Source organism: Dendrobates tinctorius, unplaced genomic scaffold (assembly GCF_039654945.1).
Source record: "Dendrobates tinctorius isolate UK_male_01 unplaced genomic scaffold, ASM3965494v1 ptg000178l, whole genome shotgun sequence".
Classification (NCBI taxonomy): Eukaryota; Metazoa; Chordata; class Amphibia; order Anura; family Dendrobatidae; genus Dendrobates; species Dendrobates tinctorius.
This window is the reverse complement of record NW_027361845.1, coordinates 4,662,833-4,807,011: the sequence shown is the minus strand read 5'-3', so window position 1 is coordinate 4,807,011 and position 144,179 is coordinate 4,662,833. Positions and strand designations below refer to the sequence as shown.

General features: G+C 48.0%; 3 protein-coding genes across 11 annotated transcripts; 1 reads left to right on the top strand and 2 right to left on the bottom strand.

Annotated features, from left to right (window-relative positions):
- Positions 1–35,155: 35,155 nt before the first annotated feature.
- LOC141054360 (calpain-5-like) lies at positions 35,156–93,599 on the bottom strand. 7 transcript variants are annotated; one of them, XM_073551679.1, is made up of 16 exons: positions 93,413–93,599; positions 91,385–91,765; positions 90,910–91,044; positions 83,606–83,820; positions 83,320–83,509; positions 82,008–82,201; positions 81,844–81,921; positions 80,995–81,190; positions 77,729–77,851; positions 77,448–77,644; positions 77,206–77,327; positions 77,002–77,135; positions 75,994–76,375; positions 75,187–75,528; positions 64,277–64,388; positions 35,156–36,942 (listed from the first exon to the last, which is right to left on the bottom strand). In XM_073551679.1, the coding sequence occupies exons 2-13, from the start codon at positions 91,538–91,540 to the stop codon at positions 76,205–76,207; spliced, it is 1,911 nt and encodes a 636-aa protein (XP_073407780.1). In that variant the 5' UTR covers positions 91,541–91,765; positions 93,413–93,599; the 3' UTR covers positions 35,156–36,942; positions 64,277–64,388; positions 75,187–75,528; positions 75,994–76,204. The 7 variants fall into 7 exon arrangements, with proteins under 7 accessions (XP_073407780.1, XP_073407784.1, XP_073407782.1 ...); XM_073551683.1 differs by having other exon boundaries at positions 35,156–36,939; XM_073551681.1 differs by having other exon boundaries at positions 93,529–93,599.
- Positions 93,600–106,796: 13,197 nt separating this feature from the next.
- Positions 106,797–125,102, bottom strand: TAF6 (TATA-box binding protein associated factor 6). 3 transcript variants are annotated; one of them, XM_073551675.1, is made up of 15 exons: positions 125,011–125,102; positions 121,242–121,402; positions 118,878–118,964; positions 118,608–118,761; positions 117,989–118,045; positions 117,785–117,904; positions 117,555–117,697; positions 117,403–117,480; positions 117,111–117,212; positions 116,828–117,010; positions 114,570–114,644; positions 108,836–108,961; positions 108,019–108,192; positions 107,668–107,883; positions 106,797–107,159 (listed from the first exon to the last, which is right to left on the bottom strand). In XM_073551675.1, the coding sequence occupies exons 1-15, from the start codon at positions 125,078–125,080 to the stop codon at positions 106,938–106,940; spliced, it is 1,968 nt and encodes a 655-aa protein (XP_073407776.1). In that variant the 5' UTR covers positions 125,081–125,102; the 3' UTR covers positions 106,797–106,937. The 3 variants fall into 3 exon arrangements, with proteins under 3 accessions (XP_073407776.1, XP_073407778.1, XP_073407777.1); XM_073551677.1 differs by lacking the exon at positions 125,011–125,102 and adding an exon at positions 124,803–124,972; XM_073551676.1 differs by lacking the exon at positions 125,011–125,102 and adding an exon at positions 124,565–124,796.
- Positions 125,103–125,330: 228 nt separating this feature from the next.
- MBLAC1 (metallo-beta-lactamase domain containing 1) lies at positions 125,331–143,214 on the top strand. Its single transcript, XM_073551678.1, has 2 exons — positions 125,331–125,401; positions 137,038–143,214. Exons 1-2 carry the CDS (start codon positions 125,396–125,398, stop codon positions 137,671–137,673), a joined length of 642 nt encoding a protein of 213 aa, XP_073407779.1. The 5' UTR covers positions 125,331–125,395; the 3' UTR covers positions 137,674–143,214.
- Positions 143,215–144,179: the final 965 nt, after the last annotated feature.

Genomic DNA, 144,179 nt, shown 5'->3' with positions numbered 1-144,179 from the left:
GGACTAGTAACCACTGAGTCTGTTCTCCAAAACCTATGATGCAGGATTCCCGCAGGAACCGTGCAGGTCTTTAGTGAGAGGAATGATTGCTCAAACCAAATCACTAATGCTCTAGGATTATCCCACCGCTCTGCCACCAATATGTGACGAACAGCCCACCGCCGTTCGTCCACTTACGGGCGACACTAACGGGAGTCCCGCTGCCACCAAAACGCGACGGACAGCGGACCCTGTGTCACCACTATGTCACAGTCCCACCACTGACACGGGTGTATCAGCGGACGGAGGGGCGTGACACAATGCCGGCACATGGCTATCACAGGCGCAGTGGGGCTTATCTTAGTTATCCCAACACTGGCACCATGTGACCAAAAATATCCAGCAAGCTAATCTCGCTCTACAATTTGCCGCAGGGGGAGTTTAATTTGGATGCCCCACCACTGCTATCAATCTTCCAAGTACTGCGGGGATTTATGTATATCCCACTTTCTCAGTTCCACTTTGGAACTCGCAGCTCTCCGGCGCCCCCCTTACCCTCAGGTCAGTCAGGGAACTGCACCTAGGATAATTAGTCGCCGGACGGGCTGCCTGTTGTGAACCGGCAATTAGGCTTCTGCAGTAAGGGAATTATCAATGCTGTGGCTGAAGCCCCTTACTCAGCAATATAAGACCCTTCTAGACTGCCAGCAAGCCGTAATAGCCGTACACAACGCGCTGCCACCAGTCACGGTTACTTAATTCACAGTGTTAAATTAAGAGGGTCCGTGGCAAACCCCTTGAATTAGTAGCGATTATCTATCAAAGGCGTATAGTTCGATTCTTAGAGCATGGAGACAGATCTAAATAATTTCATTTATTTTCCGAAAGAGGACAGTGATTACAGATAAAAGTTGCTATAAAATTGAGACATAAAATATGTACAGTACAGGTATAAAATAAAAGTGGAGAAAACAAAGAGATTACACTCACAGTTCCATATTGTTCCTTAGGCAGACCATGCGGCTTTAAGGGGGGAAGAGCCACACGTCTCCATTCATCTGGATCTTTCTAGCACGACGACTTGAGCTGTTCTCAGCTGGTTTGCCCAGGAAATGCCTTATAGACTTTCCTATGTGACATCACGGAGAGGTGCATTCTGGGTTGATCCCACCTCTCTTATCCAAGTTATGTTTTGGCTACAAAACTTAGATTAGCTATAACTTTATGGGAGAAGCTGGTATGGACTCATCAGTGGTATCATGTTTCCCAGCGTAATGAGCCCATCAAGAAAACATCAAACATCTATGCGATATGACCGTCCATTTGGGCGCAAATCATATCTCATGTTCTGGGCAGGGTGGAACTTCGAAAGAGACATGGTATCGAAGCTGGGACCGCTCAGGTTACAAAAATATGATTTTCATATCTCTACTGGGTATGGTTTTCGTAATATGACTTTTATGTTTCCCATATACCGGCATACAGCCTGTGTTTTTCCGAACAAAGGGATCCCTTCCCCCTGCTCTTCGAGAGGAAGTTGGTTTAAGGTTTCAGAGCTAGCCCAGGCAGGGGGGCACTAGTCAGTGTGTGAGTGAGCCATGGGCGAAAAGAGGAGGGGGGAAGGTGCTGCATGAGCTGACAGCCTGCATTGGCATAGAGGGCTGGATTTTTCTGGAAAGTTACAACAGAAAACATCATATTTTGTAGACAAAACCCCATACCTCACAGACATTGTACATCACAGGGCACTGTGGATATCGCTGTTATGGGGGACACTGTGGATAGCGCTGTTATTATGGGGGGCACTGTGGATAGCGCTGTTATTATGGGGGCACTGTGGATGTCGCTGTTATATGGGGACACTGTGGATATCACTGTTATTATGGGGGGCACTGTGGATAGCGCTGTTATTATGGGGGGCACTGTGGATATCGCTGTTATGGGGGACACTGTGGATAGCGCTGTTATTATGGGGGGCACTGTGGATAGCGCTGTTATGGGGGACACTGTGGATAGCGCTGTTATTATGGGGGGCACTGTGGATATCGCTGTTATTATGAGGGCACTGTAGACGTCGCTGTTATTATTGGGGGCACTGTGGATAGCGCTGTTATTATGGGGGACACTGGATATCGCTGTTATTATGGGGGCACTGTGGATATCGCTGTTATTATGGGGGCACTGTGGATAGCGCTGTTATTATGGGGGCACTGTGGATGTCGCTGTTATTATGGGGAGCACTGTACATGTCGCTGTTATTATTGGGGGCACTGTGGATATCGCTGTTATTATGGGGGCACTGTGGATATCGCTGTTATTATGGGGGGCACTGTGGATAGCGCTGTTATGGGGGGCACTGTGGATAGCGCTGTTATTATGGGGGGCACTGTGGATAGCGCTGTTATTATGGGGGGCACTGTGGATAGCGCTGTTATTATGGGGGGCACTGTGGATAGCGCTGTTATGGGGGGCACTGTGGATAGCGCTGTTATTATGGGGGGAACTGTGGATATCGCTGTTATGGGGGGCACTGTGGATAGCGCTGTTATTATGGGGGGCACTGTGGATATCGCTGTTATTATGAGGGCACTGTGGATATCGCTTTTATTATGGGGGCACTGTGGATGTCGCTGTTATTATGGGGGGCACTGTGGATAGCGCTGTTATTATGGGGGGCACTGTGGATAGCGCTGTTATTATGGGGGGCACTGTGGATAGCGCTGTTATTATGGGGGGCACTGTGGATAGCGCTGTTATTATGGGGGGCACTGTGGATAGCGCTGTTATTATGGGGGGCACTGTGGAGATCGCTGTTATTATGGGGCACTGTGGGTGTCACTGTTATTATGGGGCACTGTGGATATCACTGTTATTATGGGGGCACTGTGGATGTCGCTGTTATTATGGGGGACATTGTGGATAGCGCTGTTATTATGGGGGGCACTGTGGATAGCGCTGTTATTATGGGGGGCACTGTGGACAGCGCTGTTATTATGGGGGGCACTGTGGATAGCGCTGTTATTATGGGGCACTGTGGATATCGCTGTTATTATGGGGGCACTGTGGATATCGCTGTTATTATGGGGGGCACTGTGGATAGCGCTGTTATTATGGGGGGGAAATGGATAGCGCTGTTATTATGGGGGGCACTGTGGATAGCGCATTTATTGGGGGCACTGTGGATAGCGCTGTTATTATGGGGGGCACTGGATATCGCTGTTATTATGGGGGCACTGTGGATGTCGCTGTTATTATGGGGGCACTGTGGATAGCGCTGTTATTATGGGGGGCACTGTGGATAGCGCTGTTATTATGGGGGGCACTGTGTAAAGCGCTGTTATGGGGGCACTGTGGATATCACTGTTATTATGGGGGCACTGTGGATGTCGCTGTTATTATGGGGGCACTGTGGATAGTGCTGTTATTATGGGGGGCACTGTGGATAGCGCTGTTATTATGGGGGGCACTGTGGATAGCGCTGTTATGGGGGCACTGTGGATATCACTGTTATTATGGGGGCACTGTGGATAGCGCTGTTATTATGGGGGGCACTGGATATCGCTGTTATTATGGGGGCACTGTGGATATCGATTTTATTATGGGGGCACTGTGGATGTCGCTGTTATTATGGGGGGCACTGTGGATAGCGCTGTTATTATGGGGGGCACTGTGGATATCACTGTTATTATGGGGGCACTGTGGATGTCGCTGTTATTATGGGGGCACTGTGGATAGCGCTGTTATTATGGGGGGCACTGTGGATAGCGCTGTTATTATGGGGGGCACTGTGGATAGCGCTGTTATTATGGGGGGCACTGTGGATAGCGCTGTTATTATGGGGGCACTGTGGATATCGCTGTTATTATGGAGGCACTGTGGATATCACTGTTATTATGGAGGCACTGTGGATGTCGCTGTTATTATGGGGGCACTGTGGATATCGCTGTTATTATGGGGGGCACTGTGGATAGCGCTGTTATTATGGGGGCACTGTGGCTGTCGCTGTTATTATGGGGGGCACTGTGGATATCGCTGTTATTATGGGGGGCACTGTGGATGTCGCTGTTATTATGGGGGGCACTGTGGATATCGCTGTTATTATGGGGGGCACTGTGGATAGCGCTGTTATTATGGGGGGCACTGTGGATATCGCTGTTATTATGGGGGGTACTGTGGATATCGCTGTTATTATGGGGGCACTGTGGATGTCGCTGTTATTATGGGGGCACTGTGGATATCTCTGTTATTATGGGGACACTGTGGATATCTCTGTTATTATGGGGGCACTGTGGATAGCGCTGTTATTATGGGGGCACTGTGGATATCTCTGTTGTTATGGGGTCACTGTGGATAGCGCTGTTATTATGGGGGCGCTGTAGATGTCGCTGTTATTATGGGGGCACTGTGGATATCGCTGTTATTATGGGGGCACTGTGGATATCTCTGTTATTATGGGGGCACTGTGGATATCTCTGTTATTATTGGGGGCACTGTGGATATCGCTGTTATTATGGGGGGTACTGTGGATATCGCTGTTATTATGGGGGCACTGTGGATGTCGCTGTTATTATGGGGGCACTGTGGATATCTCTGTTATTATGGGGGCACTGTGGATATCTCTGTTATTATGGGGGCACTGTGGATATCGCTGTTATTATGGGGGCACTGTGGATAGCGCTGTTATTATGGGGGCACTGTGGATATCTCTGTTGTTATGGGGGCACTGTGGATAGCGCTGTTATTATGGGGGCGCTGTAGATGTCGCTGTTATTATGGGGGCACTGTGGATGTCGCTGTTATTATGGGGGCACTGTGGATATCTCTGTTATTATGGGGGCACTGTGGATATCTCTGTTATTATTGGGGGCACTGTGGATATCTCTGTTATTATGGGGGCACTGTGGATATCTCTGTTATTATGGGGGCACTGTGGATAGCGCTGTTATTATGGGGGCACTGTGGATATCTCTGTTGTTATGGGGGCACTGTGGATAGCGCTGTTATTATGGGGGCGCTGTAGATGTCGCTGTTATTATGGGGGCACTGTGGATATCGCTGTTATTATGGGGGCACTGTGGATATCTCTGTTATTATGGGGGCACTGTGGATATCTCTGTTATTATTGGGGGCACTGTGGATATCGCTGTTATTATGGGGGGTACTGTGGATATCGCTGTTATTATGGGGGCACTGTGGATGTCGCTGTTATTATGGGGGCACTGTGGATATCTCTGTTATTATGGGGGCACTGTGGATATCTCTGTTATTATGGGGGCACTGTGGATATCGCTGTTATTATGGGGGCACTGTGGATATCGCTGTTATTATGGGGGCACTGTGGATATCGCTGTTATTATGGGAGCACTGTGGGTATCTCTGTTATTATGGGGGCACTGTGGATATCTCTGTTATTATTGGGGGCACTGTGGATATCGCTGTTATTATGGGGGGTACTGTGGATATCGCTGTTATTATGGGGGCACTGTGGATATCTCTGTTATTATGGGGGCACTGTGGATATCTCTGTTATTATTGGGGGCACTGTGGATATCGCTGTTATTATGGGGGGTACTGTGGATATCGCTGTTATTATGGGGGCACTGTGGATGTCGCTGTTATTATGGGGGCACTGTGGATATCTCTGTTATTATGGGGGCACTGTGGATATCTCTGTTATTATGGGGGCACTGTGGATATCGCTGTTATTATGGGGGCACTGTGGATATCGCTGTTATTATGGGGGCACTGTGGATGTCGCTGTTATTATAGGGGCACTGTTGATATCTCTGTTATTATGGGGGCACTGTGGATATCGCTGTTATTATGGGGGCACTGTGGATATCTCTGTTATTATGGGGGCACTGTGGATATCGCTGTTATTATGGGAGCACTGTGGGTATCTCTGTTATTATGGGGACACTGTGGATATCGCTGTTATTATGGGAGCACTGTGGGTATCTCTGTTATTATGGGGGCACTGTGGATATCGCTGTTATTATGGGGGCACTGTGGATATCTCTGTTATTATGGGGGCACTGTGGATATCTCTGTTATTATGGGAGCACTGTGGATATCGCTGTTATTATGGGAGCACTGTGGATATCGCTGTTATTATGGGGGCACTGTGGATATCTCTGTTATTATGGGAGCACTGTGGATATCGCTGTTATTATGGAAGCACTGTGGATATCGCTGTTATTATGGGGGCACTGTGGGTATCTCTGTTATTATGGGGGCACTGTGGATATCACTGTTATTATGGGGGCACTGTGGATATCTCTGTTATTATGGGGACACTGTAGATATCGCTGTTATTATGGGGGCACTGTGGATATCGCTGTTATTATGGGAGCACTGTGGATATCGCTGTTATTATGGGGGCACTGTGGGTATCTCTGTTATTATGGGGGCACTGTGGATATCACTGTTATTATGGGGGCACTGTGGATATCTCTGTTATTATGGGGGCACTGTGGATATCGCTGTTATTATGGGGGCACTGTGGATATCGCTGTTATTATGGGGGGTACTGTGGATGTCGCTGTTATTATGGGGGCACTGTTGATATCTCTGTTATTATGGGGGCACTGTGGATATCGCTGTTATTATGGGGGCACTGTGGATATCTCTGTTATTATGGGGGCACTGTGGATATCGCTGTTATTATGGGGGGCACTGTGGATATCGCTGTTATTATGGGAGCACTGTGGATATCGCTGTTATTATGGGGGCACTGTGGATATCGCTGTTATTATGGGAGCACTGTGGATATCGCTGTTATTATGGGGGGCACTGTGGATATCGCTGTTATTATGGGAGCACTGTGGATATCGCTGTTATTATGGGGGGCACTGTGGATATCTCTGTTATTATGGGGGCACTGTGGATATCGCTGTTATTATGGGGGGCACTGTGGATATCGCTGTTATTATGGGAGCACTGTGGATATCGCTGTTATTATGGGGGCACTGTGGATATCTCTGTTATTATGGGAGCACTGTGGATATCGCTGTTATTATGGGAGCACTGTGGATATCGCTGTTATTATGGGGGCACTGTGGGTATCTCTGTTATTATGGGGGCACTGTGGATATCACTGTTATTATGGGGGCACTGTGGATATCTCTGTTATTATGGGGACACTGTAGATATCGCTGTTATTATGGGGGCACTGTGGATATCGCTGTTATTATGGGGGCACTGTGGATATCGCTGTTATTATGGGAGCACTGTGGATATCGCTGTTATTATGGGGGCACTGTGGATATCTCTGTTATTATGGGAGCACTGTGGATATCGCTGTTATTATGGGAGCACTGTGGATATCGCTGTTATTATGGGGGCACTGTGGGTATCTCTGTTATTATGGGGGCACTGTGGATATCACTGTTATTATGGGGGCACTGTGGATATCACTGTTATTATGGGAGCACTGTGGATATCGCTGTTATTATGGGAGCACTGTGGATATCGCTGTTATTATGGGGGCACTGTGGATATCTCTGTTATTATGGGAGCACTGTGGATATCGCTGTTATTATGGGAGCACTGTGGATATCGCTGTTATTATGGGGGCACTGTGGATATCTCTGTTATTATGGGAGCACTGTGGATATCGCTGTTATTATGGGGGCACTGTGGATATCTCTGTTATTATGGGAGCACTGTGGATATCGCTGTTATTATGGGAGCACTGTGGATATCGCTGTTATTATGGGGGCACTGTGGATATCTCTGTTATTATGGGAGCACTGTGGATATCGCTGTTATTATGGGAGCACTGTGGATATCGCTGTTATTATGGGGGCACTGTGGGTATCTCTGTTATTATGGGGGCACTGTGGATATCACTGTTATTATGGGGGCACTGTGGATATCTCTGTTATTATGGGGACACTGTAGATATCGCTGTTATTATGGGGGCACTGTGGATATCGCTGTTATTATGGGGGCACTGTGGATATCGCTGTTATTATGGGGGCACTGTGGATATCGCTGTTATTATGGGGGCACTGTGGATATCTCTGTTATTATGGGGACACTGTAGATATCGCTGTTATTATGGGGGCACTGTGGATATCTCTGTTATTATGGGGGCACTGTGGATATCACTGTTATTATGGGGGCACTGTGGATATCTCTGTTATTATGGGGACACTGTAGATATCGCTGTTATTATGGGGGCACTGTGGATATCGCTGTTATTATGGGGGCACTGTGGATATCGCTGTTATTATGGGGGCACTGTGGATATCGCTGTTATTATGGGGGCACTGTGGATATCGCTGTTATTATGGGGGCACTGTGGATATCTCTGTTATTATGGGGACACTGTAGATATCGCTGTTATTATGGGGGCACTGTGGATATCGCTGTTATTATGGGGGCACTGTGGATATCGCTGTTATTATGGGGGCACTGTGGATATCTCTGTTATTATGGGGACACTGTAGATATCGCTGTTATTATGGGGGCACTGTGGATATCGCTGTTATTATGGGTGAACTGTGGATATCGCCGTTATTATGGGGGCACTGTGGATATCGCTGTTATTATGGGGCACTGTGGATATCGCTGTTATTATGGGGGCACTGTGGATATCGCTGTTATTATGGGGGCACTGTGGATATCGCTGTTATTATGGGGGCACTGTGGATATCGCTGTTATTATGGGGACACTGTGGATATCGCTGTTATTATGGGGGCACTGTGGATATCGCTGTTATTATGGGGGCACTGTGGATATCGCTATTATGGGGGCACTGTGGATATCTCTGTTATTATGGGGGCACTGTGGATATCTCTGTTATTATGGGGGCACTGTGGATATCGCTGTTATTATGGGGACACTGTGGATATCGCTGTTATTATGGGGGCACTGTGGATATCGCTGTTATTATGGGGGGTACTGTGGATGTCGCTGTTATTATGGGGGCACTGTGAATATCTGTGTTATTATGGGGCACTGTGGATATCTCTGTTATTATGGGGACACTGTGGATATCGCTGTTATTATGGGGGCACTGTGGATGTCGCTGTTATTATGGGGACACTGTGGGTGTCGCTATTATTATGGGGGCACTGTGGATATCGCTGTTATTATGGGGGCACTGTGGATATCTATGTTATTATTGGGGGCACTGTGGATATCGCTGTTATTATGGGGACACTGTGGATATTGCTGTTATTATGGGGGCACTGTGGATATCGCTGTTATTATGGGGGGTACTGTGGATGTCGCTGTTATTATGGGGGCACTGTGGATAGCACTGTTATTATGGGGGCACTGTGGATATCTCTGTTATGGGGGCACTGTGGATATCGCTGTTATTATGGGGGCACTGTGGATAGCACTGTTATTATGGGGCACTGTGGATATCTCTGTTATTATGGGGGCACTGTGGATGTTGCTGTTATTATGGGGGTACTGTGGATATCGCTGTTATTATGGGGGCACTGTGGATAGCACTGTTATGGGGGCACTGTGGATATCTCTGTTATTATGGGGGCACTGTGGATGTTGCTGTTATTATGGGGGGCACTGTGGATAGCGCTGTTATTATGGGGGAACTGTGGATATCTCTGTTATTATGGGGGCACTGTGGATATCTCTGTTATTATGGGGGCACTGTGGATATCGCTGTTATTATGGAGGCACTGTGGATATCGCTGTTATTATGGGGGCACTGTGGATATCACTGTTATTATGGAGGCACTGTGGATATCGCTGTTATTATGGGGGCACTGTGGATATCGCTGTTATTAAGGGGGCACTGTGGATATCTCTGTTATTATGGGGGCACTGTGGATAGCGCTGTTATTATGGGGGCACTGTGGATATCTCTGTTGTTATGGGGGGCACTGTGGATAGCGCTGTTATTATGGGGGCGCTGTAGATGTCGCTGTTATTATGGGGGACACTGTGGAGATCGCTGTTATTATGGGGGCACTGTGGAGATCGCTGTTATTATGGGGGCACTGTGGATATCACTGTTATTATGGGGGCACTGTGGATATCGCTGTTATTATGGGGGCACTGTGGATAGCGCTGTTATTATGGGGGCACTGTGGATAGCGCTGTTATTATGGGGGCACTGTGGATATCGCTGTTATTATGGGGGACACTGTGGATATCGCTGTTATTATGGGGGCACTGTGGATGTCACTGTTATTATGGGGGCACTGTGGATATCACTGTTATTATGGGGGCACTGTGGATAGCGCTGTTATTATGGGGGCACTGTGGATATCGCTGTTATTATGGGGGCACTGTGGATAGCGCTGTTATTATGGGGGCACTGTGGATAGCGCTGTTATTATGGGGGCACTGTGGATATCGCTGTTATTATGGGGGACACTGTGGATATCGCTGTTATTATGGGGGCACTGTGGATATCACTGTTATTATGGGGGCACTGTGGATAGCGCTGTTATTATGGGGGCACTGTGGATAGCGCTGTTATTATGGGGGCACTGTGGATATCGCTGTTATTATGGGGGCACTGTGGATAGCGCTGTTATTATGGGGGCACTGTGGATATCGCTGTTATGGGGGACACTGTGGATATCGCTGTTATTATGGGGGCACTGTGGATATCACTGTTATTATGGGGGCACTGTGGATAGCGCTGTTATTATGGGGGCACTGTGGATATCGCTGTTATTATGGGGGCACTGTGGATGTCGCTGTTATTATGGGGGGCACTGTGGATAGCGCTGTTATTATGGGGGCACTGTGGATAGCGCTGTTATTATGGGGCACTGTGGATAGCGCTGTTATTATGGGGGCACTGTGGATATCGCTGTTATTATGGGGGGCACTGTGGATATCGCTGTTATTATGGGGGCACTGTGGATATCGCTGTTATTATGGGGGGCACTGTGGATATCGCTGTTATTATGGGGCACTGTGGATAGCGCTGTTATTATGGGGCACTGTGGATAGCGCTGTTATTATGGGGGCACTGTGGATATCGCTGTTATTATGGGGGGCACTGTGGATATCGCTGTTATTATGGGGGCACTGTGGATATCACTGTTATTATGGGGGCACTGTGGATAGCGCTGTTATTATGGGGCACTGTGGATAGCGCTGTTATTATGGGGGCACTGTGGATATCGCTGTTATTATGGGGGGCACTGTGGATAGCGTTGTTATTATGGGGGCACTGTGGATATCACTGTTATTATGGGGGCACTGTGGATATCGCTGTTATTATGGGGGCACTGTGGATATCGCTGTTATTATGGGGGGCACTGTGGATAGCGCTGTTATTATGGGGGCACTGTGGATATCACTGTTATTATGGGGGCACTGTGGATATCACTGTTATTATGGGTGCACTGTGGATATCGCTGTTATTATGGGGGCACTGTGGATATCGCTGTTATTATGGGGGCGCTGTGGAAATCGCTGTTATTATGGGGGCACTGTGGATATCACTGTTATTATGGGGGCACTGTGGATATCGCTGTTATTATGGGTGCACTGTGGATATCACTGTTATTATGGGGGCACTGTGGATATCACTGTTATTATGGGGGCACTGTGGATATCGCTGTTATTATGGGGGCACTGTGGATATCGCTGTTATTATGGGGGGCACTGTGGATAGCGCTGTTATTATGGGGGCACTGTGGATATCACTGTTATTATGGGGACACTGTGGATATCACTGTTATTATGGGGGCACTGTGGATATCACTGTTATTATGGGGGCACTGTGGATATCGCTGTTATTATGGGGGCACTGTGGATATCGCTGTTATTATGGGGGGCACTGTGGATAGCGCTGTTATTATGGGGGCACTGTGGATATCACTGTTATTATGGGGACACTGTGGATATCACTGTTATTATGGGGACACTGTGGATATCGCTGTTATTATGGGGGGCACTGTGGATAGCGCTGTTATTATGGGGGCACTGTGGATATCACTGTTATTATGGGGACACTGTGGATATCACTGTTATTATGGGGGCACTGTGGATATCGCTGTTATTATGGGGGCACTGTGGATAGCGCTGTTATTATGGGGGCACTGTGGATATCACTGTTATTATGGGGGCACTGTGGATATCGCTGTTATTATGGGGGCACTGTGGATATCGCTGTTATTATGGGGGCACTGTGGATATCGCTGTTATTATGGGGGCACTGTGGATATCACTGTTATTATGGGGACACTGTGGATATCATTGTTAATATGGGGGCACTGTGGATATCACTGTTATTATGGGGGCACTGTGGATATCGTTGTTATTATGGGGGGCACTGTGGATAGCGCTGTTATTATGGGGACACTGTGGATATCACTGTTATTATGGGGGGCACTGTGGATATCACTGTTATTATGGGGACACTGTGGATATCGCTGTTATTATGGGGGCACTGTGGATATCGCTGTTATTATGGGGGCACTGTGGATAGCGCTGTTATTATGGGGGGCACTGTGGATAGCGCTGTTATTATGGGGGCACTGTGGATATCGCTGTTATTATGGGGGGCACTGTGGATATCACTGTTATTATGGGGACACTGTGGATATCACTGTTATTATGGGGGCACTGTGGATATCGCTGTTATTATGGGGGCACTGTGGATAGCGCTGTTATTATGGGGGCACTGTGGATATCGCTGTTATTATGGGGGGCACTGTGGATAGCGCTGTTATTATGGGGACACTGTGGATATCACTGTTATTATGGGGGCACTGTGGATATCGCTGTTATTATGGGGGCACTGTGGATAGCGCTGTTATTATGGGGGCACTGTGGATATCGCTGTTATTATGGGGACACTGTGGATATCGCTGTTATTATGGGGACACTGTGGATATCGCTGTTATTATGGGGGGCACTGTGGATAGCGCTGTTATTATGGGGGCACTGTGGATATCTCTGTTATTATGGGGGGCACTGTGGATATCGCTGTTATTATGGGGGCACTGTGGATGTCGCTGTTAGTATGGGGGCACTGTGGATAGCGCTGTTATTATGGGGGCACTGTGGATATCGCTGTTATTATGGGGGCACTGTGGATGTCGCTGTTATTATGGGGGGCACTGTGGATATCGCTGTTATTATGGGGGCACTGTGGATATCGCTGTTATTATGGGGGCACTGTGGATATCGCTGTTATTATGGGGGCACTGTGGATGTCGCTGTTATTATGGGGGCACTGTGGATATCGCTGTTATTATGGGGCACTGTGGATATCGCTGTTATTATGGGGGCACTGTGGATATCTCTGTTATTATGGTGGCACTGTGGATAGCGCTGTTATTATGGGGGCACTGTGGATATCGCTGTTATTATGGGGGCACTGTGGATATCGCTGTTATGGGGGGCACTGTGGATATCGCTGTTATTATGGGGGCACTGTGGATAGCGCTGTTATTATGGGGGCACTGTGGATATCGCTGTTATTATGGGGGCACTGTGGATATCGCTGTTATGGGGGACACTGTGGATATCACTGTTATTATGGGGGCACTGTGGATATCGCTGTTATTATGGGGGCACTGTGGATATCGCTGTTATTATGGGGGCACTGTGGATATCGCTGTTATTATGGGGACACTGTGGATATCGCTGTTATTATGGGGGACACTGTGGATATCGCTGTTATTATGGGGGACACTGTGGATATCGCTGTTATTATGGGGGCACTGTAGATGTCGCTGTTATTATGGTGACACTGTGGATATCACTGTTATTATGGGGGCACTGTGGATATCGCTGTTATTATGGGGGGCACTGTGGATAGCGCTGTTATTATGGGGACACTGTGGATATCACTGTTATTATGGGGGGCACTGTGGATATCACTGTTATTATGGGGACACTGTGGATATCGCTGTTATTATGGGGGCACTGTGGATATCGCTGTTATTATGGGGGCACTGTGGATAGCGCTGTTATTATGGGGGGCACTGTGGATAGCGCTGTTATTATGGGGGCACTGTGGATATCGCTGTTATTATGGGGGGCACTGTGGATATCACTGTTATTATGGGGACACTGTGGATATCACTGTTATTATGGGGGCACTGTGAATATCGCTGTTATTATGGGGGCACTGTGGATAGCGCTGTTATTATGGGGGCACTGTGGATATCGCTGTTATTATGGGGGGCACTGTGGATATCGCTGTTATTATGGGGACACTGTGGATATCACTGTTATTATGGGGGCACTGTGGATATCGCTGTTATTATGGGGGCACTGTGGATAGCGCTGTTATTATGGGGGCACTGTGGATATCGCTGTTATTATGGGGGCACTGTGGATATCGCTGTTATTATGGGGACACTGTGGATATCGCTGTTATTATGGGGACACTGTGGATATCGCTGTTATTATGGGGGGCACTGTGGATAGCGCTGTTATTATGGGGGCACTGTGGATATCTCTGTTATTATGGGGGGCACTGTGGATATCGCTGTTATTATGGGGGCACTGTGGATGTCGCTGTTAGTATGGGGGCACTGTGGATAGCGCTGTTATTATGGGGGCACTGTGGATATCGCTGTTATTATGGGGGCACTGTGGATGTCGCTGTTATTATGGGGGGCACTGTGGATATCGCTGTTATTATGGGGGCACTGTGGATATCGCTGTTATTATGGGGGCACTGTGGATATCGCTGTTATTATGGGGGCACTGTGGATGTCGCTGTTATTATGGGGGCACTGTGGATATCGCTGTTATTATGGGGCACTGTGGATATCGCTGTTATTATGGGGGCACTGTGGATATCTCTGTTATTATGGGGGCACTGTGGATAGCGCTGTTATTATGGGGGCACTGTGGATATCGCTGTTATTATGGGGGCACTGTGGATATCGCTGTTATGGGGGGCACTGTGGATATCGCTGTTATTATGGTGGCACTGTGGATAGCGCTGTTATTATGGGGGCACTGTGGATATCGCTGTTATTATGGGGGCACTGTGGATATCGCTGTTATGGGGGACACTGTGGATATCACTGTTATTATGGGGGCACTGTGGATATCGCTGTTATTATGGGGGCACTGTGGATATCGCTGTTATTATGGGGGCACTGTGGATATCGCTGTTATGGGGGGCACTGTGGATATCGCTGTTATTATGGGGGACACTGTGGATATCGCTGTTATTATGGGGGACACTGTGGATATCGCTGTTATTATGGGGGCACTGTAGATGTCGCTGTTATTATGGGGGACACTGTGGATATCACTGTTATTATGGGGGCACTGTGGATAGTGCTGTTATTATTGGGGGCACTGTGGATATCTCTGTTATTATGGGAGCACTGTGGATATCGCTGTTATTATGGGGGCACTGTAGATGTCGCTGTTATTATGGGGGCACTGTTGATATCTCTGTTATTATGGGGGCACTGTGGATATCGCTGTTATTATGGGGGGCACTGTGGATAGCGCTGTTATTATGGGGGCACTGTGGATATCGCTGTTATTATGAGGGCACTGTGGATATCGCTGTTATTATGGGGGCACTGTGGATATCGCTGTTATTATGGGTCACTGTGGATATCGCTGTTATTATGGGGACACTGTGGATATCGCTGTTATTATGGGGACACTGTGGATATTGCTGTTATTATGGGGGGCACTGTGGATAGCGCTGTTATTATGGGGGCACTGTGGATATCTCTGTTATTATGGGGGGCACTGTGGATATCGCTGTTATTATGGGGGCACTGTGGATGTCGCTGTTATTATGGGGGCACTGTGGATAGCGCTGGTATTATGGGGGCACTGTGGATATCGCTGTTATTATGGGGGCACTGTGGATGTCGCTGTTATTATGGGGGGCACTGTGGATATCGCTGTTATTATGGGGGCACTGTGGATATCGCTGTTATTATGGGGGCACTTTGGATATCGCTGTTATTATGGGGGCACTGTGGATGTCGCTGTTATTATGGGGGCACTGTGGATATCGCTGTTATTATGGGGCACTGTGGATATCGCTGTTATTATGGGGGCACTGTGGATATCTCTGTTATTATGGGGGCACTGTGGATAGCGCTGTTATTATGGGGGCACTGTGGATATCGCTGTTATTATGGGGGCACTGTGGATATCGCTGTTATGGGGGGCACTGTGGATATCGCTGTTATTATGGGGGCACTGTGGATAGCGCTGTTATTATGGGGGCACTGTGGATATCGCTGTTATTATGGGGGTACTGTGGATATCGCTGTTATGGGGGACACTGTGGATATCACTGTTATTATGGGGGCACTGTGGATATCGCTGTTATTATGGGGGCACTGTGGATATCGCTGTTATTATGGGGGCACTGTGGATATCGCTGTTATGGGGGGCACTGTGGATATCGCTGTTATTATGGGGGACACTGTGGATATCGCTGTTATTATGGGGGACACTGTGGATATCGCTGTTATTATGGGGGCACTGTAGATGTCGCTGTTATTATGGGGACACTGTGGATATCACTGTTATTATGGGGGCACTGTGGATATCTCTGTTATTATGGGAGCACTGTGGATATCGCTGTTATTATGGGGGCACTGTAGATGTCGCTGTTATTATGGGGGCACTGTGGATATCTCTGTTATTATGGGGGCACTGTAGATGTCGATGTTATTATGGGGGCACTGTGGATATCTCTGTTATTATGGGGGCACTGTGGATATCTCTGTTATTATGGGGGCACTGTAGATGTCGATGTTATTATGGGGGCACTGTGGATATCTCTGTTATTATGGGGGCACTGTGGATATCTCTGTTATTATGGGGGCACTGTGGATATCTCTGTTATTATGGGGGCACTGTGGATATCTCTGTTATTATGGGGGCACTGTGGATATCTCTGTTATTATGGGAGCACTGTGGATATCTCTGTTATTATGGGGGCACTGTAGATGTCGCTGTTATTATGGGGGCACTGTGGATAGCGTTGTTATTATGGGGGCACTGTGGATAGCGCTGTTATTATGGGGGCACTGTGGATGTCGCTGTTATTATGGGGGCACTGTGGATAGTGCTGTTATTATGGGGGCACTGTGGATATCGCTGTTATTATGGGGGCACTGTGGATATCGCTGTTATGGGGGGCACTGTGGATATCTCTGTTATTATGGGGGCACTGTGGATAGCGCTGTTATTATGGGGGCACTGTGGATATCGCTGTTATTATGGGGGCACTGTGGATATCACTGTTATGGGGGACACTGTGGATATCGCTGTTATTATGGGGGCACTGTGGATAGCTCTGTTATTATGGGGGCACTGTGGATATCGCTGTTATTATGGGGGCACTGTGGATATCGCTGTTATGGGGGACACTGTGGATATCACTGTTATTATGGGGGCACTGTGGATATCGCTGTTATTATGGGGGCACTGTGGATATCGCTGTTATTATGGGGGCACTGTGGATGTCGCTGTTATTATGGGGGCACTGTGGATATCGCTGTTATTATGGGGGCACTGTGGATATCGCTGTTATTATGGGTCACTGTGGATATCGCTGTTATTATGGGGACACTGTGGATATCGCTGTTATTATGGGGACACTGTGGATATCGCTGTTATTATGGGGGCACTGTGGATATCTCTGTTATTATGGGGGGCACTGTGGATATCGCTGTTATTATGGGGGCACTGTGGATGTCGCTGTTATTATGGGGGCACTGTGGATAGCGCTGGTATTATGGGGGCACTGTGGATATCGCTGTTATTATGGGGGCACTGTGGATGTCGCTGTTATTATGGGGGGCACTGTGGATATCGCTGTTATTATGGGGGCACTGTGGATATCGCTGTTATTATGGGGGCACTTTGGATATCGCTGTTATTATGGGGGCACTGTGGATGTCGCTGTTATTATGGGGGCACTGTGGATATCGCTGTTATTATGGGGCACTGTGGATATCGCTGTTATTATGGGGGCACTGTGGATATCTCTGTTATTATGGGGGCACTGTGGATAGCGCTGTTATTATGGGGGCACTGTGGATATCGCTGTTATTATGGGGGCACTGTGGATATCGCTGTTATGGGGGGCACTGTGGATATCGCTGTTATTATGGGGGCACTGTGGATAGCGCTGTTATTATGGGGGCACTGTGGATATCGCTGTTATTATGGGGGCACTGTGGATATCGCTGTTATGGGGGACACTGTGGATATCACTGTTATTATGGGGGCACTGTGGATATCGCTGTTATTATGGGGGCACTGTGGATATCGCTGTTATTATGGGGGCACTGTGGATATCGCTGTTATGGGGGGCACTGTGGATATCGCTGTTATTATGGGGGACACTGTGGATATCGCTGTTATTATGGGGGCACTGTAGATGTCGCTGTTATTATGGGGACACTGTGGATATCACTGTTATTATGGGGGCACTGTGGATATCTCTGTTATTATGGGAGCACTGTGGATATCGCTGTTATTATGGGGGCACTGTAGATGTCGCTGTTATTATGGGGGCACTGTGGATATCTCTGTTATTATGGGGGCACTGTAGATGTCGATGTTATTATGGGGGCACTGTGGATATCTCTGTTATTATGGGGGCACTGTGGATAGTGCTGTTATTATGGGGAGCACTGTGGATATCTCTGTTATTATGGGAGCACTGTGGATATCTCTGTTATTATGGGGGCACTGTAGATGTCGCTGTTATTATGGGGGCACTGTGGATAGCGTTGTTATTATGGGGGCACTGTGGATAGCGCTGTTATTATGGGGGCACTGTGGATGTCGCTGTTATTATGGGGGCACTGTGGATAGCGCTGTTATTATGGGGGCACTGTGGATATCGCTGTTATTATGGGGGCACTGTGGATATCGCTGTTATGGGGGGCACTGTGGATATCTCTGTTATTATGGGGGCACTGTGGATAGCGCTGTTATTATGGGGGCACTGTGGATATCGCTGTTATTATGGGGGCACTGTGGATATCACTGTTATGGGGGACACTGTGGATATCGCTGTTATTATGGGGGCACTGTGGATAGCGCTGTTATTATGGGGGCACTGTGGATATCGCTGTTATTATGGGGGCACTGTGGATATCGCTGTTATGGGGGACACTGTGGATATCACTGTTATTATGGGGGCACTGTGGATATCGCTGTTATTATGGGGGCACTGTGGATATCGCTGTTATGGGGGGCACTGTGGATATCGCTGTTATTATGGGGGACACTGTGGATATCGCTGTTATTATGGGGGACACTGTGGATATCGCTGTTATTATGGGGGCACTGTAGATGTCGCTGTTATTATGGGGGGCACTGTGGATATCACTGTTATTATGGGGGCACTGTGGATATCACTGTTATTATGGGGGCACTGTGGAGATCGCTGTTATTATGGGGGCACTGTGGATAGCGCTGTTATTATGGGGGACACTGTGGAGATCGCTGTTATTATGGGGGCACTGTGGAGATCGCTGTTATTATGGGGGCACTGTGGATAGCGCTGTTATTATGGGGGCACTGTGGATAGCGCTGTTATTATGGGGGCACTGTGGATATCGCTGTTATTATGGGGGCACTGTGGATATCGCTGTTATGGGGGACACTGTGGATATCACTGTTATTATGGGGGCACTGTGGATATCGCTGTTATTATGGGGGCACTGTGGATATCGCTGTTATGGGGGGCACTGTGGATATCGCTGTTATTATGGGGGACACTGTGGATATCGCTGTTATTATGGGGGACACTGTGGATATCGCTGTTATTATGGGGGCACTGTAGATGTCGCTGTTATTATGGGGGGCACTGTGGATATCGCTGTTATGGGGGGCACTTTGGATATCGCTGTTATTATGGGGGACACTGTGGATATCGCTGTTATTATGGGGACACTGTGGATGTCGCTGTTATTATGGGGGCACTGTGGATATCGCTGTTATGGGGGGCACTGTGGATATCGCTGTTATTATGGGGGACACTGTGGATATCGCTGTTATTATGGGGACACTGTGGATGTCGCTGTTATTATGGGGGCACTGTGGATATCGCTGTTATTATGGGGGCACTGTGGATATCGCTGTTATGGGGGGCACTGTGGATATCACTGTTATTATGGGGGCACTGTGGATATCACTGTTATTATGGGGGCACTGTGGAGATCGCTGTTATTATGGGGGCACTGTGGATAGCGCTGTTATTATGGGGGCACTGTGGATATCACTGTTATTATGGGGGCACTGTGGATATCGCTGTTATTATGGGGGCACTGTGGATAGCGCTGTTATTATGGGGGCACTGTGGATAGCGCTGTTATTATGGGGGCACTGTGGATATCGCTGTTATTATGGGGGCACTGTGGATATCACTGTTATTATGGGGGCACTGTGGATATCGCTGTTATTATGGGGGACACTGTGGAGATCGCTGTTATTATGGGGGCACTGTGGAGATCGCTGTTATTATGGGGGCACTGTGGATATCACTGTTATTATGGGGGCACTGTGGATATCGCTGTTATTATGGGGGCACTGTGGATAGCGCTGTTATTATGGGGGCACTGTGGATAGCGCTGTTATTATGGGGGCACTGTGGATATCGCTGTTATTATGGGGGACACTGTGGATATCGCTGTTATTATGGGGACACTGTGGATATCGCTGTTATTATGGAGGCACTGTGGATATCGCTGTTATTATGGGGGCACTGTGGATATCGCTGTTATTATGGGGGCACTGTGGATATCGCTGTTATTATGGGGGCACTGTGGATATCGCTGTTATTATGGGGGCACTGTGGATATCACTGTTATTATGGGGGCACTGTGGATATCGCTGTTATTATGGGGGGCACTGTGGATATCACTTATTATGGAGGCACTGTGGATATCGCTGTTATTATGGGGGCACTGTGGATATCGCTGTTATTATGGGGGCACTGTGGATATCGCTGTTATTATGGGGGCACTGTGGATATCACTGTTATTATGGGGGCACTGTGGATATCACTGTTATTATGGGGGCACTGTGGATATCGCTGTTATTATGGGGGGCACTGTGGATATCGCTGTTATTATGGGGGCACTGTGGATATCGCTGTTATTATGGGGGCACTGTGGATATCGCTGTTATTATGGGGGCACTGTGGATATCACTTATTATGGAGGCACTGTGGATATCGCTGTTATTATGGGGGCACTGTGGATATCGCTGTTATTATGGAGGCACTGTGGATATCACTGTTATTATGGGGGCACTGTGGATATCACTGTTATTATGGAGGCACTGTGGATATCGCTGTTATTATGGGGGCACTGTGGATATCGCTGTTATTATGGGGGCACTGTGGATATCGCTGTTATTATGGGGGACACTGTGGATATCGCTGTTATTATGGGGGCACTGTGGATATCACTGTTATTATGGGGGCACTGTGAATATCGCTGTTATTATGGGGGGCACTGTGGATAGCGCTGTTATTATGGGGACACTGTGGATATCGCTGTTATTATGGGTACACTGTGGATATCGCTGTTATTATGGGGGCACTGTGGATATCGCTGTTATTATGGGGGCACTGTGGATAGCGCTGTTATTATGGGGGGCACTGTTGATAGCGCTGTTATTATGGGGGCACTGTGGATATCGCTGTTATTATGGGGGGCATTGTGGATATCACTGTTATTATGGGGACACTGTGGATATCACTGTTATTATGGGGGCACTGTGGATATCGCTGTTATTATGGGGGCACTGTGGATAGCGCTGTTATTATGGGGGCACTGTGGATAGCGCTGTTATTATGGGGGGCACTGTGGATAGCGCTGTTATTATGGGGGCACTGTGGATATCACTGTTATTATGGGGGCACTGTGGATATCGCTGTTATTATGGGGGCACTGTGGATAGCGCTGTTATTATGGGGGCACTGTGGATAGCGCTGTTATTATGGGGGCACTGTGGATGTCGCTGTTATTATGGGGGCACTGTGGATAGCGCTGTTATTATGGGGGCACTGTGGATATCGCTGTTATTATGGGGGCACTGTGGATATCGCTGTTATTATGGGGGCACTGTGGAGATCGCTGTTATTATGGGGGCACTGTAGATGTCGCTGTTATTATGGGGGCACTGTGGATATCGCTGTTATTATGGGGGCACTGTAGATGTTGCTGTTATTATGGGGGCACTGTGGATAGCGCTGTTATTATGGGGGCACTGTGGATATCTCTGTTATTATGGGGACACTGTGGGTATCGCTGTTATTATGGGGGCACTGTAGATGTCGCTGTTATTATGGGGGCACTGTGGATATCACTGTTATTATGGGGGCACTGTAGATGTTGCTGTTATTATGGGGGCACTGTGGATAGCGCTGTTATTATGGGGGCACTGTGGATGTCGCTGTTATTATGGGGGCACTGTGGATATCGCTGTTATTATGGGGGCACTGTGGATATCGCTGTTATTATGGGGGCACTGTGGATATCGCTGTTATTATGGGGGCACTGTGGATGTCGCTGTTATTATGGGGGCACTGTGGATATCGCTGTTATTATGGGGGCACTGTGGATGTCGCTGTTATTATGGGGGCACTGTGGATATCGCTGTTATTATGGGGGCACTGTGGATATCACTGTTATTATGGGGGCACTGTGGATATCGCTGTTATTATGGGGGCACTGTGGATATCGCTGTTATTATGGGGGCACTGTGGATGTCGCTGTTATTATGGGGGCACTGTGGATATCGCTGTTATTATGGGGGCACTGTGGATATCGCTGTTATTATGGGGGCACTGTGGATATCGCTGTTATTATGGGGGCACTGTGGATATCGCTGTTATTATGGGGGCACTGTGGATGTCGCTGTTATTATGGGGGCACTGTGGATATCGCTGTTATTATGGGGGCACTGTGGATATCGCTGTTATTATGGGGGCACTGTGGATATCGCTGTTATTATGGGGGCACTGTGGATGTCGCTGTTATTATGGGGGCACTGTGGATATCGCTGTTATTATGGGGGCACTGTAGATGTTGCTGTTATTATGGGGGCACTGTGGATAGCGCTGTTATTATGGGGGCACTGTGGATGTCGCTGTTATTATGGGGGCACTGTGGATATCGCTGTTATTATGGGGGCACTGTGGATATCGCTGTTATTATGGGGGCACTGTGGATATCGCTGTTATTATGGGGGCACTGTGGATATCGCTGTTATTATGGGGGCACTGGATATCGCTGTTATTATGGGGGCACTGTGGATGTCGCTGTTATTATGGGGGCACTGTGGATATCGCTGTTATTATGGGGGCACTGTGGATATCGCTGTTATTATGGGGGCACTGTGGATATCGCTGTTATTATGGGGGCACTGTGGGTATCGCTGTTATTATGGGGGCACTGTGGATATCGCTGTTATTATGGGGGCACTGTGGATATCGCTGTTATTATGGGGGCACTGTGGATATCGCTGTTATTATGGGGGCACTGTGGATATCGCTGTTATTATGGGGGCACTGTGGATATCGCTGTTATTATGGGGGCACTGTGGATGTCGCTGTTATTATGGGGGCACTGTGGATATCGCTGTTATTATGGGGGCACTGTAGATGTTGCTGTTATTATGGGGACACTGTGGAGATCGCTGTTATTATGGGGGCACTGTGGAGATCGCTGTTATTATGGGGGCACTGTGGATATCACTGTTATTATGGGGGCACTGTGGATATCGCTGTTATTATGGGGGCACTGTGGATAGCGCTGTTATTATGGGGGCACTGTGGATAGCGCTGTTATTATGGGGGCACTGTGGATATCGCTGTTATTATGGGGGACACTGTGGATATCGCTGTTATTATGGGGACACTGTGGATATCACTGTTATTATGGAGGCACTGTGGATATCGCTGTTATTATGGGGGCACTGTGGATATCGCTGTTATTATGGGGGCACTGTGGATATCGCTGTTATTATGGGGGCACTGTGGATATCGCTGTTATTATGGGGGCACTGTGGATATCACTGTTATTATGGGGGCACTGTAGATGTTGCTGTTATTATGGGGGCACTGTGGATAGCGCTGTTATTATGGGGGCACTGTGGATATCGCTGTTATTATGGGGGCACTGTGGATATCGCTGTTATTATGGGGGCACTGTGGATATCGCTGTTATTATGGGGGCACTGTGGATATCGCTGTTATTATGGGGGCACTGTGGATATCACTGTTATTATGGGGGCACTGTGGATATCGCTGTTATTATGGGGGGCACTGTGGATATCACTGTTATTATGGAGGCACTGTGGATATCGCTGTTATTATGGGGGCACTGTGGATATCGCTGTTATTATGGGGGCACTGTGGATATCGCTGTTATTATGGGGGCACTGTGGATATCACTGTTATTATGGGGCACTGTGGATATCACTGTTATTATGGGGGCACTGTGGATATCGCTGTTATTATGGGGGGCACTGTGGATATCGCTGTTATTATGGGGGCACTGTGGATATCGCTGTTATTATGGGGGCACTGTGGATATCACTGTTATTATGGAGGCACTGTGGATATCGCTGTTATTATGGAGGCACTGTGGATATCGCTGTTATTATGGGGGCACTGTGGATATCGCTGTTATTATGGGGGCACTGTGGATATTGCTGTTATTATGGGGGCACTGTGGATATCACTGTTATTATGGAGGCACTGTGGATATCGCTGTTATTATGGGGGCACTGTGGATATCGCTGCTATTATGGAGGCACTGTGGATATCACTGTTATTATGGGGGCACTGTGGATATCACTGTTATTATGGAGGCACTGTGGATATCGCTGTTATTATGGGGGCACTGTGGATATCGCTGTTATTATGGGGGCACTGTGGATATCGCTGTTATTATGGGGGACACTGTGGATATCGCTGTTATTATGGGGGCACTGTGGATATCACTGTTATTATGGGGGCACTGTGGATATCGCTGTTATTATGGGGGGCACTGTGGATAGCGCTGTTATTATGGGGACACTGTGGATATCGCTGTTATTATGGGGACACTGTGGATATCGCTGTTATTATGGGGGCACTGTGGATATCGCTGTTATTATGGGGGCACTGTGGATAGCGCTGTTATTATGGGGGGCACTGTTGATAGCGCTGTTATTATGGGGGCACTGTGGATATCGCTGTTATTATGGGGGGCACTGTGGATATCACTGTTATTATGGGGACACTGTGGATATCACTGTTATTATGGGGGCACTGTGGATATCGCTGTTATTATGGGGGCACTGTGGATAGCGCTGTTATTATGGGGGCACTGTGGATAGCGCTGTTATTATGGGGGGCACTGTGGATAGCGCTGTTATTATGGGGACACTGTGGATATCACTGTTATTATGGGGGCACTGTGGATATCGCTGTTATTATGGGGGCACTGTGGATAGCGCTGTTATTATGGGGGCACTGTGGATAGCGCTGTTATTATGGGGGCACTGTGGATGTCGCTGTTATTATGGGGGCACTGTGGATAGCGCTGTTATTATGGGGGCACTGTGGATATCGCTGTTATTATGGGGGCACTGTGGATATCGCTGTTATTATGGGGGCACTGTGGAGATCGCTGTTATTATGGGGGCACTGTAGATGTCGCTGTTATTATGGGGGCACTGTGGATATCGCTGTTATTATGGGGGCACTGTAGATGTTGCTGTTATTATGGGGGCACTGTGGATAGCGCTGTTATTATGGGGGCACTGTGGATATCTCTGTTATTATGGGGACACTGTGGGTATCGCTGTTATTATGGGGGCACTGTAGATGTCGCTGTTATTATGGGGGCACTGTGGATATCGCTGTTATTATGGGGGCACTGTAGATGTTGCTGTTATTATGGGGACACTGTGGATAGCGCTGTTATTATGGGGGCACTGTGGATGTCGCTGTTATTATGGGGGCACTGTGGATATCGCTGTTATTATGGGGGCACTGTGGATATCGCTGTTATTATGGGGGCACTGTGGATGTCGCTGTTATTATGGGGGCACTGTGGATATCGCTGTTATTATGGGGGCACTGTGGATGTCGCTGTTATTATGGGGGCACTGTGGATATCGCTGTTATTATGGGGGCACTGTGGATATCACTGTTATTATGGGGGCACTGTGGATATCGCTGTTATTATGGGGGCACTGTGGATATCGCTGTTATTATGGGGGCACTGTGGATGTCGCTGTTATTATGGGGGCACTGTGGATATCGCTGTTATTATGGGGGCACTGTGGATATCGCTGTTATTATGGGGGCACTGTGGATATCGCTGTTATTATGGGGGCACTGTGGATATCGCTGTTATTATGGGGGCACTGTGGATGTCGCTGTTATTATGGGGGCACTGTGGATATCGCTGTTATTATGGGGGCACTGTGGATATCGCTGTTATTATGGGGGCACTGTGGATATCGCTGTTATTATGGGGGCACTGTGGATGTCGCTGTTATTATGGGGGCACTGTGGATATCACTGTTATTATGGGGGCACTGTAGATGTTGCTGTTATTATGGGGGCACTGTGGATAGCGCTGTTATTATGGGGGCACTGTGGATGTCGCTGTTATTATGGGGGCACTGTGGATATCGCTGTTATTATGGGGGCACTGTGGATATCGCTGTTATTATGGGGGCACTGTGGATATCGCTGTTATTATGGGGGCACTGTGGATATCGCTGTTATTATGGGGGCACTGTGGATGTCGCTGTTATTATGGGGGCACTGTGGATATCGCTGTTATTATGGGGGCACTGTAGATGTTGCTGTTATTATGGGGGCACTGTGGATAGCGCTGTTATTATGGGGGCACTGTGGATATCGCTGTTATTATGGGGGCACTGTGGATATCGCTGTTATTATGGGGGCACTGTGGATATCGCTGTTATTATGGGGGCACTGTGGATATCGCTGTTATTATGGGGGCACTGTGGATGTCGCTGTTATTATGGGGGCACTGTGGATATCGCTGTTATTATGGGGGCACTGTAGATGTTGCTGTTATTATGGGGGCACTGTGGATAGCGCTGTTATTATGGGGGCACTGTGGATGTCGCTGTTATTATGGGGGCACTGTGGATATCGCTGTTATTATGGGGGCACTGTGGATATCGCTGTTATTATGGGGGCACTGTGGATATCGCTGTTATTATGGGGGCACTGTGGATATCACTGTTATTATGGGGGCACTGTGGATGTCGCTGTTATTATGGGGGCACTGTGGGTGTCACTGTTATTATGGGGGCACTGTGGATATCACTGTTATTATGGGGGCACTGTGGGTGTCACTGTTATTATGGGGGCACTGTGGGTGTCACTGTTATTATGGGGGCACTGTGGATATCACTGTTATTATGGGGGCACTGTGGGTGTCGCTGTTATTATGGGGGCACTGTGGATATCACTGTTATTATGGGGGCACTGTGGATGTCGCTGTTATTATGGGGGCACTGTGGGTGTCACTGTTATTATGGGGGCACTGTGGGTGTCACTGTTATTATGGGGGCACTGTGGGTGTCGCTGTTATTATGGGGACACTGTGGATATCACTGTTATTATGGGGGCACTGTGGGTGTCGCTGTTATTATGGGGCACTGTGGATATCACTGTTATTATGGGGGCACTGTGGGTGTCGCTGTTATTATGGGGGCACTGTGGATAGCGCTGTTATTATGGGGGCACTGTGGATAGCGCTGTTATTATGGGGGCACTGTGGATATCACTGTTATTATGGGGGCACTGTGGATATCACTGTTATTATGGGGGCACTGTGGGTGTCGCTGTTATTATGGGGGCACTGTGGATAGCGCTGTTATTATGGGGGCACTGTGGGTGTCGCTGTTATTATGGGGGCACTGTGGATATCACTTATTATGGGGGCACTGTGGATGTCGCTGTTATTATGGGGGCACTGTGGGTGTCACTGTTATTATGGGGGCACTGTGGGTGTCACTGTTATTATGGGGGCACTGTGGGTGTCGCTGTTATTATGGGGGCACTGTGGATATCACTGTTATTATGGGGGCACTGTGGATGTCGCTGTTATTATGGGGGCACTGTGGGTGTCACTGTTATTATGGGGGCACTGTGGGTGTCACTGTTATTATGGGGGCACTGTGGGTGTCGCTGTTATTATGGGGACACTGTGGATATCACTGTTATTATGGGGGCACTGTGGGTGTCGCTGTTATTATGGGGCACTGTGGATATCACTGTTATTATGGGGGCACTGTGGGTGTCGCTGTTATTATGGGGCACTGTGGATATCGCTGTTATTATGGGGGCACTGTGGGTGTCGCTGTTATTATGGGGCACTGTGGATATCACTGTTATTATGGGGGCACTGTGGGTGTCACTGTTATTATGGGGGCACTGTGGGTGTCACTGTTATTATGGGGGCACTGTGGATATCGCTGTTATTATGGGGCACTGTGGATATCACTGTTATTATGGGGGCACTGTGGGTGTCGCTGTTATTATGGGGGCACTGTGGGTGTCGCTGTTATTATGGGGACACTGTGGATATCACTGTTATTATGGGGGCACTGTGGGTGTCGCTGTTATTATGGGGCACTGTGGATATCACTGTTATTATGGGGGCACTGTGGGTGTCGCTGTTATTATGGGGGCACTGTGGATAGCGCTGTTATTATGGAGGCACTGTGGATATCACTGTTATTATGGGGACACTGTGGATGTCGCTGTTATTATGGGGGCACTGTGGGTGTCACATATATACATTGTTGGAGGGGGCGCACTGAGGGTGCCGCGGTGGTCGGGGAGTGGCGCGGTGCCTTCTTGGTCAGTCTCCGCCTGTCCTGTGCTGTGATCACGCGCTGGTGACCGGCCGCTTGTACAGGATAACTGCTATGCACACATTCACCACTAGATGGCAGGATAACATATTAAAGTTTCTGTTAACCCTTACTTGTGCAGATTTTGTGCGTTCACAGATTATTACCCCAGGCGGGGCAGTGATGAATTATAGCAGCTATTTATATTCTTAGGCCGGCGTCACACTAGAGAGGAATACGGCCGAGTGCTGTGTGATAAAACATCGCACAGCACTCGGACCGCTGTTGATCTATGGGGCAGCTCCCATCACTGTTCCTTTTCTCGGCCGTATTATACGTGTGGGTGAAGTTGCAGCATGCTGCGATCTGCACCGTATATCGGCCGAGACTCGCCAATGCAAGTCTATGGGGGCGAGAAAAAAACTTGCACACCACATGGACTATATGTGTGACTTGCGAGAAATATGCACCGGTGTCCTTGTATTTCTATTTCATAGAGATATAGATATAAGAATAGCCATTATTTCATTTGTTGGTTTCTATAAAATCACTGCAGGAGCCGACAGGATAGGAGAGATGGATTACATACAGTAAATAGATGCAGAATAGCCAGATATAGAGATGTCAGTGACCAGCACAGTGTGTGTGCAGAATACTGGACGTGTATGTAATCAGTTATCGGCTAATCTTCTATATACAGTATACACAACTACTCTGTGTGTATATCCCTATTCTAACCTGTCACTCTGTGATTATACTGTATGCGGCAGATCATTTTCCGGCTTTTAATCTATTATACAGTCATATGTTAAAGTTTGGGCACCCCTATTAACCCCTTCACTACCAAGGGTGGTTTGCACGTTAACTCCCGGGCCAATTTTTACAATTCTGACCACTGTACCTTTATGAGGTCATAACTCTGGAACGCTTTCATGGATCCCGGTGATTCTGACATTGTTTTCTCGTGACATATTGTACTTCATGTTAGTGGTAAAATTGCATTCAAATAACTTGTGTTTATTTGTGAAAAAAACGGAAATTTGGCGAAAATTTTGAAAATTTCGCAATTTTCCAACTTTGAATTTTTATGCCCTTAAATCACAGAGATACGGCACACAAAAAACTTAATACATAACATTTCCCACATGATTACTTTACATCAGCACAATTTTGGAACCAAAATTTTTTTTTGTTAGGAAGTTATAAGGGTTAAAAATTGACCAGCGATTTCTCATTTTTGCAACACCATTTTATTTTTAGGGACCACTTCACATTTGAAGCCACTTTGAGGGGTCTATATGATAGAAAATACCCAAAAGTGACACCATTCTAAAAACTGCACCCCTTAAGGTGCTTAAAACCACATTCAAGAAGTTTATTAACCCTTTAGTTGCGTCACAGGAATTTTTTGAATATTAAAAAAAAAATGAACATTTAACTTTTTTTCACAAAAAAAATACTTCAGGTTCAATTTTCTTTATTTTCCCAAGGGTAACAGGAGAAATTGGACTGCAAAAGTTATTGTGCAATTTGTCCTGAGTACGCTGATACCTGATATGTGGGGGGGAACCACTGTTTCGGCGCATGGCAGAGCTCAGAATGGAAGGAGCGCCGTTTGACTTTTTCAATGCAAAATTGGCTGGAATTCAGATCGGACGCCATGTCACGTTTGGCGAGCCTCTGATGTACCTAAACAGTGGAAACCCCCCCAAGTGACCCCATTTTGGAAACTAGACCCCCCAAGGAACTTATCTAGATATGTGCTGAGAACTTTTAACCCACAAGGGCTTCACAGAAGTTTATAACGTACAGCGGTACAATTAAAAAATCATATTTTTTCCACAAAAATGATCTTTTCACCCCCAATTTTTATTTTTCCAAGGGTAACAGGACCCTAAAAGTTATTGTGCAATTTGTCCTGAGTACGCTGATACTCCATATGTGGGTGTAAATGACTATTTGGGCGCATAGCAGAGCTCGGAAGGGAAGCAGCGCCATTTGACGTTTTTGGCTAGAATTGAGATCGGACACCATGTCGCGATTGGAAAACCCCTGATGTACCAAAACAGTGGAACCCCCCCACAAATGACACCATTTTGGAATCTAGACCCCCCAAGGAACTTATCTAGATGTGTGGTGAGAACTTTGAACCACAAAGGGCTTCACAGAAGTTTATAACGTACAGCAGTACAATTAAAAAATCATATTTTTTCCACAAAAATGATCTTTTCACCCTCAATTCTTATTTTTCCAAAAGTAACAGGACCCTAAAAGATATTGTGCAATTTATCCTGAGTACGCTGATACCCCACATGTGGGTGTAAACCACTATTTGGGCGCATGGCAGAGCTCGGAAGGGAAGCAGCGCCATTTGACGTTTTTGGCTGGAACTGAGATCGGACACCATGTCGCGTTAGGAAAGCCCCTGATGTACCAAAACAGTAGAAACCCCCCACAAATGACACCATTTTGGAAACTAGACCCCCCAAGGAACTTATCTAGATGTGTGGTGAGCACTTTGAACCCCCCCAGTGCTTCACTGAAGTTTATAACGTCCGGGCGTGAAAATAAAAAAATCGTATTTTTTCCACAAACATGATCTTTTAGTCCCCATTTTTTATTTTCCCAAGGGTAACAGGAGAAATTGGACCCCAAAAGTTGTTGTCCAATTTGTCCTGAGTACGCTGATACCTCATATGTGGGAGAAAACTACTGTATTGGCACACGTCGGGGCTCAGAAGGGAAGTAGTGACGTTTTGGAATGCAGACTTTGATGGATTGGTATGCGGGTGTCATGTGCGTTTGGAGAGCCCCTGATGTACCTAAACTATTGAAACTCCCCACAAGTGACCCCATTTTGGAAACTAAACCCCCCACGGAGCTTATCTAGATGTGTGGTGAGCACTTTGAACCCCCAAGTGCTTCACAGAAGTTTATAACGCCTGGGCGTGAAAATAAAAAAATCATTTTTTTCCGCAAAATTATATTTTTGCCCCCAATTTTTTATTTTCCTAAGGGTAACAGGAGAAATTGGACCCCAAAAGTTGTGTTGTAATTTGTCCTGAGTAGGCTGATACCCTACATGTGGGGGTAAAACACTGTTTGGGCACATGGCAGAGCTTGGAAGGGAAGGAGCACCATTTGACTTTTTCAACGCAGAATTGGCTGGAATTGAGATCAGACGCCATGTTGCCTTTGGAGAGCCCCTGATGTGCCCAAACAGTGGAAACCCCCAATTCTAACTCCAACCCGAACCCCAACACGCCCCTAACCCTAATCTGAGCCCTAGCCCTAACCCTAACCCTAGCCCTAACCCTAACCCTAACCCTAGCCCTAACCCTAGCGGGAAAATGGAAATAAATACATTTTCTTTTAGTTTTATTATTTTTCCCTAACTAAGGGGGTGATAACGGGGGGTTTGATTTACTATTTATGGCGGTTTTTATGTTTGGCGGCTGTCGCACGCTAAAAGACGCTTTTTATTGTAAAAATAGTTTTTGCATCACCACATATTGTGAGCTATAATTTTTCCGTATTTTGACCCACCGAGTCATGTGAGGTCTTATTTTTTGCGGGACGAGTTGACGTTTTTATTGGTACCATTTTCGGGCACGTGACATTTTTTGATCGCTTTTTATTCCTATTTTTGGGACGCAGAATGAACAAAAACCAGCGTTTCATGAATTTCTTTTGGGGGGGTGCGTTTACACCGTTCCGCGTGCGGTAAAATTGATAAAGCGGTTTTATTCTTCGGGTCAGTACGGTTACAGCGATACCTCATTTAGGTTTTTTTATGTTTTGTCGGTTTTTTGCAATGAAAACTATTTTATATAAAAAATAATTATTTTTGTATCGCTTTATTCTGCGAGCTATAACTTTTTTAATTTTTGCGGATGATGCTGTATGGCGGCTCGTTTTTTGCGGGACAAGATGACGTTTTCAGCGGTACCATGGATATTTATATGCGTCTTTTTGATCGCGCATTATTGCACTTTTTGTTCGGTGGTATGATAATAAATCATTATTTTTTGCTTCGTTTTTTATTTTTATTTTTTAAGGGGTTCGCTAAAGGGGTTAACTAATGGGACAGTTTTAAAGGGCAGGTCATTACGGACGCGGCGATACCAAATATGTGTACTTTTATTGTTTTTGGGTTTTTTTATTTTGAAAAAATGGATTTATTGGGGAATATTTTTTTTTTTTTTACTAATTTATTTAGCGATTTTTTTAAAATTATTTTTAACACTTTTTTTTTTTTTTTTTTTTACTTTATTACCTTGTCCCAGGTGGGACATCACTGTCCAGTGACAGATCGCTGATCTGTCACATCACAGATCACTGTGACAGATCAGCGATCTGACACAGGCACTGCAGAAGGCTTCCTCATGCCTGCGCTTTGCAGGCACTGAGGAAGCCAGCTTCCTCAGGCCCCCGTCGCCATCTTGGATTCGGGGGCCTGGAGGAAAGGAGCCCCCCGCAGCAGCGCTGCACATTGCGCTGCCGTGGGGGGCTCAGGGAAGCACGGAGGGAGCCCCCTCCCTGCCGATGCTTCCCTTTAACCCCCGGTACACCGCGATCGCGTTTGATCGCGGTGTGCAAGGGGTTAACGTGTCGGGGGCGGTCTGTGACCGCCCCTGACACATTGTGCCGGGTGTCAGCTATGATACGATGACGTAATATTCCGTCCATGGTAATTAGGTCCATGGTCACATGGACGGAATATTACGTCAATTGTAGGTAAGGGGTTAATGTTAACCTTTTTTCTTTATAATAATTTTGGTTTTTGCAACAGCTATTTCAGTTTCATATATCTAATAACTGATGGACTCAGTTATATTTCTGGATTCAAATGAGGTTTATTGTACTAACAGAAAATGTGCAATCTGCATTTAAACAAAATTTGACCAGTGCAAAAGTATGGGCACCCTTATCATTTTCTTGATTTGAACACTCCTAGAGGACTAAATAAGCCTGAAGCAAGAAAAGGGAAAACTAACTGCCCGAGAACAGACCCCAAAGGAATAGATAGCCCCCACATATGTATTGACGGTGAAACAAGATGAAGGCACAAACACAGGCAGGAATATAGGCTGAGCAAATGATGGGGCCCAAACTAACTAGAAAGGACAGGAAAGGAAAGACACTGTCTGCAACCTGCAAAAAACCCTACAAAAATCATATCCAACACTTTTGATAGCAAAATTAACCGTGAAGTCACTAGACTTCTCCCACTATATCAGCACTCTGAAATATTCTGAGACAGAGCAAAAAGAGACCGAACTAGTAAGGGACAAAAAGCCAATTGGCAAAATACTGATAAATAAGAGTGGAAATTCAGCACAGCCCCCAACAGGGGCTGGCAGACCACACAAAAAACTGAATAGACCAACAAAATCAGGTGTGAACATTAGCAGAAAAACTTAGCTTTAGATGACTGGAACAGAGCTGAAAACCAAGAGCTGACAAGCCAGAAGGAATCACCAGCAACTGAATAGGGCGTCGGCTGTCATAAATCCAATCTGAGACTCCTGAGATCCAATCGTCATTCTCAGGTGGGAGATCTCCACCGATCAAACCAGCTGCACCACCTCCCGACACCACCAGAGGGAGTCTGGAAGGAGAACTCACAACTGGTGAACCAGAGAATGAACTCGCAACAGTCAGCGCTATGTGTGCACTGTATAGCACTGCCATGTACTCAATGGCGTGCGGGGGAGCACAGGGGAGGTTGCCATGGGGGGATGTATATAGATCTATATATTTTATTTTTAACATCTTGAAGGCCGCTCTCTGTCCTGTAGGGGGGCAGGCCACTCTCTGTCCTGTAGGGGGGCAGGCCGCTCTCTGTCCTGTAGGGGGGCAGGCTGCTCTCTGTCCTGTAGGGGGGCAGGCCGCTCTCTGTCTATAGACTACAAAATGTCAACATTGCAATGAAAGCGGCACAATTACGTCCCTTTATTGCTATGTCTGTGTTGGGATACTTTTTGTGCAGGCGAGTAGAAGACTTGATTGGTCAGTCGAGTATTGATGTTTTACTAGGGGTGACACAGAGAACCATCATTTATTTTTGAGTTGACACTAGGATGGTATCAATAGTTTTTATTAGGGGCACTAAGTGGGCATAAAAACTTTCTAAAAGGGGCCCTTATTGGTCATTATTTGTCTTAATGCTCCCCTGTATGTCACTTTATTTCTGGGTTAGAGAGCACAACACTCGCCTTGCACTGAGCCCTGAGAACCTGCACAACGCCACTGGTAGTACGGTACAGGCGTGACGATGATACTGGTGGGGGATTCCTCTCTCTCATTGTAAAGACGTCAATCTGGTTGAGATACCCCAAAATATTTCAGACTTTGATTACATATTTTTTACAATTTTATTAGAACAATGAGAATAGAAGTAAATGTAACGAGGGTCTGTAACATTCGTAAATGCAACTGATACCACAATCCATTGTGATCAGACCCGTACTAAGAAAACCAAAAAGTTCCTAGCTGGTTGCACCCACGTATCCTTGACCCCTGAACATTCCATAACACTTATTGAACACTCCATGTTCAATCATTAGGTGGCACCTCATCTCCCTGGCATCAGGGTTAAAGGGTGCTGATAATGGTCTGTATCAATACTGGTCACCAGTCCTTCCATTAAATGGTAATGATTCTACTAGATCTACATTGTAGTTCTACTGGTGTCACCCATCCACACATGCCCCATGTTACACATGGGGCATGTGGTTGAGCACTCTCGGTTGAGAATCCTTTTTTGGTTGAGTAGTCTCAGTTGAGGATTTTCTCTTGGTTTCCATTACACTCTCAGATGAGGATCTTCTCTCGGTTGAGCACTCTCAGTTGGGAATCTTCTCTTGGTTGAGCACTCTCAGTTGAGGATCTTTTCTTGGTTGTGCACTCCATTCTCAGTTAATGATCTATTCTTGGTTGAGCACTCTCAGTTGAGAAATTTTTTTGTTGAGTAGTCTCAGTTAAGGATTTTCTCTTGGTTGTGCACTCCACTCTCAGTTGAGGATCTTCTCTTTGTTGAGCACTCTCACTCAGTTGAGGATCTTCTCTTGGTTGAGTAGTCTTAGTTGAGGATCTTCTCTTAGTTGAGCACTCTCAATGGCGGATGTTCTTTTGGTTGAGTACTTTCAGTAGAAGATATTCATTTGGCTGAACACTCTCGATTCTGGATCTTCTCTTAGTTGAGCATTCCCATTAATGATGCTGACCAAAATCTGTCCCTGACTAGTGCATGAGTCCTTTAAGTAATCCATTGCTCAGATGTGCAGAGTAACAGAAGTATAGAGGTAAGGTGCTCATTTCCAAACAATACTTGATAAGATTTTCATATACAAGTCCCTCATATAGAATATAATTGCTCCCAAACAGTGTCTATCATAAAGGCTTTAACCTTGGTCCCTTGGCACCAGATGACATTTTAAAGTCAATATTATGGGTATGTACAAAAATCCTATAAAATGATAGTTTTTCAAAAATTCATGGAAGTTTCATACTTTGGAGCAGGATTGTTAAGATGTGAAGCCCAACCCGCCCCACTATGGTACATGGGATTGATGGTCGAGAAGGGAGATTCTGGTGTCCTTGGATTATTTAATCTGGAAGGATGTAGAGTAGTATCTTCTGTGGAAAAAGATGTACGCTTGAATAACCAGGGGCATGAATTTGCATGGTAATGTGGTATGGATGACAACGGGTCTGTACCTTTATATGAGAACACCTCAGAGTGACGTTGGTTTATGGTTTGTTCAATCTGCAAGCTTTTGACATGGCGTCCTTTAGTGTATTGCTTGTTGCGATTTTGAATATTACTATAGATTTGGTGCGGGTTGGGTAAGACTTCATGTATGGCGTGGTGCCTCAGAGGTGTGACATTACGAAATGAAGGATGTATTGAAGAAAGGTCTTCAGAAGCCCAGTGACTGTTCAGAGTAGGGTTTCCTGGTGGTAGATCCTCATGCGATAGCAGGATACGAGCCCTGGAACGTGGTGGAGTGTCATCTTGTAGATCAGTATCGTGAGGAGGCTCATATGCGAGGTTCATGGAGGGTGAAGTTCTTCTGTAGGGCACTTGGGATCCATGACTTCTAGTCAACACTTGATGTCTTCTACTTCGTAAATTGAAGTTTCTACTGTGGAAATATAACATACGTAGGTTAGCCAAGGCACCTACATAGTAACAGTACAGAAGCATTATACAAATCCTGCAACTTTGACATCTAATATACCCTAAACCCTGCGTTAACCATTATAATAAGGGGGAAATTAGCCAAGCGGTTGTGACGTTCAGGGATTGGACAACGTCCGAGAGTGGACCCTCTGGGTCGCGGATCTGGAGCCCCTGGGTCAAGCGCGCCAGGTGATGACCGACCCCTATACAGAAATCGTTAGGGGCAAAACCGCAGAGGACAGAACCGCGACAGCCGGTACCAAGAGGGACGGCTCAAGGACAAGGAGGAGCAGAGGAGGGCCAGGGACACTGGACAGAGATCGGAGTACCTGAGCCAGGTTATAGGATGAGGAGGAAACCAGGCAGCAGCAACTAGAAGGGGCAGCAGGAGTAGCCACAGGAGCAAAGGGAATGCAGACGTGGAGCACCCAGGAGAAGATATGGGAACGGATGGGCAGGAGGGAAGTGCACCAGAGAACCAGGAGAGCGAGGAGAGGGAAGAGGCAGGACAAGACAGAGGCTGACAGGGAGAAAACGAGAGAAACACAAACGGAGAAACTATAGCTACACTATAGCGGCCAGAACAACGCGTGGATTAGCACACAATCATCAGCGTCCTCTCTACAGAGCGGACGCCTGAAATACCCTAGGGTCAGGAAGTGGGTAAGCGAGCACTGCCCTCAGCGACGCCCACCGCCGGCAGAAGAGGAAGTGCTGGGTCGTGCCCACGGCCTAAGGAAGGAGCGCAGGGACGCCGCAGAGCTGGAGGCTGGGTGAGAGTGCGCGCTGCGGAGGGAATGCCGGTAAGGAGAGGCAGCCGCGGGTGCCGCCACAGAAGACACAGAGGCGGGCACGGCCGCTGATGTTACAGTGGTGTTTACTGATAATCCTGAACCTGTTTTACAGGTATGTGGGAGGACGGATGTGTTGCTAGAGGTGGTCAAGCTAAAGACTATAGGGGGTTTTACACTAAGCGATATCGCTAGCAATATCGCTAAAACGTCACTGGTTTTGTGACGTTATAGCGATATTGCTAGTGATATCGCTATGTGTGATACTTACCAGCGACCGGCTCCCCCGCTGTCCATCGCTGATCGCGCGAGAATGTCCGGCTCCATTTCTCGTCGGGCGCTTCCTGCTGGGCTTCCTGCTGTGACGTCCAGCGACGCGTGGAGGCGGGCGGGAGGACGCAGGATCGCTGTGTGTGAAAGGTAAGTATCGTGCGCTGCGTCGCTGCTGCATCGCTGTGAGATCTTTCTGTATGAAAGCTCACTAGCGATCATTTAGCGATGCACCAGCGATCCTGACCGGGTCGGATCGCTGGTTGGATCGCTGGTGCATCGCTAAATGTAAAAGGGCCTTATGAAAGGTTTATGTGAAAAGCTGACCAACCAATACATAACATGAGGGGGGGGGGCACAGCGGAGGTTGGCCAAAGATTCAAAGTCTATGATGATGCAAAACTTTTGCCAAATAAGCTGCGCAGTGAGTACCTATTCTGTGCCACCTATGCAGATCGCAGAAGTCAAGAGGAGTTTGTCATTGGCTGCTGCACTCTGCAAGGCCAGCGCCTAAAATAAGAAAGCTGAGCAGGTAATGAATGAAGTCCGTATCGAATTGTGTGAACTGCACAAGATGCAATATTATCTTCATTAGCTAATTTTATCTTTTGCATTTTTCTAACTATAACTAGTGTTAGGGCTAGTGCTAGGGTTAAGGCTAGAGATGAGCGAATATAGTCGGCTCCCTCCTTATTCAACAAGCTATAGCGCTTACCGAAGAAGATGCCTCGAGAACCCAGATAACTGGAGCGCTCACGACAATCAGCTGTTCTGAGCCGCAGCTGCATGTGTCGCGACTGTGTGACAGTCACAACAAACATACTCTCCATACATGTGTTGTGACTGTCACACAGCCGCGACACATGCAGCTGATTGTCGTGAGCGTTACAGGTATCCGGGTTACTGATGCAACTTCTTCGGTAAGCGCCATAGCTTGCCGAATAAGGAAGGAGCCGACGATATTCGCTCATCTCTAGTAAGGACGAGTGCCAGGGTTAGGAAAAGTTCTAGGGTTACATTGTGTGCTAGGGTTAGGACGAGTACTAGGGTTAGGGAAAGTGCTAGGTTCAGGGCGAGTGCTAGAGTTACGGCGAGTGCTAGGTTTAGGGCACATTCTAGGTTTAGGGCGAGTGCTAGGGTTACATTGTGTGCTAGGGTTAGGGAAAGTGCTAGGGTCAGGGTGAGTGTTAGGTTCAGGTCAAGTGCTAGGGTTACAGCAAGTGCTAAGGTTACGGCGAGTGCAAATGTTAGGCACATGCTAGAATTAGGGCGAGTGCTAGGGTAAGTGTGAGTTCTAAGGTTAGAGGTAGTATAATAAAAATTAGTTACTGTATATACTCGTGTATAAGCCAACCCCCCCTAATTTTGCCACAAAAAACTGGGAAAACGTATTGACTCGCGTATAAGCCTAGGATGGAAAATGCAGCCGCTACTGGTAAATTTCAAAAATAAAAAGACACCAAAAGAAGTAAAATTAATTGAGACATCAGTAGGTTAAATGTTTTTGAATATCCTGAATCAGGAGCCCCATATAATGCTCCATACAGTTCATGATGGCCCCATAGGATGCTCCATACAAAACACATCCCATATAATGCTCCATAAAGGTTAATAACTGCCCCATAAGATGCTTCATAGAATAATATGCCCCATATAATGCTCCATAAAGGTTATGGCCCCATAAGATGCTCCATAGAATATGCCCCCATAAGATGCTCCATAGAATAGCCCCATAAGATACTCCACAGAATATGCCCCCATAAGATGCTCCACAGAATATGCCCCCATAAGATGCTCCACAGAATATGCCCCCATAAGATGCTCCATAGAATATGCCCCCATAAGATGCTCCATAGAATATGCCCCCATAAGATGCTCCATAGAATAGCCCCATAAGATGCTCCACAGAATATGCCCCCATAAGATGCACATATTCATGTCTTTAATGAGCGGTATCACGTGACTGCTGAAGGCAGGCGCCAGAGACCAGGAGAAGCAGGGGGGCTACAGAGACTCGCCAGGGAGGGCTAAGTATATGCTATATTCACCTGTCCCCGTTCCCACGCTGCTCACGGCTGCCTGCCGCATCCTCTGTCAGTGATGCTCAGGTCAGAGGGCGCGGTGACGTGGTTAGTGCGCGCCGCACCCTCTGCTGTCTGAACGTCACTGACCGATGACGTGGCAGACAGCGGCAAGCAGCATGGGAACGGTGACAGGTGAATATCTCAGGTGCCGGGTCCTGAGCCAGCAGTGACACCGGCACCTGGCTCCCAGCGATGGATAGGTGAGTATGTCATTTTTTTTTATTTGCAGCAGCAGCGGCATTTGGGGATTATTCTATGGCGCATGGGGTAAGTATGATCCGACACCCCTGCTCCCCCGCTGACCCCCCGGTATATATCTTACGTATAAGCCGCGAGGGGGACTTTCAGCCCAAAAAAATGGGCTTAAAAACCCCGGCATGTAAGAGAGTAAACCAATTTTTAATGTACTGTATATAAAGAAAATAATAAATAAAAAATATAACAATGCGTAACAGTTTGTGTCAGAATTACTGCAAAAAAGAAAAAAATAGCCAAATTCAAGAGCAAATTCAGCAGCATCATCTAGGCACGGAGATTTATGCAAACATTGAATATGTGAAATATAAACTGCATTACTGCCATATAAATACAATTCTCAACATTGTAATTACCACATCAAGAAGAAAAAGTCTTGGAAATCACAGTTTGGAGACGTTATTGATCTGCAAATGATCAAAAAGGAAACTCAATTTTCAGAATATCTGGATTCTTCAGTCTTGAGTCTGAACTTTGTCCAGAAATCCCGGCACTTCCAGCATATGCAACTATCAGTGATGTCATTAATAGTTCTCCGAGGAAGGTTCTGATGCTGAATGTACAAATCATCAAGTGTAAGTGTGGCACCCCAGAGTCTGGTCGCCATGGTGACATTGCCTCCCTCTAAGGGGTGATGTCATGCCTGGAGGCAGGGGGAGTCCACATGCCAGGTAACACAGTGTACATGTCAATTCCTGCTCCAGGTCAGAAAGGGAAGCTTCCTTATAAATTCTGGCCAGCAGGTGGGGTTAGTGAGTCAGAAAGAAGTCACCTGAGAGAGTTAACAGGAGAGTTGTCATGGAGATGGGAGCCAGCTGGAGCTCATGACAGGACAGTGAGAGAGGAGAGTTAGCAGTTGGTGTGTGGAGAGGGAAGGGACAGGAGCTGAGACAAGGGCTTTGAGGAACTAAAATTGCATATAGTTGACCCCAGAGCGGAGCGCTGATAAAAAAGGGACGCCAGAGTCCTTGGCTGGGCAGGAGTTGTATGCCCTTGTGAAGGGTTAATACTAAAATCAGAGTTGAAGTTTCGTTTTATCCATTCTCTGTAAGGTTTCGTTTCAACGTTTTTGTTGTTGTAAGATAAATTTTTATAATTGGCATGGGCTGTCATGAAACCAGACTGTTCTCATCAAGTACAAAGATAAGGGGCTCGGGGGGGTGCATTGCTCTGAATATGCCATTATACTACTTTCTACGCTATCTAGGTACGGACATATATGTAGTTTCCGGTTTTCTCGCAATATTATTGGCTTATAAAGTGAAATTATGCTATTGGTACTTAAGAACCTTGCATATTTAAGCAAAAGATTATAAAAGATGTGACTGAAATAAAGGGGCTTAGTGATCTGCCTCGATCCTCCCGTACAGAGACCCCCATCTCCGTGTGGTCATTTGAGTTGCTAGCAACACTGGAATAATTTGGAAATCACTGGATCAACCGTGAAGGGTTAATTTAGCCCTCCCAAAATAGCTACCCTGACAGTGGCGCGCAACGTGGGGCCCCTGAATAGGGACGCCTCTGCCCCCGGAGGACAACAAGACAAAGGACCCTCGGAGCGGACACGGGTGCTGGAAAATTGGGACTGATCACCCCCCACAACCATGGTAAGTTGGCAGTTATACTGTTCAGACTGACCGTTGGTGTGGTTTTCCTGTGCTTGTTGCTGCAAAGAGGATCTGAGGTTTGTCCCCGTGGTGGGGTGATTCATGGGTGGAATCATATAGAGGTGTAGTCCCGTTGGGGGCCCAGTGCTCGAACCGTACCTCATAAGGGACGGACACCCCAGATTGACCAGTGATTGTGACTCTTTTTATAGTCAAAATATCCTGAATTCCCGATCATTATTAGTAATTGGGCGTGGTCATGTGATCGAAGACTGGGTAGGATACGTAACTCAGGTATATATAGATATATATAACCAGAGGTGTCCGGAGGGATAGTCTGAGATGCCCTCCTCCTTTCACTGAGTACCGCGAATTTTGGGCTTCCCAGAGGGGGTTGACCCTGTGGAACAAACAGAGACGGCTGCTCCAGTATTGTGCACAACTGAAGTAAGGATATTTAGCTCTAAAGGAGAGAATTATGTTTCTGTGGAAGAAAAAGGAAAGTTTGGAATTGTGTGAAGGATCAGATACTGTTAGTCTTATGATTCAAAGACGAGGAAAGAAATGTGTCAGGAATGCAGGAAAAATATTTTAGATTCTGGGATTTCCTAAGGGCGGGAGGTTGCAGCCTACGCTATGGGACGAAGGAGTTAAAAGGTTGACTGATGATGGATTATTTAAAGGCGCTGAGGAATTCCATGGCTTGGCACATGAATTGTATAATGAAGGTTATGTGGACATTGAACAGCAAGTGAGTTCTGATTGTTTCTGTTACTGCTATGTGGAAGAAGGAAAAATTGTCTATTATGACAGGGACGGGATGATTTGTGGTTCAAGCAAGTGACTGTGGTTTGACAATGTGATTGATTAAAGAAGGAACTAAGATTGATATTAATGTGTCAGGCAGACGAATAGTTAAAAGTGATGATTTGAAACAAGAGGTCTCCCTGCTAGATGACAATTGTACAAGGAGACCGAGAGTTGCAGCCCCACTACGCAGCCAGCCTCAATCCCCGTTCACCCGATCCAGAGGAAAAAAAAGAAAAAAAAGTTTTCAGAAGACTTTAATCTGCTGTTCAGAAGAGAGAGAGAGAGAGAGAGAGAGAGAGAGAGAGGAAAAAAAAGCAAGCTAGTAGCTGCAGCTGCTTCAGTACCCCCTCCCATGTTCGCCCACACCATATCCCCCTTCGCCCCCACCACAGCTGCGAGCACACAGCAAACTCTGCCCCCCCCCTCAGGCTTCAGCTAGTGGGAATCTTGCTCCTCAGCCCCTCCCTGCTAATTCTCGTTACTGATCAGTTTGTAATCTCTCTCATATGTCCTGTAAGTTTACTAGGGGCAGATCCATTATCACAGTTCCGCTCCGGAATACAATTCCAAGATGATGGTCAGATGTTTTTTTTTTTTGTTATATAATCCCTATGTAGATGAAGACAGTGAGGAAATCTGTATTTTGCATGCCCTTCCTACAGTTATGATGGCCCTGATCGGCCAAGGTCCACCCCCAATATTGCCTGAGGATCAATGACTCACCCCATACCTCTCAGAGATACTATCTAAACTCCTGTCAAAAGGGTTAAATGATATAGGGAAAATGCCAGTAGAACCAGTAAAAGTGTTTCTCAAACCTGGTGCCTAATCCTCATACTCTTTTGTCCCAAATACCCCAGGATGCTGCTTGGTTTACAGTTATTGATCTTACCAATGCCTTCTTTAGCATTCCGTTACACCCAGACTGCCAGTTTCTATTTACATTCACTTATCAGGAACGACAGTTAACATGGACTGTTATGCCACAAGGGGCCCAAAACAGTCACAACCAGTTTGCAAAAAAAATATGAGCGAGTGTCTTTTGCCATTTCTGCCATTGTTAGCCTCCTTAAAGCATCTGGCAGCACTGAACTGTCGGGTTTCAGCCTCGGGACTTCAGTTATGCCTTGGTCAAGTGATATTCTTGGGTCACTGTCTCCTTCAGGGTGCCAGACACCTCGCAGAAGAATAATAGCTGCCAGCTCCCTTCCTATCCCAAAAGATGAAACTGAACTCCAGCGTTTTCTTGGACTATGTATTTATTGTTGTCAGTGGATACCGGATGCATCCCGCATAATGCAACCCCTTTACAATGCCTTGAAAGAAGACGGTATAATGAACTATAAGGGAAGATAGCAGTGATGAGGATTTTCTCCAACATGATTGTTCCCAACTTCTGACTGAAGAAACAGCTACTCCACCAAATGTCAGTGAGAACCCACTCCCAAATCCCGATCTGGTGTTATACACGGATGGCTCAAGATATGCTGACGAGTTTGGTAGATTCCACTCGGGATATGCTGTTACCACAGAGGACACTGTAGTGCGCGCAGCTGCACTCCCGCCCTCACAGTCAGCACAAGAAGCAGAACTCCAGGCTCTGTCTACTCCATGTACTTTGGCCAAGAACAGATGGGCTAATATATACACGGACTCACGGTATGCATTTGGTATTGCTCACGATTTTGGGGCTCTATGGGCCAATCGAGGGTTTATTACTACTGCCGGAACCCCAGTGAAAAATGCTGAAGCTGATAAAACCCTCATGGACTCAATCAAATTACCTACTCAGGTGGCCATTATCAAAGTTAAGGTGCACGGTCCTAGGAACAGTCCACAGACTGTTGGCAACACATTTGCGGATATGCAAGCAAAAGCCGCCGCTCTCTTACCCATTGAACCAACCATACCAACTATGGTGACCACACGCTCTCAGTGTAAACAGTTACAAGAAGCATTGACCCTACGAGAACCTGATGATCTACAACAGACTGAAGTTTTCTGTCGGACCCCGCGAGACCGCTTAATGACGATGCAGAGAATGTCTCCAAAGGAAGAGGTGAAGCAATGGAAGACTGATGGGGCACGTATGGATAATGGTCTCTGGAAAAAGGACCAACTAGTGTGTCTCCCTAAGCGGATGTACCCTGCTATTGCCACATGGGCACATGGGCCTACACATCGAGGAAAGAATCAGGCCCTCGCACTGGTGCAAAAATTCTACTGGGCCCCGGTTCTCCAGTTGGAAGCATTCCCTGTTACCAACATGACTGCAAAAACCACAGCGAAGAAACTGGTGATGGAAGTTATATGCAGATATGGGGTTCCAGAAGTGGTTGAAAGTGACCAAGGTCCGGCCTTTTCTTTTCATGTGTACTAAGAAGTTCTGACAATGCTTGGATCCACTGTAGCCCTCCATACTCCGTACCACCCACAATCCAGTGGTGAAGTTGAGAGGCTGAACGGCACACTGAGGGGACAATTGACCAAAAATGATGGAGATTACGGCTCCATGGCCAGAGCTCCTACCCACTGTAATAAAAAGAGAGAAGAGCCAGCACTGCCAGTGGTCAGAACGCATAACATGAGGTGCATATGCACATATCTTACTGCATTCAAAATGAGACATTTAGCAAAATATTGATCAATATATTGAGCCACCCCGCCACGCCAAGGCAATCTCATATGGGGGGTCCTACTCTACATTTGTATTTATTCACTGTGCCATTGCGGCCTCCTAAATGTTTTAAAAGCAAGACCATATCAAATGCAATCCATACCTGAAGCATGACTGCATCACTCCCGTGCAGCCAGATGGAGCAGGTGCAGATGAAGGCCAACCAGGTCTGAACACAGACATCTCAGGTTTGACCTCCACACACTGCCTGACCAGCAAACACAGATGAAGGGCAATGCAGGCTCAGACATGGATGCAAAAATAAATAAAGCCTGGGGCAGGGCGGGGCTGCCGTGAGTGTGCACAGCAGCCTAGATCAATCACAATAAACACAGAAAAGATGGCGAACATGACCCAGCGTGCACGGCAACAGTGGTGGTCAGCCACAAAACCTACCCACTGTACTATACCATATCCGTACTACCCAGGGCCGGATTAAGGTTGGTGGGGGCCCCTGGGCAGAAAATCTGGTGGGGGCCCCCATATCATTAATATTTTAGCCATAACAGTAGAGCGCGAACTGTAGCACTCAGATGTACAATCTAATCTTATCCTCTTGTTCAGCCACATTCAGATTTACAGTACTACAATAGAGATACAGTCCAGGATAACTCAAAGCAGTCCAATTATAGACAGAAAGAGTTACTCACATTTTTTTTTATTGAACCCAATGTTAAGACAGCCAAGGAATAATAAAAATGCAGAAAGGGAAAGTTTTCACCGGCAGCAATTGTTGCTAACTACTGTATAACAATATGCTCTCTATTGTATTATCTCCGGAGTACAGCTCCCCCCCCCACGCAAGGGTATACAGCTCTTGCCCCCTACAAGGGTATACAGGCAGCTTTCCCTCCCATGGGAATACAACTCCCCCCCAACGGGTATACAGCTCTTGCCCCCTACAAGGGTATACAGGCAGCTGTCCCCCCCCCCCCCAAGGTTATACAGTTCTCCAATGTTTCGTCTTTATACAGTTCCCTCCTCCAGGTATACAGGCCCAAATGTACAGCTCCCCTCTCGCGCATACAGCTCCCCCGATCAATATATAGCTAGCTGGAGCCTGGAGGCAAGGGGGTTAATCACCGTGGCGCTGCAGAGTTGATTGGCGGGTACACAGCAGGCGGCGGGCGCACGATGCTCATGAACGCGGCGAGCAGGCAGAGGAGATCCACAGGACAGGAGGCGTGACAGGAGAGGAGGCGTGACAGAAAGAAAGAACTGAGAAAAAAGAAAACAGAGAAAGAAAGAACAGAGAGCGAGAAAGAAAGAATGGAAAGAAAGAACAGAGAAAGAAAGAAAAGAAAGAAGAAAGAACAGAGAGAGAGAGAGAGAGAAAAAAAAAGAAAGATTAGAGAGATAAAGAAACAGAGATAGAAAGATTCTATAAAGATACTATAGCAGCCCGGCTCCCACTGTACTGCCCACCTGAGCCTCCCGATGCAGGAAATATAACGATCCGCTCACATGGCCGACATCCCCAAGTTCAAGGCGATCCTGCTGTCCGCGCTGTTGGAGGAGGACATGGTGATGGATCTGAAGCATTCCCTAAAGTGCCTCCATGGTTCCGTCACAATCTCCTCCCGAAATTACCTAATTTCCGGTCAGCTTCTAGCACGTCACTTCCGGTGGAACGTCACATGCGAATTTTAAAGTGCTCCTCGGGGCTCCGCCGTGTACTCCTGTGTCCGCACGAAAAGTAAGCTCCCAGCCGGGGCAGTATCTCTCTCAAAATCGGGACTGTCTCGCTGGGAGGTATGAATGCTCCCCACCATACACCTTGTACACGTATGGCACCGCATACATCAATACACACACTGTTCCGCTTTTTATGCCTCATACACACGTCTCCGTTCTGTACACCTTGCACACACACACTGCTCAACTCAGTACACACATGGCTCCACTCCGCAAACCTAGTACACATGCGGTTCCACTCCACACACCTTGCACACACGCAGCTCCGCTCCATACACACACGTGGGGCTCAGCTCCGTACACGTGCGGCTCCGCTCAGTACACCTCACACACTCGCGGCTCTGCTCCGTACACCTCATACACACACACACACACGGCTCCGCTCCGTACACCTTGTACACACACGTCTCTGCTATATCCACCCTGTAAACCCTCCCTGACCCCACACAAACTTCACCTCATCCAGGACGATGAGAACCAGCACAGACAGCAGAGTCCTGCATAAACCAAGGGCTGATACTGGGTACTGGGGGAACATTATACTGTGTATGGGGGGGGATGGCGGTACTGGGGGAACATTATACTGTGTGGGGGATGGCAGTACTGTGGGAATATTATACTGTGTGAATATTATACTGTGTGGGGGTGATGGTAGTGGGGAACATTATACTGTATGTGGGGGGATGGTGATACTGTGGGAACATTAAACTATGTGGGGACGTGATACTGTGGGAAAATTATACTGTATGTGGGGACAGAAAAGGGACATTGCAATATGTGTTTTGTTACTTCCTGTTTTCCATACTTGGGTCACATGTACAAGGAACAAAATGCTATGATTCTTAGAAAGTGACAACAAAAAAGCACCAAGATAGTCTCAGCTCTGAAAAGGTTACTGCCCCCTCTGCCCAGTAATGGGGAATCTCCAGCACCTACCTCCACATGCACAGCCACACTCCACATAGAGAATAATGGAGCCTCCAGCACCGACCTCCACCCGCAGAGCCACACTCCACATAGAGAATAATGGAGCCTCCAGCACTGACCTCCACCCGCAGAGCCGCACTCCACATAGAGAATAATGGAGCCTCCAGCACCGACCTCCACCCGCAGAGCCACACTCCACATAGAGAATAATGGAGCCTCCAGCACCGACCTCCACCCGCAGAGCCGCACTCCACATAGAGAATAATGGAGCCTCCAGCACCGACCTCCACCCGCAGAGCCGCCCTCCACATAGAGAATAATGGAGCCTCCAGCACCGACCTCCACCCGCAGAGCCGCACTCCACATAGAGAATAATGGAGCCTCCAGCACCGACCTCCACCCGCAGAGCCGCACTCCACATAGAGAATAATGGAGCCTCCAGCACTGACCTCCACCCGCAGAGCCGCACTCCACATAGAGAATAATGGAGCCTCCAGCACCGACCTCCACCCGCAGAGCCACACTCCACATAGAGAATAATGGAGCCTCCAGCACCGACCTCCACCCGCAGAGCCGCACTCCACATAGAGAATAATGGAGCCTCCGGCACCGACCTCCACCCGCAGAGCAGCACTCCACATAGAGAATAATGGAGCCTCCGCCACCGACCTCCACCCGCAGAGCCGCACTCCACATAGAGAATAATGGAGCCTCCAGCACCGACCTCCACCCGCAGAGCCGCACTCCACATAGAGAATAATGGAGCCTCCAGCACCGACCTCCACCCGCAGAGCCGCACTCCACATAGAGAATAATGGAGCCTCCAGCACCGACCTCCACCCGCAGAGCCGCACTCCACATAGAGAATAATGGAGCCTCCAGAACCGACCTCCACCCGCAGAGCCGCACTCCACATAGAGAATAATGGAGCCTCCAGCACTGACCTCCACCCGCAGAGCCGCACTCCACATAGAGAATAATGGAGCCTCCAGCTCCTACCTCCACCCGCAGAGCCGCACTCCACATAGAGAATAATGGGGCCTCCAGCACCGACCTCCACCCGCAGAGCCGCACTCCACATAGAGAATAATGGAGCCTCCAGCACCGACCTCCACCCGCAGAGCCGTACTCCACATAGAGAATAATGGGGCCTCCAGCACCGACCTCCACCCACAGAGCCACACTCCACATAGAGAATAATGGAGCCTCCAGCACTGACCTCCACCCGCAGAGCCGCACTCCACATACAGAATAATGGGGTCTCCAGCACCGACCTCCACCCGCAGAGCCACACTCCACATAGAGAATAATGGAGCCTCCAGCACCGACCTCCACCCGCAGAGCCGTACTCCACATAGAGAATAATGGGGCCTCCAGCACCGACCTCCACCCACAGAGCCACACTCCACATAGAGAATAATGGAGCCTCCAGCACTGACCTCCACCCGCAGAGCCGCACTCCACATACAGAATAATGGGGCCTCCAGCACCGACCTCCACCCGCAGAGCCGCACTCCACATAGAGAATAATGGGGCCTCCAGCACCGACCTCCACCCACAGAGCCACACTCCACATAGAGAATAATGGAGCCTCCAGCACTGACCTCCACCCGCAGAGCCGCACTCCACATACAGAATAATGGGGCCTCCAGCACCGACCTCCACCCGCAGAGCCACACTCCACATAGAGAACAATGGAGCCTCCAGCACCGACCTCCACCCGCAGAGCCGCACTCCACATAGAGAATAATGGAGCCTCCAGCACCGACCTCCACCCGCACTCCACATAGAGAATAATGGGGCCTCCAGCACCGACCTCCACCCGCAGAGCCGCACTCCACATAGAGAATAATGGAGCCTCCAGCACCGACCTCCACCCGCAGAGCCCCACTCCACATAGAGAATAATGGAGCCTCCAGCACGGACCTCCACCCGCAGAGCCCCACTCCACATAGAGAATAATGGAGCCTCCAGCACCGACCTCCACCCGCAGAGCCGCACTCCACATAGAGAATAATGGAGCCTCCTGCACTGACCTCCACCCGCAGAGCCGCACTCCACATAGAGAATAATGGAGCCTCCAGCACCGACCTCCACCCGCAGAGCCACACTCCACATAGAGAATAATGGAGCCTCCAGCACCGACCTCCACCCGCAGAGCCGCACTCCACATAGAGAATAATGGAGCCTCCAGCACCGACCTCCACCCGCAGAGCCGCACTCCACATAGAGAATAATGGAGCCTCCAGCACCGACCTCCACCCGCAGAGCCACACTCAACATAGAGAATAATGGGGCCTCCAGCACTGACCTCCACCCGCAGAGCCGCACTCCACATAGAGAATAATGGAGCCTCCAGCACTGACCTCCACCCGCAGAGCCGCACTCCACATAGAGAATAATGGGGCCTCCAGCACTGACCTCCACCCGCAGAGCCGCACTCCACATAGAGAATAATGGAGCCTCCAGCACTGACCTCCACCCGCAGAGCCACACTCCACATAGAGAATAATGGAGCCTCCAGCACCGACCTCCACCCGCAGAGCCGCACTCCACATAGAGAACAATGGGGCCTCCAGCACCGACCTCCACCCGCAGAGCCGCACTCCACATAGAGAATAATGGGGCCTCCAGCACCGACCTCCACCCGCAGAGCCGCACTCCACATAGAGAATAATGGAGCCTCCAGCACCGACCTCCACCCACAGAGCCACACTCAACATAGAGAATAATGGAGCCTCCAGCACCGACCTCCACCCGCAGAGCCACACTCCACATAGAGAATAATGGAGCCTCCAGCACTGACCTCCACCCGCAGAGCCGCACTCCACATAGAGAATAATGGAGCCTCCAGCTCCTACCTCCACCCGCAGAGCTGCACTCCACATAGAGAATAATGGAGCCTCCAGCACCGACCTCCACCCGCAGAGCCGCACTCCACATAGAGAATAATGGAGCCTCCAGCACCGACCTCCACCCGCAGAGCCACACTCCACATAGAGAATAATGGAGCCTCCAGCACCGACCTCCACCCGCAGAGCCCCACTCCACATAGAGAATAATGGAGCCTCCAGCACGGACCTCCACCCGCAGAGCCCCACTCCACATAGAGAATAATGGAGCCTCCAGCACCGACCTCCACCCGCAGAGCCGCACTCCACATAGAGAATAATGGAGCCTCCTGCACTGACCTCCACCCGCAGAGCCGCACTCCACATAGAGAATAATGGAGCCTCCAGCACCGACCTCCACCCGCAGAGCCACACTCCACATAGAGAATAATGGAGCCTCCAGCACCGACCTCCACCCGCAGAGCCGCACTCCACATAGAGAATAATGGAGCCTCCAGCACCGACCTCCACCCGCAGAGCCGCACTCCACATAGAGAATAATGGGGCCTCCAGCACCGACCTCCACCCACAGAGCCACACTCAACATAGAGAATAATGGAGCCTCCAGCACCGACCTCCACCCACAGAGCCGCACTCCACATAGAGAATAATGGGGCCTCCAGCACCGACCTCCACCCACAGAGCCGCACTCCACATAGAGAATAATGGAGCCTCTAGCACCGACCTCCACCCGCAGAGCCGCACTCCACATAGAGAATAATGGGGCCTCCAGCACCGACCTCCACCCGCAGAGCCGCACTCCACATAGAGAATAATGGAGCCTCCAGCACTGACCTCCACCCGCAGAGCCCCACTCCACATAGAGAATAATGGAGCCTCCAGCACCGACCTCCACCCGCAGAGCCGCACTCCACATAGAGAATAATGGAGCCTCCAGCACCGACCTCCACCCGCAGAGCCACACTCCACATAGAGAATAATGGAGCCTCCAGCACCGACCTCCACCCGCACTCCACATAGAGAATAATGGGGCCTCCAGCACCGACCACCCGCAGAGCCGCACTCCACATAGAGAATAATGGAGCCTCCAGCACCGACCTCCACCCGCAGAGCCACACTCCACATAGAGAATAATGGAGCCTCCGGCACCGACCTCCACCCGCAGAGCCGCACTCCACATAGAGAATAATGGAGCCTCCAGCACCGACCTCCACCCGCAGAGCCGCACTCCACATAGAGAATAATGGGGCCTCCAGCACCGACCTCCACCCGCACTCCACATAGAGAATAATGGAGCCTCCGGCACCGACCTCCACCCGCAGAGCCGCACTCCACATAGAGAATAATGGAGCCTCCAGCACCGACCTCCACCCGCAGAGCCGCACTCCACATAGAGAATAATGGAGCCTCCAGCACCGACCTCCACCCGCAGAGCCGCACTCCGCATAGAGAATAATGGAGCCTCCAGCACCGACCTCCACCCGCACTCCACATAGAGAATAATGGAGCCTCCGGCACCGACCTCAACCTGCAGAGCCGCACTCCACATAGAGAATAATGGAGCCTCCAGCACTGACCTCCACCCGCAGAGCCGCACTCCACATAGAGAATAATGGAGCCTCCAGCACCGACCTCCACATAGAGAATAATGGAGCCTCCGGCACCGACCTCCACCTGCAGAGCCGCACTCCACATAGAGAATAATGGAGCCTCCAGCACTGACCTCCACCCACAGAGCCGCACTCCACATAGAGAATAATGGGGCCTCCAGCACCGACCTCCACCCGCAGAGCCGCACTCCACATAGAGAATAATGGGGCCTCCAGCACCGACCTCCACCCGCAGAGCCGCACTCCACATAGAGAATAATGGAGCCTCCAGCACCGACCTCCACCCGCAGAGCCGCACTCCACATAGAGAATAATGGAGCCTCCAGCACCGACCTCCACCCGCAGAGCCGCACTCCACATAGAGAATAATGGAACCTCCAGCACCGACCTCCACCCGCAGAGCCGCACTCCACATAGAGAATAATGGGGCCTCCAGCACCTACCTCCACCCGCAGAGCCGCACTCCACATAGAGAATAATGGAGCCTCCGGCACCAACCTCCACCCGCAGAGCCACACTCCACATAGAGAATAATGGAGCCTCCGCACCGACCTCCACCCGCAGAGCCGCACTCCACATAGAGAATAATGGAGCCTCCAGCACCGACCTCCACCCGCAGAGCCACACTCCACATAGAGAATAATGGAGCCTCCGGCACCGACCTCCACCCGCAGAGCCGCACTCCACATAGAGAATAATGGAGCCTCCAGCACCGACCTCCACCCGCAGAGCCGCACTCCACATAGAGAATAATGGGGCCTCCGGCACCGACCTCCACCCGCAGAGCCGCACTCCACATAGAGAATAATGGAGCCTCCAGCACCAACCTCCACCCGCAGAGCCCCACTCCACATAGAGAATAATGGAGGCTCCAGCACCGACCTCCACCCGCAGAGCCGCACTCCACATAGAGAATAATGGAGCCTCCGGCACCGACCTCCACCCGCAGAGCCACACTCCACATAGAGAATAATGGGGCCTCCAGCACCGACCTCCACCCGCAGAGCCGCACTCCACATAGAGAATAATGGGGCCTCCAGCACCGACCTCCACCCGCAGAGCCGCACTCCACATAGAGAATAATGGAGCCTCCAGCACCGACCTCCACCCGCAGAGCCGCACTCCACATAGAGAATAATGGAGCCTCCAGCACCGACCTCCACCCGCAGAGCCGCACTCCACATAGAGAATAATGGAGCCTCCAGCACCGACCTCCACCCGCAGAGCCGCACTCCACATAGAGAATAATGGGGCCTCCAGCCCCGACCTCCACCAGCACTCCACATAGAGAATAATGGAGCCTCCAGCACCGACCTCCACCCGCAGAGCCGCACTCCACATAGAGAATAATGGAGCCTCCAGCACCGACCTCCACCCGCAGAGCCACACTCCACATAGAGAATAATGGAGCCTCCAGCACTGACCTCCACCCGCAGAGCCGCACTCCACATAGAGAATAATGGAGCCTCCAGCACCGACCTCCACCCGCAGAGCCGCACTCCACATAGAGAATAATGGGGCCTCCAGCACCGACCTCCACCCGCAGAGCCGCACTCCACATAGAGAATAATGGAGCCTCCAGCACTGACCTCCACCCGCAGAGCCCCACTCCACATAGAGAATAATGGAGCCTCCAGCACCGACCTCCACCCGCAGAGCCGCACTCCACATAGAGAATAATGGAGCCTCCAGCACCGACCTCCACCCGCAGAGCCACACTCCACATAGAGAATAATGGAGCCTCCAGCACCGACCTCCACCCGCACTCCACATAGAGAATAATGGGGCCTCCAGCACCGACCACCCGCAGAGCCGCACTCCACATAGAGAATAATGGAGCCTCCAGCACCGACCTCCACCCGCAGAGCCACACTCCACATAGAGAATAATGGAGCCTCCGGCACCGACCTCCACCCGCAGAGCCGCACTCCACATAGAGAATAATGGAGCCTCCAGCACCGACCTCCACCCGCAGAGCCGCACTCCACATAGAGAATAATGGGGCCTCCAGCACCGACCTCCACCCGCACTCCACATAGAGAATAATGGAGCCTCCGGCACCGACCTCCACCCGCAGAGCCGCACTCCACATAGAGAATAATGGAGCCTCCAGCACCGACCTCCACCCGCAGAGCCGCACTCCACATAGAGAATAATGGAGCCTCCAGCACCGACCTCCACCCGCAGAGCCGCACTCCGCATAGAGAATAATGGAGCCTCCAGCACCGACCTCCACCCGCACTCCACATAGAGAATAATGGAGCCTCCGGCACCGACCTCAACCTGCAGAGCCGCACTCCACATAGAGAATAATGGAGCCTCCAGCACTGACCTCCACCCGCAGAGCCGCACTCCACATAGAGAATAATGGGGCCTCCAGCACCGACCTCCACATAGAGAATAATGGAGCCTCCAGCACCGACCTCCACATAGAGAATAATGGAGCCTCCGGCACCGACCTCCACCTGCAGAGCCGCACTCCACATAGAGAATAATGGAGCCTCCAGCACTGACCTCCACCCACAGAGCCGCACTCCACATAGAGAATAATGGGGCCTCCAGCACCGACCTCCACCCGCAGAGCCGCACTCCACATAGAGAATAATGGGGCCTCCAGCACCGACCTCCACCCGCAGAGCCGCACTCCACATAGAGAATAATGGAGCCTCCAGCACCGACCTCCACCCGCAGAGCCGCACTCCACATAGAGAATAATGGAGCCTCCAGCACCGACCTCCACCCGCAGAGCCGCACTCCACATAGAGAATAATGGAACCTCCAGCACCGACCTCCACCCGCAGAGCCGCACTCCACATAGAGAATAATGGGGCCTCCAGCACCTACCTCCACCCGCAGAGCCGCACTCCACATAGAGAATAATGGAGCCTCCGGCACCAACCTCCACCCGCAGAGCCACACTCCACATAGAGAATAATGGAGCCTCCGCACCGACCTCCACCCGCAGAGCCGCACTCCACATAGAGAATAATGGAGCCTCCAGCACCGACCTCCACCCGCAGAGCCACACTCCACATAGAGAATAATGGAGCCTCCGGCACCGACCTCCACCCGCAGAGCCGCACTCCACATAGAGAATAATGGAGCCTCCAGCACCGACCTCCACCCGCAGAGCCGCACTCCACATAGAGAATAATGGGGCCTCCGGCACCGACCTCCACCCGCAGAGCCGCACTCCACATAGAGAATAATGGAGCCTCCAGCACCAACCTCCACCCGCAGAGCCCCACTCCACATAGAGAATAATGGAGGCTCCAGCACCGACCTCCACCCGCAGAGCCGCACTCCACATAGAGAATAATGGAGCCTCCGGCACCGACCTCCACCCGCAGAGCCACACTCCACATAGAGAATAATGGGGCCTCCAGCACCGACCTCCACCCGCAGAGCCGCACTCCACATAGAGAATAATGGGGCCTCCAGCACCGACCTCCACCCGCAGAGCCGCACTCCACATAGAGAATAATGGAGCCTCCAGCACCGACCTCCACCCGCAGAGCCGCACTCCACATAGAGAATAATGGAGCCTCCAGCACCGACCTCCACCCGCAGAGCCGCACTCCACATAGAGAATAATGGAGCCTCCAGCACCGACCTCCACCCGCAGAGCCGCACTCCACATAGAGAATAATGGGGCCTCCAGCCCCGACCTCCACCAGCACTCCACATAGAGAATAATGGAGCCTCCAGCACCGACCTCCACCCGCAGAGCCGCACTCCACATAGAGAATAATGGAGCCTCCAGCACCGACCTCCACCCGCAGAGCCACACTCCACATAGAGAATAATGGAGCCTCCAGCACTGACCTCCACCCGCAGAGCCGCACTCCACATAGAGAATAATGGAGCCTCCAGCACCGACCTCCACCCGCAGAGCCGCACTCCACATAGAGAATAATGGGGCCTCCAGCACCGACCTCCACCTGCAGAGCCACACTCCACATAGAGAATAATGGGGCCTCCAGCACCGACCTCCACCCGCAGAGCCGCACTCCACATAGAGAATAATGGAGCCTCCAGCACCGACCTCCACCTGCAGAGCCACACTCCACATAGAGAATAATGGAGCCTCCAGCACCGACCTCCACCCGCAGAGCCGCACTCCACATAGAGAATAATGGAGCCTCCAGCACCGACCTCCACCCGCACTCCACATAGAGAATAATGGAGCCTCCAGCACCGACCTCCACCCGCAGAGCCGCACTCCACATAGAGAATAATGGAGCCTCCAGAACCGACCTCCACCCGCAGAGCCACACTCCACATAGAGAATAATGGGGCCTCCAGCACCGACCTCCACCCGCAGAGCCGCACTCCACATAGAGAATAATGGAGCCTCCAGCACCGACCTCCACCCGCAGAGCCACACTCCACATAGAGAATAATGGAGCCTCCAGCACCGACCTCCACCCGCAGAGCCGCACTCCACATAGAGAATAATGGAGCCTCCAGCACCGACCTCCACCCGCAGAGCCGCACTCCACATAGAGAATAATGGAGCCTCCAGCACCGACCTCCACCCGCAGAGCCGCACTCCACATAGAGAATAATGGAGCCTCCAGCACCGACCTCCACCCGCAGAGCCACACTCCACATACAGAATAATGGGGCCTCCAGCACCGTCCTCCACCCGCAGAGCCACACTCCACATAGAGAATAATGGAGCCTCCAGCACCGACCTCCACCCGCAGAGCCCCACTCCACATAGAGAATAATGGAGCCTCCAGCACCGACCTCCACCCGCAGAGCCGCACTCCACATAGAGAATAATGGGGCCTCCAGCACCGACCTCCACCCGCAGAGCCCCACTCCACATAGAGAATAATGGAGCCTCCAGCACCGACCTCCACCCGCAGAGCCGCACTCCACATAGAGAATAATGGGGCCTCCAGCACCGACCTCCACCCGCAGAGCCGCACTCCACATAGAGAATAATGGAGCCTCCAGCACTGACCTCCACCCGCAGAGCCCCACTCCACATAGAGAATAATGGGGCCTCCAGCACCGACCTCCACCCGCAGAGCCGCACTCCACATAGAGAATAATGGAGCCTCCAGCACCGACCTCCACCCGCAGAGCCCCACTCCACATAGAGAATAATGGAGCCTCCAGCACCGACCTCCACCCGCAGAGCCGCACTCCACATAGAGAATAATGGAGCCTCCAGCACCGACCTCCACCCGCAGAGCCGCACTCCACATAGAGAATAATGGAGCCTCCTGCACTGACCTCCACCCGCAGAGCCCCACTCCACATAGAGAATAATGGAGCCTCCAGCACCGACCTCCACCCGCAGAGCCCCACTCCACATAGAGAATAATGGAGCCTCCAGCACCGACCTCCACCCGCAGAGCCGCACTCCACATACATGGCTGCTTTCAGTGCTGTGCGCACAGGACCTGTGATGAGGTCACAGGAGGGGAGGAGACAGGGGTCACATGATCGCAGGCCCTGACACCTTACCTCCTGTGATCTCATCACAAGCCTTTGCACGCTACCAGCAGCATCAGCGTTCACGCTACTTGTAGATGCTGCTGGTAGCAGAGCACATAATGCCGCCCCCACGGTCACTCACTTTTAGGTGGGGAGAAGATGGAGTGCCATTGCAGCAGCCAGCAGGAATGTGGTGGGGGCCCCCTTAGAAGCTCTTGTGGTGGGGGCCCTGGGGCTGAAGCCCCGCCTGCCCTGCCTATAATCCGGCCCTGGTACTACCCCTATTGTAAAACATGGCCTGTCCCCATATGAGATATTGTTTGGTACTAGGCCCCCAATTGTAAATTTCCAGCCTCAGCAGTTATCAGAAGAAACTGACCGTGTTGTTCAATATGTTATTCAGCTTAGTAAAAATCTTGCTAACACTTATGTTCTAGTTTTCTCTTCTTTTCCAGATTCAGCAGAAACCGACACCTGTCATAACCTGAAGCCTGGTGATTTGGTAGTCGTGAAGAGGCATGTCAGGAAGCACGGACTAGAACCCTTGTATGACGGTCCCTATGAAGTTCTCCTCATCACCCAACAAGCCAATAGCAAATAATGGGGGCATAATGTTTTGGTTTTCCGCATTTTTCATATTATTATTGGTAGAAGATAAAAGTTAAAGTTAGAAGATATTCAAAGATTCAGAGATTAATACGATAAAGATAATGATCGTACTAAGGACAGTTGGTGGTCAGACACCTTCTCCTTTCTCAATCCAGCCAATTGGTTTAAGGGAATTGGGGGCTGGATAGCTGGGATCTTACAAAGCTTGTTACACGTTGCTGCCTGTATCCTTGTATATGTGATACTAAAACTTGTTCTTTGGTGTATTTCTGTATGTATTTTGAAATTCTGCACTAAGACAGCTAATGATGATACCAAAGGCGTTGTTGCCCCTGCTCTTCTCTGCACCGATCTCAAAAGGCTACTTGATGAAGATGTTGAAGCCAAGCACATGGCTACCTCCAAAAGTTCCCCACCACCATCATCAAAAATTGTTATTTGTGAACTGCAGTATACAGGGGGGACGGGTGCGCCGCGACAGCCATGACTGGTAACACGGCATCAGTCATGTGAAGACCAGTACCCCTCAAGCTGTTAGCTTGGGATAGCACCTCTGATGCTGCATATGTGTTAAAAAAAATTTATGTAGGGGGGATGTGAAGGGTTAATACTAAAATCAGAGTTGAAGTTTCGTTTTATCCATTCTCTGTAAGGTTTCGTTTCAACGTTTTTGTTGTTGTAAGATAAATTTTTATAATTGGCATGGGCTGTCATGAAACCAGACTGTTCTCATCAAGTACAAAGATAAGGGGCTCGGGGGGGGGGGGGGTGTGCATTGCTCTGAATATGCCATTATACTACTTTCTACACTATCTAGGTACGGACATATATGTAGTTTCCGGTTTTCTCGCAATATTATTGGCTTATAAAGTGAAATGATGCTATTGGTACTTAAGAACCTTGCATAATTGAGCAAAAGATTATAAAAGATGTGACTAAAATAAAGGGGCTTAGTGATCTGCCTCGATCCTCCCATACTGAGACCCCTATCTCCGTGTGGTCATTTGAGTTGCTAGCAACACTGGAATAATTTGGAAATCACTGGCTCAACTGTGAAGGGTTAATTTAGCCCTCCCAAAATAGCTACCCTGACACCGTGACCGCTGAATCTGGAGGGCAGGGGACTGCAAGCTCACTGGCCACACTGAACACCTGAAGGCACGGCAGCAGATCAAGAGCCTTGGGCTGACAGTGAAAGGGACAGTGCCCATGATATAGACTCACACTGTCTGCCATACAGTTTAGAAACCATCAAGCAGGAGAGGACCGCAGCTTAGCTACAAGCAGCAGGGACCCAAAAAGAGAGCGCCGAAGGAAGGTCCCCAACCACACCTGGCAGGGTGGAACCCATGAATGCTTCCAGGCGAGCCGGACTCAATCCGTCATCTGTAATTGGTACCCCAGGTTACATCTACTTTCAAGTAAGAGGTAAAGAAAACTGCACCTCTCTGTGTCCTTCACTTATTCTCTGCACCCCAACGTTTCACCACCATCTGAACAATCAAATATATTTGCCCTGGGGCCCCGCTATACCCGTGGGGAGCTGAACAATCCTTGCTGTGTCACCATCAGCCCCAGTGGACCAAAACCGCAGCATCGACCACCCATTGCCGAACACCACTGTTGGCGTCACGATTAAAGACCATATAACTATCATATATTTTATGACACGGCCAGCACCTCGGAAACGGATCACGGCCCCGTGACCTCCCCCATAGAACTGTCCGGTCCGATTCCAGGTACCCCACAGCCCTCGTGGGTGTGTCATAAACACCAACGAATGACATCCCCAATGTGCTCGATGTTAGACAAGTCAAGAGACACTGCAGCCATGGGAGCTGGATTAGGCCATGTAGGCCATGTAGCTCCAGAAACATGTGGCCTGGGGTTTTCGTGTTGGGACACTTTGAAGAGTGGTTCCACTACTGATCCACTCTGTACGGCAAGTGAAATTGAATGTCACATACGAAGTCTGAGGTGTCACACAGAGTCTCCACAAACTACCAGGAGGTATTTGCACAACATTGCTCTACCAGCTAAACGCAAGGTGTCCATTCACCTCACGCCACCGATCTCACAGGCCATCATGGTGCAGAGCAAGATGGCATTGGCGGCTGGAATGGAGATCTGTCCTCTTTGATTGAGTCCTGCTTTTGTCTTAGAAGCAATTATAACTAGAGATGTGTCTGGAGACAACGTGGACAACGCCATGAAGAGACCTTCATGAGGTAACGTCACCTTGGTCATACTCTTGGGATTATGGTGTGGGGTCGTATACTGTATGATAGCCGGTCCCCAAAAACTAACAGCTTTGTGTTATATTGAGATAAAGGTGGAGCCATTTACCTTCACCACAAGACCAGGCTACATGTTGCTTGAGCTACTGTAAGCAGCCAGCGTGACCTAAACCAGCTCCCATGGCTCTGGATTTATCTCCCATCGAGCACATGATTGGAATACAAGTCTAGAAGGATACAACTTATTTGCTAGAAACAGACTTGATAAACGAGGAGGAGGTGTCTCATTGTATGTTAGAAACGCGTATATCTGCACAGAGATTGAAGCTTCAGAGACTGGGAGTTCTGTGGAAACTGTTTGGGTAAGAATACAAGGACAGAACAATGGAAAGGACACCATTGTAGGCATTTACTACAGGCCGCCTCTGCAAGCTGAAGATATGGATGAACTCTTTATGCATCAAATGGCCGAGTTCTCCAAAAAATATGACACAGTGGTCATGGGAGATTTCAACTATCCTGACATTTGTTGGGAATCTCTTTCAGGCAAAACTAACAGGTCAAGGAAATTCTTATCCTCTCTTGTTGACAACTTTATCTTCCAAAAGGTAGGGGAGAAAACAAGGGGATCTGCTACCTTGGCTCTAATCCTTAAAAACAGGGAGGAAATGGTTGAGGAGGTAAAAGTGGCTGGGACCCTAGGAGGTAGCGCCCATGCTATTTTAGAATTTTGGATAACTAGAGGAGGAAGACCTGTGAAGACTCAGACGTCAAGGTTATATTTCAGAAAGGCAGATTTTAAGGGAATCAGAAAGAGAATTGGAGGGATCCAATGGCTGGATATCCTTAAGGACAAAAATGTCCAGGAAGGATGGGAAATCTTGAAAAATGAGATTCTCAAAGCACAATTGTTAACAATTCCAAAAATAGGGAAGAATAGGAAACATTTAAGGAAACCAGGATGGATGAACACAGAACTTTAGCACATTCTAAAAAGGAATAAAGGAATGTTTATAAAATGGAAAGAGGGAGGCATATGTAAAGAAGAATATAATGCTGTCTGCAGAACCTGCAGGGCACAAATCAGATTATCTAAAGCTGACAATGAATTAAGGCTTGCAAGAGACATCAAAAGCAATAATAAAGAATTTTGGGGATATGTCAAAAGTAAAAGAAAAGTGAAAGATGCTATGGGATTTTTACAGAATGAAAATTATGAAATGTAAAGACAGGATGTTGAGAAGGCCGAAATTTTAAATTCCTATTTTGCATCTGTTTTCTCTCAGAAAGGAAATGTAACATCAACTGTTCTTCACTGTCCTATTAAAGGAATATAAGAATCCAGGATATCTATAAACAGAAAGATAGTGAGGAAACACTTAGCTAACCTAAATGAATTCAAGTCTCCGGGTCCAGATGAATTACACCCCAGAGTACTGAAGGAGATAGCAGAAGAAATTTTTGAACTCCTCTCCATAATCTTTGAAAATTCTTGGAGAACAGGAGAAGTCCCAGAAGACTGGAGAAGAGCAAATGTTCCCTTCAAAAAGGGGAAGAAGGTGGACCCAGGCAACTATAGGCCGGTGAGTCTGACTTCTATACCAGGAAAGATCTTTAAACAAATTATTAAACAACATGTATATAAGTACCTGGATAAGAATGAAGTGATTAAACAGCGTCATCATGGGTTTGTAGCTAATAAGTCACGTCAGACTAACTTAATTTCCTTCTATGACAGAATCATTGATTGGGTGGATCAGGAAAATGCTGTAGATATAGTATATCTTGACTTCAGCAAAGCATTTGACAAAGTATCTCACACAATCCTTATTGAAAAAATGACTAAGTATGGAATGGACAAGGCAACTGTTAGGTGGATTCACAACTGGCTTAGTGATCGGACCCAAAGAGTGGTCGTAAATGGCTGCACATCCAGTTGGAAGAATGTCTCCAGTGGGGTACCACAGGGCTCTGTCCTGGGCCCTGTATTGTTCAACATCTTTATCAACGATTTAGATGAAGGAATTGAGGGTAAGCTAATTAAATTTGATGATGACTCAAAGCTAGGAGGGATAGCTAACACTAGAGAAGAGAGAGAGAAGATTCAAAAAGATATAAATAAACTGGAGCAGTGGGTAACAACTAGCAGACTGTTTTTTAACAGGACAAAATGCAAAGTACTACATCTGGGCAATAAAAATGAAAAAAGCAGATATAGAATGGGAGGAATAGGGCTAAGCAACAGCACATCTGAAAAAGACTGAATATGTGAATAATAGATCACAGACTGAATGAGTCAACAGTGTAATGCAGCAGCAAAAAAGGCAAATGCAATTCTAGGATGTATTAACAGAAGCATACAGTCTAGATTACGTGAAGTCATTATTGCCCTCTACTCCTCTTTGGTCAGACCTCATCTGGAATATTGTGTCCAGTTTTGGGCACCACATTTTAAAAAAGACATCAACAAACTGGAGCAAGTTCAGAAAAGAGCGACCAGAATGGTGACCGGTCTGCAAACCCTGTCTTATGAGGAAAGGTTGCAGGATTTGGGAATGTTTAGCTTGCAGAAGAGAAGACTGAGAGGAGACTTATTAGCTGTCTACAAATATCTGAAGGGCTGTCACATTGCAGAAGGATCAACTTTATTCTCATTTGCACAAGGAAAGACTAGAAGCAATGGGATGAAACTGAATGGGAGGAGACACAGATTAGATATTAGAAAAAACTTTTTGACAGTTAGAGTGATCAATGAGTGGAACAGGCTGCCACGAGAAGTGGTGAGTTCTCCTTCAATGGAAGTATTCAAACAGAGGCTGGACAGACATCTGACTGGGATGATTTAGCGAATCCTGCTTTGAGCAGGGGGTTGGAACAGATGGCCCAGGAGGTCCCTTCCAACTCTACGATTCTATGATTTACATCGGGGACATCATTAGTCATCAAATTGAGATGTTCTGAAAATGTTGACTCCATTTTTCCACCATTTGTAGATCAGTAACGTCTCCATCCAGTGATTTTTGTGACTTTTACTTCTTGGTGTTGTGATTTCAATGTCCATACAGAAAGTCCATCCCCATCGTCAAGCTGCTGAAACTCTATTCAGCCATTTACTGGTAAAAATAATACAATACATATATGTCTTAGACCCTGACACTAAAGAATTCTTATATTTATAAAACAACAAAAATGCAAAAATAATGATCCTATTTTTCGCCAAGAGGAGCATTATAGAAAAACAACGGCCAGATATGGCCCCTTGATATACTGATGTGGCGTTGGCTCATGAATGCTTTCTCCTAGCAGCTTATAATTGAGGTCAGACAGTATATGTCTTCATTTACCACAAACCACAACCCTTCAATAATAAAAAAAAAAAGAAGAAAAGTCAGAAACCGTGAGTAGCATCACAAGATCTTACCGGGAAACCTTCCTTATCAAGCAGATATGACAAATGAGGACAAGAGAACCGAGAGCAAAAAATCCTCCGACCAATAATGTTCCCAGTATGGCATACCAGAACTTGTTCACATCTGGGGAATAAATAAGAAATGAGCTTGACCAATTATATAGCAAAATATACAAACCGCTACATATACAGTATACAGTGGGGCAAAAAAGTATTTAGTCAGTCAGCAATAGTGCAAGTTCCATCACTTAAAAAGATGAGAGGCGTCTGTAATTTACATCATAGGTAGACCTCAACTATGGGAGACAAACTGAGAAAAAAAAATCCAGAAAATCACATTGTCTGGTTTTTTTTCATTTTATTTGCATATTATGGTGGAAAATAAGTATTTGGTCAGAAACAAGCAATCAAGATTTCTGGCTCTCACAGACCTGTAACTTCTTCTTTAAGAGTCTCCTCTTTCCTCCACTCATTACCTGTAGTAATGGCACCTGTTTAAACTTATTATCAGTATAAAAAGACACCTGTGCACACCCTCAAACAGTCTGACTCCAAACTCCACTATGGTGAAGACCAAAGAGCTGTCAAAGGACACCAGAAACAAAATTGTAGCCCTGCACCAGGCTGGGAAGACTGAATCTGCAATAGCCAACCAGCTTGGAGTGAAGAAATCAACTGTGGGAGCAATAATTAGAAAATGGAAGACATACAAGACCACTGATAATCTCCCTCGATCTGGTGCTCCACGCAAAATCCCACCCCGTGGGGTCAGAATGATCACAAGAACGGTGAGCAAAAATCCCAGAACCACGCGGGGGGACCTAGTGAATGAACTGCAGAGAGCTGGGACCAATGTAACAAGGCCTACCATAAGTAACACACTACGCCACCATGGACTCAGATCCTGCAGTGCCAGACGTGTCCCACTGCTTAAGCCTGTACATGTCCGGGCCCGTCTGAAGTTTGCTAGAGAGCATTTGGATGATCCAGAGGAGTTTTGGGAGAATGTCCTATGGTCTGATGAAACCAAACTGGAACTGTTTGGTAGAAACACAACTTGTCGTGTTTGGAGGAAAAAGAACACTGAGTTGCATCCATCAAACACCATACCTACTTAAAAGCATGGTGGTGGAAACATCATGCTTTGGGGCTGTTTCTCTGCAAAGGGGCCAGGATGACTGATCCGGGTACATGAAAGAATGAATGGGGCCATGTATCGTGAGATTTTGAGTGCAAACCTCCTTCCATCAGCAAGGGCATTGAAGATGAAACGTGGCTGGGTCTTTCAACATGACAATGATCCAAAGCACACCGCCAGGGCAACGAAGGAGTGGCTTCGTAAGAAGCATTTCAAGGTCCTGGAGTGGCCTAGCCAGTCTCCAGATCTCAACCCTATAGAAAACCTTTGGAGGGAGTTGAAAGTCCGTGTTGCCAAGCGAAAAGCCAAAAACATCACTGCTCTAGAGGAGATCTGCATGGAGGAATGGGCCAACATACCAACAACAGTGTGTGGCAACCTTGTGAAGACTTACAGAAAACGTTTGACCTCTGTCATTGCCAACAAAGGATATATCACAAAGTATTGAGATGAAATTTTGTTTCTGACCAAATACTTATTTTCCACCATAATATGCAAATAAAATGAAAAACAAACAGACAATGTGATTTTCTGGATTTTTTTTTCTCAGTTTGTCTCTCATAGTTGAGGTCTACCTATGATGTAAATTACAGACGCCTCTCATCTTTTTAAGTGCTGGAACTTGCACTATTGCTGACTGACTAAATACTTTTTTGCCCCACTGTATATGTGTGGAAAGCTATAGTCATACATAGGAGCAGTATTATAGTAGTTATATTTTTGTACATAGGGGCAGTATTATAGTAGTTATATTCTTGTACATATGGGGCAGTATTATAGTAGTTATATTCTTGTACATAGGGGGCAGTATTATAGTAGTTATATTCTTGTACATAGGGGCAGTATTATAGTAGTTATATTCTAGTACATAGGGGGCAGTATTATAGTAGCTATATTCTTGTACATAGGGGCAGTATTATAGTAGTTATATTCTTGTTCATAGGAGCAGCATGATAGTAGTTATATTCTTGTATATAGGGGCTGTATGATAGTAGTTATATTCTTGTACATAGGGGCAGCATTATAGTAGTTATATTCTTGTACATAAGGCAGTATTGTAGTAGTTATATTCTTGTATATAGAGGCTGTATGATAGTAGTTATATTCTTGTATATAGGGAGCAGTATTATAGTAGTTATATTCTTGTACATAAGGCAGTATTGTAGTAGTTATATTCTTGTACATAGGAGCAGTACTATAGTAGTTATATTCTTGTACATAGGGGCAGTATTATAGTAGTTATATTCTTGTTCATAGGAGCAGTATTATAGTAGTTATATTCTTGAACATAGGGGCAGTATTATAGTGGTTATATTCTTGCACATAGGGGCACTATTATAGTAGTTATAGTCTTGCACATAGGAGCAGTACTATAGTAGTTATATTCTTGTACATAGGGGCAGTATTAAAGTAGATATATTCTTGTACATAGGAGCAGTATTATAGTAGTTATATTCTTGTACATAGGGGCAGTATTATAGTAGTTATATTCTTGTACATAGGAGCAGTAGTATAGTAGTTATATTCTTGTACATAGGGGCAGTATTATAGTAGATATATTCTTGTACATAGGAGCAGTATTATAGTAGATATATTCTTGTACATAGGAGCAGTATTATAGTAGATATATTCTTGTACATAGGAGCAGTATTATAGTAGTTATAGTCTTGTACATAGGAGCAGTGTTATATTCTTGTACATAGGGGCAGTATTATAGTAGTCATATTCTTGTACATAGGGGGCAGTATTATAGTAGCTATAATCTTGTACATAGGGGCAGTATTATAGTAGCTATATTCTTGCACATAGGGGCAGTATTATAGTAGTTACATTCTTGTACATACGGGCAGTTGTTATGAAATGGTCGCCGAGGAGGAAAAAAAACAACAGAAGCTAAGTGTCAGAAAACCAGAGCGGTTGGTAACTATGCAGACTCCAGATCCCTGATCCTAACCACGCAACTAGCAGCAGTCGTGGAGCGTTCCTACGATGGTCCTAGACGCCTCGTCACAACCGGAGAGCTAAATAAGCCTAAAGCAGGAAAAGAGGAAAACTGCCCCAGAGCGACCCCAAAGGGAAGACAGCCCCCCCACATGTATTGACGGTGAAACAAGATGAAAACACAAACAAAGGCAGGAAAATAGGCTGAGCAAACGATGGGGCCAAACTAACTAGAAAGGACAGGAAAGGAAAGATACTGTCTGCAATCTGCCAAAAACCCTACCAAAAATAATGTCCAACACATCTGATAGCAAAATTAACCCTGAAGTCACTAGACTTCTCCCAATATATCAGCACTCTGAAATATTCTGAGACAGAGCAAAAAGAGGCCAATCTAATAAGGGACAAAAAAAGGCAAATTGGCAAATACAGATAAATAAGAGTGGAATTTCAGCACAGCCCAGCCGGGCTGGCTGACCACACAAAAACTGAGCTGACCAACAAGAGCAAATGTGAACATTAGCAAAAACAAACTTAACTTGAGAAGACTGGAACAGAGCTGAGTCCAAGACCTGAGAAGCAAACTGAATCACCAGCACCAGGATAGGGCGTCGGCTGTCTAATATCCAGTCTGATACTCCCGAGATCCAATCGTTATCCTCCTCATCAGGTGGCAGATCACTACCAATTAAACCAACCTCCTGTCACCACCAGAGGGAGAACGGGAAAACTCTTAACTGGTGGAGCAGAAAATGAGCTGATAACAGGGGACGCCGAAGCGCTGCGAGTTCCAAAGTGGAACTGAGAAAGCGGGATATACATAAATCCCCGCAGTTCTTGGAAGGTTGCTTGCAGTAGTGGGGCAACCAAAATACCCCCCTGCAATAAATTGTTAGAGCAAGATTAGCTTGCTGTGTTTTTGCCACATGGTGCCAGTGGTGGGATAACTAAGATAAGCCCCCACTGTGCCTGTGATAGCCGTATGCCGGCAGTGCGTCACGTCCCGCCGTCCGCTGACAAACCCGTGTCGGTGGTGGGATCGTGACCTATTGGTGGCACAGGGTCCGCTGTCCGTCACAATTTGGTGGCAGCGGCCCGCCCGATCCTCACAACATAGGAGCAGTATTATAGTAGTTACATTCTTGTACATAGGGGACAGTATTATAGTAGTTATATTCTTGTATATAGTTGTATATAGGAGCAGTATTGTCACGGGGTCCTTCTCCGATACCACACAATCAACAGCGCGAGGGAAGGGTGAACAATCCCAAGACCTTTATTACAGGCAAAATTAGAAGGTCCATTAACAATCCACCACACTGAGGATACAATAGTCCAGAACAAGAATGTAGTCCAGTAACAGGATAAAATGTCCAGGGAGACGAGATTCCAAAACTCTAGCACTAGAGGATAAAATGGGTCCTTCTCTCTGAAGAGCAGTCTTTACATGATCCTCACTACACAGGAACTGACTTGACAAGCTCCTGTCGTCCCCACCCCCTTCCTTGTGTCCAGGGGTAGTAAATATACACAAAATGATATCCACATAGCCTATCACACCTTCACAACCATTATAGTAGTTATATTCTTGCACATAGGGGGCAGTATTATAGTAGTTATATTCTTTTAAATAGGGGCAGTATTATAGTAGTTATATTCTTGTACATGGGGACAGAATTATAGTAGTTATATTCTTGTACATAGGTGTAGTATTATAGTAGTTATATTCTTGCACATAGGAGCAGTATTATAGTAGTTATATTCTTGTACATAGGGGGCAGTATTATAGTAGTAATATTCTTGCACATAGGGGGCAGTATTATAGTAGTTATATTCTTGTAAATAGGGGCAGTGTTATAGTAGTTATATTCTTGTAAATGGGGGCAGTATTATAGTAGTTATATTCTTGTACATAGGAGCAGTATTATAGTAGTTATATTCTTGTACATAGGGACAGTATTATAGTAGTTATCTTCTTGTGCATGGACAGTATTATAGTAGTTATATTCTTGTATATAGGTGCAGTATTATAGTAGTTATATCCTTGTACATAGGGGGCAGTATTATAGTAGTTATATTCTTGCACATAGGGGCAGTATTATAGTAGTTATATTCTTGTACATGGGGGCAGTATTATAGTAGCTATATTCTTGTACATAGGGGCAGTATTAAGGGTAGTTATATTCTTGTAAATAGGGGCAGTATTATAGTATTTATATTCTTGTACATAGGGACAGAATTATAGTAGTAATATTCTTGTACACAGGTGCAGTATTATAGTAGTTATATTCTTGTACATAGGAGCAGTATTATAGTAGTTATATTCTTGCACATACGGGGCAGTATTATAGTAGTTATATTCTTGTAAATAGGGGTGTGATGGTGTGGATATCATTTTCTGTATAATTCTATTTCACTTATTTTCATAATGTTTTTCTTGTACGTCTATAGCCTGACTGTATCTGTCTCTTGATGACCCCCTGTAGTTCTTTAATCCCCAAGGCTCCTTTGTTCTCCTCTGGGAGGCCTGGAAACCGCCCCAACCTGTTTGACTACCCCTGGACACAAGGAAGGGGGTGGGGAGGACAGGAGCTGGTCAAGTCAGTTCCTGTGTGGAGAGGATTGTGTAAAGACTGCACTTCGGAGAGAAGGACCCATTTTATCCTCTGGTGCTAGAGTTTTGGACTCTCATCTCCCTGGACATTTTATCCTGTTACTGGACTACATTCTCGTTCTGGACAGGAAGCAATGGAGCTTGAAAAAGGGAGTAACGCAATGTGGAGTGTAACCCCAACGATCCGGGAGCCTGTACGGATCACCAGGACAGAGTTTAAGCCATTTGATGAGGCTTCCGGAAATGTGGAGGGGTTCTTCAAAGACTTTGAGCAGCAGTGTGCTGTGATGGAGGTGCCCCACTCTAGCTGGATGCGTTTGTTAGTGGGGCTCCTGAACGGAAGCATGGCGGAGGCTTACCGAACCATTGACGCACTGCGGAATCGGGATTATAACATTGTAAAGCGGACTCTCCTGGATTACCATGCTATCACCCCAGACTCATATAGGGCCAAGTTCCAAGACCTCCCATGCACCACAGGGGGATTGTTTAGGATGTATGCACATAAGATGTCCCAGGCATGTCGGAGATGGCTGGAAGCAGAAAACGCCTTTACTGTGGAAGATGTTATACAGGCGTTCCTTAAAGAACAATTTCTGGCCAAGTGCCCCACCTAGGTACGGGAATGGGTCCAGGAGCGCACGCCGTGTACCGTGGATAGAGCTGCAGCCCTGGCCAATGAAGCCCTTACTATCCGGTCGTAATGGAGGAGGCTTCTGGACAATGAACCACGGCCTGCTCCCGCGCCCCGTCCCCCTCCAATTATATCTGCCCTTCCACCTGGTCACAAGCCGATGGCAATCACACCTCACAATCCTAGGCCCCAACAGTTCCGACCACGACCTGGGGGTATCACAGAGAGGAGGTGTTATGGGTGTGGGCAGCCTGGACATTTGCAGTCTGGCTGTCCCTCCAGGATTCGGAGGGAGCCCCACGCAGCCCCACCTCATCCAGTGCATCTTGTGCACTCCACCCAGCCTGAGGAAGAGCTACCACCACCCCCACCAGAGTGGACCACCGACCACGGCACCATAGATACTCCTCCTGGAGTGTACGGACTCCGGCCTCTTTCCTTTAGCTACTCAGAACAACGGCAACGCCATCTGCAGAATGTCTTAATTGATGGATACAAAGTGTCAGGATTTAGAGACACGGGGGCATTCTTGACTATCGCTGACCCTCGTGTGGTTCGACCCGAGGCAATTTACCAGGGTCTGGGAATTCCCATTGTCCTGGCGGGGGGTGCCCGCAAATATATACAGCGAGCTTCTGTGCGTTTGGATTATGGTTGTGGAGAAAAACTGTGTTGAATTGGAGATATGGGAGGACTTCCTGCAGATATCCTCCTTGGTAACGAAATTGGGGAGTTACAGTGCCAATTTGTGGGAGCAGTTACCCGACTACAGGCCTTTCAAGCACTACATCATCCGGACCTCACCAGGGAGCAACCACCACGAACCGCATCAGAGTCGGTAAGCAATACGTTCGCTACTACTACATTGGGAGAGTCTTGGGACAGAGAGGAGTTTAGGAGAGAAATAGAGGGTGACACTACCTTAGCAGCCCTTAGGCGAAAGGCAGAAACTGGGCACATGGGAGATAATGTGGATGGCTTCACTTGAGAAAACGGACTGTATTATTATGTAACAAAGGGCAGTGACCAGGGCAACCCTGACGTAAGGACCAGGCAACTCATTGTCCCTCAGAAGTAGAGGGCACAGCTACTCCAACTGGCCCATGACATCCCTTTGGCTGGGCATCAAGGGAGAAAAAGGACTTAAAAGAGACTCACCCAAAGTTTTTACTGGCCTGGCGTCTCGCAGTCGGTAGCCCATTATTGCCGCACCTGCGATGTGTGCCAGCGAATGCGGCATCCAAGGGCTCGACATAAGGTACCCCTGCAATCCCTGCCCATAATTGAGGAACCATTTCAACGTGTAGCTGTCGACATCATAGGTCCTCTGGCCCACCCTAGCCGGTCGGGGAAAAAATATATCCTGACCGTGGTGGACTATGCCACTAGGTATCCTGAAGCTGTGGCCATGTCCAGTATTACAGCAGTAAAGGTAGCTGAGGCCCTTGTTACCATCTTTACCTGGGTAGGGTTTCCTAGTGAAATATTATCGGATCAAGGCACTCAGTTCATGTCAGATCTGGTCCAGTCCCTATGGCATACCTGTGGTGTTCGAGCCATTCGCACCACCCCATACCACCCGCAGACCAACGGACTATGTGAACGCTTTAATGGAACCATAAAAAATATGCTGAGGGCTTTTGTTGACGTTGAAAGACTGGGAAAAGTACCTGCCACATCTCCTCTTCGCCTATCGGGAGGTTCCCCCAAGAGTCCACAGGGTTCTCTCCCTTCGAACTACTGTTTAGCCGGAAGGTCCATGGGCCTCTCACTCTTCTTAAAGAACATTTGGAGGGAGACATCTCAGATACCGGAATGCCCATCGTTCCCTATGTTCTAGAGCTCAGAGACCGTCTCGCCCAGCTAGCTACCTTTGCTAAAGAACATCAGCGAATGGCCCAGTCCAGACAAAAAACCTGGTATGAACGTAATGCCAGGACCCGGGAATTTATGGAAGGACAGCAAGTGCTCATGATTACTGCTTCCCCTGCCAACAAGCTTCAAGCAGTGTGGGAAGGCCCTTATCAGGTTGTTAAGAAAATTAATGACGCTAACTATGTTATTGCCCTGGACTCTAGTGGTCGACGACAGAAAACCGTCCACATTAACATGCTGAAAGACTACCACGATCGATCTCTGCCTGTTCGAGCTGTCTGCCACCCCCCTAGTGATACCGCCGCCGCCGAGTATCTCCTCGATCTCCTCCAGGTTGCCCAAGCGGGAGGATCACTGGAAAAAGTGCGCCTGGGCTACCATTTATCGGATATGCAAAAGGACAATATTGTCGCCGTACTAAAGCCGAGGGCTGCTGCTTTCTCCTCAAAGCCAGGGAAGACTACTCTCACCAGCCACCATGTGGAAACCCCCGGACAACACCCCATCCAGCAGGCTGCCTACCGGGTTCCAGAGGCTGTTCAAGGCATGATAAAGAACGAACTGGAGGAGATGAAACGACTGGGAGTTATTCAGCCATCTCACAGTTCTTGGGCCTCTCCTGTTGTCCTGGTCCCCAAGAAGGATGGTACAACACGATTCTGCGTTGATTACAGACGATTAAATGATGCCACCAAGAGTGATGCTTATCCCATGCCCAGGATTGATGATCTATTGGATCGTCTGGCCAGTGCCCAATTTGTGACCATGTTAGACTTGAGCAAGGGGTACTGGCAGATACCCCTAACGGAGGACGCTCTGGAGCGCTCGGCCTTCATTACTCCATTTGGGCTTTTTGAGTTCCTGGGAATGCCCTTTAGGATGAAAACTGCCCCCGCTACTTTCCAGAGACTGGTAGATCGACTGTTACAACAATGTCAGGACTTTGCCTGTTCTTACTTAGACGGCATTGCCATTTTTAGCACAACCTGGGAGGGACTGTATCCTTACTGCAGGACTGACCATTCGCCCTGATAAGTGTCAAATAGGGATGGCTGAGGTGCAGTACCTCGGGCATAGAGTAGGGGGTGGGACCCTAAGGCCTGAGCCTGCCAAGGAGGAAGCCATTAGCAACTTGTGTAGACCCCAGACTAAAAAGCAGGTACTTGTATTTTTAGGAACTGCTGGTTACTATCTCAAATTTGTTTCTAACTTCAGCACCTTGGCCAAGCCCCTAACCGACCTGACCCGCAAGAACATGCCTAGGAATGTGATGTGGACGACTGCATGCGAGGATGCCTTTTCAGCGTTAATGACCGCCCTCGTCACTGCTCCTGTCTTGGCTGCCCCGGATTATAAGCGCAGGTTCCTCGTGCAGACAGATGCATCCACCTTTGGGATTGGGTCAGTAGTTAGCCAAGTGAACGCCGCCAGAGAAGAACATCCTGTTGCTTTTGCCAGTCGGAAACTACTGGATCGGGAAGTTGCCTATGCCACTATTGAAAAGGATTGCCTTGCCATCGTATGGGCGCTAAAAATATTGCAGCCATACTTGTATGACAGAGACTTTACAATCGTTACAGACCACAACCCCCTCACATGGCTGAACCGCGTATCAGGGGACAATGGAAGATTGCTGCGGTGGAGCTTGTCCTTACAACCCTACAGCTTCTCCATCCAATACAAGCGGGGAAGCCAACACTAGAACGCCAATGGTCTGGCTCGACAATAAGAACCATAGGCTCCCCAGGCCGACCTACCCCTGCCACTGTACAAGGAACTATAAATAACTGAGCAACGTGGACTAAAGTGAGCAGGCCAGAGGTCTATGTAGACCCCATAGCGTGCTCACTTATTATGGGGGGGAGAGGTTGTGATGGTGTGACAGGCTATGTGGATATCCTTTTGTGTATATTTCTATTTCACTTATTTTCATAATGTTTTTTTTGTATGTCTATAGCCTGACTGTATCTGTCTCTTGATGACCCCCTGTAGTTCTTTAATCCCCAAGGCTCCTTTGTTCTCCTCTGGGAGGCATGGAAACCGCCCCAACCTGTTTGACTACCCCTGGACACAAGGAAGGGGGTTGGGAGGACAGGAGCTGGTCAAGTCAGTTCCTGTGTGGAGAGGATTGTGTAAAGACTGCACTTCAGAGAGAAGGACCCATTTTATCCTCTGGTGCTAGTGTTTTGGACTCTCATCTCCCTGGACATTTTATCCTGTTACTGGACTACATTCTTGTTCTGGAATATTGTATCCTTAGTGTGGTGGATTGTTTATGGACCTTCTAATTTTGCCTGTAATAAAGGTCTTGGGATTGTTCACCCTTCCCTAGCTTAATTGATTGTGTGGTATCGGAGAAGGACCCCGTGACAAGGGGCAGTATTATAGTAGTTATATTCTTGTACATAGGAGCAGTATTATAGTAGTTATATTCTTGTACATAGGAGCAGTATTATAGTAGTTATATTCTTGTACATAGGGGGCAGTATTATAGTAGTTATATTCTTGTACATAGGAGCAGTATTATAGTAGTTATATTCTTGTACATAGGGGGCAGTATTATACTAGTTATATTCTTGTACATAGGGGGCAGTATTATTGTAGTTATATTCTTGTACATAGGAGCAGTATTCATGTAATTTTCTTTGGACATGTGTGTTGTAATATTAATGTATTCTCATTATATCTGTCTCTACATTGTAAGGATAACACTATTTTACCTGAGTCTCCCTCCACGGTTATGCAGCTTTTGTGAATATTCCCGTATGGGAATGTTACCACCTCACAGCAGACATGCATCTTCAGGGATTTTACATCCATCTCATAGGTTTTGCTATCCTTTTTATGTAATTTCACCACCTCTTGATAAGGAGATTTGGTGTAATTCCCCCAGTGAGGGTTTAGCACAGCGATGACACTGTACGTTCCGTTGGTGTGTTCTTCTTTCCAATGCACCTGGGTCACCCATTCTTCTGAAGGGATCAGAAGGGTGCATATGACCAGGTAGGAATCGGATGGTCTTTGAGTGAAGTGTACATCCAGAAGAGGAGATGATTCTTGCACTGATCAATAAATGAAAAAGACAATATCATTTTTAGTCCACCATCTCTAGACATCTGTGGTGTGTCATATGCTCACTCTATGGACTCCTCTCACTCTGTTGACACTTTGGGGTTATAAGTGTAATCCTAGATTACTTGAAGCTTGTTGTTTACTGTGTGAAAATTGTACTATGCCCCAACCTTCATGGGGTCATTGTTGGTGTTATTGTCCTCATAGAACACAAAGATACCCTCATAAGCTCCCTTTAGCTATTAGACTGTTTTGACTACTTAATGGTTGGACCTTTAGTGCACCATGATTAGAGCATATGGTGGTCCTGAAAAAAACACGTCTTCCAGTATGGTCCAAGACTCTACATGTCTCCAACTATAGCCACCTTCTCAGAAAGACATGACTAGTTATGGTTATTGATCTTCTACCACCAGACTGACCAAGGACATAAAAACAAAAAAAACATATCTTACCTGACCCTGCTCTACTTAGAAAGTAGAGGACTACCAAGAGCAGTTTCTTCATCTTCATACGCGATAGACGAGAGATACTGACAACCAGAAAGGAAGTGCTGAGTGACAATACTGACGAACAGGAAAGCGGGGGAGAGAACGAGAAAGCTACAACCAAAATGTAGGTGATAAAATAAAGAGTTGAGATAAAGACAAGAAGGAGTGGAAAGAGTCAGAGAGCAGTCAGGTCTGAACTGCTCGACGTCTCCACCATGATGTATCCCGCAGATGTCAAATATTTCCTCTGCAGTCTCAGGACTGAGGACTGGTTGGCTTCTCCAACGGCACAAGGAAAGGATACACTTCCCAATAGAGCATCCCTGGACCAACGAGACAGCCAGACCTGAAATCAAGCACATCATTAGAAAAGGTTCTTGGTTTATTAGCACCATAGAGAGCGACTGTGGATACCATGGGGCCCTAGAAGAGGAAGGGGAAGAAACTAATGGGTAAATAAGAGCTAAAACATTTTTGACCTGGTATGTACATAGTATTCTTCTCCATTGTGGACCTTGAAAACGGGGCTCTTGGTAATGGTCCACTTGCAAATATCCTACTACCCTATAGGGATATCTGGAATGTGCAATCTAGAACCAGGTGAGAGAACGCAACCGAAAATAATACATAGATGAAGACAAAAACAACCAATAAACTTGGGACTGCTATTTTTCAAGTTGACCTAATTTTCTTCTGTCCTTCAGTGGAAAACATTGAATTTTAGGTTAGGGAGAGGTCATGGTCTAGTTACTGAGCCCCAATGATCATCCTTGTCACATAGCTTCACTTGAGGTCTTTTTAAAAACAAATAGACAACAAGGCTAATTTGACATTCGTGAACTATCAAGTCCTGCTCAAGGAGATCCTACTTGCCCATGTGGCAATCTGGATATGTCCTGGAGAATATTCAGATTACCGGACGGAGGCAGTGAGTAAAAAATACATAAATCATTACATTTACATTATACCGACCTGAACCATAAGAGGTTTTTTCTCACGCTTACGGTAGAATACCGCCTTCAGGTCAAATTCCGGATTTTGGCCCTTGACTGTCCTTGAGGTTACTTTTTTGCCCTCGCAATGAACTGTAGCATAAAAAGCGGGATCTAGTAGAAACAATATTAGTCAGGACCTATAAAACGTCTTTAAAGAGTCAATGTAGCAGTATTACTGTACCTCTGCTTCCTCCTGGCACCGATAGTCCCGATGCTGCATGCACTGTGATAGAGGTGATCACTCGCGGAGTACCCACCAAGAAGGACATACAGGATGGCTGAGGAGCATCTTGTGTCAGTTCCCTGTGAGAAGGAATTCAGTTTTTATATATTTAACTCCATACAGTCATCCAGTGCAATCTATCATGAGGAACACAAGCGGGGCACAGGTTCTGAAATATAATTAGCTGCCTAATTTTGTACCTTAGATGGCTGACACGGTCTGTATACAGTCGCAGAAGGAAGGAGCCATTCAGTCCTGGTTGGAAAGTTGTCGGTAGGATGACATAGCGCCCTTTTTGTAGCTCCGTATTAACCAAGACACTGCGAGAGTTTATATAAGTTGAAGAAGTAACTTTAGCAGGAGTGCAGTGTAAACGGTATTTACGATTCATCTCCACCTGACCAAAGAAGGCAACAGTGAAGGATCAATGACAGTAGACTAAGACAGAACAAGAATGATCTTGAATTTCACTGTTTGGCACCTTAAAGACAAAGAATCCAATGGGCAGATTTTCACCACCCCCTGCCGTTCGTTGAGTTCTTTGGTCCTCCTGCTCCAAGGAGATGAGAACATGGTCGTGGTCTAACGTGACGTCAAAGGAGAACTGAAACACAAGAGACTTATTTACAATCGTCAGCCTGCTTCTTGTGGAGGCTTTACCAGAAGCTTTCTGGCATTGTGCTTTGTATGGTTGTGACTTGATCACCAAAAGCCTAGCTTTGTCTTTGATTATGATGCATTTATATATAGTGGGTGCAGAAAGTATTCAGACCCCTTTACATTTTTCTCTTTGTTTCATTGCAGCCATTTGGTAAATTCAAAAAAGTTCATTTTGTTTCTCATTAATGTACACTCTGCACCCCATCTTGACGGAAAAAAAACAAATGTAGAAATTTTTTCAAATCTATTCCATTATTTCTAAACACTGTTTTTCGGTGATTACGTTGTATCTCCATTCATACTGCACCCAGACACAAATGATACACCATTTCAAAGGTAAACTTGCCCCCTTCAGCAAGAAAATTGCCAAACAAACCACACATCCACAATTTGATCACAAAATACAGTTTAAACATTAATTTTCATAAACCTGTAGTAAGGAAAAATGACCTGCAGGTGGCACCACACTAGCCCAAAGCACACTACCACAAAGCTGCTTACAGACATCACAAAATATCCAAGCATTTGCCTTGGGGGCTTTCCAGTTTGCCTAACTGCTTGCCCAGCTTATTTCAGCCAAATTAGAGGATTGCACACTTCACTGCAGGTGAGTGGTGAGCTGTCTACAAATATCTAAAGGGCTGTCACATTGTAGAAGGATCAACTTTATTCTCATTTGCACAAGGAAACACTAGAAGCAATGGGATGAAACTGAATGGGAGGAGACACAGATTAGATATTAGAAAAAACTTTTTGACAGTTAGAGTGATCAATGAGTGGAACAGGCTGCCACGAGAAGTGGTGAGTTCTCCTTCAATGGAAGTCTTCAAACAGAGGCTGGACAGACATCTGACTGGGATGATTTAGGGAATCCTGCTTTGAGCAGGGGGTTGGACCAGATGGCCCAGGAGGTCCCTTCCAACTCTACAATTCTATGATTCTATGAGTCACATATGCAAACACATTTGTAAACATGCGCTGCCTATTGAATTGCACACTTTCTCCACTCATACTCAATCCACACAAACAAATGATACACCATTTGAAAGGACAAATGACCTGCAGGTGGCAGCACACTACCCCAAAGCACACTACCACAAAGCTGCTTACAGACATCACAAACAAATCCAAACATTTTCCTTGGGGTCTTTCCAGCTTGCCCAGCCTATTTCAGGCACATTGGAGGATTGCACACTTCACTGCAGGTGAGTCACATATGCAGACACATTTGTATACATGCATTGCTTTTTCGCTGATTACCGTCCTTCGCCCCACACACACACAAATGATGCACCATTTAAAAGGTAAACTTGCACCCTTCTGCAAGAAAACAGCCAAACAAACTACACATCCACGATTTTATCACTAAATACAGTTTAAGCACTTTCATAAACCTGCAGAAAGACACAATGACCTGCAGGTGGCACCTCAAGCAGAAAACATTTTTTGGCCTCTACTTATCAAAACAATTTATTGTATTACCAATTTACATATATAAATACCTGTCTGTGTTCATCAGCTCATGAAATACATTTACATTTGACCAACTTGCTTTTTCTGGAATTGCCTGCACCCCTGATGACCAATTTTGCACAGGCCAAGCTAGTTTATTAAAAAAGAAAAACCAAAATATCACTTGGTCATAAGTATTCAGACCCTTTGCTCAGACACTCATATGTAAGTCACATGCTGTCCATTTCCTTGTGATCCTCCTTGAGATAGTTCTGCTCCTTCATTGGAGTCCAGCTGTGTTTAATTAAACTGATAGGACTTGATTTGTAAAGGCGCACACCTGTCTATATAAGACCTCACAGCTCACAGTGCATGTCAGACCAAATGAGAATCATGAGGTCAAAGGGACTGGCCAAGGAGCTCAGAGACAGAATTGTGGTAAGGCAAACATCTGGCCAAGGTTGCAAAATAATTTCTGCAGTACTCAAGGTTCCTAAGAGCACAATGGCCTCCATAATCCTTAAATGGAAGAAGTTTGGGACCACCAGAAGTCTTCCTAGACCTGGCCATCCAGCCAAACTGAGCAATCGTGGGAGAAGAGCCTTTGTGAGAAAGGTAAAGAGGAACCCCAAGATCACTGTGGCTGAGCTCCACAGATGCAGTAGGGAGGTGGGAGAAAGTTCCATCAAGTCAGCTATCACTGCAGCCCTCCACCAGTCGGGCTTTTATGGCAAGGTGGCCCGATGGAAGCCTCTCCTCAGTGCTAGACATATGAAAGCCCACACAGAGTTTGCTAAAAAAGAAAAAACATGAAGGACTCCCAGACTATGACAAATAAGATTCTCTGGTCTGAAGAGATGAAGGTAGAACGTTTTGGTGATAATTCTAAGAAGTATGTGTGGAGAAAACCTGGCACTGCTCATCACCTGCCCAATACTATCCCAACAGTGAAACATGGTGGTGGCAGCATCATGCTATGAGTGTGTTTTTTAGCTGCAGAGACAGGACGACTGGTTGCCATTGAAGGAAACATGAATGCGGCAAAATACAGAGATATCCTGGATGTAAACCTCTTCCAGAGTGCTCTGGACCTCAGACTTGGCGGAAGGTTCACCTTCCAACAAGACAATGACCCTTAGCACACAGCTAAAATAACAAAGGAGTGGCTTCAGAACAACTCTGTGACCATTCTTGACTGGCCGAGCCAGAGCCCTGACCTAAACCCAATTGAGCATCTCTGGAGAGACCTGAAAATGGCTGTCCACCAACGTTCACCATCCAACCTGACGGAACTGGAGAGGATCTGCAAGGAAGAATGGGAGAGGATCCCAAAATCCAGGTGTGAAAAACTTGTTGCATCATTCCCAAGAAGAGTCATGGCTGTACTAGCTCAAAAGGTGCTTTACTCAATACTGAGCAAAGGGTCTGAATACTTATGACCATGTGATATTTCTGTTTTTCTATTTTAATAAATTTGCAAAAATTTCTACATTTCAGGTTTTTTTCTATCAAGATGGGGTGCAGAGTGTACGTTAATGAGAAAAAATGAACTTTTTTTGAATCTACCAAATGGCTGCAATGAAGCAAAGAGTGAAAAATTTAAAGGGGTCTGAATACTTTCCGTACCCACTTTACCTGTGGATTGTGTAAGTACGTGGCTTTGTTATTTGGACAGCCACCACTCCTGTCCTTCAAGGGATCCTGATGCTGCTTCCAAGCTGAGAAAACTGACTCTTCTTTCCACGTCTTTTGAGTGCTTAGAAGGTGAGTGTTGACTCTTCGGCACAGAGTGATATCGGTGAAGTGAGAGGAGAAATCATCCCAACACATCCTAGTAAAGAATAAGAAGTATGACTCATGTTAGCACTAGTGGCATTGCCGCTCCTCACATGTGCATAAGAAAACATGCCATGAGTCGAAGTCGCCACAAAACCGTAGAACTATGGAGTAGTTGCATTTATTCCTTTACATAGGACCAGATAAGGGTTGGTGGAGGTCTCTGAGAAAAACATTTGGTAGGAATCTTATACCTATCTCATGAACTTAGATCCCACCTCACTTTCTGTTGCAACCACATAGAGAAAAGTTGGACCCAAATCCTAACAACCCTCTTAAAGAGTCTACAGAATTTATAGGGACAGCCAAACAAATGACATAAGACTTCACCTCTTCTCATGTGGATATGATTTTTAAATAGTCATTAGCTGATCCCTGACTTTCTGAGGTGGGGTCAAGGAGGTGAGCTGTGTATACAAATAGTGACTGCCAGGCCTACAAGAAAAATTAAGGCGTATGCATGTGAAGATGAAGGCTACTTTATATCTTCCAGACAACCAGTTCACCTTTAAAATTATTAAACCAGTCTGAAAGGAATGATGAGTGCTGGAGATTTCCTTTATCCCCAAGGCAGTGGTGGACATGTAGGGATGTGCCCTACGAACCTTCCCCATACCCAGCTTATGGTCGAAAGCGAAACTTCTTTACCAAAATTCTCCATCATCGTCAACAGTGACCCCAAGCTTCTCTCTTTGTCTTCGACTCACTTTCTTCCATTCTTCCGACCTACGAAAACATAGAGCATCTGTCCATATAAAATGCCTTAAATGTACAGCTTCTAGCTTTCCTTAGTAGCTCAATTCATCCCTTACTTATCGCTCCAGGCTCCAGTCCACTCTCCGCTCCCCCATGGATTTCGTAGACGAATGAGTCGTAATTTATGTGTCCGAAAAAGGGATAGCAGTCCAGAGTGAAGGTTAATATTCCTAATGGCTGTGACGCTGTAGGCATGACCGGTGACGAGGCCACTCGAAAGAACCTCTTCAATACCTTGACTTGGACTTGGCTGAATGAAAATGGAGTTGCATTTTTCAGCATGGAAACAATCATATAATGACGCTTTGTGAAATTTGACTTCTAAACTTTGGAAGCATCAAGATTCTGCCCAGGTATTTTAAAATTACATGACTCGATTCTATCCCATCTCTACGAACGTTATTTTGTCCCATTCATTACAAACACTCATTATCTCCTCAATATCCCTCAAGATTATCAGACAATTTTAGGCCTGTTGTTGGGGATTGTAATCTTTATCTCCTAAAATGCCAAGAGATTGAAGAAGCGATACGAGGGATTCCGATCCATCAGCCTGGTCAGTAATTTGTGATCACTGAATGTTTTGCCCACATATATCCTTACCTACTGGCATTTCTGGCTCCTCTTTTGATTAGTAGATCTGGCGCAGTGTCATATGTGTGTTACACCGCAAAGTTGATGGTGCGCTAGACCAGCTGGTCATAAGAACAGCCAGGAATACCACGAAGTAAGGAGGTTCTTCTGTCCAATGGTCTCAGATTATTGACTATGCCGAAGGACAGGAGTCCTACAAATCGATTTTCCCATCTCTACAACAAAGTTCTTTCTTGGTGATAGCAAATCTGGTAGTTGGGCCTGACAGGGGAAGACTATCTCCACTTGCCTGGGCAGGTTAGCAAGATCACTCCTTATCTGACCCTGATCCATCCATTATGTTCTCATAAATATTGGTTCTCAGTAAGACTATTGAAAGTCTTCATAATCTTACCCTCAATAATTGAAAATGCTCAATATTTCCACTGAATATTTGAACATTGGATGTGGTCCTCTACAGCAGGGTTCCCCAACTGCAGTCCTCAAGGCCCACCAACAGATCATGTTTTCAGAATTTCCTTTGTATTGCACAGGTGAAGCAATTATCACCTGAGCAATACTAAGGAAAACATGATCTGTTGGTGGGCCTTGAGGACTGGATTTGGGGAACCCTACTCTACAGAAGCATTGTCTATTACCTAGCCTAATGGTCACATTTTCTTCTCCCATTAACATGACCCAAATCAGAGGTACCATCAATTATCTCCCTTCTATATTGACCATTGGGCTTGATCATTGTATCAGCCAGTATCATTCATTGAATAAAGGTTTTACCCTGATAGCAGCCGAAATGAGAGATGCTCGGGAATGGGCTTTCATCAACAACTTGAACAGTTTCTTCTTTTCCTCTTCTGACCTATAATTCCCTTCATAAAGACTGATGGCCTCAGACACCCCTCCAGTGAAGTCAATGAGAGCTTCAGCAGTGCTGCCTCCATCCAAAGCTTCATAATTCCCAATAAGCCTGTGAAAAAAAATATGGTAATAAAAGATGGAGGAGTAAAAACAAGGATGAATCAAGAGCAGCAGCACGAGACCACAGAAGTACAGAGAACCTTACTTTGCATACGCCTTCTCAAGAAGGGAACACCAAAACACATCACCCTTCTGACCAGGCCGACAGAATATCAATTCTCCACCAGATGTGGGCAGAAGGTCATCAATCACAACCTCCACCCACCGACCAAAGCGCCAAAAGCGGAACCTAAAGATGCCAGAGTGTGAAGAACTTGCACCTGAGTGAGGCCAGTCCTGTTCTTCAGGGGAAGGTATAACCTGTAAGAAAAGGCATCATTGAGATGGGATCAAAATACTATATACAAGATGGAGAACGTACACCAGTTGTAAATTTAGCTGTATACCAAAGGATGCCCAGGTTATACCAGATGTGCATATATAATAATATATAGAAGATGCCCATGTTATACCATCTGTACATATAGAATTATATACCAGAGAATGCCAAGGTTATGCCAGCTGTATACAGCTCTGGCAAAAATTGAGACCACTGCACAGTTTTATAAAAATCAGCTTCTCTCCATGTCTGACAGCCATTCCATTCCAGTGTCAGTTGAATTCCAACCAGAGTACACCTCATTCTACTTAATGTGCTTCTGATTAGGTGATAACCTAAACCAAATCTTATTTAACGAAGGAAAGTATAAAAAAACTCTACTGTGGTGTTCACAATCCTCTTGCAATAGGACAAGCTGGATGGCAAAACAAGTGCTAGTAATATCCCAAAAGTAATAGTGATGAAAAAATAACTTTTAACCATGCCAAAGGAGTTGAAAAGAAAAGTCTTGAGTGAGGAAAAGAAGGGCTCAATTCTGGCTTTACTAGCAGAGGGATACAGTGAGCATCATGTTGCCTCCATCCTTAAAATTTCTAAGACAGCAGTCCATTACAACAAGGTCAAGCAGCAGACATTGGGGACAACAAAGTTACAGACCGGCAGAAGGCCAAAACGACTCTCCACTGACTGTGATGACCGTCATCTTATTCAAATGTCACTCAGCAACCTCAGGATGACATCAACTGACCTACAAAAGGAATGGCAAATGGCAGCTGCGGTGAAGTGCACAGCAAGAACAGTTCGTAACAGGTTCCTAGAGGCAGGGCTCAAGTCATGTAAAGGTAGAAAAAAGTCTTTCATCAATGAGAAGCAAAGGAGAGCCAGGCTGAAGTTTGCCAAAGACCATAAGGATTGGACCATAGAGGACTGGAGTAAGGTAGTCTTCTCTGATGAGTTTAATTTTCAGCTTTGCCCAACACCTGGTCGTCTTATGGTTAGACGGAGACATGGAGAGGCGTACAAGCCACAGTGTCTTGCACCCACTGTGAAATTTGGTGGAGGATCGGTGATGATCTAGGGATGCTTCAGCAAGGCTGGAATTGGGCAGGTTTATCTTTGTGAAGGACGTATGAATCAAGCCTCATATGAGATTATCCTGGAAAAAACAGTTGATTCCTTCTGCTCAGGTAATGTTCCCCAACTCTGAGGACTGTTTTTTCCAGCAGGACAATGCGCCATGCCACACAGCTAGGTGAATCAATGTGTGGATGAAGGACCACCACATCAAATCCCTGTCATGGCCAGCCCAATCTCCAGACTTGAAAACCTCTGGAATGTAATCAAGAGGTGTCATGGTCCAGTCCGGAGTTTATTTTCTGCTGTCTTCACTCCGGACTGGTCATGCGGCAGTTAATCTCCTCAGCCTCGTTCTGGAGCTAGCTGGGCTATTTCAGTCTCTCACAGCCTACTGACCAGTATTAGTGATAGCTCAAGCTTCCAGTTTAGAGCCTCTGACCCTTGTACCCTGGTGATCCTCCTGCCTTTGACTGATATTCACGTGTATGACCCGGACTGATTTCTGACCCCGTCTCTTGGTATTCGTCTCTGCTGTTACGTTCCCTCTCTGGCATCTGACTCCCCGGCTTGTACCCCGACCACGTATTTCGTCTCACGTTTTGGACCCCGTGCTCATGTTCTGGCTTTCTGACTCTCGGCTTGGTATTTTGACTACGTGTATTGCTGCTCCTTCTGGTACGTCTGCTCCTGCTAGTTTCTGACTCGGTTCGTCTGACTATTCTCTCTCATTACCTGTGGCACCTGTGCTGTTGCTCAGGGTTGCTGCTCTTAGTGTGTAACCTCTCTTACCTCACCAGCTCCCCCTGGTGGAGGTTTCACTACAAGAGGGAGATGGATAGTCACAAGCCATCAAACAAAGAAGAACTGCTTACATTTTTGTACCAGTTGTGGCTTAAGGTCACCCAAAGACAGTGTGAAAGACTGGTGGAAAGCAGCCAAGACGCATGAAAGCTGGGATTACAAATAAAGGTTATTCCTCAAAACATTGATTTCTGAACTTTTCCCGAGTTAAAACAGTATTGTTGTTTCTAAATGATTATGAACTTGTTTTTTAGCATTATTTGAGGTCTGCAAGCACTGCACTTTTTTGTTATTTTGAACATTTCTCATTTTCTGAAAATAAATAGAAAATTTGGTGCTTGGAGATTCGGAGACATGCTGTCAGCAGTTTATAGAATAAAAGAACAATTTACATTTTACTCAGAAATATACTGTACCTATGAAGAGAAAAATCAGACAAACTGAAAATTTTGCAGTGGTCTCTTAATTTTTGCCAGAGCTGTATATACGGAATATAGTTATATACCAGAGCATGCCCAGGTTACACCAGCTGTACATGTATAACCATATACCAGCAGATAACTGTGTTATACCAGCTATAAATGTATACAGTTGTGCGAAAAAGTGTTTGCCCACTTCCTGATTTCCTATTCTTTTGCATGTTTGTCACACTTAAATGTTTCAGATCACCATACACATTTAAATTTAAATATTAGGCAAAGATAACACAAGCAATCACAAAATGCAGTTTTTAAATGAAAGTCTTTATTATTAAGGGAAAAAGAAATTCAAACCTAAAGGATACTGTGTGAAAAAGTTATTACCCCCTTAAAACATACAGTAAATTAACTGGTTTATCACATCTTTGAGAAGCGGAGTTCAAATTAACAAGCCACACCCAGGCCTGATTACTGCCACACCTGTTCTCAATCAAGAAATCACTTAAATAGGACCTGCCTGACAAAGTGAAGTAAACCAAAAGATACTCAAAAGCTAGACATGCTGCGATCCAAAGAAATTCTGGAACAAATGAGAAATAAAGTAATTAAGATCGATTAGTCTGGAAAATATTATAAAGCCCTTTCTAAAGCTTTGGGACTCCAGCAAACCACAGTGCAAGCCATTATCCACAAATGGCGAAAACATGGAACAGTGATGAACACTTCCAGGAGAAGCCGGCCGACAAAAATTACCTAAAGAGTGCAGCTATGATTCATCCAAGAGGTCAAAAAAGACCCCACAATAACATCCAAAGAACTGAAGGATGCGCTCTCGCTGCATCTCATTCATTCCAACGCCAGCAGCTCTTCCAGCCAAGCGATCATGTGGTCCCACTCATTAAGGTAATGAATATTCACGCCTCTCCACTCCCATAGGCGTGGAGTGAATATTCATTACCTTAATGAGTGGGGCCACGTGATCGCTTAGGCCGGAAGGACTGCTGGTTCCGGAACAAGATGCAGCAAGAACGCGCAGGGAAGGTAGGTAGGATGTTTTTTTTATAGAAACCATGCATATAAGGATAGGGGATAAGGAGCCAAGCATAGGACAGGACGGGGGAGCCATGCAAACCAGGAGTCAATAAGTTTACCCAGTTTTTCGTGACAAAATTAGGTGCCTCGGCTTATACTCAGGTCGACATACTTGAGTATTTACGGTAAGTGTGACAAACATGCAAAAGAATAAGAAATCAGGAAGGGGCAAACACTTTCACACAACTGTATATAATTACAGTATATACAGGAGATGCTCAGCTTATACCAGCTGTACATATATAATTATATATAGACGATACCCAGGTTATATCAGCTGTACATATATAATTATTTACAAAGGATGCCCAGCTTATACCAGCTGCACATATATAATTATATATAGAAGATACCCAGGTTATATCAGCTGTACATATATAATTATTTACAAAGGATGCCCAGGTTATACCAGCTGCACATATATAATTATATATAGAAGATACCCAGGTTATATCAGCTGTACATATATAATTATTTACAAAGGATGCCCAGCTTATACCAGCTGCACATATATAATTATATATAGAAGATACCCAGGTTATATCAGCTGTACATATATAATTATTTACAAAGGATGCCCAGCTTATACCAGCTGCACATATATAATTATATATAGAAGATACCCAGGTTATATCAGCTGTACATATATAATTATTTACAAAGGATGCCCAGGTTATACCAGCTGCACATATATAATTATACACGGGAGACACCCAGGTTATACCAGCTGTACATATATAATTATATACAGGGGATACCCAGGTTATACCAGCTGTACATATATAATTATATACAGGAGATGCCCAGGTTAAACCTGCTGTACATATATAATTATATACAGGAGATGCCCAGCTTATACCAGCTGCACATATATAATTATACACGGGAGACACCCAGGTTATACCAGCTGTACATATATAATTATATACAGGAGACACCCAGGTTATACCAGCTGTACATATATAATTATATACAGGAGATACCCAGGTTATAACAGCTGTACATATATAATTACATACACTAGATGCTCAGGTTATACCAACTGTACATATATAATTATATACAGTAGATGCCTCGGTTATACCAGCGGTACCTATATAATTATATACCGTAGATGTCCAGGTTATACCAGCTGTACATATATAATTATATACAAGAGATGCCCAAGTTATACCAGCTGTACATATATAATTATATACAGGAGATGCCCAGGTTACACCAGCTGTACATATATAATTTTATACAGTAGATGCCCCGGTTATACCAACTGTACATATAGAATTATATACAGAAGATGCCCAGGTTATACCAGCTGTACATATATAATTATATACAGGAGATGCCCAGCTTATACCAGCTGCACATATATAATTATACACGGGAGACACCAAGGTTATACCAGCTGTACATATATAATTATATACAGGAGATGCCCAGGTTATACCAGCGGTACCTATATAATTATATACCGCAGATGTCCAGGTTATACCAGCTGTACATATAAAATTATATACAGAAGATGCCCAGGTTATACCAGCGGTATATATAATTATATACTGTAAATGTCCAGGTTATACCAGCTGTACATATATAATTATATACAAGAGATGCCCAAGTTATACCAGCTGTACATATAAAATTATATACAGGAGATACCCAGGTTATACCAGCTGTACATACGGTATATAATTTTATACAGTAGATGCCCCGGTTATACCAACTGTACATATAGAATTATATACAGAAGATGCCCAGGTTATACCAGCGGTACATATAATTATATACTGTAAATGTCCAGGTTATACCAGCTGTACATATATAATTATATACAAGAGATGCCCAGGTTATACCAGCTGTACATATATAATTATATACAGAAGATGCCCAGGTTATACCAGATGTACATATATAATTATATACAGGAGATGCCCAGGTTATACCAGCGGTACCTATATAATTATATACCGTAGATGCCCAGGTTATACCAGCTGTACATATATAATTATATACAGGAGATGCCCAGCTTATACCAGCTGCACATATATAATTATACACGGGAGACACCCAGGTTATACCAGCTGTACATATATAATTATATACAGGAGATGCCCAGGTTATACCAGCGGTACCTATATAATTATATACCGCAGATGTCCAGGTTATACCAGCTGTACATATAAAATTATATACAGAAGATGCCCAGGTTATACCAGCGGTACATATAATTATATACTGTAAATGTCCAGGTTATACCAGCTGTACATATATAATTATATACAAGAGATGCCCAAGTTATACCAGCTGTACATATATAATTATATACAGGAGATACCCAGGTTATACCAGCTGTACATATATAATTTTATACAGTAGATGCCCCGGTTATACCAACTGTACATATAGAATTATATACAGAAGATGCCCAGGTTATACCAGCGGTACATATAATTATATACTGTAAATGTCCAGGTTATACCAGCTGTACATATATAATTATATACAAGAGATGCCCAGGTTATACCAGCTGTACATATATAATTATATATAGAAGATGCCCAGGTTATACCAGATGTACATATATAATTATATACAGGAGATGCCCAGGTTATACCAGCGGTACCTATATAATTATATACCGTAGATGTCCAGGTTATACCAGCTGTACATATATAATTATATACAGGATATTCCCAGGTTATACCAGCTGTACACATATAATTATATACAGGAGATACCCAGGTTATACCAGCTGTACATATAAAATTATATACAAGAGATGCCCAGGTTATACCAGCTGTACATATATAATTATATACAAGAGATGCCCAGGTTATACCAACTGTACATATATCATTATATACAGAAGATGCCCAGGTTATACCAACTGTACATATATCATTATATACAGAAGATGCCCAGGTTATACCAGTGGTACCTATATAATTATATACTGTAGATGCCCAGGTTATACCAGCTGTACAAAGATAGGATAGGACTCTAGCCAATAGCAGCGCTGAGGGAGTAGCCACATCCAGGTCCTGGTACTTGGACGCTGCCATGGCAGACATACAGTACAATGGTACATAGTAATTGGGAGGCCTTGTTACATATTTTGACTTTGAGTCATGGAGATTTCTATCGGGTCTTAAGTTCTCCGTGTAATGGAACATTTGTAAAGTTGAACACAAATATACACAATTGGCAGTAGTCAGTGACCGGCGAACTAGAGCCTTGGGAACCTCTTCCGATTATGTAATTTGCCATGGGTCTACTAATCAGAAGACGCACCGGGGATACCAGCAGTTGGGAGGAGGCTCCTATGACTCCAGTCTGGTGGCCTCAGAGTACCGATGTCATCTTTGGATCAGGCTTCTGCAAATCTTTTTGCTCAAGTCTTTATTTTTTCTGTCCAAGTTCCAATAGGTTTTTGTTCTGAATCTCCAGCCTTAAATTTGGTGAAAATCCAATAACATCCACGTGTCATTAAACCGGCCCAATAAAGGAGTCAACATGGTTTAGAAATATTAGAAAACATGGCTACCCTAATTATCCTCACATAGTGCGCGATTTTGGAGCCAAGCTGCAATTTTAGACCCAACCCTTGTGCAGGTGTGCCGCTATCCCTAAACACCAAGCAGCCACATTATTGGAGAGGCCACATCAGGAATGGAGGCAACTTACCTTCTTCCAAATTGATGGATCTCCAGCCAGACAAGAAACAGCAGCTACAAACCAGCAATTGCCCAGACTGCCCTGCTGCAGGTCCCGTGGACTGATGCCGCCATCGGAAAACAGACGAGGTGCCCGCACAAGATCCTATGAAGAAGACATGCAACATGATTCTCCAAATGTACTGTTCCTGAATCTGTAGGGTGGGCACATTCCCTTCAAGAGCACACAATACTTAAGAGCTTTGGGTGGGATTGGAAGGGGGCACCTTAGCTTCTGTGGCCTTGGGCACCACAGTTGTGCCATACTGCAGGAGATCAAGTAGCAAGAGAAAATGTATAACCAAATATTAAAGATACCAATGGCAAAATTTTGAAAATCTCACAACTTGCTTAAAGCTCCTACCAAGGACAACCTCCTCAATTGAAGAAGACCAGTCAAATGAGAGTGGCACATAGGTGAGCCAATAACACAGCATCATAATTACCTGGGGACGCTTCCACTCTACAACTCTGGGAGGACTTCTGCTATAGTAAAGGGACTGGTTACTCGCTGGGAAGTTGGGGTCCTCAAAGAGACAACTTCTCTGACGACACTGATTTTTGATACGGTCATAATGTTGGTCTTGGAAATGAACCACCATTGTGTGGATTCTCCACCACCATAGAAGGAAATGTTGCACCAGTTTAATGGAGGATACGTCCGGATATGACTTTTATTAAAGGTAAATTGCTTGTTTTGTATTTATGCCAGAAACACACTCCATTAGCCACCAGCAAAGTTGCTGAAAATTATCCAGACCATGCTAGTCCGAGGGTTCAAAGTTTCTCCATTTTTGTATCAAAGATCTTGATGCATTTTCCCAGTCCTGGAATTATCAGAGGGTGTGATGGTAAATATAACCTGCCAAGCTAGTTTTTATCAGCAACACCCAAAGCTAGAGAGAAAGACAGATAGCTAGTAGTCCACCCAAACACAGAAAGAAACACTGAAGAGTAGTTAGCTCAAAAATAGACAGAAAGACAGGAGTGTAGACCACCCAAAGACAGATCGATAAGAGTAGTCCACCTAAAAACAGAAGAACAGAAATGTAGTCCACCCAAAGAGAGAAAGACAGAAGAGTAGTCTACCCAAAGACAGACAGAAGAGTACACCACTGAAAGACAGAAACACTGAAGAGTAGTTGGCTCAAAAATATACAGAAAGACAGACGTGTAGTCCACCCAAAGACAGACTGATAAGAGTAGTCCACTCAAAAACAGAGGAGTAGCCCAACCAAAGAGTGAAAGACAAAAGAGTCGTCTACCCAAACACATACAGAAAGACAGAAGAGTAGTCCACCCAAAGACAGACAGAAGGACAGAAGAGTAGTTACCCAAAGACAGACAGTAGGTAAGAAGAGAAGTCCACCCAATGACAGACAGTAAGTAAGAAGAGAAGTCCACCCAATGACAGATAGGCAAGATGAGAATTTCACCCAATGACAGACAGTAGGCAAGAAGAGAAATCTACCCAATGACAGACAGTAGGTAGGACGAGAAGTTCACCCAATGACAGACAGTAGGTAAGAAGAGAAATCCACCCAATGACAGACAGTAGGTAAGAAGAGAAATCCACCCAATGACAGACAGTAGGTAGGACGAGAAGTCCACCCAATGACAGACAGTAGGTAAGAAGAGAAATCCACCCATTGACAGACAGTAGGTAAGACGAGAAGTCCACCCAATGACAGACAGTAGGTAAGACGAGAAGTCCACGCAATGACAGACAGTAGGTAAGAAGAGAAGTCCACCCAATGACAGACAGTAGGTAGGACGAGAAGTCCACCCAATGACAGACAGTAGGTAAGAAGAGAAATCCACCCATTGACAGACAGTAGGTAAGACGAGAAGTCCACCCAATGACAGACAGTAGGTAAGACGAGAAGTCCACCCAATGACAGACAGTAGGTAAGAAGAGAAGTCCACCCAATGACAGACAGAAGGACAGAAGAGAAGTCCACCCAATGACAGACAGTAAGTAAGAAGAGAAGTCCACCCAATGACAGATAAGAGTAGTGCACCCAGAGAAAGGGAACTAATCCGCCCAAACACAGTAGGCCAGAAGAGTAACCCACCTAAAGAAAAATAGTAAGACATGCAGTCCCCCAATAACAGAAAGAAGAGTAGTCCACCCTGACAGAGAAAAAGAGAAGTCCCTGGAAAAATAGACTGCAAAACAGTAAAGTATTTCAACCAAAGACAGACAATATGACAAATTACCGTAGTAGTTAGGGAAGGGAGAACCTGTAGTCCAGAGAAGTCCGCGCGTTATAGAGATAACAATTAGGTGACTCCTACAGAGCTACTATTTGTGGTTCTGGAGGGAGGGTGCATATAGACACCAGGGCAAAGGTTAAAACACAGGTGTACAGGTATAATCAGAAGAAAGACATATGCTCATGAGACGAGAGACAGGAGACAACACGATAAAGACCAAAAGTGGACAGTGATACATCAGAGTGACAGAGACTTACCACAAAGTCATATGAGCTAGGTATTCATAAGAGAACACACAAGATGGTGCCGAGACAAGCGGAGGTCACCTTTTAGACAGTAAGAATAGGAGCTCACAAATCAATGAAACACAAACCATAATGGAGGCAAGTGACAGAAGAGAAGCTGTCAGGTGTAAGCAGGTCCGGGCAGTGTCCACACCCGTCTGTGATTCACCCGCACCGAGGACGCATGTGTGAGAACGGTGCATTACACCATGTCATCCACTAACATCACCACTAGAGATTACGACACTTCCAACAAACATTTCTTATCAATATAATAACAATATAATTCTATAAAATTGTACTAATCCTAAACTGTCCTGAGCATCAAGAAAATTATGGTTTAAACGCGGGTAAAATCACAAAATTAAACTGGCTTCACATAGTGCTGTACCTGCTTTCTTCACTAAAAACGCAGCAAAAGCTGACACCTGAGTTATTAGGCTATGTGCACACGCTGCGGTTCTGCTGCGATTTTGGCCCTGCGGAACCGCAGCAGTTCTGCAGACATGGTACAGTATCATGTTACCCTATGGGTTTTAAAAACCGCAGTGCTCACGCTGCGGTTTTTTCCGCGCGGATTTGCTGCGGTTTATAAACCGCAGCATGTCAATTGTTTCTGTGGATTCCGCTGCGGTTTTGCACCTATTCCATTGTCCAGGTGCCAAACCGCAGTGCACTTTACCTGCGGTTTTACCGTCTAATTACTACAGAGTAAATCTGCCTACTGTGTACAAAAATAACTACTGTAGTAATACTACATTGTATGTACAAGAATATATCTATAATACTGCTCTTATGTACAAGAATATAACTACTATAATACTGCCCCTATGTACAAGAATATAACTACTATAATACTGCCCCTATGTACAAGAATATAACTACTATAACACTGCTCCTATGTACAAGAATATAACTACTATAATACTACCCACTATGTACAAGAATATAACTACTATAATACTTCCCTTATGTACAAGAATATATCTACTATAATACTGCTCCTATGTACAAGAATATATCTACTATAATACTGCTCCTATGTACAAGAATATATCTACTATAATACTGCTCCTATGTACAAGAATATAACTGCTATAATACTGCTCCTATGTACAAGAATATAACTACTATAATACTGCCTCTATGTACAAGAATATATCTACTATAAAACTGCTTCTATGTACAAGAATATAACTACTATAATACTTCCCTTATGTACAAGAATATATCTACTATAATACTGCTCCGATGTACAAGAATATATCTACTATAATACTGCTCCTATGTACAAGAATATAACTGCTATAATACTGCTCCTATGTACAAGAATATAACTACTATAATACTGCCTCTATGTACAAGAATATATCTACTATAATACTGCTCCTATGTACAAGAATATAACTGCTATAATACTGCTCCTATGTACAAGAATATAACTGCTATAATACTGCTCCTATGTACAAGAATATAACTACTATAATACTGCTCCTATGTACAAGAATATAACTACTGTAATACTGCCCCTATGTACAAGAATACAACTACTATAGTACTGCCCCTATGTACAAGAATACAACTACTATAATACTAACCCTATGTACAAGAATATAGCTACTATAATACTGCCCTTATGTACAAGAATATAACTACTATAATACTGCTCCCTATGTACAAGAATATAACTACTATAATACTGCCCCTATGAACAAGAATATAACTACTATAATACTGCCCCTATGTACAAGAATATAACTACTATAATACTGCTCCCTATGTACAAGAATATAACTACTATAATACTGCCCCTATGTACAAGAATATAACTACTATAATGCCCCCTATGTACAAGAATACAACTACTATAATACTGCCCCTATGTGCAAGAATATAATTACGATAATACTGCCACTATGTGCTAGAATATAACTACTATAATACTGCCCCTATGTACAAGAATACAACTACTATAATACTGCCCCTACATACAAGAATATAACTACTATAATACTGCTCCTATGTACAAGAATATAACTACTATAATACTGCTCCTATGTACAAGAATATAACTAATATAATACTGCCCCCTATGTACAAGAATATAGCTACTATAATACTGCCCCAAAGTACAAGAATATAACTACTATAATACTGCCCCCTATGTACAAGAATATAACTACTATAATACTGCTCTTATGTACAAGAATATAACTACTATAATACTGCCCCCTATGTACAAGAATATAACTACTATAATACTGCTCTTATGTACAAGACTATAACTGCTATAATACTGCTCCTATGTACAAGAATATAACTACTATAATAATGCTCCTATGTACAAGAATATAACTACTATAATACTGCTCCTATGTACAAGAATATAACTACTGTAATACTTCCCCTATGTACAAGAATACAACTACTATAGTACTGCCCCTATGTACAAGAATACAACTACTATAATACTGCCCCTATGTACAAGAATACAGCTACTATAATACTGCCCCTATGTACAAGAATATAACTACTATAATACTGCTCCCTGTGTACAAGAATATAACTACTATAATACTGCCCCCTATGTACAAGAATACAACTACTATAATACTGCCCCTTTGTGCAAGAATATAACTACGATAATACTGCCCCTATGTGCAAGAATATAACTACTATAATACTGCCCCTATGTACAAGAATACAACTACTATAATACTGCCCCTATGTACAAGAATACAACTACTATAATACTGCCCCTACGTACAAGAATACAACTACTATAATTCTGCCCCTATGTACAAGAATACAACTACTATAATACTGCCCCCTATGTACAAGAATATAACTACTATAATACTGCTCTTATGTACAAGAATATAACTACTATAATACTGCTCCTATGTACAAGAATATAACTACTATAATACTGCCCCTATGGACAAGAATATATCTACTATAATACTGCCTGTCACGGGGTCCTTCTCTGATATCACACAATCAACAGAGCAAGCGAAGTGTGAACAATTCCAAGACCTTTATTCAGGCAAAAATACGAAAAGGTCCATATTCAGTCCACCACACAAAGGATAAGATAGTCCAGAATAAGAATTCAGTCCAGTAACAGGATAAAATGTCCAAGGAAACGAGATTCCAAAACTCTAACACCAGAGGATAAAATGGGTCCTTCTCGCTGAAATGCAGTCTTTACACGATCCTGTCCACACCGGAACTGACTTGCCCAGCTCCTGTTCTCTCTCCACCCCCTTCCTTGTCCAGGGAAAGTCAAACAAGTTGGGGCGGTTTTCAGGCCCCCCAGAGGAGAACAAAGGGGCTTAGGGATTAATGCACTACAGGGGGGTCATCAAGAGACAGATACAGTGAGGCTGTAGACTTACAATGTAATAAGAAAAACACTGTGAAAATAACTGAAATAAAAAAATAGGAATATACAAAAATTGACATCCACATAGCATATCACACCATCACAACCTCCCCCCCCCATAATAAGTGAGCACGCTATGAGGTCTACACAGACCTCTGGCCTGCTCACTTTAGTCCACATTGCTCAGTTATTTGTAGTTCCTTGTACAGTGGCAGGGGTAGGTCGGCCTGGGGAGCCTATGGTTCTTCTTGTCGAGACAGTCCATTGGCGTTCTGGTGTTGGCTTCCTCGCTTGTATTGGATGGAGAAGCTGTAGGGTTGTAAGGACAAGCTCCACCGCAGCAATCTTCCATTGTCCCCTGATACGCGATTCAGCCATGTGAGGGGGTTGTGGTCTGTAACGATTGTAAAGTCTCTGCCATACAAGTATGGCTGCAATTTTTTTAGCGCCCATACGATGGCAAGGCACTCCTTTTCAATAGTGGCATAGGCAACTTCCCGATCCAGTAGTTTCTGACTGGCAAAAACAACAGGATGTTCTTCTTCGGCGGCGTTCACTTGGCTAAGTACTGCCCCAATCCCAAAGGTGGATGCATCTGTCTGCACGAGGAACCTGCGTTTGTAATCCGGGGCAGCCAAGACAGGAGCAGTGACGAGGGCAGTCTTTAACGCTGAAAAGGCATCCTCGCATGCCGTCGTCCACATCACATTCCTAGGCATGTTCTTGCGGGTCAGGTCGGTTAGGGGCTTGGCCAAGGTGCTGAAGTTAGAAACAAATTTGCAATAGTAACCAGCAGTTCCTAAAAATGCAAGTACCTGCTTTTTAGTCTGGGGTCTACACCAGTTGCTAATGGCTTCCACCTTAGCAGGCTCAGGCCTTAGTGTCCCACCCCCTACTCTATGCCTGAGGTACTGCACCTCAGCCATCCCTATGTGGCACTTATCAGGGTGAATGGTCAGTCCTGCAGTAAGGATACAGTCCAGCACTATGCCCAAGTGTTTAAGATGTTCCTCCCAGGTTGTGCTAAAAATGGCAGTGTCGTCTAAGTAAGCACAGGCAAAGTCCTGACATTGTTGTAACAGTCGATCCACCAGTCTCTGGAAAGTAGCGGGGGCAGTTTTCATCCCAAAGGGCATTCCCAGGAACTCATAAAGCCCAAATGGTGTAATGAAGGCTGAGCGCTCCCGAGCGTCCTCCTTTAGGGGTATCTGCCAGTACCCCTTGCTCAAGTCTAACGTGGTCACAAACTGGGCACTGGCCAGACGATCCAATAGATCATCAATCCTGGGCATGGGATAAGCATCACTCTTGGTGGCATCATTTAGTCGTCTGTAATCAACGCAGAATCGTGTTGTACCATCCTTCTTGGGGACCAGGACGACAGGAGAGGCCCAAGAACTGTGAGATGGCTGAATAACTCCCAGCTGTTTCATCTCCTCCAGTTTGTTCTTTATCATGCCTTGAACAGCCTCTGGAACCCGGTAGGCAGCCTGCTGGATGGGACGTTGTCCGGGGGTTTCCACATGGTGACTGGTGAGAGTAGTCTTCCCCGGCTTTGAGGAGAAAGCAGCAGCCCTCGGCCTTGGTACGGCGACAATATCGTCCTTTTGTATATCCGATAAATGGGAGCCCAGGGGCACTTGTTCCAGTGATCCTCCCGCTTGGGCAACCTGGAGGAGATCGAGGAGATACTCGTCGTCGGCGGTATCACTAGGGGGGTGGCAGACAGCTAGAACAGGCAGAGATCGGTCGTGGTAGTCTTTCAGCATGTTAATGTGGACGGTTTTCTGTCGTCGACCACTAGAGTCCAGGGCAATAACATAGGTAGTGTCATTAATTTTCTTGACAACCTGATAACGGCCTTCCCACACTGCTTGAAGCTTGTTGGCAGGGGAAGCAGTAATCATGAGCACTTGCTGTCCTTCCATAAATTCCCGGTTCCTGGCATTACGGTCATACCAGGTTTTTTGTCTGGACTGGGCCATTCGCTGATGTTCTTTAGCAAAGGTAGCTAGCTGGGCGAGACGGTCTCTGAGCTCTAGAACATAGGGAACTATGGGCATTCCGGTATCTGAGATGTCTCCCTCCAAATGTTCTTTCAGAAGAGTGAGAGGCCCACGGATCTTCCGGCTAAACAGTAGTTCGAAGGGAGAGAACCCTGTGGACTCTTGGGGAACCTCCCGATAGGCGAAGAGGAGATGTGGCAGGTACTTTTCCCAGTCTTTCAACGTCAACAAAAGCCCTCAGCATATTTTTTATGGTTCCATTAAAGCGTTCACATAGTCCGTTGGTCTGCGGGTGGTATGGGGTGGTGCGAATGGCTCGAACACCACAGGTATGCCATAGGGACTGGACCAGATCTGACATGAACTGAGTGCCTTGATCCGAAAATATTTCACAAGGAAACCCTACCCGGGTAAAGATGGTAACAAGGGCCTCGGCTACCTTTACTGCTGTAATACTGGACAGGGCCACAGCTTCAGGATACCTAGTGGCATAGTCCACCACGGTCAGGATATATTTTTTCCCTGACCTGCTGGGGTGGGCCAGAGGACCTATGATGTCGACGGCTACACGTTGAAATGGTTCCTCAATTATGGGCAGGGATTGCAGGGGTACCTTATGTCGAGCTCCTGGATGCCGCATTCGCTGGCACACATCGCAGGTGCGGCAATAATGGGCTACTGAGTGCGAGACGCCCGGCCAGTAAAAACTTTGGGTGAGTCTCTTTTCAGTCCTTTTTCTCCCTTGATGCCCAGCCAAGGGGATGTCATGGGCCAGTTGAAGTAGCTGTGCCCTGTACTTCTGAGAGACAATGAGTTGCCTGGTCGTTGCGTCAGGGTTGCCCTGGTCACTGCCCTTTGTTACACGATAATCCAGTCCGTTTTCTCGAGTGAAGCCATCCCCATTATCTCCCAAGTGCCCAGTTTCTGCCTTTCGCCTAAGGGCTGCTAAGGTAGTGTCACCCTCTATTTCTCTCCTAAACTCCTCTCTGTCCCAAGACTCTCCCAATGTGGTAGCAGCGAAAGTATTGCTTACCGACTCTGATGCGGTTTGTGGTGGTTGCTCCCCGGTGGGGTCCGGATGACGTAGTGCTTGAAGGGCCTGTAGTCGGGTGACTGCTCCCACAAATTGGCACTGTAACTCCCCAATGTCGTTCCCAAGGAGGATATCTGCAGGAAGTCCTCCCATAACTCCAATCCAACACAGTTTTTCTCCACAACCATAATCCAAACGCACAGAAGCTCGCTGTATATATTTGCAGGCACCCCCCGCCAGGACAATGGGAATTCCCGGACCCTGGTAAATTGCCTCGGGTCGAACCACACGGGGGTCAGCGATAGTCAAGAATGCCCCCGTGTCTCTAAATCCTGACACTTTGTATCCATCAATAAAGACATCCTGCAGGTGGCATTGCCGTTGCTCTGAGTAGCTAAAGGACAGAGGCCGGAGTCCGTAAACTCCAGGAGGGGTATCTATGGTGCCGTGGTCGGAGGTCCACTCTGGTGGGGGTGGTGGTAGCTCTTCCTCAGGTGTGGTGGAGTGTACAAGATGCACTGGACGAGGTGGGGCTGCATGGGGCTCCCTCCGAATCCTGGAGGGACAGCCACACTGCAAATGTCCAGGTTGCCCACACCCATAACACCTCCTCTCTGTGATACCCCCAGGTCGTGGTCGGAACTGTTGGGGCCTAGGATTGTGAGGCGTGATTGTCATCGGCTTGCGACTAGGTGGAATGGCAGATATAATTGGAGGGGGACGGGGCGCGGGAGCAGGCCGTGGTTCATTGTCCAGAAGCCTCCTCCATTGCGGCCGGATAGTAAGGGCATCGGCCAGGGCTGTAGCTCTATCCACGGTACACGGCGTGCGCTCCCGGACCCATTCCCGTACCTCTGCAGAGCACTTGGCAACAAATTGTTCTATAAAGAATGCCTGTATAACATCTTCCACAGTAAAGGCGTTTTCTGCTTCCAGCCATCTCCGACATGCCTCGGACATCTTATGTGCATACATCCTAAACGATCCCCCCGTGGTGCATGGGAGGTCTCGGAACTTGGCCCTATATGAGTCTGGGGTGATAGCATGGTAATCCAGGATAGTCCGCTTTACAATGTTATAATCCCGATTCCGCAGTGCATCAATGGTTCGGTAAGCCTCCGCCATGCTTCCGTTCAGGAGCCCCACTAACAAACGCATCCAGCTAGAGTGTGGCACCTCCATCACAGCACACTGCTGCTCAAAGTCCTTGAAGAACCCCTCCACATCTCCGGAAGCCTCATCAAATGGCTTAACCTCTGTCCGGGTGACCCGTACAGGCTCCCGGATTGTTGGGGTTACACTCCACATTGCGTTACTCCCTTTTTCAAGCTCCATTGCTTCCTGTCTCCGCTGTGCTCGGCGGGCAGCCTCCTCCTTGTACTCCTGAGACGCCGGGGCCTAGAACCGCCATCTCTTCTTCGTACCACACCAACCACTGGCTTTTCTGGAAGGGGATCCCTGTCTCCAGTGCTCATCCTTCAGACATTTGGGAGGAGGTGGCCGGGCTAGCGCCCACCAGTAGATCGATTAAGGCCTCTTTAGTCAGTCCCTGGTAGTTCAGGCCCAGGTCTCTGGCTCTCTCCTGTAAACTGCATACAGTCCAATTTCTGTACTCACTCTGTGGGTGGTTCTCCATTGGGTGACGCTCTGTTGATCCCACTGCTGCCACCAGTTGTCACGGGGTCCTTCTCTGGTATCACACAATCAACAGAGCAAGCGAAGAGTGAACAATTCCAAGACCTTTATTCAGGCAAAAATACGAAAAGGTCCATATTCAGTCCACCACACAAAGGATAAGATAGTCCAGAATAAGAATGCAGTCCAGTATCAGGATAAAATGTCCAGGGAAACGAGATTCCAAAACACTCTAGCACCAGAGGATAAAAATGGGTCCTTCTCTCTGAAATGCAGCCTTTTCACCAACTTGTCTCTACCGCAACTGACTTGTCCAGCTGCCGTTCTTCCCCCCACCCCCTTCCTTGCCCAGGGGTAGTCAAACAAGTTGCCTCTGTTAGAGTGTTAGCGACTCCTGGAGTGGACCCTCTGGGTCGCGGCACCAACCCTCCCAGGGCGAGCTAGCCTAGTGAGGACCACCCCCTATACAGGGAGTGTCAGGAGCAAGCCCCAGGGGATACGATACCACGACCGCTGGCACCAGGCGGCCGGCTCACAGGAGATACGAGACTGTGTGACTGGAGGGTGCAGGATACTAGGGAACACAGGAGAGTACACGGGAGTGCGCTGAATACAGGATAGTGCTAGACGGGTACACGTGGGCCCATAAGGCGTGTAGCAAGTAACCCATCCGGAGGTAGGCAAAGCAGGACGTGTGCAAGGAGAACGACAGGGTACAGAATGAGGCAACAGTCGTGCCAGGTGGTGTAACAGAACACAGGAATAGAGTGAATGCCAGGAGGCACGGCTGAGCAAGAAACAAGGGACAGGATACGAGAGGATGTGCCAGGAGGCACCACTGAGCATGACGCAACAAGAGTTCAGAGCAAGTGCTAGGAGCACCACAGAATAGCAGAGGACCTGAGAACAGCGCACAGCCAGGCTGGGACACAGCTGACCCAGCCAGGAAGCACAACAATAATCAGGCACCTCCCCTAGGGGGAGGTCGTCTGATATAGCACATGACTACTACTGGTTCCGGGTCAGGACCTAGCCAGAAAGCACATGACCACTAGTGGTTCCGGGTCAGGTCCTCCAATACCAGAGAGGACCGAGCCCTATACAGCACTGACAGGAGCGAGCAAGCACAAACGTGACATGGAGGAGGAGACCCGGGGACGAGAGCTGCGCGTGCGCACCCGATGGGGACCCCTGAGGGACCGCCGTACCGGAGGGAGTGACGTCGGAGCCGAAGCCCCGCCTCCTGGTGAGCACGGCATAACAGCCTCCCAGAAGAGAACAAAGGGCCTTAGGGATTAATGCACTACAGGGGGTCATCAAGAGACAGATACAGTGAGGCTGTAGACTAGGGTGACCGCAAAAAAATCGATGTCGGAATTTTGTCCGTCTGGACCCCACAAAACGATTCCCCTTTCCAGATATTGAGATAGCCAAAATTTGAGCTCGATCAAACGACGTTAACCCGTGCCGCTCGTCGCTCAAAGTTTGAAAAAATCCAAATTGAGGTATTTTAAGATTTAGTTATTTTGCATAGTCTGTTAGACTATAAAGAATGTGACAACAACATTGCAGAAATAGCCCTGACCAAATTTTCGAACCATTTGTGGTATTTGAATGCAGAGTTGGTGGGATTATCGTTTTTTGATCCCACCATTACAATGAAAAGTTGTTAATGGCTAACAAATTGCTCAGTAGCACAGATGAACCATCAGAGCACGCTAGGGTTGTAAATCCAAAAGTTAGGAAAGAAAAATTAAAAGAGGTAGGAAGTAACCGACTTTAACGACCTTCTGACAAAAGATGAAGAACAAAAGCAATATGTCCTGCAAGTTGTAAGCAAATGCCGAGCATTAGATTCTGACGTTTCAAAAACTACTTTAACAAAAGCTCTAGAATAGATTAGATAACTATGTAAAATTATCAACTCATGTAGGTTAGCGTGCTCTGATGGTTCATCTGTGCTACTGAGCAATTTATTAGCCATTAACAACTTTTCATTGTCTGTAATGGTGGGATCAAAAAACGATAATCCCACCAACTCTGCATTCAAATACCACAAATGGTTCGAAAATTTGGTCAGGGCTATTTCTGCAATGTTGTTGTCACATTCTTTATAGTCTAACAGACTATGCAAAATACCTAAATCTTAAAATACCTCAATTTGGATTTTTTCACACTTTGAGCGACGAGCGGCACGGGTTAACGTCGTTTGATCGAGCTCAAATTTTGGCTCTCTCAATATCTGGAAAGGGGAATCGTTTTGTGGGGTCCAGACGAACAAGATTCTGACATTTTTTCCCCCCCATATGAGATCCGGTCACCCTAGTGTAGACTCACAATGTAATAAGAAAAACACTATGAAAATAACTGGAATTGTTAAAAATAGGAATATACAAAAAATGACATCCACATATCACACCATCACAGGGGATTCCACACGCCATTATTAGGTATGATTGCTCTATCAATTACTCTATGCTAATACACTGTGTGTAGCGGTTGGTGCTCATTTTGGGGGATTTGCACGCGGTCATACTTTCATTATTTATGAAATGCCGTAACAGCAGCTTCATATACACAGTAATAGCTCCAGCGTGTTTCCTCCTTTATGTGCACAAAGTGGCTATCAAAGGGGCATAACAATTAACCTTCTGAGTATTGCATTGTTTTGCGCAGGAGTTTTAGCTGCTTTCGTTCCATATTGTTACAGATCTATTGATTGCTTGGTTTGCACTATGTTGATCTATTGGCATCTAACGGTATATATATATATTCGTCTTATCATGTCTGTCTGTAACCGAAATCGTAGGCCGCAACCAATCAGCGACAGGCGCCGCTGTTTGTAATCGTAAGCTGCGCCTGCCGCTGATTGGTCGCGGCCGGCGCAGTCGGGCGCAGGCCTTAATCTGTAAAAAAGAGAATTAAAATAAAAAAAGGTTATTTTCACCTTCCGACGGCCTCCTGTCTTCTTTCCACATGCCCGGCCTCGCGTTCCCAGTAATGCTTTGCGGCTTAGACCGCTGATGACGTCACTCTCGTGAGAGAGAAATAAGACCGACGTCATCAGCGGTTTAAGCCGCAAAGCATTACTGGGAATGCGAGGAAAGAATGTGGAATTGGAAGACAGGAGGCCGTCGGAAGGTGAGAATAACTTTAAAATTTTTTAAATATTTTTTTACATGCCGCGGCAGTGATTGGTCGCGGCTACACGGAAAGGGGGGCGAGGGGGCCATACATACCAGGATTGGGGGGCGAGGGGACCATGTATACCAGGATTGGGGGGCGAAGGGACCACGCATACCAGGATTGGGGGGCGAGGGGACCACGCATACCAGGATTGGGGGGTGAGGGGACCACGCATACCAGGATTGGGGGGGTGAGGGGACCACGCATACCAGGATTGGGGGGTGAGGGGACCACGCATACCAGGATTGGGGGGCGAGGGGACCATGCATACCAGGATTGGGGGGTGAGGGGACCACGCATACCAGGATTGGGGGGTGAGGGGACCACGCATACCAGGATTGGGGGGGTGAGGGGACCACGCATACCAGGATTGGGGGGTGAGGGGACCACGCATACCAGGATTGGGGGGTGAGGGGACCACGCATACCAGGATTGGGGGGTGAGGGGACCACGCATACCAGGATTGGGGGGTGAGGGGACCACGCATACCAGGATTGGGGGGTGAGGGGACCACGCATACCAGGATTGGGGGGTGAGGGGACCACGCATACCAGGATTGGGGGGTGAGGGGACCACGCATACCAGGATTGGGGTTGAGGGGACCACGCATACCTGGATTGGGGTTGAGGGGACCACGCATACCAGGATAGGAAGGGCGAGGGGACCATGCATACCAGGATAGGGAGGGCGAGGGGACCATGCATACCAGGATTGGGGGGCGAGGGGACCACGCATACCAGGATTGGGGGGCGAGGGGACCACGCATACCAGGATTGGGGGTTGAGGGGTAGCATGCATACCAGGATTGGGGGGCGAGGGGACCATGCATACCAGGATAGGGGGGTGAGGGGTAGCATGCATATCAGGATAGGGGGGGGTGAGGGGACCATGCATATCAGGATTGGGGGGTGCATTATTGCATTATTATTAAATCTTCAAAAATAAACTGCATATATATTCTAGAATACCCGATGCGTTAGAATCGGGCCACCATCTAGTACATTAATAAATGAGTAATACTAGGTATTATGGCAATGTTCTGGATAAACCTATGGCCTTTGTAAGTTCCTCGTTTTTGGATGTACACCTCTCTTGATACACGATTTTATATATATTTTTAATATATTGTTTCATAAAAAATTAATTTTTTAGTACCATATTGTGGAGTCAAAAATAATTTTTTTGGGTATCCAACCAGTGAATAAGGTATATATGGTTATGGTACACACCAGTTTGATAATGGTGATAACTTATGGGCAAATTGTTAACTCTGCAGTGATGTTTTAGAATGTCACTGCAGAGTAAAGTAAGGACCGGCTGGATAATTATAATCTATGGGCAGTCCAGGAGTGATTAATGTACAGGTTAAATAGAGTAACATTTCAGAGGAAAACGTGCTGCAGACTGCAAGAGAACTGCTACTTGGGAGGAAGCTTCTCAGACACGTATGCACACTCATGGCAGAGTGCATGCACTTGCTGCTACTCTGCCTCCAGAGCATCTCACAGTATCTTTGATACAAGCTTAGTAGCAGTCACCTCTGCACTGGATTTCACACCCTGCCTGTGACACGCAGCTGCACAGTTGCTCCCCTCTCATGGGCCTTGGAGATTTAGCAGTGGCTTTCCTACCAACAGATCTAGATTTGAAGCTACATTTGTTTCTTCATATCTTGAACATGTGCCTTAGGGTGTTCACATTGAGTTTAGTATCGACTGTGGATACTAAACCCTGCTGACAGGTTCCCCTTAAGATCTAAGAAGACCAGGTGATTGATAGTGGAGGTCACGGGAGCCAAAAGTCAGAAATAACTCAATATGGTGGCCGTGCACTTTCTCCAGATGGGAAGCAACCGCGAGTGCAGCGCCAACCAATCTTCTGGTGGACAGTGCTCTGACCAGAGAGAAGAACCCAGATACAACAGTCCGCAACCGCAGAAACCTCTGGTTTCCTTGTCATGTAATAGGAGGGTCAATATCCACCACAAGGCTTTGACCTACAATAGGTGGCACTAGAACCCCTGCAGGGGCAACCACCAGAGGGCGCCCCAAGCAGTACCCGGGGGTCTCTCATTTTTTATATGTTGGGTTTTATGATGCAAAATAACAAAAAAAGGTTTTACAATTTTATTAACAAAATGTTTATATCTATAGTATTACACCAAATAAACAAGCTGTAACCCACAGCGGACACGACGACACTCACACTCAGTCATACACCATACACACACACAGGAAAAAAAAAAAATCTGTGTCACAAGCCAGGGGTCTCTATGGAAGGTGGAGGGGACGGTTGCGGGGTCTTGCTGTCTCCAGCAGTTGGAAGAGACACAACGATGTATTTCTGCATTCCACTACTGCCCCCGGTGGTGGAACCAACACCAGCGCTCTGACCGCCTGACACCAGCTTCACAATGGGCTGGACCCCTGGGGGGCAAGATGTGGATGGGGAGGGGCCGCTGGAGGAGGTGAGGACCTGGAGAGAAAGAGGATAAGCAAAAATTATAAATGGAGATGTGGAAGGAAAACAACAGCGAGTGCAGAAAGTAGAAAACAGGGACGGAGCAGAAGGAGTCAGTGTGAGCAGGAGCGCAGGGCGAGCCGCGGCAAGGGGGCCGGCGAGCGCGGGGCGAGCCGCAGCAAGGGGGCCGGCGAGCGCGGGGCGAGCCGCGGCAAGGGGGCCGGCGAGCTCAGGGCGAGCCGCGGCAAGGGGCAGCTCAGAGCAGTGATGGTGCGCACCGAGGAGGCGGGCGGAGAGCAAACAGCAGGGAGAGCTGGAGCAACTGCAGAGGGCACGGTGTGGAGAAAGTGACTCAGGGAGGAGAAAATGGCAAAACAGAAAACTGGGCATGAGGCAGGAACAGAGAACATGGAGGATGGAGCTGGAGGAGAAAGCAGAAGAGGCAAAAGACGAAGAGAAGAAGTGTGAGAGAGAAGAAAACAACACATCAGTATGGAGCGATGGAGGCACCATAGGAAGTTACCTGGGTCCCGCTGCTCCCTGCTGAGGACACCACGATGTACTTGGTGGGTGGTGGTGATGGCTGGGTGGGAGTTGCAGAACGGGCGCTCACTAAGGTCTGTACTGGCAAAGTCAAGGATCCAGTCAAGGACCCAGGCATCTTAATAATTCCTGGAGTACGAGGGGACGGCGTGATGGAGCCGGAGGACGGCTGAGACAGCGTGAGAGTGGGACGAGGCTGACAGAGGACAGAAAGTACAAAGAGACGAGAGAAGACACAAAAACATGATTAGAGGTTTGTCCTTGGTTAAGGGTCCCCAGGCCACATAATATTCCTAGGGGCCTCTACAAGTGGCATACTGCTCAGAGGTACCTGAGTGACGGTCAGGGTGGTCCGGTTCACCTGTGGCCCTTGTAATGCGCTCTGAGCTCTTGCCTTCAACACGTGAGAGCAGAGTGTAGGGCCCAGAAAGCCGTAATCAGCCCGGTAGGCATCTGGCACGTCAGGAGGAGTGCGAAGCTTCACCACAACCGGGGCGGTGTGTTTCTACAGGAAGACACAAGAGCTGCTACAATAATGTGCACAAACCGCCAGCGTATACTATGTGGAGGACGGCAGGGGGCAGCGTACAGTACGTGGAGGCCGGTGGGGACAGCGTACAGTACGTGGAGGCCGGCGGGGGGTAGCGTACAGTACGTGGAGGCTGGCGGGGGGCAGCGGTAAAGTACGTGGAGGCCAGTAGGGGCAGCACACAGTACATGTAGGCCGTGGGGGCCGGCGAAGGGCAGAGTACAGTACGTGGAGGCCGGCGGGGGACAGAGTACAGTACGTGGAGGTCAGTAGAGACAGCACACAGTACGTGGAGGCCGGCGGGGAGCAGTGTACAGTACGTGGAGGCCGGCGGGGAGCAGTGTACAGTACGTGGAGGCCAGTAGGGGCAGCACACAGTACATGTAGGCCGTGGGGGCCGAAGGGCAGAGTACAGTACGTGGAGCCCGGCGGGGGGCAGAGTACAGTACGTGGAGGTCAGTAGAGACAGCACACAGTACGTGGAGGCGGCAGTGTACAGTACGTGGGGGCCGGCGGGGAGCAGCGTACAGTACGTGGAGGCCAGCGGGGGCTGTGTACAGTGCGCGGGGGCCAGCAAAATCCATATAAAGCTGTATTCAATCTGTACTCCGCACATTACCAGCAGGAGGCTCTGCACGTGATCTGCTCCAATCTTATCGATGTTGGACAACACCTGACCCTCCAGGATATTGCGCAGCCGCTCGCCTTCTATTTGCAGACGAGGGACAATCAGCGTTTTAATTACCTGCAAGAAAGAAAATAACAAAATTACCCAAAAATAGGCATTAGACGTACCGGTAATTATGTTTCCAGGAGTCCATCCTGACAGCACCAGGGAGGACGTCCCTCGCCTCCTTGCAGGGACAGGAAGAGCACTCAAGAGTTTAAAAACAGTCTCCACCCCCATTCCCTCAGTGTTTTTCCAAGTACCACACCGTGGATGATGCAACTCAACACTTTATTTAGAGAATCATATTACGACATATGACATAATTAATTCGGGAAGGGAACTCTCTGTGCTGTCAGGATGGACTCCTGGAAACATAATTACCGGTAGGTCTAATGCCTATTTTCCAGGACGTCCCTCCTGACAGCACCAGGGAGAATACCAAAGTATCCCCTTAGGGTGGGATGACAGCCTGGAGAACCATTCTCCCGAAAGCAGTCTGTTGGTTAGATAATACATCTAATTTGTAATGTTTACAGAAGGTGTCCAACCTGGACCAGGTGGCGGCCCTACAGATTTGGTTTACTGAAGCCCCTGCCCTTTCTACCCAGGAAACTGACAAAGCTCGTGTTGAGTGAGCTTTTAACCCTTCTGGGGGACGAACCCCCTGAGGGAAATAGGCTAAACTGATTAGCGATGTTATCCATCTCGCGATGGAGGCTTTTCTCCCTTTGTTTTTCCCCCCAAAGAGTAGAAATAGGTTATGGTCCTGTCTCCAACCCTGCGTGGCCCCGATGTAATCAATAACTGCCTGGCGTACGTCTAATTTGGGCAGGGCCCTTACTTTGTCATGTGAGGGGTTCTCACAAAAGGAAGGCAAAATTATTTCCTGGTTTAAGTTTTGGACTGACGCAACTTTAGGCAAAAAGGTGGGGTCTAATCTCATGATTATTCGATCCTCCCAGATCCGGAGATATGGGTCTCGGATAGATAGCGCCCGTATCTCACTTATCCGTTTTGCGGTGGTGATCGCCACTAAGGGTACCGTTACACTTACCGATGCACCAGCGATCCCGACAACGATATGGATCGCTGGTGCATCGCTAAGTGGTCGCTAGAGTGCTGCCACACAGGCAGATCTCACCAGCGACATCGCTGGGGTCGGGGGTCGCTACTTACGTGTCAGATGCGGCGATCCTGACGTCCTCCCGCCCGCGTCCACGAGTCGCTCGTCGGCGCCACAGGAAGCCCAGCAGGAAGCGCCTGACGAGAAATGTTCCAGGACGTTCTCGCACGATCAGCGATAACCAGCGGGGGAGCCAGTCGGAGGTAAGTATCACATGTAGCAATATCGCTAGCAATATTGCTGCTACGTCACAAAACCAGTGATGTTACAGCGATACTGCTAGCGATATCGCTATGTGTAACGGGCGCTTTAGAATGCTACCTTCATGGTTCGATGTGAAATGGGCATCTCCTGGCTATGGATAAAAGGGACCTAAGCAAAGGGACCGCAGGACAAGACTAAGATCCCATGGGGGGACTGACCTCCTGATTGTGGGACGTAACCTCTGAGTTGCCCTGATAAATCTTATTACCCAGGGATGGGAGGCCAAGGGGTAATCAAGAAAGGCACTTAATGCCGAGATCTGGACCTTCAGCGTGCTAGGCCTAAGTCCTTTATTAAAGCCTGCCTGAAGGAAATCTAGTATCTTTGGGATGTCTGGTTTTCCTTCCGCTGAGTCGGGCCTGCCGCAATCTAGACAGAATCTTTTCCAAATTTTGTGGTATATCGCAGAAGTTACGGGTTTTCTGCTGGCCTGAATAGTCGATATGACCTGGTCTGACAGACCTCGAGCCCTCAGGATCTGCCGTTCAGGATCCAGGCTGACAGGTGAAATCTCCCTGGATCTTGGTGGTGAACCGACCCCTGGTGAATGATGTCTTCCCTCTGTGGAAGCAGAAGTGGTGGATCTACTGCCATAATCCCCAGGAGTGGAAACCAGCTCCTTTTCGGCCAATAAGGTGCTCTCAGTAGCACTCTTGCCTGATCCTCCTGAATCTTCCTGAGGATGGCTGGAATGAGAGCTATCGGGGGAAATACGTATGAGAGAGTCTGCCCCCACTTCTGGCTTGGGGAGTCTACCCCTTCTGGATTGTCCAGTGGATTCAGAGAGGAAAACCTGTATGTCTTCATATTCTTTCTGGTTGCGAAGAGGTCTATGTGCGGTCTTCCCCAGCGCTGGCATAAGTTCTGAAAGATCTCTGTGTTCAGCTCCCACTCTGTAGGACAGATCTTCTGCCTGCTTAAATAATCTGCCACTGTGTTTTGTGATCCTTCGAGATGGATGGCTGTTACTGACAGAACCGTATTTTCTGCCCAGGATAAAATCTTTTTTGCCAGGTCCTGGAGTGCCCAATGCCTTGTTCCTCCTTGATGCCGGAGGAAGGATACCGCCGTCACATTGTCCGATAGAATCTTGACGTGTTGGTTTTTTAGCCAGTCCTAATTTCTTCTTAGAGCCTCCCATGTGGCGTAAAGTTCCTTGTAGTTGGAGGAAGTGGACCACATGTTTGCCGGCCATTCTCCCAGAAGAATTCTGCCTTCTAGATGAGCCCCCCAGCCCCATTTGTTGGCGTCTGTAGTAATTATGACGCATGGGGAGGTGATCCAGGGGACACCTTTCCTTAGGTTTTGTCGCTGCATCCACCACACCATCTTTTTACTGCTGGAGACAAAGCCATTTTCTTGTCTAGGGAGGTCTGGTGATGATCCCAGGCGGCAAGTACTTCTTTTTGAAGGGTTCTCGCATGGAACTGTGCCCATCGGATACAAGGGATGCAGGATGTCATGAGGCCCAGAGCGCGCATTGCTACTCTGATGGAAACACAGCCTTTTTGAAGTTCCTTCATGCTGTCCCGTATCCTTGTCTGTTTTTCTGGTGGTAAGAAGGAAGTTCTGCTTCTGGAGTCCAGTAGTACTCCCAAAAATTTTTTTCTTCTTTCTGGTACTAGGTCCGATTTTTCTTTGTTTATGATCCAGCCCAGGAACTCTAGAACCTCTATTGTCTTCTCCTTGTGTCGCCGCAGTTCCTCTGTTGATCTCGCCACCAGGAGGAAGTTATCTAGGTATGGAATGATGATTATTTCCCGATTTCTTAGGAACGCCACCACTTCCGCGATTAGCTTCGTAAAGACTCGAGGCGCCGAGGCCAGACCAAACGGAAGACACTGAAATTGAAAGTGGCAGGTCCGATTCTGAAGTCTTACTGCAAACCTCAGGAATCTCTGTGACATTGGGTGAATTGGTACCTGATAGTAGGCACTTTTCAGGTCCAGGGTACATATCAGGGCATTCTTGTCTATCAGATGGACTGTGGATCTGATTGACTCCATTCGGAATTTTTTGTACGTGACCCAGGCATTTAAGGGATTCAGATTTATGGTACGGGATTCTCCGGATGGCTTCGCGATGGCAAATAGGGACAAATAGTGGCCCGTCCCAATTTCTGCTCGGGGAACCGGAATTATCACACCTGAGTTTGCCAGTTCAAGTCGACCCACATCTGGGAGTCGTCTTCTATTCTGCGGGGAGAAACGGACCTTTCGGGGGGAGGGGATGAAAATTCTATTTGGTAACCCTCTGCTATTGTTCTCAGTACCCACTGATTTTTTGTGATCTGAGACCACTGGGAACTGAATTCTCTGAGTCGACCCCCTATGTTGGTATAGTCATGTTCTTCTGCATCTAGTACGAGATCCAGAAGGGTGGGCTCTAGATCTTCCAGCTCTAGAGTGGGTGCTACCATAGGAACCCCTCTCAGAGCTCCTCTGGTATCTATAGTACTGCTGTCTCCTATATCCCCCGGGTCTACAAAAGGGCTGGTCCCTACGTTTCCTTTCCTCAGGGAACCCTTTCTTTACATCGGATGCTTTTTCTAATATATCATCTAATGCTGGGCCAAAGACTTTTAACCCAGAGAAGGGAAGGGCACAGAGCTTGTTTTTAGAGGCTCTGTCACCCGTCCAGGTCTTTAACCAGATGGCTCTGTGTGCCGAATTTGACAAAGAGCCATTCCGAGCAGAAATTCTAACGGATTCTGCAAATGCATCGACTACGAAGGCTGTGGCTGATTTCATGATCGGAAGTGAATCTATAATTTCCTCCCTTGGGGTTTTATTATTTAAGTGTTCCTCTAACTGCCCCAACCATAAAAACATAGACCTTGCTACCGAAGTAGCTGCTACGTTTGTTTTAATTAAGGCTGCTGATGTTTCCCAGGCCTGCCTTAGTAGGTTATCCGCCTTCCTATCCATGGGGTCCCTCAGACTAGACGCGTCCTCAAAGGGGATCGTTGTTTTCTTGGTCACTTTTGTCACAGGGACATCAATTTTGGGAAATACTTCCCATTCTTTAATGTCCTCGGGGTCGAAGGGGAGACGTCTCTTAAAGTCCCGAGATATCAAGAGACGCTTTTCCGCCTCCTCCCATTCCTCCAGGACCATAGCTCGCACATGGTCGCTCACTGGGAATACTACTTTCCTCTGCGCCCTAAGGCCCCCGAACATCGTGTCCTGTCTGGACTGAGGTTTCTGGACCTCCTCAATCTGCATTGTGTCTCTGACCGCCTGTACCAGATTGTCTGTATCATCCGAGGAAAAGAGGTATCTTTTCCCATACTCCGGTTCGCTAGTGCCCAGCTCGCCTTCTTCCTGATCCGACTCCGAGGAGTAGGAACCTTCCTCTGAACTAGACTCCATCTCCTGTCTGGTTCGCTTAGCACTGGGACCTGGACTGGCTGGGACAGGGTGGCCACGGAAGCCTGGACCTCCTCTCGAACCAGCGATCTCATCTCCAATAGGAGGGACGGCTGTTCGCCCTCCATTACTTTGGCCGTACAGGTGTCACACAGCAACTTCTTGTGCTTGCTGCGGAGCTTAACCCTGCATACAGGACACTTATTGGGCTTCCCTGGGTCTTTCTCCACCTGCTTGGTCGTGGGAGTGGGCGCTGTCGGTTGTGCCTTTTCCTGCATAGTGCAAGAGAGGGACAGTCAGGCTCTGATCTGGGTAGTCCGGGTCTCGGTCGGTCTGCGCTAAGCGCACTTACCCCGTCCGGGTCGATTATGCCCTGGTTCTCCATCCTTGCTGTGAGCCTCTGCGAGGTCAGGACAGGCGGGTGCTGCCTGTCTCGCTGATGCCGCGCTCTGCTCCTTCAGAGAGCCCGCCGGCGGCCAGTATTTCCGGCGCTCTGATGTCACCGGAAGGGCGTCGCGGTCTCTCCGCACGCGACTTCCGGTCTCCGCGCTGCTGCCGGCGTCGGAGCCGAGAGCCTCCGCTGCGGGAGGAAGCAGCTCTACCCAGGGGGCTCGTCCCTCCCCTGGTCTCTGTGACTGAGGGACCCCCACCCAGGAGGGTTTCAGCGCCGGGGCCGTTTCACAGGAGGAAGGATTGGCAGGGCCCCTTGGAACCCTCCGGTAAGCCGACTCCTCTTGTGCGTTCCTCCCTGCAGGGACAGGAAGAAATACTGAGGGAATGGGGGTGGAGACTGTTTTTAACCTCTTGTGTGCTCTTCCTGTCCCTGCAAGGAGGCGAGGGACGTCCTCCATGGTACTGTCAGGAGGGACGTCCTGGAAAATCACATTTATATCCCAATCCCCACAGAAAATAATCTCCAGAAACTCACATCAGCCCCGAGCTCCGCCAGACCGGCAATAGACCCGTATCGTGTGGTCCAGGGCGTGCGGTCATCAACCCAACTCTGAGCGAGAAAGAGCAAAGCATGAGTACATACAGAGGAGACGGGCACTTCCCAATACTCAGGAGGCGGCATTATAGTTATATATATAGTACTGCACATACGAGCAGTATTACAGTAGTTACATTCTTGTACATAGGTGCAGTATTACAGTAGTTATATTCTTGTACGTAGGGAGCAGTATTATAGTAGATATATTCTTGTACATAGGGGCAGTATTATAGTAGTTATATTCTTGTATATAGGTGGCAGTATTATAGTAGTTATATTCTTGTACATAGGGGGCAGTGTTACAGTAGTTATATTCTTGAATATAGGTGGCAGTATTATAGTAGCTATATTCTTGGTACATAGGGGCAGTATTATAGCAGTTATATTCTTGTACATAGGGGCAGTATTATAGCAGTTACATTCTTGTACATAGGAGCAGTATTATAGTAGTTATATTCTTGTATATAGGTGGCAGTATTATAGTAGTTATATTCTTGTACATAGGGGGCAGTGTTACAGTAGTTATATTCTTGAATATAGGTGGCAGTATTATAGTAGCTATATTCTTGGTACATAGGGGCAGTATTATAGCAGTTATATTCTTGTACATAGGGGCAGTATTATAGCAGTTACATTCTTGTACATAGGGAGCAGTATTATAGTAGTTATATTCTTGTACATAGGGGGCAGTATTATAGTAGATATATTCTTGTACATAGGGGGCAGTATTATAGTAGTTATATTCTTGAATATAGGTGGCAGTATTATAGTAGTTATATTCTTGTACATAGGGGGCAGTGTTACAGTAGTTATATTCTTGAATATAGGTGGCAGTATTATAGTAGCTATATTCTTGGTACATAGGGGCAGTATTATAGCAGTTATATTCTTGTACATAGGGGCAGTATTATAGCAGTTACATTCTTGTACATAGGAGCAGTATTATAGTAGTTATATTCTTGTATATAGGTGGCAGTATTATAGTAGTTATATTCTTGTACATAGGGGGCAGTGTTACAGTAGTTATATTCTTGAATATAGGTGGCAGTATTATAGTAGCTATATTCTTGGTACATAGGGGCAGTATTATAGCAGTTATATTCTTGTACATAGGGGCAGTATTATAGCAGTTACATTCTTGTACATAGGGGCAGTATTATAGTAGATATATTCTTGTACATAGGGGCAGTATTATAGTAGATATATTCTTGTACATAGGGGGCAGTATTATAGTAGTTATATTCTTGTACATAGGGGCTGTATTATAGTAGTTATATTCTTGTATATAGGTGGCAGTATTATAGTAGTTATATTCTTGTACATAGGGGGCAGTGTTACAGTAGTTACATTCTTGAATATAGGTGGCAGTATTATAGTAGCTATATTCTTGTGCACAGGAGCAGTATTATAGTAGTTATATTCTTGTGCACAGGAGCAGTATTATAGTAGTTATATTCTTGGTACATAGGGGCAGTATTATAGCAGTTATATTCTTGTACATAGGGGCAGTATTATAGCAGTTACATTCTTGTACATAGGGAGCAGTATTATAGTAGTTATATTCTTGTACATAGGGGCAGCATTATAGTAGATATATTCTTGTACATAGGAGCAGTATTATAGTAGTTATATTCTTGTGCACAGGAGCAGTATTATAGTAGTTATATTCTTGGTACATAGGGGCAGTATTATAGCAGTTATATTCTTGTACATAGGGGCAGTATTATAGCAGTTACATTCTTGTACATAGGGAGCAGTATTATAGTAGTTATATTCTTGTACATAGGGGCAGCATTATAGTAGATATATTCTTGTACATAGGGGGCAGTATTATAGTAGTTATATTCTTGTACATAGGGGCTGTATTATAGTAGTTATATTCTTTCACGTAGGGGCAGTATTATAGTAGTTATATTCTTGTACATAGGATCAGTGTTATAGTAGTTATATTCTTGTACATAGGATCAGTGTTATAGTAGTTATATTCTTGTACATAGGGGCAGTATTATAGCAGTTATATTCTTGTACATAGGGGCAGTATTATAGCAGTTACATTCTTGTACATAGAGGCAGTATTATAGTAGTTATATTCTTGTACATAGGGGCAGTATTATAATAGTTATATTCTTGTACATAGGGGGCAGTATTATAGTAGTAACATACCTATCAGTATTTTATATGACAGAGTTCCTCACCTTGGTGAAAGTCTTGGTAATTCGTGACTGGATGTTGTTCGTGGTTGTGCTGAAGTTCTTGCAGATCTGCGCTATAAGTCGGGCAGCAAAGTCTCTTAGCGCCCAGTGATTGTCCACGTCTGGCCGGAGACATAGCTGCCGACTGACGATACAGGTCATCACTGCCGGGATCAGCTCATGCAGCTGCAGTAGAGTTGGTACAGAGGACAGTATTATAACCTGTACATTCTATGATCTGCAGCTCAGGATGGATCATATTCTATGTAAGACCCCTCATACTTACGTATTTCTCTAGGTATAGGGTGGGATTGTCCATCAAAGCTTTGACCATTCTCATAAGGTAGATGAGCAGGGCCAGGTTATTTTGGACCACATTGACACGAACCTAAGCAGGAGACAGAATGGGGTGTAAAACCTCAACTGTGGCCCTCATCTTAGGAAGAAGTGAAGAATAGAGTACAATGAGGTAGAACACCCTTTTAAGGGTGTGGCTGCTGGACCAGGGACCTTGTAGACAATTTTATCATGGCACGGATGTCCTCCAATCCGGAGAAAAAAATGACTGTAAAACGCACCCCTTCTGATATGAAGGTGCTGAACCGCGGCAGCATCTGATACAGGCCGGGGTCGGTGGCGATGCTCTGCAGGGCTTCCTACAGAAGAAACACAGATGAGGGAATGTAACGAGACGCCACGAATGACTCGAGAAGAGGACGCGTCTACTCACCGCTCTCTTGGCCTCGCAGGAGCCGACACAAGCCTCGGTGATCTCCTTGTAGTACAGCTGCTGCTCCACAGACAGCTCGTGGATACTGCGCGGCTTCAGCTTCAGAGGAGTGCCCTCCAGGATGGGGTTCTTCTTATCCTTCCCTAAAAAGACCAGAGACACGGGCGCCATATAAACCACCAGGTGACACCACGGAGGAGGAGGACTAGGTATACCAGACGTAAGCTCACCTTTACCGTCCACCGCACCGGCCCCCTGGCCTTTCCCTGCGAGTCCTCTGGCTTCCTCTTGTCCTGGTTTCACGGCCTTCAGCGGCTCAGTGGCCTCGATCTTCTGCTGCTCCTTAGGAACTGGAGGGGAAAAAAAAAAAAGGAATAAAAAAAAAGAGAAGAAACAAGAGGCTATAATGTACGATAAAGGGGAAGACATGTCACCTGGCGGAGGGTTCTCGGGGATGGCCGGCTGCACTCCTTCTATACTCAGCCAGTGAGCTGCAAGGAAAAAACAAAAAAACAAAAAAATCAGGAATTATTAATTTATAACCCTGCCCTGACCATTATTTTTTCCTCCCCGTCTTGCAAGAGCCATAACATTTTGTTTCCCATCCACACAACCGCCCAAATACGAGATGTAGCTTCAATGACGCCAATTATTTTTTGCATCATTTACTGAAAAATGGGGGAAAAAATCCAAGTGCAGCAAAATGGAAAAAGAGGGAAAAAATCCAGCTAGTTGCAGTATTGTTTTCAGGGCGCGCCACAATACACTGGACACCGTGACCCATTTTCTGAGACTTGTAAGTTTTTTCTTACTCTTCGGTCAGTGTAGCTGAAGGATATTGGGCCGTACGTCGTCACTATATGAGAGGTTCAGTGACCTACATGGAATTGTAAGAACTTTCTATTTATATGATATCACATGATGCCTGAGAACGAATCGGCAGCCCTGAAAAGAATCATATGACTGCATACTAGGACCCAGGGGGCATCACTTCTCCAGCAGGTGGCCACTAAACGCTATACTGCACACCCACAGTATCTGCAGGTCACTCACCTTTCAAGGACACGTCGAGGGGAACGCGGGGTAGCGGGGTGCTGATGATGTCACACAGGTCCACCTCTTTTTCCTCATAGAAGTGAAGCTCTCGTCCTCCGCCACTGGCGTAACGGAAGGGCAGGAACTCCTTGGCGTGGAATCCATAGATCGGCTGCCGGGAGAGGCAGGGATTGAGCATAAGACATACAGGTATACGAGCAGATGTGGGGGGATGTGGAGGGTGGGGGCACAGGGACACTAGGGTCTAATCGCTCCCCTGCTCCTTACCTCCACATTCTTCAGCTTAAGAGCAGCATCGATGTCGCTGGGGTTGAGCTTCTGTCTCTTGCCCACATGCATGAACTTCATCGAATCCTGGAGAAAAGAGAAAAAGTGGGAAATTGGGAAGGAAGATGGGGAGGTGGAGAGCGTCACCTTCTGGGGGGGGGGGGGGAGATCGAAAAAAAGAAGAGTGGAGTGCTGCCCCCCCAGGGAACAGGACTGGAAGGAGAGTGTCGCCCTCTAGTGGGCGGGACTGAGAAAAGCAGAGTGCTGCCCTCTAAGGGACAGGACCGTAAAAAGGAGAACGCTAAACCCAAGGGACCAGAACCAGGAAAAAGTTAACTGTTGCCCCTAGGGAGCAGTAAAAAATAGAGCATCACCCTTTGGGGGGCGGTACTGAAAAAGGAAAGCGTCGCTCCCTAGGGGTGGGACTGGAAAAATGAGAATGGTGCATCCCAGGGAGCAGGACAGGAAAAAAGATTGCAGCCTTCTAGGGAAATGAGACTGAAAAAAATAAAGTGCTGCCCTCTAGGGGGCAGGCCTGAGAATGAGTGCACCGCCTTTCAGGGGGCAAGAGTGAGGAAAGCTCTGCCTTATAAGGAGCAGGACTGGAAAACAGAGAATGCTATGCCTCTTGGAAGTGGGACCTAAAGAGTGCCGCCCTGTCTTAAGGAGGGACTGAAAAGGAGAGCACTGCCTTCTAGGTGGCGGGACCGGGAAGCAGAGCGCTGCCTTCTAGGTGGCGGGACCGGGAAGCAGAGCGCTGCCTTCTAGGTGGCGGGACCGGGAAGCAGAGCGCTGCCTTCTAGGTGGCGGGACCGGGAAGCAGAGCGCTGCCTTCTAGGTGGCGGGACCGGGAAGCAGAGCGCTGCCTTCTAGGTGGCGGGACCGGGAAGCAGAGCGCTGCCTTCTAGGTGGCGGGACCGGGAAGCAGAGCGCTGCCTTCTAGGTGGCGGGACCGGGAAGCAGAGCGCTGCCTTCTAGGTGGCGGGACCGGGAAGCAGAGCGCTGCCTTCTAGGTGGCGGGACCGGGAAGCAGAGCGCTGCCTTCTAGGTGGCGGGACCGGGAAGCAGAGCGCTGCCTTCTAGGTGGCGGGACCGGGAAGCAGAGCGCTGCCTTCTAGGTGGCGGGACCGGGAAGCAGAGCGCTGCCTTCTAGGTGGCGGGACCGGGAAGCAGAGTGCTGCCTTCTAGGTGGCGGGACCGGGAAGCAGAGTGCTGCCTTCTAGGTGGCGGGACCGGGAAGCAGAGTGCTGCCTTCTAGGTGGCGGCACCGGGAAGCAGAGTGCTGCCTTCTAGGTGGAGGGACCGGGAAGCAGAGTGCTGCCTTCTAGGTGGAGGGACCGGGAAGCAGAGTGCTGCCTTCTAGGTGGAGGGACCGGGAAGCAGAGTGCTGCCCTATAGTGGCTGTAATTATTGAACATATGCTGATGACACCCAATTATACGCTTCTTCCCTTATTCATTCTCGTCTCGACTATTGTAACTCTCTTCTAATCGGTCTCCCTCTTACCCAACTTTCCCCCCTCCAATCTCTCTTGAATGCTGCAGCCAGGATCATATTCCTCACCAATCGTTACACCGATGCCTCTACCTTGTGCCAGTCATTACACTGGCTACCCATCCACTCCAGAATTCAGTATAAACTTATTACCCTCACCCACAAAGCCCTCCATGGCTCAGCACCACCCTACATCTCCTCCCTTGTTTCAGTATACCACCCTAGCCGCGCCCTCCGTTCTGCTGATGACCTGAGGTTAGCATCCTCAATAATCAGAACCTCCCACTCCCGTCTCCAAGACTATACATGTGCTGCGCCAATTCTCTGGAATGCACTTCCCAGGTCAATATGATTAGTCCCCAATCCCCACAATTTTAAGCGTGCCCTGAAAACGCATTTATTCAGACTGGCCTACCGCCTCAACACATCAACCTAATCTATCCCTGTGTGACTCATTCAAATTTTTTTTTTACCATAACCAGGTTCCCCGCATCATGGTCTCACCTTTATGCATTTAATAGCCCTCTGTGTCTGTACTGTTACATATTTAGACTGTTAACCGTTTCATGCAGCAACAGGAACACTCGATTCTTACACTATGGCTGGTCCATACAATCAGGGCAACTGTTACCGTCCACCTTTCGTGTCTCCCCCTCTTTCCTCATAGACTGTAAGCTTGCGAGCAGGGCCCTCATTCCTCTTTGTATCTGTTATGATCTATGTGATTATTGTTATGCTGTAATGTCTATTGTCTGTACAAGTCCCCTCTATAAAGTAAAGTGCTGCGGAATATGTCGGCGCTATAGAAATAAAATAATAATAATAACGTAGTATTTCATAGGCATCCCAGCCCTGGCGGTGACCTCTGACCTGGAAGACCTCCTTTATCCTGAAGCTGACTTCCTGTGCGAGCAGCTGGCACGTCTCCTCCGATATCTGGGAGACTCCGATAGACTCTGCGATCACTTTCATGGACTCGCTGGGGAGGACGGCGTTCCCGATCTTCTTCCCCTCCGCCATGACAGGAGAGCCTGAGGGAGGAAGTGCACAAGACCAGCCGCTGTTACCACCCACCTTTCGTGTCTACCAGGGCTGTGGAGTCGGAGTCGGAGAGTCGGAGTTAGTTTTGGTTGGAGTCGGTAGAAATGTACCGACTCCGACTCCAGCTTTAAAAAAAAATGTATTAATATTTCATATTTCAATATTTCATTGAACTTTCATATGAATTTTATAAATGTTACTCAAATATATATGTTCTATCAAACTATGAACAACAGTGATAAGCAGTTCTGCTGGAGATAGAGACATTTCTTACTTCTTGTGTGTCACTGTTCTCCACTGCCCTTATCTAATCTTATACTTGGTTAACCTCATGCTGCCCCAACCCCCCTACTTACAATGTATGAAACTGAAAGTGAAAATGTGTTGCAAATTCTTAGTAGTAAAGCTCCTCCTCTAGACTAGATCATACTAGGTGTGCGTCTTCCAAGCATCTCACAGCTGCCTGCTACTCAGAAGAGGAAGACTGTAAGAAGTATTATCCTTTCAACAAACTTTGCATCAGTTAACTGTGAGTACATGAGGAATAATAACAGTATTACTGACCACTATATCAGTTGTACGACCTGGCAATAATTTTGTACAATTGTTTTTAGGAAAAACAATTGTCATTTGGATTGTGAATGCAGAATTAAAAACCTGAGAATGTCAAAGAAGCATCACATTAAATCAGCTGTATTTGAACATTTCACCATCACTCAAGATAGAAAACATTATGTCTGTCAGTGTATGACAAATGATCCAGACGAAAACAAATGCTGTGAAGCCAAGATGAGTGCATATTCAGGCAAAGATAAAAATGCTCCTACCAGAGCTTCTAATCTAAAGAGACATTTACAGCACTTTCATCCAGAAGTACTGAAAGCAGTGGATGAGAAAGACTGCATCCAAACCAGTGAACCAGTGCCCAGCTCTTCCAGCCAAACAAAGGAGCAGAGAACTTTGCAGCCAACAGTTGCAAGATATTTTGTCAGTGACAAAGTTACTGTGACAATGACAGTAGATACATTTAAAAAACAGATCACAGAGCTTGTTGTAAAGGATAGTGTGCCCATTTCATTATTTTCATGACCAGCTTTTATGTGTCTGAATGGGGAAATGGCCCGCAAGCTTGGTGTTTCTCTGGAGAGAGAGAGTATTAGAAAATTAGTAATCGAAGAAGCTTTTAAACAAAAGGAAGAACTTAAAAAAACTCTCAAGGGACGCTTTCTGTTTCTTAAAATGGATGCCTGCACACGTCACAGAGTGAACTATTTTGCCATCAATGTCCGATTTGTTTGTGACAAAAATGAAATAGTTACCAAGACATTGGCAGTAAAAGACACCAAAGTTCATCACACCAGTGAGTTTCTCCAGGTCTTGGTGGAAAAGGTTCTGCAAGACTATGAACTTAAAAAAGAGCAAGTTCTTTCTGTCGTAACTGACAATGCTTCAAATATGATAAGTACTATTAAACTAATGAATGAGAGTAATGATGGTGACCAGCAGCTAGAAGAACATTCTGGGTCCACAGACACATAAATGTTTGAAATAGAGGAACACAGTATTGTAACTGAGGAGCAAACTGAAGTTGCTTCAGATGAACAGCAACATGATAGTTTAGATGATCTTGTTGAAACTGTGTCAATATGTTCTTTCATTCATCACATGCGCTGTGTTGTGCATACGCTACAGCTGGCTATAAGAGACAGTCTGCAAGAAGGACATGCTGCTGCACTGATTGGCAAGGTGAGAAAATTGACTACTGTTGCCAGAACCCCTAAAGTTGACTCAATTTTGAAGAGACGTGCTGGAAAAGGGGCAATTATTGATCAAGCCACACGATGGGGCAGTACTTAATGATTCAGCGCTTGGTTGAACTGAAAACCTTTCTTGTAGACATGGCTAACCCTCAACTGACGCTAAATGAAAGTCAGTGGAATCAGGTGACTGAGCTGGAAAAATTGCTAGAGCACCCATTTACAGTGACTAAAAAATTACAAGCAGAGGACTTAACTCCAGGTATTTTCTTAAAGGAGTGGAAGAACCTGATGTTTCGCCTGTCCCAAAGAGGAGGGTTAATTGCAAGTGGCATTGCTACATCAATGAAACGGAGAGAGGAGCTACTATTACAAAATAACATTCTTTTGGCAGCTGTTTATGTAGACCCAATGCATCGGATTCTTCTAGATGATCAACAGCTAAGTAAAGGAAAAGAAGCTCTGTTTGAAATAGCAGTAAGGATGAAAGGGTTGCAGAACAGTCAGGAGGAACAAGAAGAATTTGGTCGTCCTGCCACATCTTCACCCTCATCATCAACTGAAGAATTTAATTTCGAAAAATATTTGGATCACAAGGACCGTGCAAAGCGTTCCCGCATAGAAGAAGAGTCATCCCCATCAAGGAACACAGCCAGTACATTTCAGCAGAATTTTTCATGTGCACTAAAAGAAATTGAGAAATTTGACCGTTCATCAAAAATAACAGTGCAACAAGAGATTCCTCTGTATCCTGACATTGTCAGAGATGTTGCCCGAGTGGTTACTGCTTTGCCACCAACACAAGTTAGTGTAGAGAGGTTGTTCTCCGCTCTCAAAATAATTAGATCAGATTTGAGGGCATCCATGAAGGAGGATCTGACAGAGGCAATACTTTTTCTGCGGACAAATTTATAGATTTCTTCTTATTAACTGCATAAAAGTGTTTATTGCATATTTACTTACAGTTTAGAAAAGTTATTTGCTACATTCTAATTGTATTCTAATAAATGTAGTTTTTGCTGTAAGTGGTCTGATTACTTATATGATGGTGAGAAACTGAATAAGCACGATGTTTAATATTTTACAACAGTAAATTTATTGTTATGAATTGGCCATTTATGAAGGAGTCGGATAAAATCCAGGAGTCGGAGTCGCAACTGTGGCTTACGGACTCCACAGCCCTGGTGTCTCCTCTTTCCTCATAGACTGTAAGCTTGCGAGCAGGACCCTCATTCCTCTCGGTATCTGTTATGATCTATGTGATTATTGTTATGCTGTAATGTCTATTGTCTGTACAAGTCCTCTCTGAAATGTAAAGTGCTGCGGAATATGTCGGCGCTATAGAAATAACATTATTATTGCAGGAAGCGCAGGGCCCTCGTCAGCCCCCGATACCTCAGGGTAACACAACCCGCAGCTGAAGCAGAACTTCTTTTTTCAAGGCAATGACAGATGAAGTTTCCACAAAACGAAAGCTGTTGTGCAGCGGCTGAGGTCGCTGGATGTGAGGGGGAGTGTGTACCGCTGCCATCTATCGTGCGGCTCCGTCCACCATCACTGGGGTCCGCCCGGCAGCACACTCCGAGAGACCCCCGGTAATACCGCCCCCTATCACAGCAGCTCCCGCGCTCACCGCCGCTCTCCTGCACGGCCGCCTAACTGCTTCCGGTTCCCAGGTAAACTTCCGGCGGCCTCCATGACATCCTGGCAGGACGGTACACACCGCACCGGCCGCGGGGGACCAAACAGCGGTAAAGACGGTCAATAAAAATCCTGCTCACAGCGGAAGACACAGCGCTGTAGTGAGGACCCGCTCATGAGTACACGGCTCACGTCCTCACCTACAAGAGTAACGCTGCTACTGTGTATCTGCCAGGACCTGAGAAGGTCGTCACCAAATGCAATACGCATGCGTACTAAGGAAAACGGGATGGATGTGACGCATGCGCAGAAAATACATCAACATCACAAGCATTATATTTGTGGAATAATGAAACACTAAATACAAAGTGGAGAAGAGACTTTAAAAAAAAAGGCCGTCACTCAAAATAATTGGTGTGACTGAACCGAGGAGAATTATAGGAGTTGAAGTTCTAATGCTCATTAGACACGCCCTTCTGAAATGTCATTGGCTGAGGGAATGGATGTGGTATGATGAACGGGTGAGTGATCCAATCAGAATCCCCCAAATGGCAGTCATTCCGGTGCAACGATTCTAGCAGCAAAATGGAGGTGGGAAACCGGGGATAACAGTGGTGGAGGGGAAACATGGCGGGAGGATAGAGGCCGGGGCTGTGTGCAGGCAGCCGAGACTCGGGGGTGTACCGGATAGAGGGACGAGCCCCCCGACATCCCGTGTAACAGACCGGATAGAGGGACGAGCCCCCCGACATCCCGTGTAACAGACCGGATAGAGGGACGAGCCCCCGACATCCCGTGTAACAGACCGGATATAGGGACGAGCCCCCGACATCCCGTGTAACAGACCGGATAGAGGGACGAGCCCCCGACATCCCGTGTAACAGACCGGATAGAGGGACGAGCCCCCGACATCCCGTGTAACAGACCGGATATAGGGACGAGCCCCCGACATCCCGTGTAACAGACCGGATATAGGGACGTGCCCCCGACATCCCGTGTAACAGACCGGATATAGGGACGTGCCCCCGACATCCCGTGTAACAGACCGGATATAGGGACGTGCCCCCGACATCCCATGTAACAGACCGGATATAGGGACGTGCCCCCGACATCCCGTGTAACAGACCGGATATAGGGACGTGCCCCCGACATCCCGTGTAACAGACCGGATATAGGGACGTGCCCCCCACATCCCGTGTAACAGACCGGATAGAGGGACGAGCCCCCCGACATCCCGTGTAACAGACCGGATATAGGGACGTGCCCCCGACATCCCGTGTAACAGACCGGATATAGGGACGTGCCCCCCACATCCCGTGTAACAGACCGGATAGAGGGACGAGCCCCCGACATCCCGTGTAACAGACCGGATATAGAGACGAGCCCCCGACATCCCGTGTAACAGACCGGATATAGGGACGAGCCCCCGACATCCCGTGTAACAGACCGGATATAGGGACGTGCCCCCCACATCCCGTGTAACAGACCGGATAGAGGGACGAGCCCCCGACATCCCGTGTAACAGACCGGATATAGAGACGAGCCCCCGACATCCCGTGTAACAGACCGGATATAGGGACGTGCCCCCCACATCCCGTGTAACAGACCGGATATAGGGACGTGCCCCCCACATCCCGTGTAACAGACCGGATATAGGGACGTGCCCCCCACATCCCGTGTAACAGACCGGATAGAGGGACGAGCCCCCGACATCCCGTGTAACAGACCGGATATAGGGACGTGCCCCCGACATCTCGTGTAACAGACCGGATATAGGGACGAGCCCCCGACATACCGTGTAACAGACCGGATATAGGGACGAGCCCCCGACATCCCGTGTAACAGACCGGATATAGGGACGAGCCCCCGACATCCCGTGTAACAGACCGGATAGAGGGACGAGCCCCCCACATCCCGTGTAACAGACCGGATAGAGGGACGAGCCCCCGACATCCCGTGTAACAGACCGGATATAGGGACGTGCCCCCGACATCCCGTGTAACAGACCGGATATAGGGACGTGCCCCCGACATCCCGTGTAACAGACCGGATATAGGGACGTGCCCCCGACATCCCGTGTAACAGACCGGATATAGGGACGTGCCCCCGACATCCCGTGTAACAGACCGGATATAGGGACGTGCCCCCCACATCCCGTGTAACAGACCGGATAGAGGGACGAGCCCCCCGACATCCCGTGTAACAGACCGGATATAGGGACGTGCCCCCGACATCCCGTGTAACAGACCGGATATAGGGACGTGCCCCCCACATCCCGTGTAACAGACCGGATAGAGGGACGAGCCCCCGACATCCCGTGTAACAGACCGGATATAGAGACGAGCCCCCGACATCCCGTGTAACAGACCGGATATAGGGACGAGCCCCCGACATCCCGTGTAACAGACCGGATATAGGGACGTGCCCCCCACATCCCGTGTAACAGACCGGATAGAGGGACGAGCCCCCGACATCCCGTGTAACAGACCGGATATAGAGACGAGCCCCCGACATCCCGTGTAACAGACCGGATATAGGGACGTGCCCCCCACATCCCGTGTAACAGACCGGATATAGGGACGTGCCCCCCACATCCCGTGTAACAGACCGGATATAGGGACGTGCCCCCCACATCCCGTGTAACAGACCGGATAGAGGGACGAGCCCCCGACATCCCGTGTAACAGACCGGATATAGGGACGTGCCCCCGACATCTCGTGTAACAGACCGGATATAGGGACGAGCCCCCGACATCCCGTGTAACAGACCGGATATAGGGACGAGCCCCCGACATCCCGTGTAACAGACCGGATATAGGGACGAGCCCCCGACATCCCGTGTAACAGACCGGATATAGGGACGAGCCCCCGACATCCCGTGTAACAGACCGGATATAGGGACGTGCCCCCCACATCCCGTGTAACAGACCGGATATAGGGACGTGCCCCCCACATCCCGTGTAACAGACCGGATAGAGGGACGAGCCCCCGACATCCCGTGTAACAGACCGGATATAGGGACGTGCCCCCGACATCTCGTGTAACAGACCGGATATAGGGACGAGCCCCCGACATCCCGTGTAACAGACCGGATAGAGGGACGAGCCCCCGACATCCCGTGTAACAGACCGGATATAGGGACGAGCCCCCGACATCCCGTGTAACAGACCGGATAGAGGGACGAGCCCCCGACATCCCGTGTAACAGACCGGATAGAGGGACGAGCCCCCGACATCCCGTGTAACAGACCGGATATAGGGACGAGCCCCCGACATCCCGTGTAACAGACCGGACAGAGGGGCGAACCCCCGACATCCCGTGTAACAGACCGGATAGAGGGACGAGCCCCCGACATCCCGTGTAACAGACCGGATATAGGGACGAGCCCCCGACATCCCGTGTAACAGACCGGATAGAGAGACGAGCCCTCGACATCCCGTGTAACAGACCGGATATAGGGACGAGCCCCCGACATCCCGTGTAACAGACCGGATAGAGGGACGAGCCCCCGACATCCCGTGTAACAGACCGGATAGAGGGACGAGCCCCCGACATCCCGTGTAACAGACCGGATAGAGGGACGAGCCCCCGACATCCCGTGTAACAGACCGGATATAGGGACGAGCCCCCGACATCCCGTGTAACAGACCGGATAGAGGGACGAGCCCCCGACATCCCGTGTAACAGACCGGATAGAGGGACGAGCCCCCGACATCCCGTGTAACAGACCGGATAGAGGGACGTGCCCCCGACATCCCGTGTAACAGACCGGATATAGAGACGTGCCCCCGACATCCCGTGTAACAGACCGGATATAGGGACGAGCCCCCGACATCCCGTGTAACAGACCGGATAGAGGGACGAGCCCCCGACATCCCGTGTAACAGACCGGATATAGGGACGTGCCCCCGACATCCCGTGTAACAGACCGGATATAGGGACGAGCCCCCGACATCTCGTGTAACAGACCGGATAGAGGGACGAGCCCCCGACATCCCGTGTAACAGACCGGATAGAGGGACGTGCCCCCGACATCTCGTGTAACAGACCGGATATAGGGACGAGCCCCCGACATCCCGTGTAACAGACCGGATATAGGGACGAGCCCCCGACATCTCGTGTAACAGACCGGATATAGGGACGTGCCCCCGACATCCCGTGTAACAGACCGGATATAGGGACGAGCCCCCGACATCTCGTGTAACAGACCGGATATAGGGACGAGCCCCCGACATCCCGTGTAACAGACCGGATAGAGGGACGAGCCCCCGACATCCCGTGTAACAGACCGGATAGAGGGACGAGCCCCCGACATCCCGTGTAACAGACCGGATAGAGGGACGAGCCCCCCGACATCCCGTGTAACAGACCGGATATAGGGACGTGCCCCCGACATCCCGTGTAACAGGCCGGATATAGAGACGAGCCCCCGACATCCCGTGTAACAGACCGGATATAGAGACGTGCCCCCGACATCCCGTGTAACAGACCGGATATAGGGACGAGCCCCCGACATCCCGTGTAACAGACCGGATATAGAGACGAGCCCCCGACATCCCGTGTAACAGACCGGATATAGGGACGAGCCCCCGACATCCCGTGTAACAGACCGGATATAGGGACGAGCCCCCGACATCCCGTGTAACAGACCGGATATAGGGACGAGCCCCCGACATCCCGTGTAACAGACCGGATATAGGGACGAGCCCCCGACATCCCGTGTAACAGACCGGATATAGAGACGAGCCCCCGACATCCCGTGTAACAGACCGGATATAGGGACGTGCCCCCGACATCCCGTGTAACAGACCGGATATAGGGACGAGCCCCCGACATCCCGTGTAACAGACCGGATATAGAGACGAGCCCCCGACATCCCGTGTAACAGACCGGATATAGGGACGTGCCCCCGACATCCCGTGTAACAGACCGGATATAGGGACGAGCCCCCGACATCCCGTGTAACAGACCGGATATAGGGACGAGCCCCCGACATCCCGTGTAACAGACCGGATATAGGGACGAGCCCCCGACATCCCGTGTAACAGACCGGATATAGGGACGAGCCCCCGACATCCCGTGTAACAGACCGGATATAGGGACGAGCCCCCGACATCCCGTGTAACAGACCGGACAGAGGGGCGAACCCCCGACATCCCGTGTAACAGATTGGACATAGGGACGTGCCCCCGACATCCCGTGTAACAGACCGGATATAGGGACGAGCCCCCGACATCCCGTGTAACAGACCGGATAGAGGGACGAGCCCCCCACATCCCGTGTAACAGACCGGATAGAGGGACGAGCCCCCGACATCCCGTGTAACAGACCGGATAGAGAGACGAGCCCCCGACATCCCGTGTAACAGACCGGATATAGGGACGAGCCCCCGACATCCCGTGTAACAGACCGGATATAGGGACGAGCCCCCGACATCCCGTGTAACAGACCGGATATAGGGACGAGCCCCCCACATCCCGTGTAACAGACCGGATAGAGGGACGAGCCCCCGACATCCCGTGTAACAGACCGGATAGAGGGACGAGCCCCCGACATCCCGTGTAACAGACCGGATAGAGGGACGAGCCCCCGACATCCCGTGTAACAGACCGGATATAGGGACGAGCCCCCGACATCCCGTGTAACAGACCGGATATAGAGACGTGCCCCCGACATCCCGTGTAACAGACCGGATAGAGAGACGAGCCCCCGACATCCCGTGTAACAGACCGGATATAGGGACGAGCCCCCGACATCCCGTGTAACAGACCAGATATAGGGACGAGCCCCCGACATCACGTGTAACAGACCAGATAGAGAGACGAGCCCTCGACATCCCGTGTAACAGACCGGATATAGGGACGAGCCCCCGACATCCCGTGTAACAGACCGGATATAGGGACGAGCCCCCGACATCCCGTGTAACAGACCGGATATAGGGACGAGCCCCCGACATCCCGTGTAACAGACCGGACATAGGGACGTGCCCCCGACATCCCGTGTAACAGACCGGATATAGGGACGAGCCCCCGACATCCCGTGTAACAGACCGGATAGAGGGACTAGCCCCCGACATCCCGTGTAACAGACCGGATATAGGGACGAGCCCCCGACATCCCGTGTAACAGACCGGATATAGGGACGAGCCCCCGACATCTCGTGTAACAGACCGGATAGAGGGACGAGCCCCCGACATCCCGTGTAACAGACCGGATAGAGGGACGAGCCCCCGACATCCCGTGTAACAGACCGGATAGAGGGACGAGCCCCCGACATCCCGTGTCACAGACCGGATAGAGGGACGAGCCCCCGACATACCGTGTAACAGACCGGAGAGAGGGACGAGCCCCCGACATCCCGTGTAACAGACCGGATATAGAGACGTGCCCCCGACATCCCGTGTAACAGACCGGATAGAGAGACGAGCCCCCGACATCCCGTGTAACAGACCGGATATAGGGACGAGCCCCCGACATCCCGTGTAACAGACCAGATATAGGGACGAGCCCCCGACATCACGTGTAACAGACCGGATAGAGAGACGAGCCCTCGACATCCCATGTAACAGACCGGATATAGGGACGAGCCCCCGACATCCCGTGTAACAGACCGGATATAGGGACGAGCCCCCGACATCCCGTGTAACAGACCGGATATAGGGACGAGCCCCCGACATCCCGTGTAGCAGACCGGACATAGGGACGTGCCCCCGACATCCCGTGTAACAGACCGGATATAGGGACGAGCCCCCGACATCCCGTGTAACAGACCGGATAGAGGGACGAGCCCCCGACATCCCGTGTAACAGACCGGATAGAGGGACGAGCCCCCGACATCCCGTGTAACAGACCGGATATAGGGACGAGCCCCCGACATCCCGTGTAACAGACCGGATATAGGGACGAGCCCCCGACATCCCGTGTAACAGACCGGACATAGGGACGAGCCCCCGACATCCCGTGTAACAGACCGGACATAGGGACGTGCCCCCGACATCCCGTGTAACAGACCGGATATAGGGACGAGCCCCCGACATCCCGTGTAACAGACCGGATAGAGGGACGAGCCCCCCACATCCCGTGTAACAGACCGGATATAGGGACAAGCCCCCGACATCTCGTGTAACAGACCGGATATAGGGACGAGCCCCCGACATCCCGTGTAACAGACCGGACAAAGGGACGAGCCCCCGACATCCCGTGTAACAGACCGGACATAGGGACGTGCCCCCGACATCCCGTGTAACAGACCGGATATAGGGACGAGCCCCCGACATCCCGTGTAACAGACCGGATAGAGAGACGAGCCCCCGACATCCCGTGTAACAGACCGGATAGAGAGACGAGCTCCCGACATCCCGTGTAACAGACCGGATATAGGGACGAGCCCCCGACATCGCGTGTAACAGACCAGATATAGGGACGAGCCCCCGACATCCCGTGTAACCGACCGGATAGAGAGACGAGCCCCCGACATCCCGTGTAACAGACCGGATATAGGGACGAGCCCCCGACATCCCGTGTAACAGACCGGACAAAGGGACGAGCCCCCGACATCCCGTGTAACAGACCGGACATAGGGACGTGCCCCCGACATCCCGTGTAACAGACCGGATATAGGGACGAGCCCCCGACATCCCGTGTAACAGACCGGATATAGGGACGAGCCCCCGACATCCTGTGTAACAGATCGGATATAGGGACGAGCCCCCGACATCCCGTGTAACAGACCGGACAGAGGGGCGAACCCCCGACATCCCGTGTAACAGACCGGACATAGGGACGTGCCCCCGACATCCCGTGTAACAGACCGGATATAGGGACGAGCCCCCGACATCCCGTGTAACAGACCGGATAGAGGGACGAGCCCCCCACATCCCGTGTAACAGACTGGATAGAGGGACGAGCCCCCGACATCCCGTGTAACAGACCGGATAGAGAGACGAGCCCCCGACATCCCGTGTAACAGACCGGATATAGGGACGAGCCCCCGACATCCCGTGTAACAGACCGGATATAGGGACGAGCCCCCGACATCCCGTGTAACAGATCGGATAAGGGACGAGCCCCCGACATCCCGTGTAACAGACCGGATAGAGGGACGAGCCCCCGACATCCCGTGTAACAGACCGGAGAGAGGGTCGAGCCCCCGACATCCCGTGTAACAGACCGGATATAGGGACGTGCCCCCGACATCCCGTGTAACAGACCGGATAGAGGGACGAGCCCCCGACATCCCGTGTAACAGGCCGGATATAGGGACGAGCCACCGACATCCCGTGTAACAGACCAGATATAGGGACGTGCCCCCGACATCCCTTGTAACAGACCGGATAGAGGGACGAGCCCCTGACATCCCGTGTGACAGACCGGATATAGGGACGAGCCCCCGACATCCCGTGTAACAGACCGGATAGAGGGACGAGCCCCCGACATCCCGTGTAACAGACCGGATAGAGGGGCGAACCCCCGACATCCCGTGTAACAGACCGGATATAGGGACGAGCCCCCGACATCCCGTGTAACAGACCGGAGAGAGGGACGAGCCCCCGACATCCTGTGTAACAGACCGGAGAGAGGGACGAGCCCCCGACATCCCGTGTAACAGACCGGAGAGAGGGACGAACCCCCGACATCCCGTGTAACAGACCGGATATAGGGACGAGCCCCCGACATCCCGTGTAACAGACCACATATAGAGACGGGCCCCCGACATCCCGTGTAACAGACCGGATATAGGGACGAGCCCCTGACATCCCGTGTAACAGACCGGATATAGGGACGAGCCCCCGACATCCCGTGTAACAGACCGGATATAGGGACGAGCCCCCGACTTTCCTTGTAACAGACCGGATATAGGGACGAGCCCCCGACATCCCGTGTAACAGACCGGATATAGGGACGAGCCCCCGACATCCCGTGTAACAGACCAGATATAGGGACGTGCCCCCGACATCCCGTGTAACAGACCGGATAGAGGGACGAGCCCTCGACATCCCGTGTAACAGACCGGATATAGGGACGTGCCCCCCGACATCCCGTGTAACAGACCGGATATAGGGACGAGCCCCCGACATCCCGTGTAACAGACCGGATATAGGGACGTGCCCCCGACATCCCATGTAACAGACCGGATATAGGGACGTGCCCCCGACATCCCGTGTAACAGACCGGATATAGGGACGTGCCCCCGACATCCCATGTAACAGACCGGATATAGGGACGAGCCCCCCACATCCCGTGTAACAGAGCGGATAGAGTGACGTGCCCCCGACATCCCGTGTAACCGATCGGATACAGGGACGAGCCCCCGACATCCCGTGTTAGAGACCGGATAGAGGGACGAGCCCCCGACATCCCGTGTAACAGACCGGATATAGGGACGTGCCCCCGACATCCCGTGTAACAGACCGGATATAGGGACGTGCCCCCGACATCCCATGTAACAGATCGGATATAGGGACGAGCCCCCGACATCCCATGTAACAGACCGGATATAGGGACGTGCCCCCGACATCCCATGTAACAGACCGGATATAGGGACGAGCCCCCGACATCCCATGTAACAGATCGGATATAGAGGCGTGCCCCCGACATCCCTTGTAACAGACCGGATAGAGGGACTAGCCCCCCACATCCCGTGTAACAGACCGGATAGAGGGACGAGCCCCCCGACATCCCATGTAACAGACCGGATATAGGGACGTGCCCCCGACATCCCGTGTAACAGACCGGATATAGGGACGTGCCCCCGACATCCCGTGTAACAGACCGGATATAGGGACGAGCCCCCGACATCCCGTGTAACAGAGCGGATATAGGGACGTGCCCCTGACATCCCATGTAACAGACCGGATATAGAGGCGTGCCCCCGACATCCCGTGTAACAGACCGGATATAGGGACGAGCCCCCGACATCCCGTGTAACAGACCGGATATAGAGACGTGCCCCCCGACATCCTGTGTAACAGACCGGATAGAGGGACGAGCCCCCGACATCTCGTGTAACAGACCGGATAGAGGGACGAGCCCCCGACATCCCATGTAACAGACCGGATATGGAGATGTGCCCCTGACATCCTGTGTAACAGACCGGATATAGAGACGTGCCCCCGACATCCCGTGTAACAGACCGGATATAGGGATGTGCCCCCGACATCCCGTGTAACAGACCGGATATAGAGACGTGCCCCCCGACATCCCGTGTAACAGACCGGATATAGGGATGTGCCCCCTACATCCTGTGTAACAGACCGGATAGAGGGACGTGCCCCCGACTTCTCGTGTAACAGACCGGATATAGAGACGTGCCCCTGACATCCCGTGTAACAGACCGGATATAGAGACGTGCCCCCGACATCTCGTGTAACAGACCGGATATAGGGACGAGCCCACGACATCCCGTGTAACAGACCGGATAGAGGGACGTGCCCCTGACATCCCGTGTAACAGACCGGATATAGAGGCGTGCCCCCGACATCCCGTGTAACATACAGGATATAGGGACGTGCCCCCGACATCCCGTGTAACAGACCGGATATAGGGACGAGCCCCCGACATCCTGTGTAACAGACCCGATATAGCGACGAGCCCCCCGACATCCCGTGCAACAGACCGGATATGGGGACATGCCTCCCGACAACCTGCGTAACAGACCGGATATAGGGACGTGCCCCCGACATCCCGTGTAACAGACCGGATATAGGGACATGACCTCCGACAACCAGTGTAGCAGAACAGATATAGGGATATGACCCCCGTTATCCCGCTTTTATATAAGTATAGGATTAGTAATGGGTGTCTTATAGATGCCTCTCCATTTCTAACCTCGGGGCTTGATGTCTCCTGCCAATGCAAAGGTGACATCAAACCCACAAATATGATCCCCACTCGCCACTGCTACAGAGCAAGTGTTAAGAGCCTGGCAAACCTAATAGATGCTCCTTTTCTGGGAGGCTGCCAGGTGCTATTTTCAGACTGGAGGAGGGGGAGGGCAATATCCATGGCCCCTTACCAGCCTGAGAATACCAGCCCCCAGCTGTCTGTTTTAGCAAGGCTGGTTGTCAAAAATGGGGGGGACCCCAAGAGTTTTTTTAAACATTATATAAATAATTAAAAACAGCGTGGGGACCCCTCTCTTCTTGATAACCAGCCTTGCTGAAGCTGACAGCTTAGGGTTGCAGTCCGCAGCTTTCAGATTTGCCTGGCTGGTTATCAAAAAAAGGGGAACCCACGCCGTTTTTTAAAAAAAATTATTTAGAGAGCAAGCATCGACTAATGAATAGTCCCATCAGCCGCGCCTGCTCTCACTGTTATTAGTGGCAGTTGGCGTCGGCTGATGGGAGCAGTAGTCCTATCACCCGACACCAGTGACTGGAGGTAAACTTTATATGTCCAATCACAGCTGCTGGCTCACACTGTCATGGGAACCGCGGCTGACCGACGGTAATGATTTTACTGCTGATCAGAAGTGGTGTTTGCCATGCTGTCATGCACATGTCCTGGTGAAGACAGTGTTCAGTGTCCGTGTCTAGTGTCCGTGTCTAAACAGTAGGTGTTCGGTACCGACGCTGAACTTTACTGTTCAGCTTTGTCCATCTCTATACGTGACCTCTCCTCTCTCCTCCCTCTCTGCCGTACATGAACTTCCATCTATCCTCCCTTTCCGCAGTACGTGTTCTCTCCTCCCGCTCTTTAGTACATGACTTCTCCTCTTTCCTCCCAATCCACAGTGACATGTCCTCTCTCCTCCATTTCTCCTATATGTGACCTCTCCTCTCTTGTCCCTCTCTGCAGTACATCACCTCTCATCTATCCTTCCTCTCCGCAGGATGTGTCCTCTCCTCCCTCTCTTCAGTATGTGACTTCTTGTTTTTCCTCACTCTCTGTAGTATGTTCTCCTTTCTCCTCCCTCTCCGCGTGACCTCTCCTCCTTTTCTGCTGTATGTGACCTCTCCCTCTTTGCATTATGTGACCTCTCACCTATCCTCCCTCTGCAATACGTGACTTCTCCTCCCTGTCTGCAGTATGTGTCCTCTCCTCCCTCTCTTCAGTATGTGACCTCTTTCCTTTCTGCAGACCTCTCTCTGCGGTGCATGACCTTTCATCATTCCTCTCTCTCTCTCTCTCTCTGCGGTGCGTGACCTTTCATCTGTCCTCTCTCTGCAGTACGTGACTTCTCCTGCTCCTCCGCAGTATTTGACCTCTCCTCTCTCATCTCTCTCCACAGTATGTTACGTCTCCTCTCTCCTCCCACCACATAGCTGGCTCCCCTCACTCTGTGCACATCCTGTTGGAAGGTTACTGCAGGGATGTGGGTGCTGATCGCTTCCAGGCCGATGGCTCCGTCACCCTGGTCCGCGGCCCCCTCACTGTACTGGTGGACACCGCCGGCCCCTGGTCTCGAGACTTCATCCTGGACACTCTGAAGGGACGCGGGGTGTCCCCTGAGGACGTGACGCACGTGATTTGCACGCACGGACATTCTGATCACGTGGGCAACCTGAACCTGTTTCCCAATGCAGAGATCCTAGTGTCTTACGATCTGTGGCGTGACGGCTCCTACGTGTCCCACAACTTCCGGGGTGGAGAACCCTACTTTTTACCTGGAGGAGAAGGTCTGAAGGTTGTGCCCACCCCAGGGCATACAGGAAGCGACATCACCCTCCTAGTCCCCGGGACGACGCTCGGCACGGTGGCAGTCGCTGGTGATGTGTTTGAAAGAGAAGGTGATGAGGACACTTGGAGGGAACTCAGCGAAAATCCAGAAGTACAGGAGAAAAGTCGGAGGAACCTTCTGGGGTTGGCCGATGTCATTGTGCCTGGACATGGACCTCCGTTCAGGGTCATCCGTGCTGTACAATAACCTGTGACTTCATGAAGTCTGGTCTACAATAAAGATCAGAAGGTGGAAGATCTTGCAGGACCTGCTAACTCCAGATTAAAGGGATTTTACTGTAAGGAGCAACTTTGACTGGTCAGTCATCAAAGTTGCATAGACACATTTATGGTGGTGGTTAGAGCCCTTCTAATTATTAAATTCATAACCATGTTTAAGTTTACTTGATAATAAGATTTTCGGATTGTCACCCAGCTTTCCCAGATTCCTGAATTGTCATTCTGTGCAGTCACAATGCAACCATTATGCCTGTAGCCAGTGACATCATCGAGGGTGACCTTATTGCCAGGAGCCATCAACATTATCGAGGGTGACCTTATCTGCAGAAATTGGTGAACCTCATCAAGGGCGTCCTCATTCCTCATCTCCAAGAGCCATTGACATCATTGAGTGTGATCTCAACGCCAGGAGTCAGTGACATCATCGCCAAGATACAGTTACTTCATTGAGGGTGATCTCACCACCATTAGCCAGCCGCCTCATTGAGTGTGACCTCAACGCTAGGAGCCAATGACATAATCGCCAAGAGCCAATGACCTCATTGAGGGTGATCTCATCACCAGGAACCAGCAGCCTCATGGAGTGTGATCTCATCGCCAGGACCCAGTGACCTTATCAAGAATGATTTCATCGCCAGGAGCCAGTGACATTGAGAGTGACTTTATGGCTAGGAGTCAGTGGTGTCATCCAGTGTGACCTCATCAGCTGGCGCCAGTGAACATCCTCAAAGGCATCCTCATTCCTCATCTCCAAGAGACAGTGACATCATCAAGGGTGACCTCATCACCAGGAGCCAGTGACGTCATTGAGGGTGACCTCTTCACCAGGAGCCAGTGATTTCATTGAGAGTGACCTCATCACCAAGAGCCAGTGATAACATCTAGGGTAACCTCATTAAAAAACAGCTTCCTCATTGCTTCGAGCCAGTGACCGCATTGACCTCCACTGCTTTAGACCCCAGGGAAGCTGTAATAAAGGCCTACCACTAAGGAAGCTGGACAGAAGACCTCCTCTACCCTAGACTCAAGGGAAGCTATAATAAAAGCCTCTACCACCCTAGACCACCAAGGAACCTGGAATAAAGACCCCCATTGCTCCAGACCCCAGGGAAGCTGTAATAAAAACCTCTACCACCCTTGACCACTAAGGAAGCTGGAAAGAAGACCTCCTCTACCCTAGACTCAAGGGAGGCTATAATAAAAGCCTCTACCACCCTAGACCGCCAAGGAACCTGGAAGAAAGACCTCCAGACCCCAGGGAAGCTGTAATAAAAACCTCTACCACCCTAGACCACCAAGAAAGCTGGAAGGAAGACCTCCACTACTCTAGACCCCAGGGAAGCTGTAATAAAAGCCTCTACCACCCAAGACCACCAAGGAAGCTGGAATGGAAATCACCTCTACTCTAGAAAACCTGAGAATCTGGACTGAATACCTCCAGGAAGAGTCCACCAAGAATGCTAGAATGAAAACCTCAATTACCTGAGACCACCAGGGAAGCCTGAACATAGGCTAAGGCTAATTTCACATTAGTGTTTTTTTGCGCAGTGCATTGTGCGCAATAGAAGCGCATGCAAAAGCGCATCATGCGTTTTTGTTTGCATTTTTTATGTGCATTCCTTCTCTAGGGGTTAAAACCAGTGTCTACACATGTTTACTCCAAAAGCGCATGCGCAAGAAAACGTAGACGAATGCATCTCCATGTGCACGCCTGCATTCCCATAGACTGTAATGCGTTATTTTGTCACATTCCATGCGCAAGCGTGTGCATGCGTTTTTTTTACACCTTTCGGCGGACCCAAAAATGCAACAGCACAAGACCATGCGCCCCCCATGTTAAACATAGGTATGCATGACGCATGCGCATGGACGCGCATGATGCGCTGCGCAAAAAAACGCTAATGTGAAACCAGCCTAACATGTTTCTTTCCACTAATGTCAGATGCATCTTTCTCTTTTTGGTTTACATGATCAGTTGGCTCTCAGTGTGACATTGTTCTCAGTGGTGACGCAATGTGATGATCTCACAGTCGGAGCATCCCACCATTATCAGTGAGGTCAGTGATACTAGTGACCTTTTGTATCTGCCATTATCAGCTCAAGGACTCCCTGGAATTTATCAGTAAACTTGTTCTATTCAGTTTCCGCCATTGTTTTTCACTCTCTTGAACTTTTTAGGATGGGAATCCATTGTGGACATATGCAGAGGTGACAGGAGACCACTGACACTGAATCTAGAGAAAATCAAAAACACCCAACCTGGCCATGTCCAGTGTTCAGCTGTCAATGTGTCTTGCCTTAAGAAAGTGGCAAATGTCTCAGGATGTGTAGGACCAAGCAGGAACAGTCTGCTGCCCGAATGCCCCGGCTGCAGACAATCACCTGAGCCAAGTTTAAATAATCCCAGCAACATGACGTCATTGACGCGGGTAGAGTCGGATATTCTTGGTCATGTCATGAAGGGTAGTGTTCCTTGGTTCTCCACTATGCTAATACCACAGCTCAGCTCTGCTACATCCAGGTCTCCACTGCTCCAGTTCTGCTGCTCAACTCTGCTACATCCAGATCTCCACTATTCCAGTTTTGCTGCTCAAACCTGCTACATCCAGATCTCCACTATTCCATTTCTGCTGCTCAGCCCTGCTACATTCAGATCTCCACTGCTCCAGTTCTGCTGCTCAGCCCTGCTACATCCACATCTCCACTATTCCAGTTCTGCTGCTCAGCTCTGCTACAATCCAGGTCTCCACTATTCCAATTTTGCTGCTCAAACCTGCTACATCCAGATCTCCACTATTCCAGTTTCGCTCCTCAGCTCTGCTGCATTCAGATTTCCACTATTCCAGTTTTGCTACTCAGCTCTGCTACATTCAGGTATCCACTTCTCCAGGTCTGCTCAGCCCTGCTACATCCAGGTCTCCACTATTCCATTTCTGCTGCTCAGCCCTGCTACATTCAGATCTCCCCTGCTCCAGTTCTGCTACAATCCAGGTCTCCACTATTCCGATTTTGCTGCCCAGCTCTGCTACACTCAGGTCTCCACTATTCCAGTTCAGTTGCTCATCCCTGCTACATTCAGATCTCCACTACTCCAGTTCTGCTGCTCAGCACTGCTACATCCAGGTATCCACTACTCCAGTTCTATTGCTCAGCTCTACTACATTCAGGTTTCCACTCCTCCAGTTCTGCTACTCAGCTGCTACATCCAGACCAACACTGTTCCAGTTTTTCTGCTCAGCTCTGCTACATTCAGGTCTCCACTACTCCACTTCTGTTGCTCAGCTCTGCTACATTCAGGTCTCACACCACTATTCCAGTTCTGCTCAGCTCTGCTACATTCAGGTCTCCACTACTCCACTTCTGCTGCTCAGCTCTGCTACATCCAGATCTCCACTATTCCATTTCTGCTGCTCAGCTCTGCTATATCCAGGTCTCCACTATTCCATTTCTGTTACTCAGCTCTGCTACATCCATATCACCACTATTCCAGTTTTGCTGCTCAGCTCTGCTACACTCAGGTCTTCACTATTCCAGTTTTGCTGCATCTAGATCTCCACTATTCCAGTTCTGCTTCTCAGCTCTGCTACATCCAGATCTCCACTATTCCAGTTTTGCTGCTCAGCTCTGCTACATTCAGGTCTCCACTACTCCAGTTCTGCTGCTCAGCTTCACTACATCCAGGTCTCCACTACTCCAGTTCTGCTACATTCAGGTCCCCACTGGTCCAGTTCTGCTGCTCAGCTCTGCTACATCCAGGTATCCACTAGTCCAGTTCTGCTCAGCTCTGCTATATCCAGGTCTCCACTAGTCCAGTTCTGCTGCTCAGCTCTGCTACATCCAGGTCTCCACTAGTCCAGTTCTGTTGCTCAGCTCTGCTACATCCAGGTCTCCACTAGTCCAGTTCTGCTGCTCAGCTCTGCTACATCCAGGTATCCACAATTCCAGTTCTGTTGCTCAGCTCTGCTACATCCAGGTCTCCACTATTCCAGTTCTGTTGCTCAGCTCTGCTACCTCCAGGTATCCACTATTCCAGTTCTGTTGCTCAGCTCTACTACATCCAGGTCTCCATTCCAGTCCTGGTGCTCAGCTCTGCTATATCCAGGTCTCCACTATTCCATTTCTGTTACTCAGCTCTGCTACATCCATATCACCACTATTCCAGTTTTGCTGCTCAGCTCTGCTACACTCAGGTCTTCACTATTCCAGTTTTGCTGCATCTAGATCTCCACTATTCCAGTTCTGCTTCTCAGCTCTGCTACATCCAGATCTCCACTATTCCAGTTTTGCTGCTCAGCTCTGCTACATTCAGGTCTCCACTACTCCAGTTCTGCTGCTCAGCTTCACTACATCCAGGTCTCCACTACTCCAGTTCTGCTTCTCAGCTCTGCTACATTCAGGTCCCCACTGGTCCAGTTCTGCTGCTCAGCTCTGCTACATTCAGGTATCCACTAGTCCAGTTCTGCTGCTTAGCTCTGCTACATCCAGGTCTCCACTAGTCCAGTTCTGCTGCTCAGCTCTGCTATATCCAGGTCTCCACTAGTCCAGTTCTGCTGCTCAGCTCTGCTACATCCAGGTCTCCACTAGTCCAGTTCTGTTGCTCAGCTCTGCTACATCCAGGTCTCCACTAGTCCAGTTCTGTTGCTCAGCCCTGCTACATCCAGGTCTCCACTAGTCCAGTTCTGCTGCTCAGCTCTGCTACATCCAGGTATCCACAATTCCAGTTCTGTTGCTCAGCTCTGCTACATCCAGGTCTCCACTATTCCAGTTCTGTTGCTCAGCTCTGCTACCTCCAGGTATCCACTATTCCAGTTCTGTTGCTCAGCTCTACTACATCCAGGTCTCCATTCCAGTCCTGGTGCTCAGCTCTGCTACATCCAGGTATCCACTATTCCAGTTCTGTTGCTCAGCTCTGCTACATCCAGGTCTCCATTATTCCAGTCCTGGTGCTCAGCTCAGCTACATTCAGGTCTCCTCTCTTCCAGTTCTGCTGCTCAGCTCTGCTACATCCAGGTCTCTACTAGTCCAGTTCTGTTACTCAGCACTGCTTCACTGCAGAATCAGCTCACTCATGGACTCTCAGACAACTCATTCTGCAGTGAGCCATAGAGAAGAGGCTATAGAGGGCAAATTGCGGCACTTTTAATGAAACCTAACAAATACTTTTTTGCCAACATATATGCATTTTAGTAAGAAAAAAATGTCCATCACTTTCTTAACACACTATCAAGACTGACATCCTCTTTAGTCCTAATCTCCAACTCTTGTCTCCTCCTGTGCTGCACCAGTTCTCTGGAATGTACTTCCCCAGACAAGCCAGCTGATATACTATGATGGGTTACACTGATCTAAAGTGGCCTTAGTATTGGGGGACTCTTTTTGAGGGGGGTCTAAATTGGTCAGCCCCTTTAAATACAGAGTGAAATATTGTTTCGCCTGGTAATGAGCATCATGGAAAATACTGTTCATGTTTTATCTTTTGGGGAAATCAATAAATCAATAATCTGCATCAGCTGAAATGTGTGACATCATTGATCTGGTGTGGAGACGCCTCCTCTACTGCGCCGTCCTGCTGTTCTTGTCTTCAGGGGCAGAGTTCAGGGGGGATGGTGCCGCTATCAGAGGGCGCCCTCAATTTATCTCTCACCGAAATCATCAGAGCATCTTATCGGTGGCTGTAAATTGAGCAGCCGCTTCCTGTTATAGCAGGTGTGTGACCGCCACATACGCAGCTCTGCTGTACTCCTTGTCAGGGACGGGGGAGGGGAGGTGACAACCGCTCTGTACAGATATCTGACCCCAAAAAAGGAGTCAGTACCGAACCCAATATTCATATTGCCACGGGCTGCGTCTGAAAACACCGACCTGGATATTGTCCCAAATAAAGCCGAATACTTCACCCTCCACATTGGAAATGGTGATATCCGCAGAGCAAAGTCTATGACAAAATTACCGTGTATGACCCGTGGTGTAGTGTATGGGCTGGAGTGTGAGTATTACAGTGTATGACCCGTGGTGTAGTGTACAAGCTGGAGTGTGAGTATTACAGTGTATGACCCGTGGTGTAGTGTAAGGGCTGGAGTGTGAGTATTACAGTGTATGACCCGTGGTGTAGTGTACAGGCTGGAGTGTGAGTATTACAGTGTATGACCCGTGGTGTAGTGTACAGGCTGGAGTGTGAGTATTACAGTGTATGACCCGTGGTGTAGTGTACAAGCTGGAGTGTGAGTATTACAGTGTATGACCCGTGGTGTAGTGTACAAGCTGGAGTGTGAGTATTACAGTGTATGACCCGTGGTGTAGTGTACAAGCTGGAGTGTGAGTATTACAGTGTATGACCCGTGATGTAGTGTACAAGCTGGAGTGTGAGTATTACAGTGTATGACCCGTGATGTAGTGTACAAGCTGGAGTGTGAGTATTACAGTGTATGTCCCATGGTGTAGTGTACAAGCTGGAGTGTGAGTATTACAGTGTAT

Excerpts from the sequence above, each read along its gene's own strand:
- LOC141054360 (XM_073551679.1), bottom strand. The coding sequence starts at position 91,540 with ATGGTGGTTCATTTCCAAGACCAACATTATGACCGTATCAAAAATCAG. Across the intron at positions 77,645-77,728 it reads TTGGATTCTTTGTCTTTAAG|GTGGAGATGAATCGTAAATA; the intron begins GTGCCAAACAGT and ends TTCTTTGGTCAG. Across the intron at positions 77,328-77,447 it reads GACCGTGTCAGCCATCTAAG|GGAACTGACACAAGATGCTC; the intron begins GTACAAAATTAG and ends TCCTTCTCACAG.
- TAF6 (XM_073551675.1), bottom strand. The coding sequence starts at position 125,080 with ATGCGTATTGCATTTGGTGACGACCTTCTCAGGTCCTGGCAGATACAC. Across the intron at positions 118,046-118,607 it reads CCTCGACGTGTCCTTGAAAG|CTCACTGGCTGAGTATAGAA; the intron begins GTGAGTGACCTG and ends TTTTCCTTGCAG. Across the intron at positions 107,160-107,667 it reads CAGGGAGCAGCGGGACCCAG|GTCCTCACCTCCTCCAGCGG; the intron begins GTAACTTCCTAT and ends CTTTCTCTCCAG.